The sequence below is a fragment of the Equus asinus genome, chromosome 1 (assembly GCF_041296235.1).
Source record: "Equus asinus isolate D_3611 breed Donkey chromosome 1, EquAss-T2T_v2, whole genome shotgun sequence".
NCBI classification, from domain to species: Eukaryota; Metazoa; Chordata; class Mammalia; order Perissodactyla; family Equidae; genus Equus; species Equus asinus.
In genome coordinates this window covers 125,291,190-125,397,259 of record NC_091790.1, presented here as the reverse complement: position 1 = coordinate 125,397,259, position 106,070 = coordinate 125,291,190, and the positions used below count along the sequence as shown (strand labels likewise).

The following is a 106,070-nucleotide window of genomic DNA, read 5'->3' as shown; positions in this document are numbered from 1 at the left end:
TCCCTCAACAGCAGGATGGTTGGTATAGACAACAAAATTGTGGTATAGTCATACAACGTAATACCACTCATCATTTCAGAAAGAACCAACTATTGGCACACACAACCGGGATGACTCTCATAATTTTTGTGAAAACAAAAGAAACAGTCATGGACGAGAACACACTGTAGGATTCTATTCATAGGAAGTTAAAGAATAGGCAAAAAGGAGTCAAAGGTGACAGAGTAGTGACCTCTGAAGGAGAGAGATATTGTCTAGAAAGGGGCGCAACGAAGGCTCAGAGTGCTAGAAACATTGATTTTAATCTGGGTACTGGTTCCATGGAGATAAACATACGTCAAAATTTGTACTTTTGTGTGCTCTATCTCAAAGGAGAAAAAGGAAACAAAAAGAATACGCTCTATAGAAATCTGCCTTCTAGATGGAAACCTTCTGTTCCCAAAACTCCACCTTTAAAGTCCACCTGTTTCAAAAAATCTGCTTCCTCTTCTTCTCCCTGCTTTTTCCTTTCCATATAACATAACAATCTTTCACTAGAACGACAAAAAGAATGAAAACCCCCATGCTTCGGGAGGAGGCACAGTTTCACCAGAGAGATATCAGGATGCCGTGAACTTAACTCACAGTTTACGGGGGTGTTAAAGACCGCAGTAGGACTCATGTCGGCTCTCATGGCGTCTTTCTGCTACTCAATGTCAGGATCCTTTCTGACACCCCGAATCACTCCCCTCGCTTTTTTCTCTTAGTCAGTTCAGGTGGCCGAGACTCAGGCTGCATCCCCTCCCGACAGAGCAGCCCTGTCTCACTCCGCCCCAGGACTGGTCTCTTCCAGTCCCCTAAGTCAATTCCGCCATCACCCTGCTACCTCCTCCTCCTCTTGTTTGCTGCCCAGGAAGTAAGTATATAGAGCCTGTCTTTCTAAAGTGTCTTCACAATGGGAACAAAGGCATTAGCTAAATAGGACATTTACGGAGATTGCAGAAGTTCTATGATCATGGTTCCTGATGTCTTGGACGTGGGCCCCCACTTTCTGAGCCTCAGCTTGGGGCTCACTTCTCCCCTCATCTTCCACCTTCCGTGAAGGCCAGCGAGTCCTGTCCCCAACTGCAGTTGCTGTTCCTAGGACAATAAAGCAGAGCAAGTGTGACCCCCTCTACCAAGTGTTTGACCCTTCCTCCACTTTTCCCTGGGAAAATAATTAGAAATGAATTCAAGATTGCTAGGCGGGAGATTCAATTAGCTGTTTATTCAATTGGCTATAAATAATGACCCAACAAGGTTATAGGAAACAGTGGAATCTCATTATACAGGGAACTTTTAAACTGGTAGAATTTCTGTCTGGAACAATTAGCTATGTCTGCCTAAAGCCAGGGAAATAAATGAACCAGCTGCTCTAAATCCTCCCACTCTATGGCAGCCACAGTTTGGGTTGACAGTTTTCTCTTATTTATTGAATATTCATTCCTTCTACCCCAAGGAAGTGTCTTCTTCATCACTAATTTGTCATAGCATGCATCAGAGCAGTAGGAATATCCCAACAGAAACACCCTTAAGAAACCAAGAGTCACAAGGCAATCCATTCCCACTGGCAGAGGGGCCAGTGGGTGGACTGTGTTACTGGGGAAACCATCTTCACCTGGAAGGCTCCCCAGGGAAATTGGGAACCAGGCAGAACAGCACAGACTTGGGGCAGCTCCACCCCTGAGAGCGGGGGATCTACTCATCACTCAGATGTGGATGGAAGTGAAACTCCCGCCAGGTTGAGAGAAGAGAGGAGCTCTGTCCCCAGAGAGTCAGTCAGTCTTCTCCCTTGTGGGCATATGTGTGGATGTTGGCATAGAGAAATGAGTTGTAGGAACAATAAGTTTTAAAAGTATAACGGTGAAAGCTTTGGGCTCAGATGGCCTGGGCTTGGATTCTGGCCTCAGCTCTTCTTAACACCTTGTCCCAGTACCTAACTTCGCTAAGTTCCATTGTCCCAATTTATAAATAAGAATAAACAGTACCCACCTCCCAGCATCGCTATGGAGCTTCATGAGAGAAGTCCATGTGAGGTGCTTAGCCCAGTTGCCTGCACAGAATCAGGGGTAAATCAACATAGGGTGTCACCGTCACTGCAATTGGCATAATTATTATTGTATCATGCACATGTTGCTCCCAGGAACTTCCACCTGTTGGAGGGTGGGGAGGAAAAGAGGATTTGTCCTTGGACCAAATTGGGAAATTGTAGTGAACTAAGAAAAATCACAGTGGCCGCACGTACTCATAGACAGGTCACAGGGTCTCGGTCCGTGTATCCCAAAGCTGGACTTCTTGGGACTAATTATGTTGCCATGTGGCCAGAGGAAGACCTGGACAATAGCCCCAAACCTTAAAAGGGTTTTCTAATCCTTTTCCTCTCAAGGCAGCATTTCCAAAATTTTAAAACAGTAACTCAAGCCTAATCGAGCAAAACACTGAAAGACTTGCATTCAACTAGACTTCAAAGTCTCACTAAATACCCAGCTTTACCCTGACCCCTCTGAGATGCTACAAGCCTCAGGTGAAGCAGCTGTCTCTTACCAGGTAAGCAGCACACCCAGCTTTGTCTAACAAAAGAAGTAAAACAAACTAAAAACAAAAACAAACAACACAACCACTGGGCCCACATTGACTCTGGGGGTCTCCCTCCCTGTGTCCCAGACTGAAGAGAGTCAGGGTGTCACAGGCTCCTGACATGCCCTCCTTGGGGCCGTGTAAGAAATGTTCCCACATTCCACATCATTTTGAGAGTTTATGAAGTGTGTGGGCAGATTGAAATGGAGACCAAACTGGTTGGTTTCCAAAGAAAATTACCATAAATTGGAAACCTGAATATAGCCATTCATCCTCTGGCTTTGGGATATGAATGGATCATTAATTAGGGCCAGAAAAAAAGATGGTGCTGTCTCAGACAGGATGGCAAAGGAAAGGCTCTTCCTAACCAGTGTGGGTCTTTGCCGCCGGGGGCCGTGGCCAAGACTCGGGTCCCTGGTGCCCAGCCCAGCTCCAGGGATGTGGTAGATGATCCATAAGTCAGGAATTAGTGAAAACAAGATTGGTATCAAAAGATTTAAGTTTGAGGCCCTGTTCTACCATTTCCAGAATGCACAATCCTGGAAAAATCTTTCAAAATTTCAGATTTCTACCTCTGTAAAGCAGAGATTAAAAACAACACACATCTCTTTAAGTCATTGCTAGAATTATATGAGCTAATTCAGATGACAAATTTTTACAAGCCACCAAAAGGGTTTATATAAGAAAGGGAGAAGGGAACTTAGCATTCCCATACCCCTGTTGCTTGCTTAGCACACTGATAAAGACTTTTCATCTGTTACCTCGTGTAATAGAATACAATGTGGATGACTATTCAGTATTCATTAATGACTGCTTTGCTTGACTGATTGTCTAAGTGGGTTTGGTTGCTTCCTCCAAAGCCATCATCACATTGCTGGTGAGATGGGCTGTTCTGGTTGCTGCTGCTCAAAACCTGCCTGTGGTCCCCGCTGCACTGCAGGAGCAGCATCCTACGGCAGGATGCTCAGAGCTGTGGCCTCGCCTGGGAGTATCATGCACCTGAGTGTCAGGAGACCAGGGGCAACACGGCCAACTCAGTTCAGGGGAACTGTGTCATGGTTTGTCATGATATGCTGAGGGGCCTTGGTTTATAGCAGCCTCTTTTAAATCTATATTTGTCTTGGGTATTACAGCAAGTAAAATGATCAGGTCAAGTTAACCGTTGACTAACAGTTCAATAACAAACCTGACAACAGCCAACACAGGTGATATCTTAGGCTCAAAGAGAACTTTCATAAAGATAGGTTTGGCTTCCTCCTGATCTCACCTGCTCCTCACCAACTCCCACATGCTCCTTATAGACGGGGAAAGAGGTTATGCCAACAAGTAAGATTGCTAAACTCATTCAAGAAAGGACAAACATCCATTTACCAGTATTGCTGTGAGAACTAAACTAGGCAACATATTTAAATAACAATAATGATTCCCATTGACCAAGCACTTACCATGTGCCAGACACTGGGTTTGGTACTAATATGTGTGCTGTTTTGAATGTCTATGAGATAGGAATTATTATCCCCATTCTACAGACAAGAAAACTAAGGCCCAAAGAAGACAATTTGTCCAAAGTCACAAAGATGTATTAAATAGTAGGATTGAAATCAAATGTTTGACTCCCAAATCTGTTCTTAACCAACACGTCCCTTCCGTAGCCCGCCCCTTGCCTCTTGCACTCACACCACCCAGTAAGTATTATGTCTGCTCACCTCCTTTGGAAATGCCAGCAATAGAAAGCTTAACGAATTTCTTTCATGGAAACTTGCCCATAAATTTAAACGTGTGTGTGTGTGTGTGTGTGAATATGTGTGTGTGTGATCACCATTCATCTCTTTGATCACTGACCTACTTGTAAATCACTTTCCCATGAAGGCTTAAACTGGACAGGATTGGCAGTCATTCAGATTCCAATCACATTTTTGGGTATAAAAGAGTAAATAATGAGTTTACAGTATCTGAGAGACCCAATCTGAACCCTGGTTCTGCCTCTTCCTGGCAGCGTCAGCTGGGTTTTCAGCTGCAAACATCAGAAACCATCTTTAGCAGGAAGAGTCTGTTGAAAGGGCATCTCTCAGGATGGATGGGAGGGCTGGAGAGCCAGGCTTGCAAACCGCAGGGACCAGGCCAGGCTCAGCCAGGACCACCCACAGGAACATTCTGCTTAGGATGCCAGGCTTGCCCCACTGGGCACTCTCTCCACGCTGCTCCTGTGAGTGTCCCTGACTCTCCCTGCACTGGGGGCCACTCTTTCCAGTCAGGATCCCCGAAAGCATCCAGTCAGCGCACTCAGGCTACAAGCCATCTGCCTGGCTGCCAGGGAGCCGGAAGAGAGAATATCTGCTCTCACAGGCTCCACCCTCCCCCCATGGAGATTAAGGGAGCACTGACCTTGACATGCTGCAGGGGTCCCGTAATGTTCACTCCCTCCTCTCCCCTCCTAAATATTTGTTGAATTGAACTGAATCATGAACTGAAGATTCCTAATTTAGACTGCCACTGGTAAAGGCCCTATCCCCAATATATTCACCCCAATTAGAAAGTAGAGGAAGGTAAAATAAAAGATCCTAATCAGGCCAGCCCTGGTGGTCTAGTGGTTAAGTTGAGTGCGTTCTGCTTCATTGGCCCAGGTTCGGTTCCCAGGCACAGACCTAGACGGCACTGTTAGCAGTCATACTGTGCTGGCAGCACACATCCTAAGAACATAGAGGAAGATTGGCACGGATGTTATCTCAGGGCAAATCTTCCTCAGCCAAAAAAAAATACTAACCAAAGGAAAAGCAACCTTTCAAAAGTTTCTTTCAAGTCTTAATTCTTCACAGTTTGTTAGGGTGGAGAAGAGGGGCTGGCACCTTTTTCAGAGGAGGATGGAGCAGGAATGGAGGAAGAGCAGGTTCTGCCATCCCGCCCTGATCAGCAAGCCCCATTCTCATCACGAGATTGGTTTCCCAAGTGTGTCGAAAGGAAGGATCACAAATACTTGGTGCCCCTGTGAGGAACTGAAGAACACTGCATCTGCCTATGCCTCCCGCTTCCCTCAAAGGTACCTGCAAGCAGGGGCCAGTCGGTGGCATAGCAGTTAGCTTCATGCGCTCCACTTTGGCGGCCCAGGGTTCACCAGGTTCATTCCTGCTCATCAAGCACTGCTGTGGCAGGTGTCCCACATATAAAATAGAGCAAGATGGGCATGGATGTTAGCTCAGGGCCAGTCTTCCTCAGCAAAAAGAGGAGGATTTGTGGCAGATGTTAGCTCGGGGCTAGACTTGCTCAAAAAAAAGTGCCTGTAAACATGAGGGATTTTCCCTGTGCTAACCAGGAGGGACATACATTTAATCACGCACATTTGTTTTAGAAATTATCCATTCACTTCTCCTGGCAAACTCCTCTGATTTTTCCAGACACAGCTCAAATGCCACCACCTCTCTCCATGCTTCCTACCTCATTCAACAAACATGCATGAAGCACCTATGATGTGCTGATCACTGTGCTCAGTGGCAGAAATACAGTGCTGAGCAGGACAGACATGGTCCTACTCTATGGGGTTCATGCACAAGGTGAGGTAGGGGCTTAAGAGGGAGATGCGACCTGGCGTGGGAAGTCAGAGCCAGCTTCTCTAAGGAGGTGATGTTTTATGCTGTTCCTCCTCTGCATGGCCCTTGTCTGTTACAGTAGTGATCACAGAGATGTGGGACTGGGTCCCAATCTACCTGGATGCATCAAAGACAGAATGCATGTGTGTAACATACTGACCACAGAGCGTCCACGTGACAGTGTCCTGTAAGTGAAATGAGTGAACCAGCTCTGGGCCCGGCCCTGCTTCGTAGAGTGGACAGTGGTCACTTAGAAGGACAAACATCAGTACCTTGTATCCCAACCAAATCAAAGAGATGCCCTGGGTGAGCGCTTTGGGGGATGCTGAGGAACAGCTCTGTGACCTTCCAGCAGGCTGAGGTGAACGTGCATCCCGGTTACTTAGCTGTCAGGTCAGCAGCCTCTTGTCCTGACGCAGGTGCAGCCAGGACACAGCTAGTAAAATAGCACTTTCAAGTAGACTCTTCCAAGTTTGAAACTGGAAGGAGCCCACAGCTCAAACCCTTCAGGAGACTCTCTGCCCTCAGCGTGTCCTTCTCTGGGTCATTGCTGGCAGCTAAGGTCTCAGGGGCACAGCTGTGCTGCTCTCTCGCTGGCATGACAGCAGTGGGTGACGTGTCACATGACTGCCCCCTCTGACCCTGCAAACCAAGCCCCGTGCTCAAGGGTGTTTCTCAACCTCTCTGGAGGAGGCCCCTTCCAGTCCTGGTTATTTGATCCCACACAAGGAGAGAACTCTTGGGGGCCGTTAAAAGCTTCTCTGAGACCAGCCCGACCTGCAGAGAATTTGCTCTCCTTCTGCACAGCACACAAGAATTAATTAGTATAAAATTAATTATGGAGGCCTGAAAACAATTGCCAACAGAGGAGCTGCTTTCAACTGACCTGTTCCTACTCAAATTGTGGGGGTTTTTAGTTTTTGTGTTTTTTTTTTTTTGAGGAAGATTAGCTGTGATCTAACTGCTGCCAGTCCTCCTCTTTTTGCTGAGGAAGACTGGCCCTGAGCTAACATCCGTGCCCATCTTCCTCTACTTTATGTGTGGGACGCCTACCACAGCATGCTTGCCAAGTGGTGCCATGTCCGCACCTGGGATCCGAACCGGGGAACCCCGGGCTGCCGAAGTGGAACATGAGAACTTAACCACTGAGCCACTGGGCTGGCCCCCAAATTCTGTATTCTTGACAAGACACTGCCCCCTCAAGGAACTTTCCAGCACAAGGCTCAGCAATGACTTGGAAACGGTGATTGGACTGGAGCCAGTGGATCTGAACAAATTCCCCTTTCTAAATATTTTCTCCATGATATTTGAGCCCCTGCCAGCTGGGATGCGGCCAAGGCTGTTAATAGCTGTGAAGAGGGTGGTTGATAAGAAGTTCTAGGGGAATCATAAACCAGAGTGAATTTCTCACTTAAGGACCCACTATTTTAAAACATTATTTATTTATTCATTCAGGCATCCATTCACTCATTTATTCTTGGATTTTGGGACGTTTGCTATGGCAGTCTGCACCAGGTGACAGGGACACTGACTCATATATGCATAGATCTTGCTGTCACAGCGCTCTCAATCCATCTCAGGGGACAGAGGCACAAATGCTGGGGAGAAAAGTGAGGAACCACGTGTGCCACATCACAGGAGCACCTGGGATGGGCCCCTAAACTGGAGGGCTCCTGGGGGAGGTGACAGGGAGCTGGGTCCTAAATGTGGGGCAGGAGTTCACAGCCAAGAGTTGGGGAGGCGTTGCACATAGAAGGACACAGGAGTGAAGCACTTAACTTCTATAGTCTTCAATTTCTTCATCTATAAAAAGAGGGAAGGTGTAGACCCAACCTCACTTCATTCCTGAGAGGGTTAGAGAGCAATGCTGACGATCACACACCCAGGGGCTTACCCTCCATGGGACCCTGGTTCCCAACAGTGGGTGATGGGTCGGTGGTGATTCACTCTTGCTCTTCCCCATCCATCTTGGTGGCCTGGGTGTGAGTTTCTAGCATCCAGGGGCCAAAATCAGGAGGAAGCCCGAAGCCAAGGAACAAAGCAAAGCTTAGCAGCGGAGGCGAAGTGACGCGTCACCAAGCACAGATCACCAGACGGAACAGCAGTCAAGTAAGTACACTAGCCTGAAGTCAGAATGGCTCAGGGTAAGCCCACTTCCGTCCCTTGTCAAAGTGCCTTCAAGCACTGGATTCTAGTGTTTGGACTCCATCTCTTTCTTTTTTAAAATTTTTGTAAAATGCACATAAAATTTACCATCTTAATCATTTTTAAGGGCACAGTTCAGTGGTATTAAACACATTCACATTGTTGTGTGACCACCACCACCATCCATCCCCATAACTTTTTATCCTGTGACACTGAAATTCTACACCTATTCAACAGTTACTCTCCCCTCCCCACTCCCTCCAGCTCCTGGCAACCACCATGATACTCTGCCTTTATGATGTTGACTACTCTAAAGTTTCTCATATAAGTGGAGTCATACGGTATTTGTCTTTTTGCGACTGGCTTATTTCACCTAGCACGATGTCCTAAGAATCATCCATGTTCCAGCATATTGCAGAATTTCCTCCCTTTTTAAGGCTGAATAATATTCCATTGCGGGTATATACCACACCTTGCTTATCAGCTCATCTGTCAACGGACACAGCTTGCTTTCATGGTTTAGATATTGTCAATAATGCTGCTGTGAACGTGGTGTACAAATATCTCTTTGAGACCCTGCTTTCAGTTCTTTGGGTATATACCCGGAAGGGGAATTGCAGCATCATATGATAATTCTATTTTTAATTTTTTGAGGAACTGCCACACTGTTTTCCACAGCGGCTGTACCATTTTACTTTCCCACCAGTAGTGCACAGGGTTCTAATTTCTCCACATCCTCACCAACACTTGCTGTTTTCTGTTTGGTTGATAGTAATCACTCTAACGAGTGTGAGGTGGGATGTCATTATAGTTTGATTTGCATTTCCCCATAGATTAGTGATGTTGAACATCTTTCCATGTGCCTATTGGCCTTTTGCATATCTTCTTTGGGAAATGCCTACACAAGTCCTTGCCCATTTTTTAATCCGGTTGTCTTTTGGTTGTTGAGATTTAGGATTTCTCTCTATATTCTAGATATTAATCACTTATCAGATATATGATTTTGCAAATATTTTCTCCCATTCTGTGGGCTACCAATTTTTATCTGTGGTTAGTGTCTTTTGTTGTATAAAATTTCTAAGTTTTTGTGAATTCCACTTTGTCTATTTTCTCTTGTTACCTGTGCCTCTGGGATCATATCCAAAAAATCATTGTAAATCCAATGTCATGAAGCTTTTTCCTATGTTTTCTTCTAAGAGCTTTATTGTTTTAGGTGTTACATTAGGACCTTGATCCACCTTGAGTTAATTTTTGTAAATGGTGTTAGGTAAGGTTCCAAATTTATTCGTTTCCATGTGGATATCCAGTTTCCTCAACAGCATTTCTTGAAAAGTGGACTCCATCTCTCTTTATAGCACCTCAAACTCCATTTCACCTCTGTTACCTCATTTGATTTTCTAACCATCACACAAGGCAGGTACAATAGGTATTCAGATTTCTTTATTCTTTTTTTTTATTGTGGTCGTTATAGTTTATAACATAGTGAGATTGCAGTTGTACATCATTATTTGTCACACACCATACAAGTATGCCCCTTTACCCCTTGTTCCCACCCTCTACCCCCCTTCCTCCTGTAACCGCTAATTTATTCTCTTTGTCCATAAGTTTGTTTATATTCCACATATGAGTGAAATCATATGGTGTTTGTCTTTCCCTTTCTGGCTTATTTCGCTTAACATGATGCCCTCAAGTTTGGTCCATGTGCTTGCAAATGGGACGATTTCATGTTTTTTATGGCTGAGTAGTATTCCATTGTATATATATACACCACATCTTCTTTATCCATTCATCTGTTGATGGGCACTTGGGTTGCTTCCACATCTTGGCTATTGTGAGTAATGCTACAATGAACACAGGGGTGCATAAGCCCTTTGAGTTGCTGACTTCAAGTTCTTTGGGTAGATATCCAGTAGTGAGATAACTGGGTCATATGGTATTTCTATTTTTAATTTTTTGAGAAATATCCTTACTGTTTTCCATAGTGACTATACCAGTTTGCATTCCCACCAGCAGTGGATGAGAGTTCCCTTTTCTTCACAACCTCTCCAAAATTTGTTGTTTTTTGCCTTGGTGATTATAGCCATTCTAATAGGTGTAAGATGATATCTCCATGTGGTTTTGATTTGCATTTCCCTAATGATTAGTTATATTAAGCATCTTTTCATGTGCTTATTTGCCATCTGTATATCTTCTTTGGAAAAATGTCTGTTCATGTCTTCTCCCCACTTTTTGTTAGGGTTGTTTGTTTTTTCGCAGTTCATTTGTGTGAATTCTTTATATATTATGGAATTTAACGCCTTATAGCAAATATGATTTGCAAATATTTTCTACCAAATGGTGGGTTGTTTTTTCATTTTGATATTGTTCTCCTTTGCCTTCCAGAAGATCTTTAGTCTGATGAAGTCCCACTTGTTTATTTTTTCCTTTGTTTCCTTTTTCTGAGTAGACATGGTGTTCAAAAAGATGCTTCTAGGGGCTGGCCCCGTGGCCGAGTGGTTAAGTTCACGCGCTGCGCTGCAGGCAGCCCAGTGTTTCGTCGGTTCGAATCCTGGGCGTGGACATGGCACTGCTCGTCAGACCACGCTGAGGCAGCGTCCCACATGCCACAACTAGAGGAACCCACAACGAAGAATACACAACTATGTACCGGGGCGCTTTGGGGAGAAAAAGGAAAAAATAAAATCTTTAAAAAAAAAAAAAAAAAGATGCTTCTAAGTCTGATGTCAAAGAGTGTACTGCCTATATTCTCTGCCAGAAGTTTTGTGGTTTCAGGTCTTACCTTCAAGTCCTTGGCATTTTGAATCTATTTTTGTGCACGGGGAAAGATAATGGTCTACTTTCATCCTTTTGCCCGTGGCTGTCCAGTTTTCCCAACACCATTTATTGAAGAGGCTTTCCTTTCTCCATTGTATGTTCTTGGCTCTTTTGTCAAAGATTAGCTGTCCATAGATGTGTGGTTTTATTTCTGGGCTTTCAATTCTGTTCCATTGATCTATGTGTCTGTTCTTGTACCAGCACCATGCTGTTTTGATTACTATAGCTTTTTAATATATTTTGAAGTCAGGGATTGCGATGCCACCAGCTTTGTTCTTGTTTTTCAGGATTGCTTTGGCTATTTGGGGTCGTTTGTTGCCCCGTATGAATTTTAAGATTCTTTGTTGTATTTCTGTGAAGAATGTCATTGGGATTCTGATTGGGATTGCATTGAATCTGTAGATTGCTTTAGGTAGTATGGACATTTTAACTATGTTTATTCTTCCAATCTATGTGCGTGGAATATCTTTCCATTTCTTTATGTCATCATCAATTTCTTTCAGTAATGTCTTATAGTTTTCTTTGTATAGGTCTTTCACCTCCTTGGTTAAATTTATTCCTAGATATTTTATTCTTTTTGCTGTGATTGTCAATGAGATTGTACTCATGAGTTCTCATTCTTTTAGTTTGTTATTTGAGCATAGAAATACTACCAATTTTCGTAAGTTGACTTTGTACTCAGGCAACTTTGCTGTAGTTGTTGATTATTTCTAACAATTTTCCAATGGATTCTTTAGGGTTTTGTATGTATAAAATCATGTCATCTGCAAACAGTGAGAGTTTCACTTCTTCACTCCTTATTTGGATTCCTTTTATTCCTTTCTCTTTCCAAAACCTCCAGTACTATGTTGAATGGGTGGTCAGAGTGGGCACCCTCGTCTTGTTCCTGTTTTCAGAGGGATGGCTTTCACTTTTTCCCCATTGAGTATGATGTTGGCTGTGAGTTTGTCATATATGGCCTTTTTGATGTTGAGGTACTTTCCTTCTATACCCATTTTATTGAGAGTTTTTATCATGAATGGTTGTTGGATCTTGTCAAATCCTTTCTCTGCATCTATGGAGATTATCATGTGGGTTTTGTTTGCATTTTGTTAATATGGTGTATCACGTTGATTGATTTGTGGATGTTGAACCATCCCTATGTCCCTAGGATGAATCCCACTTGATCGTGGTGTGTGACCATTTTAATGTATTGTTCTATTCGATTTGCCAATGTTTTGTTCAGGATTTTCGCATCTATGTTCATCGGTGATATTGGCCTGTAGTTTTCCTTCTTTGTGTTGTTCTTATCTGGCCATGGTATCAGGGTGATGTTGGCCTCATAGAATGTGTTAGTAATATTTCCATCTTCCTCAATTTTTTGGAATAGTTTGACAAGAATAGGTAATAAATCTTCTTTGAATATTTTGTAGAATTCTCCTGAGAAGCTGTCTGGTCCCAGACTTTTATTTTTTATTTATTTATTTATTTTTTTGAGGAATATTAGCCCTGAGCTAACATCTGCCACAAATCCTCTTCTTTTTGCTGAGGAAGACTGGCCTTGAGCTCACATCCGTGCCCATATTCCTCTACATTATATGCAGGATTCCTACCACAGCATGGCTTGACAAGCAGTGCCATGTCCGCACCCGGGATCTGAACCAGCAAACCCCAGGCCGCAGAAGTGGAATGTGCACGCTTAACCACTGTGCCACCAGGCTGGCCCCTAGACTTTCTTTCTTTTGGGAGGTTTCTGATACCTGTTTCAATCTCTTTACTTGTGATTTCTTTACTCTTAAAAGCACTTCTTTATTGCTGAGGGACTGATACATCACATCCCGTGCTCAATCACACAGTGGGCACTGGCAGAGACGGACTAAAATCATGCTCTTCATTCCCACTAGATCGTGCATTCTCTGAATTTTCTAGTTGGCCAAGGCCGAGGTTAGGAGTGGGAAGATATATTCGGGTTAAATCAGAGAGGGAAGCTATATAAAGCCCAAATCATGTTCATCAATAGGAATTTTTCTCCTTGTGTTTTATTTCCTTGGACATCAAATGAGGCTGTTAAACACAAATTCCAAATGAGTCCTCGAGTACAGCTAGGATTTGTTTTACTCCTAAGGACCAAGGAACCCAGCCCACAGGGGTCCTCCACAAGAGAGAAATTTCTCTGATGTCTCATTTTTGCTTAAAAAATCATGTGCAATTCTGCATTTTGCTCTGTAACACACTTGGATTTGTTTTAATATAAACATAAATTAGTCAGCTTATCCTGTATAAATTTTTCACTAAAATGAATTCTCTGGGGCGATTCCTGGGCTGATCCTGTGGTTTCTTGTTCTCCCTGACACTCAGCCATGTACTAACAGTGCACACACCCCGGTGTGAGATGCAGAGAATTACAGATCTCTTAAATCCCCACCCCCCGCATCTTATACTCCTACGCTTGGGCTTCAGATAAAAAGAGGTCAAGTCACACTTGGGAGTGATAATGACTACTGAGAAGTGAACAATTAAAAATTATGATTTTTACATTTACATGAACTCAAAATGGGACAAACTTTCCACTTCCACTCATACCAGCCTGGTCCAGCACCAAGTGTCCCTTCAAAGAGGATCAGCCATGAGCCAGGCAGAGAGTTGTCCACCTGAAAGTAACATCTGAATCATTGAGTGTTTCACAGATCTTCAGAGTAAATGCAACAACTAGACCTTCAGATTAAATGTTAACTAGCACTCCATCAGTTACTAACCACTAAGCAAGTCTATCATCAGCTCTTGAGCAAAGCATCCAAACTTCTTTGATAGCTCTTGATGACCAAAAGGATTTTTTAAATTGTGTTTAAGCCTTCCCTTTTATGGCAGTAGCTGAGGCGCTGTACAAGTGTCTGCTCAGATTTCGGAACTTTCATATGTCAGAGGTGGAATGGCCGTTACTCTTTATGATCATGTCAGCTCCAGTTACAGCTGATGAGACTTTCCGGACTTTCAATTGTCTAAACACGCAGGGCTGAGATGAGGATGGACAGCAGTTGTTAATGGAAACCTTTTGTTAACTATGAAAGGCTTCATTTGCCTCAATGTTCATTATTTCTGAAGCTTAGAGCAGTTTATTGAATTATAAAAAGTCATTTGCATAAAGAGCTTCATTTGTTCCCTTAAAATTATGTAAACTGGGAAGAAAGAATATAGGACAGAATAGAAACCATTATCATATAAACAGATATTAGAAGATAATTTAAGACCTCTGGGTAGATTTTAACATTCAAGAAGCTCTAGTCTCTATGAATTCTCTGGGGCGATTTCTAATTTTTAAAATGTGTTACCTCTGTTAGAGTTAAAAATGGTTCAGTTAGGGGTTGGCCCCATGGCCGAGAGGTTAAGTTCACGCGCTCCGCTGCAGGCGGCCCAGTGTTTCGTTGGTTCGAATCCTGGACGTGGAGACAGCACTGCTCATCAAGCCACGCTGAGGCAGCGTCCCACATGTCACAACCAGAAGGACCCACAACGAAGAATATACAACTATGTACCAGGGGGCTTTGGGGAGAAAAAGGAAAAAATAAAATCTTAAAAAAAATGGTTCAGTTAAATAATGCAATTTTGATGAATTATGTTTCAATTATTACCCATCCATCTTGATCCATGTCCAATATTTATCACAGGCGTCATGCGCATTTCTCTGAACCTAAATTTTCCTTGGTGACTAAGTCAGTGTGTATACTGCCACAAGGCTAATTCATTTCGAGGGGCCATCTCCCCTAAGTATCGTGAAAGCCTGTAGTGCTGACAGACACTGTAAAAAAGGACACTTTCTCATTCACCAAATACTGGAATCCTAGAGGAACTTTCTATTGCATAAGAACGCGTAGCAAAAGATAAAGGTTTATGCTTTTGTTATTTGTTTTGGTTTTACTAGTGTGACCATTTAAGCTTTACGACAACAATCCGGATCAGGGTAACAAAACCACACACAACCACTCTCCCAAGGCGTGCCCATCAGGGGAACTGAAGACTAAATTAAATGACAGCTTTTCACTTGGTTTTCATGGAAGATAATGTCCTACCACCTTCTCCACCAGCCTCTGCTCACCCTTTTTTCTCACCCAAAGAGTGGACACATTCAACCTCACTTTCTCCCATCTCACTCTTTAACTGGAGCGCCCTCTGGTGCTATTCTTCATTTTAGCAACTGAACTCGAGGCCTTTGCTCCTGTTTCCTTGTGCTTCATGGTGGGGGGCGGGGGGGAGTTGTTAATCTTGTTTTTCTTAATTAGCATCTAGAGATAAGTTAGAATCACAAAACTTTGTAAAAAGAATTTATTAAATAAAATGCCTAGAAGCCAGACTTTCCAACCTGCTTACTTAATAAGGTGCTGATAAAGAACTTCTTCCAGCACCTCACTTTCTCCAGGAATGGATGTGGAGAATGTTGGCTCAGAAGCTCAGCTTACAGAGCATGTAAGACAACTCCCTCATCAGAAAGACAAGGACATCAAGACCCAGAGAATGAAGTGTCTTGCCAAGGTGGCATAAGCAGGCGGGTTTGCACTTAGATCTTCTGCCACCTTAAAAAAAGGAGCTGAAATTTCCTCAGTGCTCTCAGGAACCAGGCGCTATGCTGAGTCTATTACAGGCATTATCTTATCTGAGCCCCACAGCAATGTTGTGAAGGTGCTATCATTACACCTATTTTACAGATAGAGAAATAAAAGCTTTGAGAGAGAGGTTGTGAAAACTTGTGTGCTCCAGGCCACATAAATACAGGTTTTGAACCAGGCAGCCTGATTCCAGACCCCATGCATGAAGCCACCTTTATAGAAATAGTATACACAGATGTAGAAATATAGATATTGACATATGGATGTGCATGTACTTACGTGTATATGATACATCAACAAGCAAGGTATAGTATCATTTTGCGTATGTTATAAATTTAAATAAGATCAATTTTAGAATTAAAAAAAGAAAAACAGCTAAAGGGAGAAATTTGTGGATTGAAATGGAATTAGGAGACATCTACTTTTCTTTCTTTTTTTTTTTTTTTTGGTGAGGAAAATTGGCCCTGAGCTAACGTCTGTGCCAATCTTTCCTCTATTTTTTGTACATGGGTCACCACCATGGCATGGCTTGAAGAATGATGTAGGTCTGCACCCAGGAGCTGAACCTGCGAACTCAGGCCACAGAACTGAAGCACACTGAATTAATTGCTACGCCACCAGGTCTGCCCCATATATACAGTTTTTTTAAATGGGCAACTCCAAACATTTTATAGTTTGGAGTTATTCACAAAGTTGTCCTTGGGTGTAAACATACGGAAGTGTTTACTTTGGGGGAAAAGGAGGTGGTTAGGTTGGGATGCAGTCCTGGGGAGCTTCTGGGGAGCTGACAAAATTCTGCTTCCTAACCTGGATGGTGGATATTGGGCGTTTGCCTTATAACAACTCATTAAGTAATACCAAAGAATAATAAATAGCATCATAACTGTGTGTACCCAGGTTAGATAGGGGAAAGGGGTACCTAACACCCATTCCATCGTCTTTCTAGTGTACCTTCCTAGAGGAAACTAGAAACTACATTTCCCAGAATCCTTCACAACCAGTGTCCTGGATGTGATTTAGATTCTGTGATTCAAATGTGGCAGAATTGGAGTAGAGGGGAGGCTTCAGTTTCTCCTGCTGCCAGGCCCAGTTGTGGAGACGTCTGGTTTTTCTGCAGCAGCATTAGCAGAGATCCTAGGCTCTGATCACAGGCTTTGAGGTGTTGTTAGCAGGGCGCATGGCACATGGCATCCGTTTGTGCAGATCATCACAGCCACAGTGTGGTCCCAGAGCCAGCAGGAGCAGCTGTGACTTCTGATCGTTGTGACTTCCTGATTACAGTGGTTCCCTACCATATGTGATGGCTTCCTAATCGTGGCCATGTGGTGTGGGAATAAAACCAGCAGCTTTTTGGTCATAGAAGGAGTAGCTCTTTTGGTGGCTTATGCAGGCTTTGGACAGTTCCATGGGGCAAAGCAAACAAATATTGCAGTCCAGGGCTGCCAAGAGTGGGGGCCCTGATAAACTCCCTGCTTTTTGGGTAGGGATCCTGAGGGACTGGGCCCAAGGGGTAAAGGTGAACTGCAGGTTCTCAAACAGACTGCAGTCCAGCTTCAGAGCTTCTGCATGGCCAAAATATCTCAATTCCAGAAGTATAATGGAAGTGAGTCTGGACTTACAGCTGCCAAGTGCCTGATATAAGCAACTGAAAGTCATTTCTGGAGGAGGGAACTGTCATCTTAGACTTCTAATCCTTCTAATTCAACAGCCATTTAAGAAATATGTTGCCCAGCACACAGACAAAGATAACCGAACACATGAGAAGATAAGACACCAAGAAGGAGCACCAGGAGCAACTTACAATAGAAACAGAAAACAGAAGCTCTAGGTCAGTGCTCTAACAGAACTATAATGCGAGCCATGATGTGAGCCACATACAGGCATAACTCAGAGATACTGTGGGTTCAGCTCCAGACCACCACAATGAAGTGAATATCGCAATAAAGTGAGTCATATGAATCTTTCAGTTTCCCAGTGCATATAAAAGTTATGTTTACACTATACTATAGTTTATTAAGTGTGCAATAGCATTATATCTAAAAAAGTGGCATACATATCTTAATTAAAATATATTATATTGCTAAAAAATGCTAACCATCATCTGAGCCTTCAGTGGGTCATACTCTTTTTGCTGGTGGAGGGTCTTGTAAAAAATGCAGTATCTTCAAAGTGCAATAAACAAAACATAGTAAAATGAGGTGTGCCCATATGTAATTTTAAATTTGGTACTAACCACATTAAAAAAGTAAAAAGAAGCAATAGAAATATTTTAATTTAATATGTTTTAACTCAAATTTTTATTTAACCTGAATCACTATTTCAACGTGCAATTAATATAAAAATGAATAATGAAATATTTGGCATTTTCTTTGCTAAATCTTCAAAATCAGGTGTATGTTTTACACTTACAGCACAACTCAATTCGGGCTAGCCATATTTCAAGTGCTCAATAGCCGAATGTGACTAGTGACTACAGTGTTAGATCTTGCAGCCTTAGATTTTAGAATTATCAGGCAGGAATTTTAAAATAACTATGCTTACTATGTTTAAGGTGCTAAAAAAAGATTTAAAAATTTCAATATAGAACTGGAAATCATTTAAGAGTGACCGAGGATATTTCAATTATGGGATAATCTATAACCGTAAAATTGAATAACTGAAATAAACAACATAGTGGATGTCTTTAACAGCAGATTATATACACCTGGAGAGAGAACTGATCAACTGGAACACGCATCAGAAGACATTGTGTGGAATGAGTTACAGAAAGATCAAAGGCTGGGGAAATCGAGAAGAAAGAGTAAGAGACACAGCAGACACAGTGAGGTTTACCCCAAATTTAGTTGGAATCCTAAAGGGAGAGGTAAGAGAACGTAGGGAAGTGTTATTTCTGAAGAGATAATGGCTGAGAATTTTTTGAAACTAATTAGAAATCTGTTGTCAATTTCATTGTCTTTCCTTTGAAGGCAATCTTGTCAATAGTTGCTTTAAAATTTTTTCTCCTTTAAGGTTTTCTCTTTGAAGATCTTAAAGGTATTTTGCAATTTCACCACAATGTACTTAGGAGTGAATTGATCTTTATATATCCTACTTCGGATTTATTGTGTTTTCAGAAATGGATGATTAATGTCTTTCATAAAATCTGGGAAATACTTAGCTGTTCGCTCTTTGAAAATTTCCTCTCCCGCATTTTCTCTCTTCTCTGCTTTTGGAAGTCCTGTTAAATGTAAGTTGGACCATCTCAACTTGTAGATCCATAATTTATACCTCTCTCTTATAGTTTCAGAATGAAACTCTCTCCATTGAATTTTTTTTTCTCTTTTGGTGAGGAGGATTGGCCCTGAGCAAATACTTGTTGCCAATCTTCCTCTTTTTGCTTAAGGAAGATTGGCCCTGAGCTAACATCTGTGCCCATCATCCTCTATTTTTGTATGTGGGATGCTGCCTCAGCATGGCTTGATGAATGGTGTAAGTCTGTGCCTGGGATCCAAACCCACGAACATGGGCTGCTGAAGCGGAGCACACTGAACTTAACCACTATGCCAGCGGGCTGGCCCCTATCTCTCCAATGAATTTTTTTGAATGATCCCTTCAGATTAATCATCCAGTTCACTGATTTTCTCTCCTACTGGGTCTAGTATTCTGGTTCACCAGTGTGTTGAGTTTTTAATTTTAAAAAACATATTATTTCTTGCTAGAAAGTTCTTCTGATTCTATTTCGAATACAGCTGGTCTTTTTTGATGGTGACCCATTATTGGTAATGTGTTTTTTATTCCTTCCTGTGTGCCTTTGATGATAAATATACATATAGTTCTTCTGGTAGTTCTGATACGCATCGTTCCTGAGGGCCTAACCTACCATCTTGGAAGGGCTTATTTCACCTACTGTGGTTTGAGTCTTGACGTGTTCTGTAAGTTTAAACTATGAGCTTTTCTTGGGCAGGGCCTTATCTGCAGGAAATCTCTGCAGCATGCTTGAGGTGGTGTTCTTCTGGAGGGGTACTGTGTTTGATTCTGCTAGACGCCCAGGGAGCTCCACTAACCAGGAGTCATTTGAACTCTAAATTTGTGGCTTGAAGAATCCCGCATCAACTTCTCAACAGAGTAAATTCTAAACTGAAAGCCAGGTAAGAACAGCCTATAGTTATTAATTGTGAGAGAAGAATTTTTTATTCATTTGTTTGGTTTTTACTCACAGAACCCAGGCCAAGACTCAGAATTTTGCCTGCATCTCCTTTCACATTGTCTCTCTGTGCCCCGAGCACATTTTTTTCTAATCCGTCTTTTCGCTATATCTCAGCTTTACATGGTGTCCCCATTCCAGTTTCTCATGTTGGTATACCCAATAGCCTAATCTCCGATCCCTGGAGGAGTAAAATCTATGGAGGACGGCCCTTGCACACTGAGGCCAACACCCCCACCTCCCTTCTCTGCCCTCCCACCACCCTCTGCCCTTCCAAGAGCCTCTGGAAAGCCAGTGTCTACCCTTGTCTTACCACCCTGCTTTTCAGCTCTTTTCACGTCTGGCCCCTGTAAATTTCCCTCCCATGTAAACTCAGCTGTGCTTTTAACACGGGAGTTACACATCCTTCTCGCTTTGGAGACTGAAAGCCAAAACTCCAAACCTAAAATAGCATCTCTCTCAGTGAAAGATGGATAAATTCATCTTGACTCTTAGCCAGTTAGAACACACAGGAGGAGGAGCAGTGAATGATTCTCACGTGTTCTTATCCACGTTAAACTTCAAGAGAGTAAAACCTAATCTGACCTATGTCAGCTGAGTCGACTTTATGGCAGTGACATAAAGACAAACACTAGATTTTTCTCTTAATACTTCCACCTTCCCTTCTCACCATCTAAGCAAGTAGCTTTCTAGGTTTTCCCTCAGGAGAGATTCAAGGCAGAGGAGAAAATAGAAAAGACTCCTTTCTTTTTTCCAAAATCCTGAGCTCTGAAAGAAAGGCCTAGGTGGAGTGTCTTCAAGAAACATCGAGAGCAGTTTCCTCCACCCGGCTAATAGAAAGAGCCGAGGCGACAGCGATAAATCAGTGGGACAATCCTGGGCAGGTGTTCGTCCCGTGAGCAATAGCCGTGCACCACCACCTGAACCCTGTTTGTGGTACAGAGGACTCCGTCTCAGCTTTCTCCCCTCCTTCTCATTCTTCTCCTCCTTTTTCTCCCTCTCTTTTCCCAGGGAACGTCCTTAACCGCTCACGCTATGGCCCAGTCCATTCTCTTTCCCACCAATGACTACCAAATAGTAAACCTGGCTTTGTGAGAAAATGAGCATTGCTTGCGGTAACCTTTGACTCAGCCATGGAGGACCAGGGACTGGCTTAAAGTTTCCACAGGGGCGAGCAGAGAGTCTCAAAATTACCATCACGAAGATGAATCTTTTTGGCTCAAAATGGAGACCAGGAGAGGTCCTTACAAAAAAAGAGAGGGATAAGAGAGATTTCAAATAACATTGGGTGAGAATGTTCTACAAGCAGCAATCAGACAGAAGGCAAGCAGTCCCTTTTGAGATAAAGATGACTTTTATGAAGAGAGAAGAAACATTTTGACAGTAATTAAAATCAATGGCATTCTCTGACAGGAGCAATTTTTTTAACCTCTAATATTGTGGGGGAAAAAGAGAAAATGCCTTGTAATGCATAAAAAATTAGAAAAAATTGGAAAATAAAATTATTGTCTGATTAGAGGTGTCATTAAATGTTTAGCACATGCGTACTAATAAAACAGAACACTTTCGTGGAAAATATCTTATTACTATCTTTTCATTTTATGTCCATAGGCGTTTTTTTCCCAGATAAATGTTTCTTCCCTCTATTGAGAATTTTCATCCATATTGCGGAAATCAGAGGCTTAACTGTCGTTCGTCATTGTTGCTGTTGTGCCCTTTGCATTAGCTTGTTGGGAGTTAGAGGACTTTAGCCAAAGTGATTTGCAGTAAAAGACTTGAAGCCATTTACTTTCTAGCAGAACATTTTCCTGGTTTCCTGGCCCTGCTGCTGCCACGTCACGTGGTGTCTGCCAGCTAGAGCTCAACAGTCAATTATGCTGTTTCTAGGCAGAAAAATGCTCACCTTGCAAGGAGCTGTGTCAGCATCATATACAGGAGCTCTGGTCATATGGCTTTTCATGCTCGTTTGTGCTCTGAAAGGTGCAAGTCTCCTGACTTTACACGTTAAATCCAAAATGAATGATTGCTCCTCAAAGCAAAGTGTTACTATAATTCACACCTTTTAGGTATATTCTAAAAATGCATTTTAAACTATTTAAAATTTTTCATTAAGCTTCTGTTACAGTCCTCAAAATATCTAATAATCTGAGTGATTCAGCTGAGTTCAGTTTTTAAAGGGTGCTAATATTCTACAATGTGGCTATTTTTTAAAAGCCTAGAATTGATATGTGTTTCCAACGACTGAAAGAGATTGGATAGTTTCTTAAAATATCTATCATATTTGTAATAAATCTAGGATTATGCAGGCTGATGTTATGAAATGTATAAAATATGAAAGTGATCGCTAGTGAAAGAGACTTAATCTGGGTCCAGCACTCACTTTGTCGAAAAGCTCAAGTGTTTCACTGAAAATATCATTAGTCTTTTGCCTCTGCAAACCTGAAGATGGTACTGCTTGGACACATAATTCTCTCTAGAATTTAGAGGCTGGTAGGATGAGTCCTGGCTGAAGCAGCATCACTCATCTGCTTTTACTCCCACAGCCTGGGAACACGCCTTGTAACGTGGCCAGAGGCCTCCACGTTTCTCTCACACTCCCACAGATAAGGGACTTCCGGCTACTTGTAGCCCCAAAGCAGGGGAGTCTTGTCTGTAAATTACACCTAAATAAATTTGATTTTTATAAGAGGTAGAGGGACAGGAGACCAGCAGTACCTGAACAAAAGAAACACAATAAGCCTGTCACACCTTTAAGTGCATCTATTGATCGATTGGTTGAAAAAGCTTTAAAACTTTCCCCCACAAGACCACGACTGGCAGCACAGGATAGAGCAGAGTCAGCTGGACAGAGACGAGCACAGTCTTCTGGCCTCTCCCCAAATCACCCCTGAGAAACTACAGACATGAGAAGGAGGCAGACCAACAGCAACTTCTCGAAAGCAATCCTGGTTGCAGGAGGGCCAAGGAGAATTTCTTTCAAACATGTGAATGAAGAGTTTGGGGCCTAGAATTTTATATCCAGTCAAATTCTCATTTAGGTAGGAGGGTGTCTGTATTAGTTTCTACTGCAGCCATAACACGTCGCCACACACCTAGCTGCTCGGATCAACACGTATTCGTTCTCTCCCAGGTCTGTGGGTCACAGTCTGAGCTGGCGTGGTTAGTTCCGCTGCTCTGGGTCTCACCAGGCCAAAACGAGGGTGCCGACAAGCTGGGCTCTCAGCTGGAGGCCCTGGGACGAATCTGCTTCCAGCTCATGCAGAGTGTCGATAGAATCCCTTTCCTTGGAGTCTGGGGACTGAAGGACCCCTTCCTTCCTTGCTGGCTGCCAGCCAGGGGTTCTCCTTAGCTCCTGGGGCCTCTTTCCAGGCCTAGCCTATGGCCCCCACATCTCAGAGTCGGCAAGAGCACATCAGATCTCTCTGACTTCTCCCTCTGCCACATCCTTCTTGCCTCCAGTCACAGAAAGTCCTTCCCGTGTAAGTGCTCATGGGATTACATTGGGCCCACTCAGATAATCTGGGATAATCTCCCTATTTTAAGGTCAACTAATTAGTCACCTTAATCATATCTGCAAAGCCCCTTCGGAGCAGTATCCAGATTAGTGTTTGATTGATTAACCAAGGGACAGAAAACAGAAAAATCTTAAGAATCCTGAAACCACAGTGCTTAAAAATATTTTTGAACCTATAAAGTCTAAAGAATATTTTCCCCATAAAGATTCAGGTTGAAAATACTTTTTAACAAACTACTCCAATAGTGAGAGAAACACATCCAGGAAACACAAGAGAAATAGGAGAATGAGTGACCAAATAATTAGTTAAAGATCAGTGTTGCCTAAAAAAAGGGCAGGAGGCGGAGAGTTTAGATAACAGAAAAGAAAAAGTATGGCCATAAATATCCCACAAATGAAATTCTAGACAATATCAGAAAAATGGCCTCAGAGGCGGCACACAAAAGACACATGAAAGTGCACCAAATATTTTCTTATTAAGGATTAACAAAAACAGTGGTAATAAGTAAGTAAATGTGAATACAGATCAGTATGGGTCATAGGCTAAGGGCAATCAATAGGAGCAAAAATGAGAACGTGTAACAATTACACCAAAGAAGGAAACTCATTTCAGTAGAAGGGAAGCAGGTACGGAGGAGAAATTTTCTTTTAAAAGCATGAAAATTGAGGGGCTGGCCCCGTGGCTGAGTGGTTACGTTCGCGCACTCCGCAGCAGGCGGCCCAGTGTTTCGTTAGTTCGAATCCTGGGCGCGGACATGGCACTGCTCATCAGACCACGCTGAGGCAGCGTCCCACATGCCACAACTAGAAGAACCCACAACGAAGAATACACAACTATGTACCGGGGGGCTTTGGGGAGAAAAAGGAAAAAATAAAATCTTAAAAAAAATAAATAAATAAATAAAAGCATGAAAATTGAAAAATGTGATGGGAGAAATAAGTCCCATATCCTAGTAATAATAATAAATGTAAATTATAACTCACCAATTAAAATACTGAAATTCTCATTTTGGATTAAAAAACAACCCAGTGACATACATTGCTTTCAAGAGACATTGTTAAAGTGAAAAGAAAGAGAAAGATTAAAAATATGAAGCCTAACGTCAAAGTAGGCTAAGTTTATTGCAAAAACTAACAAAGTAAAATTTTAGAGGCTTAAAACAAAAGTATTGAACTATATATTGGAACGTTTTAAAATTTTTTCATCTGGGATTTTGGTCGTTTCATTTTTAATAGACGTTTCAGATGACCTATTCTGAAATAGAAACAGAAATACAGAGATATTTTAACAACATTGAAAAATATATTCTACTTCACTTGGATATCTTAAAGCTCATTTTGAGCTATGACACACGACACTCCAATACACAATCATATCTCTACATGCTTTGTGGTCCACATTTGCCCGCCTGGAACCAACATAGGATGGCTGTGTCGTAGGAAGACCATAGCGTCCAAGGTTGGGATCTGGTGAAATGTGTGTCAAAGGAGTAATACCATTTATACTCCTCTAACAATGTATAAGAACTCCTGTTATTCCATTGCCTGTCCACCACTTGATACATTTCACAGTTTGTCCATTCACTGGGTGTGCAAGGGTGCCCATTGTTCTTTTCTGTGATCTTGATGATCTGGGATATGGTCAATCTTTTTACAGGCTTATTCACCTTCTCTGAACTGCTCCAAACATTTGCTCAAATGTTAGGAGAATTACTTATTCTTATTTATTTGTAGGAGTTCGTTATATATTCTGGATTCTGATGCTTGTTGGGGAGAAACAAAACAACTTTAGAAGTAGAGCTGTTTCTGCTGTGAAGACTGACTTCTCACTGAAGGAGGCGAGCCAGGGTGGAGGGATCACAGGACAGTCACCGCTGGGGCAGGGGGCTGTGGGGTGAAATCAGGAAGATTCTCGTTCCTTAACTCCCAGGGTATTGGTTTGCATCAATGTATTCGCATAGAGTTTGAGACTGACATCCAGACTGCTTGTTAATTTAAGAGTGATCCTTAAACTCTCTGTTTCCACAAGAAATCTAGCAGAACCACAGGTTACATTTGCCCCATAATGTAGAGGAAGAGTGAAATACCATGAATTCCCTACTGAGTGGTAAAAGAAAATTACAACATTAAGTTTTTTAGAATATAAAAATATTTATTTGAATACTATTATAAGGTAATAAATGACTAGAGGAAGTAATCTTAACTAAAGTATTGGTTTGTTTGAAAGACACTGAGGTTGTTTCTCAGGACAGAGAAAGCATCCCTGAGGTTCTGTAGTCTTACACAATATTTTTCTGGCAACACCGTTTGCAAGAACAGGCTCAGGATGCAGAAAAGAATCTGATTTTCCACAATCAAAGGAGAAGATGGAAAATGTTCTCCTTGCTGAGATTTCCTGTTCAAGCAGTTCAAGCTGAAGTGCAGGAATCCCATCACTGAGCACCGAGAGGAACAGGAACAACGTGTCCAGCAACAGCACTGAGCAGCAGCATTGCGGAAGGCCACAAGGGACCTGAGATGCTGCGTGGACTGTCTCACTGTAATCTGATGGTGGCCTCTGGATTGGTGGAATCTGAGCTCCTGGTGGTCTAGAAATGAACAGCAGGTGATCCAAAGGTGGTCAACCAAAGGCAGAGCTGCTGACACAGACCGCACTCTCACAGGCTTCTTGGGGGCATCATCAGCCTTTGGAAAAGAAACAGTGTGGGTCCAAGTGGCTGGGGAAGTCCTGGGTCAGCTCCCCAGTCACTCCCCATCTGGAGCCCTTCCCCCACTGAGGGGCATGTATTTCCCTCACCTGTCACCCCCACCCTGGGTGCAGCAGCTTGTACCAATGTCCTCCTCCCTTTACCACGTCACAGGCAGCCCCAGGCCCTGCTACCAATCATTCAGGCTCAGGACTAAAGAGAGTACTAAATTGATCTGCTCCCTTCACTCAGGTCCTGATTCTCCCTCTGATGGGAGGGCCTAAAAGGACCTGGTGGGATCTCTGATGGAAGAGAAGGGCCTGCATCCTGACACCTGTGGCCTTGAGGAGGGCTGTAGGCAAACTTCCTTCTTTTCCTCCTCTCCCAGCCTCTTAGATGGCAGCACACAGAGCTCTCGGTGTGATGGTCCCTGTCCCCCACCCCATCCATCCCTGGGCCAGCTCTGCTGTGAGCATCAACAGCAGCTCAGTCCCACCTATCCCCTGAGTCACCTCTGCTCCAGGGAGGGGTCACAGAGTGACTCAGGATCTGGGGTCTGCGGGAGCCTGACTGCCAAGTGATGCAACAGGCTGAGTCACAATTCCCCTTGTTCCATGGAGAACTGGCCGCCTCCCGATCTCCTCCTACACAGGCTCTACTGTTCTCCTTCTGCCTGACCTGCTGGGAGCCAAGGCACCCTCTGTGGGCACGCAGCCCTGCACTCCAGCCTGTTGAGTTGAGGCTGCAAGGCCTTCCCAGCCCTCCTCCTGGGCTTAGACCCAGGCCCCTCTGCTCTTAGTCCCCTGGATGAGTCCTCTTCCCCTTGACACATACTGTGGAGCCACCATGCAGCTCTTACTCAAATGTGAGTCCTGCCTCTGAATTGTGTGCCTGCTGTCCCCACAGCTCCTCCCACTGGGCCCAAATAGACTCTCCCAAACAGAGGATATGGTCTGAGTCAGGCCTGACTTTGCTAAACCCCTTTAACATCAACAGGCCCTAAGCCTTGGGGTGGGCCCCTCTCCTTTCCCGCTGGCTTTGCCATTGTGGAGACACCAGAACTCAGGGCTGAGCTTGTCCAGGGTGCTGCTATCAAGCTATATGAGTTCTTATTCTCCCAGTCTCATTCCCACGATGAGCAAGTTCAGTGAGAGGCAGGGGTTGGGCTGGGAATTCTCCTTTCCCTTCCTCACTCCAGGTAATGTGCCCCTACCTCCCCTCTCAATCTGCTCTCAGTACCTGTTAGTATGAAGGACTCAGCCTAGGAGGCCAAGGAGAAGAGAGCTGGTGAGCACGGTCACCAGGAGGATCCAGGCAATGGGAGTGATGGCCATGGCCCTGGATTGGGCTGTAGCTGGGGCCATGGTTGGTGAGGCTGAAATGGAAAAGGAAGAGTGACAGCCCTTGTCCAGACCCCACGTCTCCTCTGAGGAGACTCCTCCTCAGCTCCTGCTGCCCCAGATGATCCTACAATGCAGACATTTTCTCCCCCTCTACATGTGGCAGCTTCTCTGACAGGGCCTGAGGTAGGAAAGGAGAGAGGAGAAGGTCCTGTCCCTAAAGGGTTCATACAGCTAGTGGGGAAGCAAGGGTTACAATGTCACCAATCACTGCTGCTGTGACCGAAGAGGAGGTGACACCTGAGGGTGGTGGGAGAGGTCTTCAAAGGACCTCACATTTGAGGTGGTACTGAAGGATTTCCAGAAATAGAACAGGTGAGATGCAAAAGGAAAGTGAGGCTAAGAAGAGGGAACTGTAAGAAGTAAAGGTCTGGAAACAGAAGGATGCCCTCTTGTTTGGGGTCATCCAGAAATCCATGGTGAGTGGACAGAGGCATGTGCAGTGAGAAAGAGATGCCAGGAGTGAGAAGGGAGAGGAAGGGTGGTAGAGCTGACCTATGGCCATTGTTCTCCCAGGAAGAACTCACAGTCGATGGATCACCCTTTCAAACACACAGACACACACACACACACACAGACACACACACACACAGTGGGTTAGGTCGACCTCATTTAAAAAGAACTACTGCTTCCTCCTTCTCTTCTCAGTTACCTGTTGTCTCCGGCAGTTTCTCCCAGTGCACCAAAAATTGCTCAAGCCAGCTCCTGCAGTCTCCATTTGAGATCTTCCTGAGGAACATGCTCATTTCTCTGTCGTTGTCCAGTGTCTCTTTCAGCAGTCTCTCTCCAGGATCAAACACTGTACAGTTTTCGTTCTCGGAGTCACATGCCTCAAAAAGCCAGGATCCGCTGCTGCATCCATTGGCTTTATAGGGACACAGCATCTTGCCCTGCAGGGTAACAGGATCTGCCCCCCATGGAAAGAGGTCAGCCTCTGGTCTGGACAAATCCACCCCCCAGCCCGCCCCAGTGTCCACTTCTTTGGTCCCTTTGTATCTCCTGTCCTACTTGATCCTCTATGTCTGCTCTGGCTGCTGGGCCTCCTGTGTGGGACCAACTTCCAATTTTTACACAAACACCATAGCTCCCTAACGCTACAGAAACTGTTCTACTTCTGCCCTGAGCCTTCCAGACTCACCGCTGATTGTGGCAATCTCTGGTTTAATGTCAAGCAGTTTCTTCCTGAGCTCTTCCACCAGGTCTGTCAGAGCTTCTGACTGTCTCTCCCAGGCGTCTATATTGTTCACCTTCAACCCCAGAGGACCGATGGGTTTCAACTTCTCGCTACCACAGTGATAGGACAGAAAAACATTTCCATTGACCTGGCCTTGAACCTCACACCAGGGTTGTCCAGGTCTGGGATTAGGAATGATGGTGAAGTCATAGCAAAGAGAGAGAGCGGCTGTGAAGGAAAAATGCAGGTGAGGGTTGGGGTTGGGAAAAAAGGACCCCTAGGGCCCCCACCTCCATCTTTGTGAGAGCAAGGGGCTCTCTGAAGGGCTGGGCTGCTGAGGAAGGACTGCCTCTGCTAGCCCCTCCCCCTGAGAAGTTCAAGGCTGGGGCCCCTCTCTTGCTGGAGGAGAGGAAGTCTCCACCTCCTAGAAAAGCACACTGTGCCTCCAGTCCCTCCTACTCCAGGTTCTGGGGCCAGGCCTGGAGGCCTTTGCTGGAGTGTGTCCTCAGGCAAGGGGGTTAGGGGTCAGTTGGTGGAGAGGTGATTAGGGCCACTTCACAAGTGGGGAGGTGTTGCAGGCCCTGGGGTGCACAAGCAGGCTGAGGTGGGCATTGAAAGGGTGTGAGTTCAGGATGGGGAGCAGGGACTCCTGAGGGACAGTGGCTGCAGTGCGTGTGAGCTGCTTGTCAAACGCACTGGGAAGTTCCCAGGGGAGAGCAGTGGGCAGGATGGAGGGTGTGTGGGGACAGTGGCTTGTCCCATCCTCTTCCACAGGAACTCCCCCTGTCCTTCCCACACCCCGGGTGCCAGGGGCTCAGGCTTCCACTTCTGGAGGGGCAGGTGGGCTGGGCCCTGGGGGCTTCAGCAGCCTTTCTCTGCCATGCCCTCTCTCCCTTCCCTGGCTCCCCCCTCCCATTCCCCTGCATTTCCTGTTCCACAAAGTTGCCCATCTCCAGGCCCTCCCTTTGTCTGGATGGTGACAGCCATGCCACAGTGTCCCAGGAGGCAGAAATGGGCCTGCAGAGAGGCCTGGAGCAGGGGACGGCGATGCCACTGGCTGAGAAGTTTCCTGGGGTCCCCGCGTCCCCCGGCCACATCCTACTTCATCCTCCCCTCCCCGCCATCTCCCTCCCCTCACCCCCTTGAAGGTTCCATCTCAAACTCATAGCCTCGCGCTGCCCAGGGACACTCCCACAGCAGGAGACGGAAGTTGGGGCACAAGGTACGTGCCATCTCCACCTGTGTCGATCCAGCTCAGCGGACAAACTTGAGCTCTCAGCTGCAACAGGGAATGAGTCACTTTGCATTCCAGGGATCCTGACACTGTGGCTCCGCCCCACACTGAGCCTGGCAGAGCCTCGGAAGGTATTTATTTCCTTAACTCTTTCTCTCCTCCTCCTCCTTCTCACGGCCCTTCTTTCCTCCACCCATCCTCCTGCTGCCTCTCCCCGCTTCATTTCTGGTCTCTATTCCACGTCACACTCATTCCTGCTTTTCCGTAAATGACCCAAGATTTTCCCTCCCGAGAACGCTCCTGTCCTATGGAAAGGGGCTCAACACAGCCCTTAGCCATCCTCTCATTCACCACACGTTTTCTAGCAGTTTCTATCCCAGTGAAGCCCAAGACCTTTGGATAACCAAATTAACTTCTCTCTGGGAAATGTTTGAGGTACTGAGTCAGGAATTTGTCTTTCCAAGTTTTCTGAGCTGACAAGCTTTCAAAGCAGCACCAGGGCCATCTGGAGCCCTCTGAAGGGTCCTCTCACCGGGTTGCTGAGTCTGGATTTGGTGGTTTAGCCTCCTAGGCCTTTAGATTCTCACACTGTCCAACAACATTTAAGTAGTGGTGGCCTCATGTGGGCATGGAGAATAAAACCTGGGATCAAACTCAGGCTCCTGTCCCCGCCCTACGCAGGGGAGTCTCTTCTGACACAGATCACCTGGACACACCCAGCTCTTGCTCAACCCAGACCTGGGTCCCGCCCATCCCCTATGGGTCTCTAGTCTTCCACACCACCCAGCACAGGCTCCTCCTGCATAGAGACCCTAGGGAATCAGGCCAAAACCTTCTAATCTCTTTTACACCTGTGAATTCACAGAATTTTCTGCTGCCCCCTGTCCCTGTCCTCAAGTGCTGACAGGCCCTGTACCCTACTTCATGCCTCCTTCATTCTCCCACAGCCTCAGGACCTTGGGGACTTCTCATCTTTTGGAGCTCATCCTTTCCACATGGAGAAGGGAGTGCTGAGTAGGCGGTCTTAGTCTATTTTCACTTCTAATGGGGTAAAAGCTCAGTGGATGGGGCAGAGCGGGACCCAGGGTCTCCCCATTCATCACGGAGGCAAAGACCCCCAGAGCAGGCAGGGGCCATTGGATGCCCACCTCCCACCCACTTCTGCCCACAGTACCTGCTGCCATCACAAGGACCACGACAAGGATGTGTGAGGGTTTCTCCGTTGGCGATGGTCAGAGTGTTCATAGCGATGAACTGAGTGGAGATGGGGTTAAAGCCAGGGAGTAGGGGATGGTTTGGCCACAGATGGTTGTGCTGTAAAGTGGGCCCCATGCATGAGGGGAGCCCTCTCTCAGCTCCTGTTCCCCCAGGGAATTCATTGATCCCAGAGCGACTGAGCCACAATGTGTCTTAAACTCTGTTTTACAAAACTGATAAAGGGACACATTCTATTCCCACTGCCCACATGTGGTATGGAGACACAAATCTACAAATCCCTCTCAGTAAGTGTGATGGTGTTACTGTGGACTCGTCTGTTAGGACACAGAGGAGCGGGGAGGAGATGACTCATCTAGCCTGGGGATGTGTGATGGGAAATTTTATCCGTCGACTTGGAGAATGTTTTGGATCAGATGAACATTTGAATCGGTAAACTTGGAGTAAAGGAGATTGTCCTCCATGATGTTGGTGGGCCTTGTCAAATCAGTCAAAGGCTTGGAAAGAACAAAATGACTGAGGTCCCCAAAGAAGAGGGAATCCCCAGCAGACTGCCTTCAGACTTCGTCTGCACCATTGGCTCCACAGGGTCCAGTGAGCTAGTCTACACAGCAAATTGTGGACTCGATGGCCTCCATAATCACGTGAGCCCATTCTTTATAATTCTCTCTCTCTCTCCACATCAATCTGGTCCTGGTCTCTGGAGAACCGTGACTAAAACAGGAGGATAAGGAAGACAACAGGGGATGGTATTTCTGTCTAGCTTTCAAGTTCCGCAGGGCATTGACCAGTGGGTACCAGAATACCCGACAGAGGATTATGCCAGCACAGAAAGCCTGGAAGCGTGATGGTGATGACCAGCAGGTGGGCCAGAGTGGCTGGTCTTTAGGGTATTGGAGAAGAAGAGATTTCAGCAGGTGAAATGTGACTAAGAGGATACGTGGGAAATCCCTAAGTGGTCATGAGTTTCAAGCAGAGAAGTCATTGGGAACACTCACACACACACAAACAGACACAGACACACACACATCCCCTGTAAAGGACGCATCTAATCTCAGAAGAGGCGCCAAGCCCTTTTCTCTGAGTCAGGTACCTGCCAGCTCCTGCATCCAAGTGAGAGTCAGGATCTGTAACAGAGAATTTGCACACCTTCTATTCCAGGCCTGACCTGCTTTTCTGTCTAGAAAGGCCTGGGCTGACCATGCGGTTGAGGTGGAGGAGGGAGAAGCTGAGGGAGGCTGGAGCACAGAAGGCGAGAAGGGAACATCGGGGAGGACACGCCACCCCAGGAGGCAGGAGCTCTGTTATATTGCTTGAGGCTTTAACCTTCTTCCATCACATTCTGAAAATTAAGTTTTTCTTTGATTCTCATTTTCAGTAACAATAAAACTTTTGATAGAAGCATAAAGTGATACAGAAGTTGTGAGTACTGTGCAGAGCACCTCTCTTGCTGAACCATATGATACTAAGCTGTCATACTGATGTCCCCCACTTTTGGTGATGTCCTCTGATGCCATATACTTAGTATGTATTTCCTCCAAACCAGGGTGCTCCCCTACCCCACAATATAATCACCGACATAGACTTCCGGTCACCACATGACTGCTGTCTACTCCTCAGACTCCATTCAAGTGTCAACATTGTTGCAGTAGTGTCCTTTCCAGTCAAAGGAACTGATGGGTTGAGGTATTTTTCATGTCCTTGAGCAGCTGAAGACGTGGGTTAAGGTATTTTATTTGCCCCTTTTATTGATCTGGGCAGTTTTTAAATGTACGTGGAGAGCTTTAGATTCATGTGACCACTGCTATTGTATGTCAGCCGGAAGTTTTCAAATATATATTTGAAAGGTTTAAAAGTTTTGCATCTATCAGCTGGTGGTTTTATTTTTAATAGTATTAAAGATAATCTACTCTGAAGTGGAGAGAAATAGAAATCTTTTCACCATATTGAAAAATATATCCTACTTCAGTTGGCTATCTTAATGCGTTTTTTTGCCATGACACACACCACCACAATAGACAACCACATGCTTTGGTGTCCACGTTTGCCAGCCTGGACCCAACAGTGGGATGGCTGTGTGGTAGGAAGAACACATCGTCCACTGTGGGGCACTGGTGAAACACATGTCAAAGGAGTGACTCCTTTTACACTCCTACTAACAGTGTAAGCAAACACCCGTTATTCCATTTCCTGTCCTCCACCTGATATATTTCACAGTTTGCCCATTTGCTGGGTGTGAGGGCGCCCATTGTTCTTTTCTGTTATCTTGATTCTGTGGGATATGTTACATATCACCTTCTCTGAACTGCTCAAAACCCTTTCTCAAATCTTGGGACAATTAGACTTATTCTTATGGATTTGTAGGAGTGCACTATATATTCTGGATATTGACCCTCTGTCTCAGGGGAAAGAAAACATCTTTTAGAAGTAGAGCTGTTTCTGCTGTGCAGATGGACTTCTCACTGAAGGAGGCGAGCCAGGGTGGAGGGATCACAGGATAGTCACTGCTGGGGCGGGGGATCTGGGCTGAAATCAGGAAGATCCTCCTTCCTTAAGTCCCAGAATATTTGTTTCTACCGGGGCATCAGGATAAGCTGGAGACCGACAGCTGGACTGCTTGTTCATTTCAGAGGGATCCTTCAATTCTCTCTTTCCACAAAATCCAGCAGAATCACCAGCTGTAAGTGCCCTGCAACGTGGAGGAATAGCGATGCCACAAAGTCTCTCCTGGGTGATAAAAGAAAACTCCAAAATAATTAAGTTTTTTAGAATATAGAACTGTTTATATAAATATGATTGTAGGGTAGTAAGTTACAAAAGAGAAAAATCATAAATAAAACATTGTTCTGGGGCCGGCCCAGTGGCGTAGCGGTTAAGTTCGCATGTTCCACTTCGGCGGCCCGGGGTTTGCTGGCTCGGATCCCAGGTGTGGACATGGCACCGCTCATCAAGCCATGCTGTGGCAGGCATCCCACATACAAAATACATGAAGATGGGCACAGATGTTAGCTCAGGGCCAGTCTTCCTCAGCAAAAAGAGGAGGATTGGCAGCAGATGTTAGCTCAGGACTGATCTTCCTGAAAAAAAAAGGTACTTTGCAAAAGACAGAGGTTGTTTCTTAGGACAGAGAAAGAATCCCTGAGTTTCTGTAGTCTCACACAATATTTTTCTGGCACTATCATTTGCAAGAACAGGGTCAGGATGCAGACAAGAAGGTCATTTTCCAAAACAAAAAAAGAAGACGGAACATGTTCTCCTTCTTGATGTTTCCTGCTCAAGCAGTTCAAGTTGAAATGCAAGAATTCCGTCACTGAGCACCAAGAGGAAGGGGCACAATATGTTAAGGAAAGGCACCGAAAAGGAGAATCACCCAATGCAATGAGGGACCTGAGATGTCGCATGGACTGTCTCTTCATGATCTCATGGTGGTCTCTGGATTTGTAAGGTCTGAGCTCCTGGTGGTCTAGAAATGAACAGCTGGTAATGCAAAGGTGGCCAACCAAACAGCAGAGTCGTGACACGGACCACACTCTCAGGGCCTCCTTGGGAGCATCGCCAGCCTTCAGAAAGGAAACAGTGTTGGTCCAAGTGGCTCAGGAAATCCTGGGTCAGGTCTCCTGGGTCGGCTCCCCAGTCACTCCCCATCTCCAGTGCCACCCTCACTGAGGCTCCTGTATTTCCCCTCAGCTGCCACCCGCTCCCTGGTTCCACCAGCTTGTATCAACCTCCTCCTCCCTTTCCCATATCACGGGCAGCCCCAGGTCCTGATACCAGAAGTTGAGGCTCATGACTATAGCAAGTAATGAATCAATCTGCTCCCTTTACTCAGGTCCTGATTCTCCCTCTGACGGGAGGGCCTAAAGGACCTGGTGGGAGCTCTGATGGAAGAGAAGGGCCTGCATCCTGACACCTGTAGCCTTGGGGAAGGTTGCTGGCAAATACCTGTCTTTTCCTTCTCTCTCAGCATCTTAGCTGGCAGCACACAGAGCTCTCAGTGTGATTGGCCCTGTCCCCCACCCCATCCATCCCTGGGCCAGCTCAGCTGTGGGCATCAATAGCAGCTCAGTCCCACCTATCTCCAGAGTCACCTCTGCTCCAGGGAGGCGCCACTCAGTGGCTCAGGATCTGGGGTCTGCAGGAGGCTGGCCGCCAGGTGATGCAACATACTGAGCCACAATTCCCCTTGTTCCGTGGAGGACGGGCCTCCTCCTGACCTCCTCCTACACAGTCTCTACTGTTCTCCTTCTGTCTCACCTGCTGGGACCCAAGGCACCCTCTGTGGGCACGCAGCCCTGCACTCCAGCCTGTTGAGTTGAGGCTGCAAGGCCTTCCCAGACCTCCTCCTGGGCTTAGACCCAGGCCCCTCTGCTCTTAGCTTCCTGGATGAGTCCTCTTCCCCTAGATACATCACATGGAGCCACTGTGCGGTTCTCACTCAAATGTGAGTCCTGCCCCTGACTTGTGTGCCTGCTGTCCCCACACTGCCTCCCACTGGGCCCAAATAGATTCTTCCAAACAGGGATTCTGGTCTGAGTCAGGCCTGACTTTGCTAAACCCCTTTAGCACCAACAGGCCCTAAGACTTAGTATGGGCCCCTCCCCTTTCCCACTCGCCTTCCAGTGAGGAGATCAGAACTCAGAGCTGAACTTGTCCAATTGCTATAGGGCGATACGAGGACTTACTCCCCTGGTCGCATTCCCATGATGAGAAAGTTCAGTGAGGGGGCAGGGGTTGGGCTGAGAATCCACCTTTCCCCACCCTCCCACCAGGCTGTCAGCTCTCAGTACCTGTTACTGTGACGGACTCAGCCTCAGAGGCCAAGGAGAAGAGAGCAGGTGAGCATGGTCACCGCGAGGACCCAGGTGATGGGCATGACGGCCGTGGCCCTGGATGAGGCCGTAGCTGGGGCCATGGTTGGTGAGGCTGAAATGGAAAAGGAAGAGTGACAGCCCCTGTCCAGACTCCACATCTCCTCTGAGGAGACTCCTCCTCAGCTCCTGCTGCCCCAGATGATCCTACAATGCAGACATTTTCCAGCCCTTTACTTGTGGCAGCTGCTGTGACAGGCCCTGAGGTAGGCAGGGAGAGGAGATGGGCCCTGTCCCCAAGGGGCTCACCCAGATAATGGGGGAAGCAAGGGTTACAATGTAACCAATCGCTGCTGCTGTGACAGAGGAGGTGACACCTGAGGGCGGTGGGAGAGTCGTGCTCTCAGGAACTGACATTTGCAGTGGGATTGAAGGATTTTCAGAAATAGAACAGGTGAGATGAAAAAGAATAGTGAGGATAAGAAGAGGGAACAGTAAGAAGAAAAGGTCTGGACACAGAAGGATGCCCTCATGTTTGGGGTCAGCCAGAAATCCACGGTGAGTGGACGAGAGGCATGTGCAGTGAGGAAGAGACGCCAGGAGTGAGAAGGGAAAGGAAGGGCGGTAGAGCCGACCTATGGCCCTTATTCTCCCAGGAAGAACTCGCTGTGGATGGATCACCCTTTCACACACACACACACACACAGAAGGTGAGCTGTGTTGCTCTGGTCTCCAGAGAGCTGCCCCTTCCTCCTCCTCTTCTCAGGTACCTGTTGTCTCCAGCATTTTCTCCCAGTGCACCATGAAACTTTCAAGCCAGCTCCTGCAGTCGCCCATGGAGATCTTCCTGAAGAACTCTGTCACTTCCCTGTCACTCTCCCACTTCTCTTTCATCCGTCTGCCTCTAGGGTGAAGCACCTTCCAGGTTCTGTTCTCCGAGTCAAAGAGGAGGAAAGTCTGTCCTTGGGAGCCGAACTGCCAGGATGCGCGCGTGCATCCATTGGCTTCACACTGACACAGCATCCTGCCCTGCAGCGGGAGAGGGTCTGTCCCCACCATGGGAAAGAGGTCAGCCTCTGTTCTGGACAAATCCTTTGTCCCCGGCCACCCCAGTGTCCACCCCTCTGGGCCCCTTTGTATCTATCCCATTGTCTCCTCCAAGGCCTGCCCTTTCTGCTGGGCTACATGGGAATCCCATCCTTTTTTTTTTTACATGATTACAATCAACGCACTTAACCCCACAACCTGCTCTCCCCTGCACTTGGACTTTCTCACTTACCCCTGTCCGTGTATTTCTCTCGTTTAACGTCCAGCAGTTGCTGTCTGAGCAAGTTCCCCACGTCTCTCAGCGTTTCCATCTGTTCCTGCCAGGCCCTCGTGCCATTCACCTCCTCTCCCAGGAGACTCAAGGATTTGACCTCCTGGCTGCCACAGTCATAGGAAAGAAAAGTCTTTTCATCGACCTGGCCTTGAGCCTCACACCAGGATTGTCCAGGGCTGGCCTTAGGGAGGATAGTGAAGTCATAGCAAAGAGAGTGAGCATCTGTGAAAGGAAAACGCAAGTGAGCGCTAGTGTGGGGAGAAAAAGACCTCTAGGCACCCCCATGGCTCCCATCTCTGCCACAGCCAGAGCGTCTGAAGGGCTGGGCTGAAGAGCAAACCCCGCCCCCGCCCGGCCCCGCCCCTTCAGCAGCTTTAGGCTCGTGCCCATTGGTTGCTGGAGGAGGAGGAGGAGTTTGTCGGGCAGGAACCACGCCCCCGCCTCCAGTCCCTCCTACTCTACGTTCTGCGGGCCAGGAGTGGGGGCTTTTGCTGGTCTGTGTCCTGAGGAGAGGGGATAAGGGGTCAGTTGGTAGAGAGGTGATTGGGGGCAGTTCCCATTTGGGAAGGTGTTGGAGGCCGTGGGGTGCATGGAGACGGGGTGAGGAGGGCAGTGAAAGGCTGTGAGCTGGGGCTGGGAAGCAGGGACTCCGGAGGGACAGTGGCTGGGGCTACACGTGCTGTGAGCTGCTGGCCAAGCGCGCTGGGAACCTCCCAGGGGACAGCGGTGGGGAGGATGGAGGGTCTGTGGGGACAGTGGTGTGAGCAGAGGAGGGCAGGCTGCTTCTGGGGTTATGACCCTGCGGGAACACCCCTGTCCTGACCACGCCCCCGGGTGTCAAGAGCCCAGGCTCCCACTTCTGGAGGGTCGGGCGGGATGGGCCCTGGGGGCTTCAGCAGCCTTTCCCGCCACGCCCTCCCCCTCCCTTTCTCCTGCGTTTCTTATTCTCCAAATTCTCTCCTTTCTCCGCTCTCCCCTTTCGCACAGGCGACAACCACCGAGAGGACGAGAGCCCGCGATAAATACTCAAGGGGAGACGGCAGCGCCCGTGGGTCCCCGCGTCCCTTCCCCGTCCTAATCCATCTCCCACCACACTTCCCCGCAGCTTCATCCCGAACTCACGTGCCGCCCGGGGACAGTCCCGCTGCGGGAGCAGGAGCAGGAGCAGGAGGCCCGGAGTGAACTTGATGCCCGCAGTCCACCCCATTACTACCTGCAGCGGGGACGGGGACCCAGCTGCGCGCAGAGCCCGGTAGACTGTCAGGCAACCTGAGTACCTTCTGGCCCGTGAGCAGCGGACCGGACTTTATCTCAGGAGCTCTCAAGGCCCGCCCTCACTGGCCACAGCTCAACGGCGCAAAGGCTCATCGCCGGTGTCGCCGCGCGTCGCCTGGGTCGCCTCGCCCCGCCCTGGCCCGCGGCGCTCCTCCCTCCCCCGCATACCCTGGGCGGGCTCCTTCTCGCCTGGCTGGCTCTGCGCTGCGCTGCCCAACACGAACCGGAACCCGGGGTTTCCTGGGCGCCGCTCACCACGCCCCTGGCCCGGCGCCACCTAGTCCCTCCTCGCCTGGTCTGGATCTGGTGATGCTCCTGTAACTCAAATTATCTCCTCCTGTAACTCAAATTAGGCCCCTCCTGCCCCTCAGCCCTTCTTGCCTGCACCCATCCTCCTGGCCCTCCTGTCTCTATTCCACATTCACAATCATTGCTGATCTTCTTAAACCACGCAAGATTTTCCTTCTCGAGAACACTCCGGTTTTAGAAAAAGGGGCTGAACACAGCCCTTAGCTGTCCTGTCATCGACAGTACGTTTTCTAGTAGTTTTGATCCCAGTGGAGCCCAAGACCTTTTGGTAAACAAAATAACTCCTCTTTGCGAAAGTTTGGGGAGCTGTGTTCCGAATTTGTATTTCCAAGTTTCTACGGCACAAAAGGATTCAAAGCTGCTCTTTCTGTGACAACACAGCCCTGAGCTCCAGCCTTTAGACATGAGTCTGCCAGCCCTTCTCCCCGGGTTAGACCCAGGCCCCTCTCCTCTTAGCCCCCTGGAGGAGTCCCCTTCCCCTTGACACATCACATGGAGCCACCATGCAGCTCTCACTCAAATGTGAGTCCTGCCCCTGACTTGTGAGCCTGCTCTCCCCACCTTACCTCCCACTGGACCCAAAGAGACTCTCCCAAATAGGGATTCTGGTCTGAGTCAGGCCTGAGTTTGCTAAACCCCTTTAGCATCAACAGGCCCTAAACCTTAGTGTGGGCCCCTCCTCTTTTCTTCTATCCTTTCCAGTGAAGAGATATATGAACTCAGGGGTTAGCTTGTGAAAGTTATTGCTTCCAAGTTTTATGAAGTCAAAAGAAAAGCTCATGTTTTAAACTTACAGAACACATCAAGACTCAACCCACAGTAAGTGAAATAAGCCCATTCAACAGTGCAGGTTAGGTCCTCAGGAAATACAGATATAAAACTATCAATGAAACTGTAAAATATCTGTATTTAAATCATTAAAGTGTAAGGAATGAATAAAAACATTTCAAATAATGAGACGCTATCATAAAAGACCAGCTATATTTGAAATAGAACCAGACAAAACTTCTAACAATGAAAGTTTAAAATTAAAAACTCAACTTATTGGTGAACCAGCGTATTAGACCTAGTTTCAATAGAGCATCAGTGAACTGGATGATTAATTTGAAAACTCATTCAAAACTCAGTGGTGAGAGTTTCATTCTGAAACTAAAGAGAGAGGTAGAAAATAGGGATCCACAATGAAATGGTCCAACTTACATCTAACAGGGCTTCCAAAAGTAGAGAAGAGAGAAAATGAGGGACAGGAAATTTTCAAAGAGCTAATAGCTAAGTATTTTCCAGATTTTATGAAAGACATTAATCTTCCATTTCTGGAAACACAATAAATCCCAAGTAAGATATATAAAGATCAGGTCGCTCCTAGCTACATTGTGGTGAAATTGCACAACATCTTCAAGAGCTTCAAAGAGAAAAACTTGAAGAAGGAAAATTTTAAAGCAACCCTTCCTAAGATTCTCGTCAATGGAAAGACAATGAAAGTGACAACAGATTTCTAATTAGTCTTGAAAAATTCTCAGCCATTATCTCTTCAAAAACAACTTCTCCCCTATTGTCTCTTACCTCTCCCTCTAGGATTCGAATTAACGTGCTGTAAACCTTCTCATGTGTCTGCTATGTCTCTTCTCTTTCTTCTGGATTTTTCCACCCTTTTGTCTTTCTATACCTCATTCTACATAATTTTTTCTGATGATCAATCCAGTTGACCAGCTCTCTCCTCGGGTGTGTATAAGCTGCTACTAAAGGCATCCACTGAGTGGTTAATTTCAGTTATTCAATTTTACGGTTTTGGATTATTCCATAATTCAAATATCCTCTATCACTTTTATATAATTTCCAATTCTATATTGAATTTTTCATCTTTTTCTTAGCTCATTAAACATAGTAAGCATAGTTATTTTAAAATACCTGCCTGATAATTATAAAATCTAAAGCTGCAAGATCTAACAGGTAGTCTTCGCCACATTTGGCTATTGAGCACTTGAAGTCTGGGTAGCCCAAACTGAGATGTACTGTAGTGTAAAAGTCACACCAGATTTCAAAGATTTAGCATAAAAATGCCTCGCCTCATTATTATTTTTTAATATTGATAACATGTTGAAATAATAACTGGGGTTAAATAAAAACTTGAGTCATATATACTGAGTTAAAGAAAAGTATTTAGAGATCCCATCAAGATGGTGGCATAGGCAGACCCTGAACTCACCTGCTCCCATGAACACAACCATGTTACAACTATTCTTGGAAAAATTACCCCAGAGAGAGAACAGAAAACCAGATAAAAAGAATCTCCACAACAAGGGACAATCCTGACTGAGGTGGAAGAGGCAGAAATTTCTTCTGGACAGAAAAAAAGCCACCTTTGTGAGCTGTGGAGCTTCACGATGGGCTGGGAGCAAACCTAAGGTGCTCAGCCTTCCCTTGAGGAGCAAGGGACCTGAGCAGGGGCATATTACTGCTATAAGCATCCTTCAGACTCAGCACAGCTGAGACAAGTGCCATAGTATCTGCCTTCACTGGCTGTTAACTGCAATGGGGAATACTCCCAGAAAAGCTATAGGACATAAGCAGAATAACACAGCTCTTAAAGGGACCAGACACAAATTCACCCATCTCAGAAAGCAAACTAAAATCACCAGAAAGAAAAGTGTGCAGTCCTTTGGTGAAAAGAGGCTTACCTGGTAGCCTCTGGGTGCATCTCAGTGAGAGGTGAGACCTCTCCAGAGACTGAGACATTGGTGGCAGCCATTGTTGTGACATAGTACAGGTGTGGTGACACAGACGCTGGCAGACTCCATTGGAGTTCTTCTCCTGGTCTGTTAGCCCAGGGGTCTGCCACATCTACCAGAGCACAGATTTAATCCAGCTCAGCCAGGGCAGGGAGCCCACCCTAAGGACTGGCCCCACTCAACAGCAAGCCCTCAGGCTACTTGGCCTGCATTGACTGAGTGCCTCAATCCTCTGCAGGCAGGTGAGTGTGTCTGCCTCTGTGGGGCAGGGACTGCATGAGGAGCAGGTGGAGTGTGTGGGGCACTGGTGGAGTGTGTGGGAGCCTCTGTAGTAGGGTAACTGGGCATGCTCCAGGAGGTCAGGAAGTGTGAAAGGGCCAGGAGTATGTTGACGATGTGTGTGGACCTGTGGAGGGTGGGGCTTATCAGTGGCAGAAGACCTATGCTTCACAAACAGCCTGATAGGGGATCAGCCCTGCTTTCCAAAGACTGGAACAGTTGGGTGCTCCCATGCCTGGGGCCAGCCCCACTTAGCTGCAATCCTGAGAGGGCTGACAACAGCCTTGCAGGCCTGATGCCTACAGCAATTGTAAGTCTTTGAGCCTAGCAACCAGCCACACTGGGTGCCTACTCACTTAACAGAATAACTGCAACAGGAGTGTGCCATTAGACCTTGTAGCCAACTGTGCTGGGGCTCCTGGTACCCAATTTACAAACAGCTGGCTGGGGGGAAATGGCTAGATTCAGTGGGTACCTGCAATAAGAGCAACCCTACCACAGCAGGAGGACACGTGTATCCCACACTGGGGTCATTCCTGGAACATTTGGACTGGTGACAAAAGGGGAGCACACTGCTGGGCCTCAAAAGGCGTCTCTTACATAAGGCCACTTCTTCAAGATTAGCAGACATAGCAGACTCACATAATACATAGATATAAGCGCAGAGAAAGAGACAAAGTGAGGAGGTAAAGGAATGTGTTCCAAGCAAAGGAACAGGACAAAACCCCAGAAAAAGAACTAAATGAAATGGAAATAAGAAATCTACCTGAACAAAGAGTTCAAGCAAAAGTCATAAGGATGCTCACTGATCTTTGGAGAAGATTGAATGAACACAGTGAGAACATCAACAAAGAACTGGAAAATATAAAAAGGAACCAATCAGAAATGAAGAACACAGTACTGGAAATGAAAAGTTCACTAGAGGGACTCAATAGCAGATTAAATGGATCGTTGAGCTGGACCAAAGACTAGAGGAAATCACCCAAGCTGAACAGATAACAGAAAAAAGAATTTAAAAGAATGAGAATGGTCTAAGGAAACTCTGGGACTATATCAAGTGCACTACCATTGGTAATATAGGTGTCCCAGAAGGAGAAGAGAGAGACAAAGAGGCAGAGAAGCTATTTGAAGAAATAATAGCTGAAAAGTTTCCTAACCTAAGGAAGGAAACAGACATCCAAGTACAGGAAGCATAGAGAGCACCAAACAAGATAAACCCAAAGAGGCCCACACCAAGACACATTATAATTAAAATGTCCAAAATGAAAGATAAAGAGAGAACCCTAAAAGCTGCAAGAGAAAGGCAACAAGTGATACAAACAAAGGAAACTCCATAAGGCTATCAGCTGACTTCTCAGCTGAAATCCCACAAGCTAGAAGTGATTAGCACAATACATTTAAAATGCTGAAAAGAAAAAATCTACAGCCAAAAGTACTCTACCTGGCAAGGTTATCATTCAGAAAGGAAGGAGAGATAAAGAGCTTTGCAGACAAGCAAAAGTTAAAGCAATTTATCACCAAGAAACCAGTTCTACAAGAAATGCTAAAGGGACTTCTTTAAGTGGGAAAGAGAAGATCACAAATAGGAATAAGAAAATCATCAAAAAAAAAACCCCAGGCAATAAAATCACTGGCAAAGTCACAAATACAGTAAAGGTAGCAGATGAACCACCTATGAAGATAATATGGAAGTCAAAAGACAGAAGTACTAAAATTACCTATTTCAATGATAAGAGGGTAATGGGTAGACATACACAAAATGATTAGATTAGATATGATTTCAAAACATAAAAAGTGGGAGGAGGGGAGAAAAAGAGTAAAGCTTTTGAAAGAGGCTCATGTGGGGATGAAGAGGTAAACCACAGACTGCTGAGCCTGAGAGATTCTTGATTCTTGTTTGGTGGGTCTTGTGTTTGGGGGTTTTTCCGCACATCAAAGACACCTCAGGTGAGAAAGGAAGGCAGCGCATGGTCCATCTTTCTCATCACCAGGGACCCTGGCCCATGACTTTCCTAGGAGACGTGAGGGGAGTCCTCAGCAAGTGTGGCTCAGGGCCACTTGCACCATGTCTTCATTGAATCGCTTGTCATTCCCTGAGATAGCGTTTCCTGTGTTACAAATGAGGAAATGGATGGAATGAAAGATGAAGCAGCTAACATAGGGAAAGAAGCCAGAATTTCATCCAGATTCCTGATTCCTGCTTCTGTAATTGTGATCTATAGTCTATGTCCATCAACATTTCTTCAGGAGCCTATTCCACCCAACTTGGGGTCTGCTGTGGACCAGGTGTTTGCGTGGGGGTGAGTCAGGAGTAGCCCAGATTCCCACAGAGGCCTGTCCTCCTCCCACCAGGCCATCCTGCCAGGTCTCTACTGCCAGTCTTCTGCCTTCTCCTGTTCTCCCAGTCACTTGCCCACTTCCCTGAGCCTCATGGGTGGGGCTGCCGGACCCTTCCTGGTTGCCTCCTCCCGGGGATTCAACCCAGGCTCCTGTCCCCAGCCCTATGCATGGGAGTCTCTTCCCACACGCAAATCACCTGGGCCCACCAAGATCTTGCCCCACCCAAACCTGGGACCTGCCGAGCCCCTGTGTGTCTCTGATCTTCCACACCACCCAGCACAGGACCCTCCTGCATAGAGACCCTAGGGAATCAGGCCAGAACCTTCTCATCTCCTTTATACCTGGCATTTCACAGAATTTGCTGCTATCCCATGTCCCAGTCCTCAAGTGCACACAAGCCCTGTGCTCTGGCACGGGCCTCCTCCACATTCCCACAGCCTTAGACGCTGGAACTTATGCTCCCTTGGAGCTCATCCTCTCGACATGGAGAACATGTGCAGTAGGAGGCCTTAGTGTATTTTCCTCATTGGAAGGCAAAAAGGTTCATGGATGGGGGAGAGTTGGACTCAGGATCTCCCCAGTCCTCACAGGAGGCAAAGACCCTCCCAGCAGGCAGGGCCCACTGGACCCCAACCTCCCTCTCATTTCTGTTCACAATATCTGCTATCCTCACAAGGTCCAAGATGAGGATGCATTGGGGCTTCACTGTTGGAGATGGGCAGCATTCATAGCAATGATCTGAGTGGAGGTGCAATTAGACTCATAGATTCAGGTATGCTTTCGCCACGGATGGTTGTGCTGTAAAGTGGGCCCCACACACGAGGAAAGCCCTCTCTCAGCTCTTGTTCCTCAAGGGAAGTCATTGATCCCAGAGCATGTCCTAGGATCTGTAGCAAAAGTGATACGGGGACAAATTGTATTCCCAATGCCCACGTGAATGTGGAGCACACGAGTATACAAATCCCTCTCACCAAGTGTGATATGCTTACTGTGGCCTCAGGTGTGAGGACACAGAGGAGGGCAGAGAAGATGATTCATTATCTTGGGGATGTGTGATGGGAAATTTTGTCTGTCAATTTGGAGAACGATTTGGATGAGATGAACATTTAAATTGGTGAACTTGGAGTAAAGGAGATTGTCCTCCACGATGTCAGTAGGTCTTGTCAAATCTGTTGAAGGCCTGGAAGGGACAATATGACTGACGTCCCCTAAGAAGAGGGAATGCCCCATCAGACTGCCTTCAGACTTCATCTGCAGCATTGGCTCCACTGGGCTCCAGGGAGCCAGTCTACACGGCAGATTGTGGACTCGATGGTCTCCGTTATCACATGAGCCCATTCCTTCTCATCAGTCTCTCTCTCTCCACATCAATCCGGTCCTGGGTCTCTGGAGAACTGTGACTAAAACAGCAGGGTAAGGAAGACTTAACGGGAGATGATATTTGTGCTCAGCTCTGAAGTTCCACACGGTCGTGACCAGTGGCAACCAGACTACCTGACAGAGGATAGGCCAGCACAGAAAGCCTGCAAGCACGACGGTGAGGACTGGCTGGTGGGCCAGAGTGGCTGGTGCTTAGGGTATTGGAGAGGAAGAGATTTCAGCAGGTGAAATGCGACTAAGAGGATATGTGGGAAAGCCCTCAGCAGTCACGAGTTTCAAGCAGAAAAGTCATTGGGAACACACTCACAAACACAGACAGACACACACACACACACACACAAACACTGTACAGGATGGATCTAAGCTCAGAAGAGCTGCTAAGCCCTTTTCTCTGAGTCAGTTCCCTGCCAACTAGCACATCCAAGTGAGGGTCAGGATCTGTAACAGCGAATTTGCACACCCCCATTCCTGGTCTGAGCTGCTTTCATCTCTAGAAGGGCCTCTGCTGACCATGCTGATGAGGTGGAGGAGAGAGAAGCTGAGGAAGGCTGGAGCACAGTGGGTGAGAAGGGAACATCGGGGTAGGACCCGCCTCTAGACAAGGAGCGGGATGTCTACTGTATTTCTTGAGGCATTTACCTTCTTCCATCACATTCTGATAACTAAGTTTTTCTTACATTCCCATTTTCAGGAACAATAGAAACTTTTTTTTTTTTACGAAGACTGGCGCTGAGCTAACATCTGCCGCCAATCCTCCTCTTTTTGCTGAGGGTGACTGACCCAGAGTTAATATCCATACCCATCTTCCTCTATTTTATATGTGGGATGCCTGCCACAGTATGGCTTGACAAGTCATGTGTAGGTCTGCACCCGGGACCTGAATCAGTGAATCCCAGGTGGCCAAAGCGGAACTTTGCTGTGCCATGGGGCTGGCCTCCAACTAAAACTTTTGATACAACCCTAAAGTGATACAGAAGTTGTGAGTACTGTGCAGAGCACATCTCTTGCTGAACCATATAACAATGAGCTGTCACATTGATGTCCCCCACTTTTCGTGATGTCCTCTGATGCCATATACTTAGTCCGTATTTCCCAAGCAGGCCACTCCCCTACATCACAACAACATAATCACCACAAGTTTCAACATTGTCATAATAATCTTCTTTCAAGTCAAAGGAACTGACGGATTGAGGTATTTTTCATGTCCTTTATCAGCTGAAGATGTGGGTTAAGGTATTTTATTTGCCCCTTTTGTTGACCTGGGTAATTTTTAAATGTATGTGGAAAGATTTGGATTCATGCGAACACTGCTATCGTTTGTCAACCAGAAGTTTTCAAATATATATTGGAAAGGTTTAAAAGTTCTGTATCTGTCATGTAGTGGTTTTATTTTTAAGAGAATTTCAGATAATCTGCTCTGAAATAGAGATAGAAATCTTTTAGCCATTTTAAAAAATGTATCCTGCTTCAGTTGGATATCTTAATGCTAGTTTTTGCTAAGTCACGCAGCACTGCAATGAACAATATCTCCACACGCTCTGGGGTCCACGTTTGCCAGCCTGGAATTAACACCGGGATGGCCGTGTCATAGGAAGAACACATCGTCCACTGTGGGGATCTGGTAAAATACATGTCAAAGGAGTGACTCCATTTATACTCCTACTAACAGTGTAGGAGAACTCCTGCTATTCCATTTCCTGTCCGCGACTTGATGTATTTCACAGTGTGTCCATTCACTGGGTATATAAGGGTACCCAGTGTTCTTCTGTGTGATCTTGATGATTTGGGACATGTTCCACCTTCTCACAGGCTTATTCACCATCTCTGAGCTTCTCAAAACATTTGTTCAAATGTTAGGAGAATCGGACTTTTCCTTATGGATTTGTAAGAGGTCACTACGTATTCTGGATACTGATCCTGTGTCTGAGGGGAAAGAAAACAACTCTTAGAAGTAGAGCTGCTTCTGCTGTGAAGACGGACTTCTCACTGAAGGAGGCGAGCCAGGGTGGAGGGATCATAGGACAGTCACTGCTGGGGTGGGGGATCTGGGCTGAAATCAGGAAGATCCTCCTTCCTTAAGTCCCAGAATATTTGTTTCTACCGGGGCATCAGGATAGAGCTGGAGACCGACAGCTGGACTGCTTGTTCATTTCAGAGGGATCCTTCAATTCTCTGTTGCCACAAAATCTAGCAGAATCACCAGCTGTAAGCGCCCTGCAATGTGGAGGAATAGCGATGCCATGAAATCTCTACTGGGTGATAAAAGAAAATTCAAAAATAAGTAAGTATTTTAGATTATAGAGATATTTAATTAAATGTCATTGAAGGGTAGTAAGTTACTAAAGGCAAAAATCATAAACAAAACATTGTTCCATTGAAAAGACAAGGAGGTTTTCAGAACAGAGAAAGAATCCCTGAGGTTCTGCAGTCTGACACGATAATTTTCTGACAATATCATTTACAAGAACAGGGTCACGATGCAGACAAGATGGAAACCGTTCTCCTTCATATTTCTTCATATTTCTTGCTGGAGCAGTTCAGGTTGAAGTGCAGGAATCCCACCACTGAGCACCAAGAAGAAGGGGCACTATATGTTAACAAAAGGCGCTGAATAGGAGAACCGCCCAATGCAGTAAGGGACCTGAGATGTCGCATGGATTGTCTCGTCGTGATCTCATGGTGTCTCTAGATTTGTAAGGTCTGAGCTCCTGGTGGTCTTGAAATGAACAGCAGGTGATCCAAAGGCAGCCAAACAAAAGGCAGAGTCGTGACACGGACCACACACCCAGGACCTCCTCGGGAGTATCGTCAGCCTTCAGAAAAGAAACAGTGTTGGTCGAAGTGGCTGAGGAAATCCTGCGTCAGGTCTCCAGGGTCAGCTTCCCACTCACTCCTCATCTTGAGTACAGCCCTCACTGAGGGTCGTGTATTTCTCCCCACCTGTCACCTGCTCCCTGGTTCCACCAGCTTGTCCCAATCTCCCCCACCCTTTCCCACACCACAGGCAGCCCCAGGCTCTGCTACCAAATGTTTACATTCACGACTAGATCAAGTAATGAATCACCTGCTCCCTTTACTCAGGTCCTGATTCTCCCTCTGATGGGAGGGCCTAAAGGACCTGGTGGGATCTCTGATGGAAGAGAAGGGCCTGCATCCTGACACCTGTGGCCTTGGGGAGGGCTGCAGGCAAACATCCTTCATTTCCTCCTCTCCTAGCCTCTTAGCTAGCAGCACACAGAGCTCTCAGTGTGATGGTCCCTGAGCCCACCTCATCCATTCCTGGTCCAGCTCTGCTGTGAGCATCAACAGCAGCTCAGTCCCACCTATCCCCTGAGTCACCTCTGCTCCAGGGAGGGGTCACAGAGTGACTCAGGATCTGGGGTCTGCAGGAGCCTGACTGCCAAGTGATGCAACAGGCTGAGTCACAATTCCCCTTGTTCCATGGAGAACTGGCCGCCTCCCGATCTCCTCCTACACAGGCTCTACTGTTCTCCTTCTGCCTGACCTGCTGGGAGCCAAGGCACCCTCTGTGGGCACGCAGCCCTGCACTCCAGCCTGTTGAGTTGAGGCTGCAAGGCCTTCCCAGCCCTCCTCCTGGGCTTAGACCCAGGCCCCTCTGCTCTTAGTCCCCTGGATGAGTCCTCTTCCCCTTGACACATACTGTGGAGCCACCATGCAGCTCTTACTCAAATGTGAGTCCTGCCTCTGAATTGTGTGCCTGCTGTCCCCACAGCTCCTCCCACTGGGCCCAAATAGACTCTCCCAAACAGAGGATGTGGTCTGAGTCAGGCCTGACTTTGCTAAACCCCTTTAGCATCAACAGGCCCTAAGCCTTGGGGTGGGCCCCTCCCCTTTCCCACTGGCCTTTCCAGTGAGGAGATGGCAGAACCCAGGGCTGAGCTTGTCCAAGTTATTGCTATGGAACAGTATGAGGCCTTAGTCCCCTGGTCGCATTCCCATGATGAGAATGTTCAGTGCAGGGGCAAGGTTGGGCTGAGAATATACCTTTTCCCGGGCCCTCACATCAGGCTATCTGCTCTCAGTACCTGTTACCATGAAGGACTCAGCCTCGGATGCCAAGGAGAATAGAGCAGCTGAGAGTCACCAGGAGGATCCAGGCGATGGGTGTGATGACTGTGGACCTGGATTGGCCTTTAACTGCGGCCACAGTTGGTGATGCTGAAATGGAAAAGGAAGAGTGACAGCCTTTGTCCAGACCCTAAATGTGAAGAGACTCCTCCTCAACCCCTGCTGCCCCAGACACCTACAATGCGGACATTTTCTCCCCCTCTACTTGTGGCAGCTGCTGTGACAGGCCCTGAGGTAGGAAGATAGATGAGATGGGCCCTGTTCCCAAGGGACTCATCTAGCTAATGAAGCAAACAAGAGTGACAATGTCGCCAATCACTGCTGCTGTGAGAGAAGAGGAGGTGACACCTGAGGGTGGTGGTAGGGAAGTCCTCTCAGGAGCTGACATTTGGGGTGGGATTGAAGGGTTTCCAGAAATAAACCAGTTGAGATGCAAAAGGAAAATGAAGCTAAGAAGAGGGAACAGTAAGAAGAAAAGGTCTGGACACAGAAGGATGCCCTCATGTTTGGGGTCAGCCAGAAATCCACGGTGAGTGGACCAGAGGCATGTGCAGTGAGGAAGACATGCCAGGAGTGAGAAGGGAGAGGAAGGGTGGTAGAAGCGACCTATGGCAATTAGTCTCCCAGGAAGACCTCACCACGATGGATCACTCTTTCAACACCCACCCGCAACACACTGTAGGGTGTGTTGCTCTGGTGTCCAGAGAGCTGCCCCTTCCTCCTCCTCTTCTCAGGTACCTGTTGTCTCCAGCATTTTCTCCCAGTGCACCATGAAACTTTCAAGCCAGCTCCTGCAGTCTCCCATGGAGATCTTCCTGAAGAACTCAGTCACATCCCTGTCACTCCCCCACTTCTCTTTCATCTGTCTGCCTCTAGGGTGAAGCACAGTCCAGGTTTTGTTCTCCGAGTCAAAGAGAAGGAACATCTGTCCATGGAAGCCGAACTGCCAGGATGCGCACGTGTGTCCATTGGCTTCACACTGACACAGCATCCTGCCCTGCAGTGGGAGAGGGTCTGTCCCCACCGTGGGAAAGAGGTCAGCCTCTGTTCTGGACTAATCATTTGCCCCCAACCACCCCATTGTCCAGCACCTCTGGGGCCCTTTGTATTTTTTTTAAGATTTTATTTTTTTCTTTTTCTCCCCATAGCCCCCCGGTACATAGCTGTATATTCTTAGTTGTGGGTCCCTCTAGTTGTGGCATGTGGGAAGCTGCCTCAGCGTGGTCTGATGAGCAGTGCCATGTCCACATCCAGGATTCGAACCAATGAAACACTGGGCCGCCTGCAGTGGAGTGCGCAAACTTAACCACTAGGCCAAGGGGCCAGCCCCCTGTATTTTTTTTTTTTTTTAACATGAGTACAATCAACGCACCTAACCCCACAACCTGCTCTCTCCTGCACTTGGACTTTCTCACTTACCCCTGTCCGTGTATTTCTCCGGTTTAACGTCCAGCAGTTGCTGTCTGAGCAAGTTCCCCACGTCTCTCAGCGTTTCCACCTGTTCTTGCCAGGCCCTCGTGCCTTTTACCTCCTCTCCCAGGAGACTCAAGGATTTGACCTCCTGGCTGCCACAGTCATAGGAAAGGAAAGTCTTTTCATCGACTTGGCCTTGAACCTCACACCAGGATTGTCCAGGGCTGGGCTTAGGAATGAGGGTGAACTCATAGCAAAGAGAGGGAGCGTCTGTGAAGGAAAAACGCAGGTGAGCGCTGGGGTAGGGAGAAAAGGACCCCTAGGCATTCCCTGACCGCCTCCACTCTGGGACGGCCAGAGAGTCTCTGAAGGGCTAGGCTGCAGAGCGTACATGCCTCTGTCCGGCCCCGCCCACCCAGCAGTGGGAGGTTAGTGCCCCTCCCTTGATGCAGAAGGAAGAGGAGGAGGAGGAGCAGGAGGTGTCTGCCCGGCAGAATCCAAGCCTGGGCCTCCCTTCCCTTCTACTCCAGGTTCTGGGGCCCAGGAATGGAGGCTTTTGCTGGACTGTGTCCTCAGGCAAGGGGATAAGGGATCAGTTGGTAGAGAGGCGAATGGGGACAGTTCCCATTTGGGAAGGTGTTGGGAGGCACCGCGGTGCATGGGGACAAGGTGAGGTGAGCAGTGAGAGGCTGTGAGCTGGGGTGGAGGAGCAGGGACTCTGGAGGGACAGTGGCTGGGTCTGCAGGTGCGGTGAGCCACTGGGTAGGATCGCTGGGAAGTTCCTGGGGGAGAGCGGTGGGCAGGATGGAGGGTGTGTGGGGACAGTGGTGTGAGCAGAGAAGGGCACATGGTGTTTGGGGTTCGCGTCCCTGCGTCCCTGCGGGAATGTCCCCTGTCCTGACCAAGCCTCGGGTGCCCTGGGGGTTCAGCAGCCTTTCCCGCCGCGCCCTCTCTCCCTCCCCTGCACCCAACCCCTATGCCCGTTTTCCCGCATTTCTTATTCGCCAGAGTCGCCTCTCTTCCCCGCCCACCCCTTGCCCAGAGGCGACAACCACTCGGGGCGGGGGGGGGGGGGGGGGGGGGGGCGGACGCGAGCCTGCGGTGGAAACTTAAGGGGAGACAGCGGCCCCACTGCCCAAGAAGGCACCCGAGCGCCCGTGAGCCCCCACATCCCCTCGCCGGTCCTAATCCATCGCCCACCCCACTTCCCCGCAGCTTCCATCCCGAACTCACGTTCCGCCCGGGGCCAGTCCCGTTGCGGGAGCAGGAGCAGGGGCAGGAGGCCGAGACAGAACTTGGAGGCCGCAGTCCACCCCATGGCTACTTGCAACGGGGATGGGAACCCAGCTCTCGGTCCCGTTGGCCGCAGACTAAGTGTTCTGTGCAGGGGCCGGACTTTGTCTCCTGAACTATTCCCCAGGGCCCGCCCTCCTCGCCCTCCTCGCCCTCCTGGCCCGCCTTCCCAGCCTTGCCAGGCGACTCCTTGCGTCATCGCTCGCCTCCCATCCCTCACCTAGCGTCCGTCGTTCTCCTGGTTTGGGTCTGGTGGGTCTGGTGACTCGCGTTACTCATTATTTCCAGTCTCCTCCTGTAACCGAAGTCTCTCTCCCTTTTCCCCCTGCCCCTCAGCCCTTCTTTCCTGCACCCCACCCCTGGCCCTCCCGTCTCTGTCCCGTGTTCACAATCTTTCCTCTCTTCTTAAATGACACAAGATTTTCCTTCTCGAGAACACTCCCGTCTTAATGAAAGGGGCTGAACACAGCCCTTAGCTGTCCTGTCATCGACGGTACGTTTTCTAGTAGTTTTGATCCCAGCGGAGCCCAAGACCTTTTGGTAAACAAATTAACCCCTCTTTGGGAAAGTCTGGGGTGCTGTGTTCCGAATTTGTATTTCCAAGTTTTTGTGGCACAAAAGGATTCAAAGCTGCTCTTTCTGTGAGAACGCAGCCCTGGACTCCAGCCTTTAGACATGAGTCTGCAAAGCATTCCCAGCCCTCCTCCTGGGTTAGACCCAGGCCCCTCTCCTCTTAGCCCCCTGGAGGAGTCCCCTTCCCCTTGACACATACTGTGGAGCCAACACGTGACTCTCACCCAAATGTGAGTCCTGCCCCTGACTTGTGAGCCTGCTGTCCCCACCCCTCCTCCCACTGGGCCCAAAGAGACTCTCCCAAACAGGTGACCTGGTCTGAGTCAGGCCTGACTTTGCTAAACCCCTTTAGCATCAACAGGCCCTAAACCTTGGGGTGGGCCCTTCCCCTTTCCCACTGGCCCTCCAGTGAGGAGATATCTGAACTCAGGGGTGAGCTTGTGAAAGTTATTGCTTCCAAGTTATATGAAGTCAAAAGAAAAGGTCGTGCTTTAAACTTACAGAACACATCAAGACTCAACCCACAGTAAGTGAAATAACACAGCAGGTTACGTCCTCAGGAAATACAGATATTAAAAACATCGATAAACTGTAAAATATGTGTATTTACATCCTTAAAGTCATAAAGAATGAAAAAAAAATTTCAAATAATGAAATGATTATAAAAGACCAGCTATATTTGAAATAGAACCAGACAGAACTTCTAGCAACAAAAAATATGTTAAAATTAAAAACTCAACACACTGGTGAACCAGCATATTAGACATAGTTCAATAGAGAATCAGTGAGCAGAGTGATTAATCTGAAGGAATCACTCAAAATTTAGTGGAGAGAGTTTCATCCTGAAACTATAAGAGAGAGGCAGAAAATATGGATCTGCAATGAAATGGTCCAACTTACATCTAACAGGGCTTCCAAAAGCCAGAGAAGGAAGAAAATGAGGGAGCGGAAATTCAAAGAGCTGATAGCTAAGTATTTTCCAGATTTTATGAAAGACATTGATCCTCCATTTCTGGAAACACAGTAAATCTCAAGTAGGATATATAGAAATAAATTCACTCCTAGGCACATTGTGGTAAAATTGCACAACATCTTCAAGATCTTCAAAGACAAAAACTTCAAGAAGGTTTGATATGATTACCTTCAATGGAAAGGCAATGAAATTGACAACAGATTTCCAATTAGTTTTGAAAAATTCTCAGCCATTATCTCTTCAAAAATAACTTCTTGTTATTTTCTCTTACCTCTCCCTTTAGGGTTCTGATTAGTGTAGGGTAAACCTTCTCACTGTGTCTGTTAACTCTTTCTTCTGGATTTTTCCATCCTTTGATCTTTCTGTAACTCATTCCACATAATTGTTTCTTTCCTTTTTTTTTGTTTTGAGGAAGATCAGCCCTGAACTAACATTCGTCCCCGATCCTCCTCTTTTTGCTGAGGAAGACTGGCCCTGAGCTAACATCCGTGCCCATCTTCCTCTACTTTATACGTGGGACCCCTGCCACAGCATGGCTTGACAAGCAGTATGTAGGTCCACACCCGGGATCTGAACTCGTGAACCCTGGGCTGCCAAAGCAGAACAAGGGAACTTAACAGGTGTGCCATCCGGCCGGCCCACACATAATTTCTTCTGACACGCATTCCAGTTGATCCGTTCTCTCCTCGGGTATGTATAAGCTGCTACTAAAGGCATCCACTGAGTGGTTAATTTCAGTTATTCAATTTTACGGTTTTGGATTATTCCATAATTCAAATATCCTCTGTCACTTTTATATAATTTCCAATTCAGTATTGAATTTTCTCATCTTTTTTTTAGCTCATTAAACATAGGAAGCATAGTTATTTTAAAATACCTGCCTGATAATTCTAAAATCTAAAGCTGCAAGATCTAACAGGTAGTCTTAGTCACATTTGGCTATTGAGCACTTGAATGGTGGGTAGCCTGAATTGAGATGTCCTGTAGTATAAAATGCACATCAGATTTCAAAGACTTCGCATAAAAATGTCAAATGTCTCATTATTAATTTTTTTATATCGATTACATGTTGAAATAACAATTTAGGTTAAATAAAAATTTGAGTCATACATACTGAGTTAGAGAAAAGTATTAGAGATCTTGTCAAGATGGCGGCATAGGCGGACTCTGAACTCACCGCCTCCCACGAACACAACCAGGTTACAATTATTCTTAGAAAAATTATCCCGAGAGAGACCTCCACACTGAATAAGAGGAACCCCCACAACAAGAGACAGTCCTGACTGAGGCAGAAGAGGCATCCACTGTCTCCTCCCTCCTCCAGTGCAAAGCTCTGGTCCAGACGCTGGCCTGGACTTGCCCTGCCTCCGCTCACTCTGCACAATGTCGCTAAGGCACGGTCTCTCCTCCTGCGCAGCCCAAGCTGCCTCCTAAGCAAACCCCCAAAGGCCAGCCCAGACAGCCAGTGCCTGAGGTTGGGGCAGCTGCAGTCCCATTAGTTTCTCATTAACAAAGACAATAAAGGGTGTTGCTGCAGCTACAAGGACTCTTCTGGAATGTAATCTGATTGGGTCATTCCCCTGCTTAAGAAAAATCCTCCAACATGTCACCATTACCCTCCTGATGCTCAGAGACCCCCGTCCAGCCCCGGCTCTCCCCCAGCGATGCCCTCAAGGGCCAACGGCAGAGAGCACACTGAGGGGCTCGCAGCTCTCACAGCAGGGGCTTTCCTGAAGGAAGAGGCTGCTGCAGCCTCCGAGAGAGAAGACTTGTTTTATGAGCCCCTGGCCAGGAATAAGCACACTTGATGTTGCCAAAAAGCACACATCTATTGAGAAGATGGGCCCCAGTTTGACAGTCACTTAAAACAGTGAGGACTAGTAAGTTCGATTTAAATAAGCCACATAGTAACCCCCACCCCCAAGAAGAAATTTGCTGTCTTTCTCCACCTCTGGAAAGATCCAGGGCTGACGTCTTTGTTCTGCTTCTTCCAGGTAAGGGGAGATGTGACAGTTGCATTAATAATAGGCCTTTTATAGAGAACTTTCCTTTGGTTCTGGAAGGTTCATTGCTTTCCACACAATGGCTTACCACTTTATAATTCTGGAAAGCGTCTTATAACTCATCAGTAACACATTATAGTTAGCAGCTGTTTGCATTAAAGTTTACTTTTAAATACTATTTATAAGTAGACAAACCAAAATACACCTATATGATATAAACAGCAATGAATGCGAATAATGTATTTTAAAGCCCTCAAAAATTTAACCCCAAAGATTTAAGATGGAAAAATCAAGGAAGCTCTGAAATATCCTACATAATATAAAACTAATTAATCCTGCCACTCCTGGAGGAAAAAGAATCATTGTTTTAGTCACTTACTTTTGTTTGGTGAGCTGTAAGATATGATTTCTGAACACAGTGAAATTCTCATATCCTCTAAATTGATCACTGTTGTATTTGAAATAAGACAGATACATTTCCTCTCAGTTCAAGGCCAGGCAAATGACACTGTATAATGTATGTTAAAATAAGCCAGAGCTTATCTACCAAGAAACAGGCCTTAAAAATAAACAAACGACAAGAAGAGGAAACAAGTGCCCTATCATTTAAAAATATTTGACTTACTGATGAAGAACAAGATAAATGTAATTCTGAAGTTTCGTCATAAAAATGTAGCAAACCAGCGTTAAATACTATGGAAACACTGATTTCTTTTTAAAACTAAACACACTTGGTAAGCTCTGCAGAGGCGAAATAAGACTGCTCTCAATTTTGATGGAGCAAATCCAGGCGGCATCTTATACAGAGAGGAACAGTATTGTTAACTAACCTGAATACAACACATGGCTGTGAACGGAGCCTTCACCACAAGGAAGAGGCTCTGGAATCTGGATCCGCACCGTGTGGGCACAAATGAGACAGCTGAGGCGGAGAAGTTAGAAGGGACTCCTGAAGGCAGGAAATGGAAGTGGGGCCAGACTAAGGGAAGAGGCTTAGACATTGTGGGTCCAAATCCACTGTGGCTGTTTGTTTTTGTGTTTTTTTTAACTGTGTTTTTCTTAATTGCAACACTTTGGGAAAAAATTATTCACAACCCCAACATGATTATCACCATTTTGGGCATGTGCTGTTCCAGTCTTTCTCCAGATGAGCTGACGATAATGATAATGAACAGCTGCCATTTATGGGATGATTTCTTTGTACCAGGCTCCATGCTAAGTGCTCGTGAGCCATAGCTTCGCTCTGCTCGCACAAGTCTCTGAGGTGGGTGTTTTCGTCTGCATCACACTCCCGAGGAAGCCAGGGTCAGAGAGGATAACCGAGTTGCTAAGGCCACACGTGGTAAATCTGCCAGTTCAGACGTCAGCCCAGATCTTTCTAACTGAAAGACTCTCCCTTCTCACTACACTTTGGGGCACCTCACGTGTATTCCAGGTGCAGTAAATACAAATCTACATCATGAATTTAACCTAACTAATTAGTGTATTCTATTTATTGGTATTTATTCATATATGCTAGCATCGCCCATGTCACTACATAAACTTCTCAGTTGCCACTTCATTTCCTCACCTCCACTACTGAACATTTACTTTGTCCCCATTTTCACTGTTATAAATACTGCCATAATAAACTTTTCTTCTCATACTTTTTCTTTAGCATGGATCATTTTCCTAAAAAGATATTCCAGAAGAATGAATGACTATTTTAATGGACTCTGCTACATATTTCCTGATTGGTACCATTTTACACTTCCGGAGACCACATAAGATTATACTAAGTTCTCCATGCATGCCAGTATCAGAGGAAACTTGCTTTTGCCAGTTTAATAAGCATAAGCTGGCATTATTTGCATTTCTTTGATTACTTTTAAGCTTGAAAATTTTTCATGTTTATCACCTATATACCCTCTTCTGGGAACTGTTTGTCACATCTTTTGCCCATTGATTTTTGTTTTTCTTACTGATTCACATAAGTTCTATTAATATAATAAATACTTTTTATCTCATGTTTCCCTAAACTCTTATTTGCAATTCCTTTTGTTTCTTGACATAAAGAATTGTTTAAAGACATGTACATAATCCATCCTTTCTCTCTGTGATCTCTTTGATTAGAAGGTTGTCTTCCCTCCAGATATGTAATAGTGAGCTTATTGTCTTTGAGTCTTCCTATGTGTGGAGTAACCTATGGTTTAATTGTTTTTTTAAATTATTTAATTCTTTACCCATCTAGAATTTATGTGTGGTCAGAGCTGCAGGTCTAAATGTATTTTCCCCAATATTCCTACCAGTTATCTCGATATTATTTACAAAATATAAATGTTTGCCTCTTTTGTGATCTTCACTTACAACACAAAGCGGGAGGTTGAAAATGTGAGAGAGAAAGGTCCTTGGAGGAGGAGACTGGTCAGGCACATGTGGAGGGATCAGCTTTGAACAGGAGTCAACTCCTTCCTCCGCGCTTGGAGGAGATGAGGGAGAGGCTGGGGGGCGGTGTGTGGGTCTGTAGTGGGGAGAGCAGGGCGCTGCCTAACAGCTTTTGATTTTTCCCTCAGAGTGGGGCCTGAGTTCCCAAATTACACAAGGTCCTCCCAGGGATCCTGAGTTTCAAGATGAGTATCCTATGGAAACGACATCAAGGTTCTGTCCTTGAGCCCTTAGAGATATATTCTCAAGCTCCTCTGAGGTCCTAACCACTCCACTCCCCCCTCCTGCTGCCCTTCAGTTTTATGGGGACACCCAGTCCCCAACCCCTCCAGGCAGCCAGGTGACCCAACCAGGGTCCTGTAATGACATCACGGACATGTGTGCCACCTTCATAATGCACAAAGCACGTCTACCCTGATCCTCACGACAGCCCGGGCTGGAGCACAAGGGGAGCACTCAAGTCCCAGGAGATTAGCAGGGACCCGTACGTGGAGGAGCTGGCTCTCAAACCCAGGTCTCAGGACCTCAAGCCCCCTGCCCTGCTCTCTGCACAGCACTGCAGGCAGAGTCAGTCCTTCCAACACACCTCTCTCCAGCATCTTCCACACAATCCCGCGTTCTCCTACCATCCCTGACAGCCACCTGGCCAGTCCCACTGTGGGAAACCCAAGCATCCTCTTTCTCTGTTTCCAGGTTGCCTGGTGCTGCTGGAGAAAGCATTTGAACTGCTCTGTAACACAGCTCCCCCAACACCACTCCCCAGCTCCCGTGACACAGCTCCACGGCTCCTGTGCTGTGAGACCCTAGGACAAGTTACTTTCTCTCACCACGCCTTCGCATACCCTGGGGATGATAACAGAACCTAGATCTCTGGGTGTTTTGAGGACAGAGGGAGTTCTTGTGTGTAAGGAGCTTATAACAGTGCCCAGTACTAAAACTCAATACCCGTCAGCAATAAACAGGGCTGATGGGTTCCCTATACGTTTGCACTGTCTCATCCCATTATTCCCTCCCCATTTCTTCATCATGTTTATATTCACCTCAAATGGACCCCTAGGAAATCTCTACAAGAGCTTTTCTAGACCATTTTCATGCTCCTTTAGCCTCTAACTCCACATGTCACAAGATCCAGAAAAGAAAAATCAAGGTGGAAAAACTTAGTGGTCTCAGAAGCATAAAGAACTTCAACAGGTCAAGTATCTGAGCAGGGAAAGCACAGGACAGCGAACAGGGTAACCTGTGCCCCACCTGCAGAGCAGGACACAGGACAGTGAACAGGGCAACCTGTGCCCCATGTGCAGAGCAGAACACAGGACAGCGAACAGGGTAACCTGTGCCCCATCTGCAGAGCAGGAAGAGGGCACCTCCGGGCCTGAGCTGCCCCCTCCCATGTTCCCCGTTGCTGGGGATCTGAAGAAGTGCCAGCATGGCAGTGTTTTTCCAGAAGGGGACCAACCCCAGTGGTGACCTGTCTTCCCCCTGACCATCTCCAAAACCGAATTCCTAGACAAACTCCCCCTAGGGAAGGGAAAGGCAAAGAAGGAATTAGAAGGAAAAAATGACTCAGAAGCTTCTACTAGTGAACTAAACTTCTTCGTTAACTTCCATGGGCATGTTCTTTCCTTGTTAGTTTTCCTTTTGGTTTCCTCTGGTTTATAGGAAAACTCCCTTTGCAATGTGGGTTTCTTCCCGATATGCGGTGAGAACAAGAGAAAGGGACTTTGTCTCTTTGCTGCTGGGACTTTTGGGTCCCTGTTTGGCAGAGAGAAAGGATGTGTGTGTGACCATGGGTGGGCTCAGGGATGCTGGTGGGGGTCCAGGTGAAAGGGCCTCCTGCTCCCCTCAGGGAGAAAACGTCAGTGTCCTTCCCTGTGTCTGCCTCAAGGCTGAGCGGTCACAGGGTGACCTTCGGATGTCTGCCCCCTGACAAGGGTGCTGAGCCTCCTCCTGGGTGGAGGTGGGTAGGGAGGCAGGCCAGTGTGGACACAGACTTCCAGACCCTTCTCACTGGACCCGCAGGTCATGGAGACTCCAGATTCCCCAAGGCGCTGAGGCTACCCCCTCTAATCTTGCTGTGACATCACCCTCGTGTTATCATACATCAAACAGCAACAGAGAGCGATCCCACACACTGAGCTCACCACCAGTGGGCCCAGTCAAGTTTTGTTCCATAGTGACCTTAGTCTCCAACTGCCACAGTTTTTTTGGAGTCTCCTCTACTGTCTCAAGTCTCATTCTGAGCATCCACAGAAAATAAAACCATTGAATGAAACGCATCATTTTTCGCCCTTTTAAAAAAAAAAAATCTTAAACTTTGATTTTCAATAAAAATCAAGTCCCTTGTTTTCACTGTTTATAAAAGGGAACAGTAATTCACAGGAATCAGTTGGATCCACTTCAAAAATGCCTGACTCTTTTTCCTTCCAGTTTTCCCCTGATGAAAGCAAGCAGAGGTGAGACTATGAGTCATGAGGGCCAAGCTCAGACACGGGTGTGTTATCAGCATGTGACATCCAACTAGATTTTGCTCTTGTAATTACTTGACATAAACCACGCCTTATAAAAATTGGAAATCAAAATACATATTTTGGGGTTTTTTGTCTCAGAGTTTTCTCTTTTAAATCGAATTTCCGAGAATCCTCTCAGATCAGCCGCTATCCCCAAGCCCAGAAAAATTCCAGAAGCAGCCCTCCGTGCCTGCCTCTGCCCGATCTACTGGGATCTTTCAGAAACCATGCCTAGACTGGGAAATCAAAGACACTCTTCTGGAGGCCCGCAGCTACGATAGCTGGGAGGGAGGGTGTTCTATTCCTAGCTTGGCTGAGAAGGGCCCCGCGCTCCTGCCTAGGCGCGTCTCCCGGATGCAGCCATCCGACAGGTGCAAGGACGGCAGGACCAAGAGTCTGGCCCCGTCCCCCAACGCGGGCCCGACCCAGCCCGCCCTTAGCGGCGCGCTTACCCGGCCGAGGCGGAGGTGGAGGTGTAGCTGCTGTAGCCGCGGTGCAGTTGAAGAGGTAGCAGCCCAGCGCGGCGTCCGCCCTGCAGCGGGAGGCATAGCCGGCCTGGCCGGGCGCCGCTCCTCGGGCTTTCCCGAGGCTTCCGGGCGCTCCCGCGCCTCTCTGTCCGGCCCCGGGGCGCGAACAGCGGCGCTGCGGGGGCGGGGATGCGCGGAGCCCCGCCCAGGCCGCCCCCCCCGCCCCTCCGCCCCTTTGCTAGGGTTGACCCCGCCCACCGCACCCCCTTCCGCAGGCTCCTCCCAGGAGGGGAGGGCAGCCGAGGGGGGTGTGGCCCAGAGAGAGGTTCTGTGCCGGCGGGTGCAGCCCAGAGAGCGGTCTGCGCCCGCGGCCTCCGGGTTAGGGCAGCGTTTCTGTCTAGGCCCGCTGGGCTTTATTATTAGCCAGACCTGCTCGGGTCTCAGCTCAAAGGGGCACGGGCACTTGAGGGAAGGGGGTCTTCCACCAATCCTTGTGACCTCGGGGCCTGCTCCAGAGAAGGGACACGCTCTACTGGGGAACCACCAGACGCTGTCTCCAGTCCTTCACCTCCAACGTCCCTAGTTATTTCCACACTGGGTTCCCGAGATGTTGGACTTGGGTAACACAAGGCGGGCAGTGCTATTGAAAAATACAAAAATTGGGAGTCACATTCACTCAGCTTCCACAAACATAACGAGAAATCTGAGCACGGCCAATTACATGGACCTGATGAGTTATCTCTGTAGCCCGTGCAGAGGCCCTCAGCTCAGAGCGTGTGGATCTAGAGGAGCAGTGTTTTAAATGACATCGTAAGGTATATAAAACGTCCAACCAGTGGAGGCTACACCTGAGAGCTCCACCTGCCCGTGAGCAGCTTCTGTGTCTTGTTTATTTCTGTCAGTTTCTATTGATTCATTTTTTTCCTGATTATAGATCACATTTCCTTGCTCTTTGGCATGTCCAGAAATGTTTTGATGAGATGCTTGAAAGTTGTGAATTGCGTATTGTTAACAGCCTATATTTTTTTAGTCGCAGTAGAATAAATAACAGCATAGGAAGATAGCAGTCTGTGCTGCCATGTTTTTTATTTCCAGAGCTGATGTTTAGGAACTCATTTCCTTCAGGTCCGGAACAGATAGAAGGTGGAACTAGAAGGTGAAAACAGAAAAAAAGAGTAAAAGTTAACCCAGTATTTCTTGCTATTCCCCGAAAAGGAGAAATTGCAGAGTTTTTGAGGGTGCTTATTTGAGTGACTTTGACACTTCCTAGCCCTGAAGGCTGTGTCTGGGCTGTACCACGGTGGGCTGGAGGATCTCCCACCTGCGAGAGAGTCACCGCACAGCTGCGGCCACTTCAGATGCCCTGGAAGCAGCATAAGGATTCCTTTTTGCCTTAGACTCAGACAGCTTGGGTAGGCTTGTTATGAGCAGAAACTTTCACTTGTGATTAAAATGACTTCTAAAGATAGCATCAAACCTTCTAAATACTGGTTATTAGAATAATGATTTATATGAAAAATAAACAAGTATGAATGTTAACTAACGATTATATATAATTTCAAAGTTTGTAAGACACTTTCACATACCTGATTTCATGCGGCTCCTGTGGAGGGTGGGGGCTTAAGATTAAGTACATCATTTCTATGTAGAGACGAAGAAGTGGACAAGGGCTGGGGTGAGACCATGGCTCACCTCTCCCAAGTCCTCATTAGACTATGTCCTCCCCGAGAGCCGGAGGCCAGCCTGCTCCTCACCTTCCTGGTACCTGATCTCCTCCCATGCTTTGTGATGATGATGCCAATTAGGACTGAGCAGATGAAGATGGAAGGGATGATCCACGTAATTAACTGGATGGATGAAGCCTGGTAATTATCTGAGAACTTTACTGATTGTACTAAAACAAGATAACAGCAAAAGCCTTGTCAAACCTAAGAACACACCTATGTTCCCAGGCAGCACGTGTGCCCCCACATATATGCTGACTCAGGTGACAGCCACTCTATCAGGTCCTGGGGGATAAAGATGAACAGGGGTTGTGCCCTGTCCTCATGGAGCTCATGTTTGTGCTGAAGGAGACAGCAAATGTCCATCTGATCACCATACGGGGTGCCATGTTCACTGTGGGTAGACTTTTTTGAAGATGACAGAATTGGGGTGCTTAGTTCTGTCTGGGAAAGGGGTGAAGGCTTCATAAGAAGGGACATTTGGGTTGGTTACAGGATAACTAAAACAGAGGAAGACAAGGCCTGGAAGCACAACGATGCATAGAGATTTGGGTACCATCTAGCAGTCCAGGGCCACTGGACGATTGGTCAATGCGGAAGGGGGCTTCTGCATTGAGGGAGAGAGGGTGGGAAAGGAGGATAGTGGGACATTCTATAGCAGTCAATGACTCTCCAGAGAGGAAGTCAACCAGAAATGAATCAATCCACCCATCAAATGTTCAAATATACACACAGACTCACATCCACACAGTAAAGGCAGTAGAACTTACAGAGAGCTATCCCATCCTCTGCCCCCTCTTACCTGTGGGCTCCGGCATTTTCCCCAGGCTCCTCCTGGGGGGGGGGGGGGGGAGGGCAGCTGAGGGGGGTGTGGCCCAGGGAGCAGTTCTGTGCTGGCGGGTGCCGCCCAGAGAGCGGTCTGTGCCCCCTCAGTTACCTGTGGGCTCCAGCACTTTCTCCCAGTGTTCTAAGAATTCCCTCAGCCAGTGATTGCAGTCTCCTGCTGAGATCTTCCTGAAATGCTCTGCCAGGTCCTGGCTGTTCTCCCACTCCTCCTGGGTCCCTCTGGCTCCGGGATCAATGACTGTCCAGTTCATGCTCATCGTGTCAAAGACGGCTGTCTGTCCATTGAAGCTGAACTGCCAGGACGCAGCAGTGCATTGTTCTGCTTCACGCTGACAAGACAGCTTGACCTGAAAGGTGGGAAGACCTGCAGACCACCCCCCCCCCGCCCCCACCGACAAAGACGTCATCCTGGGCTCTTGGGAGCTCCACCATCTTCCAGCAGATCAAGTGTGTCTCTGCACATTGAGGGACCTCTATTCTTGTCTCCAGGAGAAAAGACAGGAAAGGGAGAGCTGCCACATGTGAGCACAGTGCCAGGTGGGGTGCCTGAGGCTGGGAACCTCCCCCAGAACTGGGTGTGAGGAACACCTGGGAGCCAGTCCAGCTAAACCACACGCTTGCCGTGGTGACAGCACATGGATAGGTGCTCACCTGCCTAAAATCTGCGTGAAGCCACACACACCCCCCTACCCCCCCAGCCAGTTCTCTCCATTCCAGGACACTCAAGGCTGGTGTCTTCCAGGCTTCTACCAGCAGCAGTAGTGGCAAGAGTAAAATTGCATTACAAGACACTGGCGATATTCCCGCTCAGCACTTTGCGGAAAGTTGCTGGCAACACACAGCTGTGTGTGGGAACTGTCCAAGTCATCCCTCCCAGATGACTGAGAGACCTCTTGAAGTCCAGCTGAAGAAAGTGGTGCCAGGAGAGAGATTTGTAAGTATTCAAAATATGATTACTCATGAAAAAACAAAATTCATTTTGAATAACCCCTCTCCCCTCTCCTCAAACCCCTCCTGGTGTGAGCAAGGTTGCTGGAGGTGATGTGAGCTCCTTTCCGCCCTCCACCTCCCACCAACTTCCTCCCCCCATCTCCTCGCTGCCTCTTTTGCCCTCCCTTCCCATGCCCTCTCCATCTTCCCATAGTGTCTCCCCTCTCCCACCCCTAACTCATTTGAACTCTTTCCCCTTAAATGACTGAGATTCACTCTCACCAATTTCACTCAAGTTAATCAAACCAGCTGAACACAGAAGCACCTGTCTGTCGTCACAGATGAGTTTCATGACAGAGTCCAACAGTTCTGTCGGAGCCAAGACCTCAAGAAAAGCCAAGTCATTTGTCATTAGAAAAAGTCTTGGGGTTCTGACTTTTGAGCTGTGAACATTAGTCTAAGAACAAAGCTTTGGTGACACTTTGAAATTCCTCCTGTCACCTTTGCTCCTCTCAAGACTTAATATTTTTTGCCCCATCTCCCTCCCTCACGTTTACAGCTGTCCCATTCATTCTATCCATCTATCTTGGTCAGCTTGGGCTGCTATGACAGAGTACCATATACCGGGTGGCTTAGACAATAAACATTTGTTTCTCACAATTCTGGAGCCTGGGGAGTCCAGGATGAAGGCACAAGCAGATCCTGTGTGTAGAGGGGACTCTCTTCCTGGTTTGCAGACAGGCATCTTCTCCCTGTGTCCTCACATGACAGAGAGCAGTGAGTGACAGCAAGCACTCCTGTGTCTACTTAAATCCCATCACAGAGTCCACTCTCATGATCTAATTACTTCTCAAAGGCCACACCTAATACATTCCTTTGAGGATTCACTATATGTTTTATGGAGTGACACAAACAAGCCTGGGTTCAGTGTCCACTGGAATATAATTGCTTAGTCTGGGCAAACTCTCTGAGGAGCTCAACCCAGCTCAGCCCGTTGGTGTGGGTGGGCTTGCCTAACAGTTTCAAACTGTGCAAACTCTGTGACACCACCTAGCAATCCACACCTCTGAGATCAAGGCCCACACAAATCAGAGGGAGTAGCCACTGCCCAGGCCTCTCTAGCAACATTCCTTACCTGCTCCTCAACTATAATGGTCCCCACATTTCACTCTTGAACCTCCATGGTTACAGATACACAAGTGTTCCTCCAGCACACATGTATGCCCTCACTTCTCACTGTCACCCATGCTGACTTTCCATCTCCTTACACCCTGCCCCAGCCATACAGGAGGGTTCAGTTTTCTCCACATTGTCCCTAACACTTGTTGCTGTCTATCTTTTGGATGACAGCCATCCTAGTGGATGTGAAGTGGTATCTCTTTGTGGTTTTGATTTGCGTTTCCTTGATAGCTAATGATATTGAGCATCTTTGCATGTGCTTATTGGCCATTGGAATACTTCTTTGGAGAAATGTCTGTTCAAATCCTTGGCCCATTTTCAAATTGCATTATTTATCATTATTTAGTGAGTATAAGATTTCTTTATATATTCTATGTGCCAGTTTCTTACCAGATATATGAATTCAAAATATTTTCTCCCATTCTGGAGGTCGTCTTTTCACTTTCTTGATAGTGTCCTTTGAAGCCCAAATGTTTTAAATTTTGAGGAAGTCAAATTAAACTATCTTTTCTTTTGTCATTTGTGCTATTGGTGTATTTAAGAACATTTTGCAAACAAGGTCACAAAGATTTACTCCTATGTTTTCTTCTAATACTGCCATAGTTTTATCACATACATATGTATATGATTCATTTCGAATTAATTTTCATGTATAGTGTGAGGGTAGCAGAATATTTCACCCCAAGATATACTACTTACAGACAGACTTTGTCACAAACTGTCATACCTCCCATCCAGTCTTCTAAGGGCCCATTCGTCTTTCCTAAAAATCATCCATTCTCCCCTAAGAAGCCTCTGTCACCGTCCTTCCTTATTAAGATGGTATTTCATCCTGAATTCTAAGCCACCTCTGGAGTTACTCATTTTTCCCTGGATATCTCGCATGTGTACATGAGGTACATGTGTGAGTAAGCTTCTGTTTTTCTCTCGTGAATCTCTCTTTTATTACAGGGGTGTCAGCCAAGAACTCAGAAGCGTAGAGGGAAAATTCTTTGTCCTCCCTTATTGGTGTAAGGAAGAGGTTCAATTTTTTCTTTTGCAGGTGGCTATCTTATGCATGTGCTGTTTATTTCTGAGTCAGTTTCTGTTGATTCATTTTTCTCCTGGTTATGGATCATATTTTCTTGCTTTGCACCATGTGCAGAAATTTCTTGATTGAATCCTTGAACATTGTGAATTGTGCATGGTTAAATGTCTATAGTTTTTAACAGGGCAAGAATAAATCACTGCATAGGAAAATAGCAGTCGCTGGCATAATTTTTTTTTTTTTTCATTTCCAGAGCTGACATTTAAGAACCCATTGCTTTCAGGTCCAGAAGACAGTAGGAAGTAGAACTAGAAAGCAAAATAGAGAAAGAGGAAAAAAGAAAAAAAGTAGTCCAATATTTTTCACCATTCCATGAAAAGGAGACATTAAGAGATTTTGAGGGTGTATATTTGAGATACTCTGAGGTTGATAAGAAATGACTTCCCAGCCCTGAAGGCTGTGTCTGGGCTTCACCACCGTGGGCTGGAGGATCTCCCACCTGCGAGAGAGTCACCGCACAGCTGTGGCCACTTCAGATGCCCTGGAAGCAGCATCAGGATTCCTTTTTGCCTCAGACTCAGACAGCTTGGGTAGGCTTGTTATGAGCAGAAACTTTCACTTGTGATTAAAATGACTTCTAAAGATATCATCAAACCTTCTAAAGACTTACTGTTCAAATAATTATTAATATTAAAAATACAGCCGTACGAGAATATGGTATAATATTAACTCGCACTTGTATAAGATTTCAAAGTTTGTCAAATACTTTCACATACTTGAGCATGTGGCCTTCATAAAGATTTTAAGATGGACAGGTGACCCTGAGGCCTGCCTTTGGGCCGGTGAAGGAGAAGTCAGTAGAGAAGAAGACTCAGCTCACCTCTCGGGGCGGGAGATAGTGAGGGAGAGGAGCAAGGACGGCATTCCTCAGGGGCCTTCATTTCTGAACCTCCAGCACCGCCAGATTCCCCACCCCTGCAGCTTCACAAAAGGGTCTTCCTGAGAAGAGTGGAAATGACTTAATGCTGAGTTTCCCATCAGCAGTGGGCATTTCTAGGGTGTGAGACGGGAGTAGTGACGGGGAATGCTTGCTTTTTGACTTTCCAAGACTTTATATCAGTTGAATTTTTTACCATGAGCTTGTCATAAAGCATTTTTCGTTAAAGAAAAAGGCTGTGTCTTCTGCTGCAGCTGTGATAAGGTAACAGGGATTGGCTTTGTCCTCCAACTCTAGATGAAAAATCCTGGTGAAATTATATGAAACAAATGCAGGATGTCAGGCAATGCAGGAGCTGAGAGAAGGGAGACAGGAGAGGCGAGGCTTCTGACGGCCCTGGCTCGCTGCCTGGAGAGGATATCCCAACTGCAGGGCAGGGAGGGGAGCCACAGGGAGCCTGGCAGTGTCTCCAAGTAGAGAAAACAGAACTGAGAATTCCGGAGGCCAAGATGGGTGGCATTCACAGGGCAGAGGACCAGAGGCAAGAGCTATACAGGCAGAGAGAGTCCCGGAGATCTGCTGAGGCTTCCCCTTGAGTCTTCACCTGAGTACAGGTCAAGGCGTGTGTGTGAGGAAACCATCCAAGGCCAGAGAAAGAACCACTGGAAAGAAGTAGGCGGAAAAATTTCCTGAGCTACAGAGGCCAGGGAATAGTTCCTGTTCCCAACAGCCAGAGTGGAGAAGCTTTGTAACACAAGGGGCATCGGGTGGAGCGCGAGGGCAGGATTACAAAGAAGTACAAGGAGACTTCTGCGGGTGATAGGTGTGTTCATTAACTCGATTGTGGTGATGGTTCCACTGGTGAGTGCGTGTGTCGCAGCTGCTCACATTGTTCACGTTAAGTAGCTACACAGTTAATTGTCTTCAATTATACTTTTAATAAAACCCCAGGTTTTATTGCATGATGTATTAGCAGGGAGATTTGGGCTGATTATGATTTGTGATAAAGGAAATAAATCATTTATCTCCAAATTCTAATTATATCTCTTTCCAGTTTTGTCAAAGATAAAATATCCTTGTTTTGAAAGCCTTCAAACCCTTATCAGTGGACAGAAGAATTTCATGTGAGGATACAAATGTCAGGACTGTGGTCTGAGAGGACGGGGCTATGTTTCTGTTTCACGAGATCATTAAGGGTGAAGGTGGAGCAGACTGAGATTTGCACATTGCAGGTCAATTTACTGAATGTTGAAGGAAACGGCCCCCTGGTGACCACCTTAAGTGCTGTACAGGCATTAAATCACGTAAATTAATGCAGGTGAAGCGCTTAGAAGGGCATCTGTCACATACTAGATGCCCAATAAAGGCTACTTAGGATTGTTATTTCTAGTCCTACTTCTTAATTTCCCAGGTAAAAAACTAGGGTCCCCAGAAATGGAGGAGCCTCCCCAAGATGAGCAGGAGTGCCACCAGCTGGAGCCTGAATCTCTACGACCTCGCAGCCAAGCGCTCATTACACGTGATTCCTCCCCGTCCACACTTCTTTCATGGGGTCGCCTCTGCCCACATCACTGGAAGGGGCAGCCCCAGACCCAGGTGACCCCGCCCCTGTCCAGTACTGATGGAACCAGTTATGAACACCTGGCCCAAGCTGAGCCAATCACATACTCTCTCCCAGGAATATGAAACATAGACTTGAGAAACAAACGGAATCAGTGAGAAGACGGAGAGCCAGGTGGGCTCCAGGGCTCCATGTAAGGGGACGATGGGGCAGAAAAGCTGTTCTGCAGAGGGGACAAATGGAGCAGTTGTGGGGGGTGGGGGGAGGGGAGAACAGTGTACACACAGCCCTGAGAGAGGAAAAGAGTGAAGACAGGAGCTGCCTGACAACTTTCTCGTCTCAGCTGGCTTCCCTGAGCACCTCCTTGGCCTCCCACTTGGAATTCTTTGCATGGATTTCTGTTCCTTGCAGCTGAGTGATCCAGGTTTGTTCTAGTTTAATCTCTGTGCATTGCAAACAAGAGAAACCCACTTCAAATTGGCTTGAGGAAGAAGGGCCTCTGTGCTTCCTCATGTGAGATATCTCCCAGGCAGGGCAGAGGGCCACTGGTCTCCCGTTCCTGCTTCCCCCCATGGGACCAGGTGGTCTTGCATCTCCACCTCTCTCTGCACACATGATTCATGCTTCTCTCAATCTGGGGTTTTCTGCCCTCCACGTGCAGAGCCTGAGTCTACCTCACGTCAACTCCAGCAGTGCACAGAAACTGGGACCAGACACTCAGTCCTGGGATAGAGATTCTGATGAGTCTAGTGTGGTCCTCTGTTCCTCAGGTCCAGTTACTGAGGTGCAGAGATCATAAGGTACAAACATGGCTGCGGGCACTGCCTTCCCCCACCCCATGGAGGATGGAGGGAGAGAAAGGGAGCCTCAATTTGGCTTCTGGCAGCAGTGGCTGCCCAGACCTCTCTGTCCTCCCACTTCCTGGGCTGGAAAAGGACCTGCAAGCCTGTAAGGAATTCCCATCTCCTAGCCAATCATGCTCTGTTTCCAAGTTGCCTCTTCTGACATCTATAAACTTGCTCTTGTCCCAAATCCCTTGGCAATAGTGCTCCATGCTTGAGGCACTGTACTCCCAATCCATTGAATAAAGGACCTCAAACTCATTACTAAATTATATTATTTTTGTCACTGGACACTTCCATTGTGTTCAGACAACATACTTTGCATGATCTCAATCCTTAATATTTGTTGAGATTTATTTTACAGTCTAGAAATGACTTATCTTGGTAAATGTTCCTGTGTATTTGAAAAGCATGTGTTTTCTGCTAAGTGGATGTCCTATAAATGTCAATGAAATCATGTTGGTCTTCTATATCTTGTCAACCAAGGAAAAGTTACTGTAATTTAAACAACAGACATTTATTTGGACAATTAGAATTGCAATTCAGGAGTCATAGATTTAGGCAGAAACCCCAAATGTGCTCTGGAGAAGATAAAGAAAGCAAAGGTTTACAAAGACAAAAAGAGAAAAATAACACAGGCTGTTTTGCAAGACATGTCATTGGTGCTGCAACTGTTGCTCCTTGGCTCCATGAGATTGGTTGCTAAGACCATCTCTCAGGAAAATTGTTCTTATCCATGGATTAAGCATTTCTTTTCTTATAAGAAAGTCAATATATCTATAGTGAGGTACAGTTCGAAAAGTCGCATTCCATCTGGGCAGAGATGTGGTGTACGCACATAAGCCTCACTTCGTTAATGGCCTCCCAGCTCCATTTTAGAAGCCCTGACATATGCTATTCCACTTTGCTGTCACTGTCCACATTTGCCCTTTGGATCAAGATCTCTCGGCAGAAAGCATCATAGCTCAAAGATTTGAGAGATAGGTAGATAGATAGATGGACAGATAGATAGATATTTCCTTCATTGTCAGGAAGGCTCATTCTTGGGATGTCATGTACCACATAGGGGAGAAACAGAGCTAGTCAGCCATCAGTATGGGTAATGCAGTCAGAGGGCTTGACCACATCTGAGCAATAAGGAGGCAGTCAGGAATTAAGTCTTAGACATAGTCTTTGTCTGGAAAAAGATCAAGTCCTTTGCTTGCCCAGAGTTGCAAGATTGATCGCTCATCTCAAGTTGCTGAGTAATCATCACTCTAGCAGTAGAGACAGACATACAACATCGTGGTATACAAATCATTAGCAGTTTAAAGGTGGCAAAGATAGAACAATAATCATTAGTAAGGCCTGGAACTGTGATCATGAAATAACTCCAAGCCAGAGGGTAACCACCCAAACAGGTCAAAGTGGTTTAGGAGGCAGAGACAATGCCTCTTTAGTTGCAGGCCTCTCAATGTGCAGAGACACACTTGACCTTCTGGGAGATATTGGAACACTCAAGAGTCTGGGGTTACAATGGCTTGATGAGTGGCACTAGTTCTGCCCTGGGATCCAAACCCAAGAGCCGACCCATCCACGTCTCCCAGCAGGTCAAGTGTGTTTGCACATTCAGGGGCCTGTATTCTTTCCTCCGTGACCTGCCCTTTCTTGCCCATTAGGTCACCTCGTCTCTGAGGCTGGACCCCTGCTCAGCTCTGTTAGCCCAGCCCCTTCCCTGCGTGTGCTCTGCTCCTTCCTCTCCTGCTGACTGTCCCCATCTCCCCTCCCCCTTCCCATACTTACCCCTGGTCCTGTTCTTCTCCAGTCTGATGACAGGCAGGACCATCCTGAGCTCTTGCTCCACTTCTCACAGCATTTGCGTCAAGTCTGTCCAGGCATTGGTGGTGTTTATCTTCTCCCGCAGGAGACCCAAAGGTCTGAACGTGTTGCTGTCACTGTCATACTGAAGGAAAGGCTTTTTATCCACCGAGCCCTGGACTTCACACCCAGTGCTGGCCACGTCTGGACTGAGATTTGACAATGAGATCAAGGCAAAGAGAGTGAGCATCTGTGAGAGAAAAATGCAGGTGAGGCCCTGGGACTCGCTCTGAAGGGCAAGGCTGCAGGGGGAGAAGTCCCCATCCCAGCCCCCTCCATCCTCTGGATCCTTGTCCTGTCTCACCATTAACTGGCTGAAGTTTAGTAAAACACTTTGATGTAAAATACATGAAATCATGGACCCCTCGGGTGCACATTCTATTGCCAGCAGGATTCACGTGACAAATATTTTTAGCAACATTTACCAAGTTGTGAGGTACAAAAAATACATAACAGTGTTTGTTTTCCTGGGGCTCAAAATCTAGTTAAGCATACAGGACTTTCAACAGAAAGGGAAAAAAGACACCATGGGACACTTGCCAAATTCCTGGTGGGTCCTGGGTACTCAGGAAAGGCTTCCTGGAGCAGAAGGTAGGACCTGGCAGGAGAGGGACAGCTGCCACATGCGAGCACAGTACCAGGCGGGGTGCCTGAGGCTGGGGTCCACCCCCAGAACTGGGTGTGAGGAATACCTGGGAGCCACGCCAGCTAAACCACACCCTCCCCGTGATGAGAGCACATGGACAGGTGTCCACTTGCTGAAACCTGGGTGAAACCACACATATCACCCCCTCACCCTCCCAGCCAGCTCTCTCCATTCCAAGACACTCATGGCCTGGCATCTTCTAGGCTTCTACCAGCAGCAGTAGTGGCAAGAGAAAAATCGCAGTGTGAGATAGTAGTGACATTCCCGCTGAGCACTTTGCGGAGAGTCACTGGCAAGACGCAGCTGTGTGTGGGAACTGCCCACAGTCGTCACTCCCAGATGACTGACAGACCTCTTGAAATCCAGCTGAAGAAAAGTGGTGCCAAAGGAGAGTTTCATAAGTATTGAAAATATAATAACTTATTAAGAAAAAGCAGACATTAAACAACAAAATTCACTTTGAATAACCCCTCTCCCCTCTCCTCAAACCCCTCCTGGTGTGAGCAGGGTTGCTGGAGGTGATGTGAGCTCCTTTCTGCCCTCCACCTCCCACCAGCTTCCTCTCTCCCTCTCCTCCCCGCTTCTTTTGCCCTCCCTTCCCATGCCAGCTCCATCTTCCCATAGTGTCTCCCCTCTCCCACCTCTAGCCCATTCCAACTCTTTCCTCTTAAATGACTGAGATTCGCTCTCACCAAGTTCACTCAAATTAATCCAACCAGCTGAACACAGGCAGCACCTGTCTGTCAACACAGATGAGTTTTATGACAGAGTCCAACAGTTCTGTTGGAGCAAAGACCTCAAGAAAAGCCAAGTTGTTTGTCATTGGAAAAAGTCTTGGGGGGCTGGCCTGGTGGTGTGATGTTTAAGTTCCCACGCTCTGTTTTGGTGCCTGGGGTTGCCTGGTTCCAGTCCTGGGGGCGGACTTAGCACCAGCCGTCAAGCCATGCTGTGTTGGCACCCCACATAAAATAGAAGATTGGCACAGACGTTAGCTCACTGACAATCTTCCTCAAGCAAAAACAGGAAGATCGGCAACAGATGTTGGCTGAGGGCCAATCTTCTTCACCACACCCCGCCCCCACCCCCCCCACCCCCAAAAAAGAAAAAGTCTTGGAACTCTGACTTTTGAGCTGTGAACATTAGTCTAAGAACAAAGCTTTGGTGACACTTTGAAATTCCTCCTGTCACCTTTGCTCCAGGTTTCCTCTTATGACTTAATATTTTCAGCCCCCTCTCCCCCTTCACTTTTACAGCTGTCCCATTCATTCTATCCATCTATCTTTGTCAGCTCGGGTTACTATGACAGAGTACCATATGCTGGGTGGCTTAGATAATAAACATTAGTTTCTCGCAGTTCTGGAGGCTGGGGAGTCCAGGATCAAGGCACCAGCAGATCCCGTGTGTAGTGAGGACCCTCCTTCTGGTTTGCAGACAGCTGTCTTCTCCTTGTGTCCTCACATGGCAGAGAGCAGTGAGCGACAGCAAGCCCTCCTGTGCTTAGAATCCCAACACGGGGCTTAGAGTCTGGGCAAACTCTCTGAGGAGCGCAACCCAGCTCAGCCCGTTGGTGTGGGTGGGCTCACCTAGCAATCCCAAACTGTGCAAACCCTGGTGGCACCACCCAGCAACCCACACCCTGGGACGAAGGCCCACACTAGTTAGAGGGAGCAGCCACCACCCAGGCCTCTCTAGCAACGTTCCTGACCTGCTCCTCAGAGTAATGGCCCCCACATTTCACTCTTGAACCTCAGAGTCATAGACACACAAGTGTTCCCCCAGCACACACGCACGCCCTCACTTCTCACTGTCACCCACACTGACTCTCCACCTCCAGACGCTCTGCCTCAGCCATACGGGAGGCTGCCAGTTTCTCCACATCATCCCTAACCCTTGTTGCTGTCTGTCATTTGGATGACAGACATCTTGGTGTGTATGACGTAGTATCTCTTTGTGTGTTTTGGAGTTTTTTTTTTTGAGGAAGATTAGCTCTGAGCTAATATCTGCTGCCAATTCTCCTCTTTACTGAGGAAGGTTGGCCCTGAGCTAACATCCATGCCCATCTTTCACTACTTTCTATATGGGACACCTGCCACAGCATGGCTTGCCAAGCGGTGCCGTGTCCACACCCGGGATCCAAACCAGCGAAGCCCGGGCCGCCAAACCAAAATTTACGCACTCAACCGCTGCGCCACTGGGCTGGCCCCTTCTCTTTGTGGTTTTAATTTGCATTTCCCTGATGGCTAATGATGTTGAGTATCTTTGCATGTGCTTCTGGGCCTTTGAGATACTTCTTTGGAGAATTGTCTGTTCAAATCCTTGGCCCAATTTCAAACTGAGTTATTTATCATTATATTATTGAGTATAAGAGTTCTTTATATATTCTAGATACCAGTTCCTTATCAGATATATGATTTACAATTATTTTTTCCCATTCTGGACGTTGTCTTCCACTTTCTTGATGTGTCCTTTGAAGCCCAAATGTTTTAAATTTTGAGCAAGTCAAATGAATCTATTTTTTCTTTTGTCATTTGTGCTATTGGTGTATTTAAGAAGGTTTTGCAAACAAGATCACAAAGATTCGCTCCTATGTTTTCTTCTAATACTGTCATACTTTTATCTTATATGTATATATGATTCATTTCCAGTTAATTTTTGTGTATGGTGTGAGGGTAGCAGAATACGCCACCCCCAGCACATACGACTGGGACATATTGATTATTCTGAGCTGTAGGCACTTGAGAAACAGGAAAAGCAGACTTTCTCTGAATTCCTTTTATCAGCCTAACAACAGATCCTCCAAAAGGAACTCAGTTTTCATAAACCCCTCCCCAGGGGTCTCATCAACCAGGGAGGGCTGACTCCTGTCACAGGAGAGGGGACTGGAAGTCGACCCCACATTCATTCAGAGTTTGTCACAAACTGTCATACCTCCCATCTAGTCTTCTAAGGGCCCATTCATCTTTCCTAAGAATCATCTACTCTCCCCTAAGAAGCCTCTCTCACCATCCCTTCCCTATAAAGATGGTATTTCATCCTGAATTCTAAGCCCCCTCAGGGAGTTACTCATTTTTCCCTGGGTATTTCCCACATGTACATGAGGTATATGTGTGAATAAGCTTCTGTTTGTTTTTCTCTTGTTAATCTCTCTATATTATATTTTTTATATGTTATAATCTCCCTGTATAATCATAAGTATTGTAAAACTGCCATTAATTCTCTCATGCAATTCTGCCTGCGAAATATAGCACAGTCAAGAGCACCAACACAATCACCAGGGCAACACCTACTGGCTGTCTGACCTCAGGGCAAGCCACCACCCTCTTTAAGCCTCAGATCACTCATGATACTATTTTAACAACTGCATAACCTTACTTCCCATGGCCTTAGCGAGGATGAAGGGAAACAAAGAATTTGAAGCTCCTGGTGTGATGACAAGCTCACGGTACAGGCTCCCTTACTGCTGGCTCTTGATCTTCTCTCGGCCCATTGATCTATCACATCGTGAAGCTTTTAGATCTTGATGATATCATCTACCACGCTCTTATCCCATCTGGCTTTGTATCATCTGTAAATCATGAACTTGCCTTCTGTCTTCATCCCAGAGGCTGATTTAAAATATGGACCATGAGAAGGCCCAGGAGAGAGACTGGAGGCACTTCACTAAAGGTCTACCCAAAGGTTGATATCGATTCATTAATTTGAACCCTTTGGCTGTGATTATGAGGTTACTAATCACCCAGATGTCCTTCCCCAGCCGGATTCCTCCATCTTCTCTGCAAACAGATACTAAGAGGTCATGAAGTAGTGTGGAGTTGAGGCACATTGTATTCTCATACTGGCCATTTATGACACCAATTCAAACAATGAACACCATGTGCCTGATGGAAAAACAACGTCCACAACCAGAATCCTGGATCTTGACTCTCATTTTCTTGGCTTCTCTGGGTTTTTTTTTTTTTTTCTTTTTTGCTTGTAACATTGAGACACTGGGCTGAAAGATCTCTTGAGTGCCTGAATTTAAGAGCTTTGTCAAATATAAAGGCTGCTTAAACATAAATTCGAATTTTGGTTTCACGCCCTTTGGAATAAATTTCTTATTTAAAGGACAAGCCATCATTTTGAAGTACCATGCACAACTCTTTTTTTTTCACCATCAAAAGTCTAGTTTCCATGCATCCCTGTATAAATGTACTCTTTTACCCATTTACCCTCCCTCCATCCCCCTTATCTTCTGGTAACCACCAATCTGTTCTCTCTCTGTTTCGCTATTGTTTTTTTTAATCTTCTACCTATGAGTGAAATCATACAACATTTCTCTTTCTATGATTTATTTCACTCAACACAATATCCTCAAGGTCCATCCATGTTGTCACAAATGGCAAGATTCCATCCTTTTTATGGCTGAGTACTATTCCGTTATACATATAAATTCTTCATCAGTTCTTTTAACATTGTTTTTCACTCAAGCACATTGCCTTCCTTATTTAACCTTTACCTTAAATATATAAAATAAATTTTACCACTTGCAATGAGAGAAAACATAAAGCAAGGATTCCACCTGGGTGCTGGGAGCTGGCTCCAAGCTGGCTGCCTGGGTTTGGATTCTGGCAGCAGTGGCTGCCCAGACCTGTCTGTCCTCCTGCTTCCTGGGCTGGAAGAGGACTGAAGAGTCCGTACCTCACAGGGTGATTGTGAAAAGTAGTGAGTATGTGTGTGAAAAGTGCTAGCACAGTACCTGTCACAGGTAAAGTCTCAATAAATGTGGAGTGTTATTATTTTGAAAAATGGACACCACTGCATGGAAAATTTGGTAGTTGACTTACTGTCCTGATGAGCCCTGTTTTTCTGTCAGAGTTCTCCAAATAGGCCCTTAAAAGCTATTTCTGCAATATTATCCAGGATTGTTTTTAGGCACAAGTTTTGCAAAATCTGCCTTTTGAAATTTCGAATGGCTTTTGTGCATTTCTGTTGCCTGGTGCAGGGGAGGAAGAGCTATTCCTTTACCTTCTAGGTCCTTCTGGCTGGTCTGAGAATTAAATTGACATGAGACAGAATAACAGGAGAAAATCAAAGAAAGTTTAATAATGTGAAAACATGGGAGAAAGCCAGGAAATCAGAGTAGTTCACCAAAATGACAGAAGCCATCACCTTAAATATCTTCAGCTAAAGACAAAGGAGGATGTCGGGGGTAGTGGTTTGGGACTTCAAAGGGGAAAAAGACAATTCACGTGGAGATGGAAAAGGAAATGTTTGATAAAGAAATGCTGGCAGTGCTTTGCAAAGACAGTGAGAGATGTGATACCAAACCTCTTAATCTCAAATTCCTGTGGTCCACGCACAGCAAGCCAATCACTGAGAGAGGGGTGCTTGGAGACAGGGAAAGGTTTATTTGAACCGGCCACAATGAGAAGGCAGGAGGATAGGTTCTCTCAAATCTGCCTCAGCAAGGGGCTGGCCCCGTGGCCGAGTGGTTAAGTTCGCGCGCTCCGCTGCAGGCGGCCCAGGGTTTCGTCGGTTCGAATCCTGGGCGCGGACATGGCACTGCTCGTCAGACCACGCTGAGGCAGCGTCCCACATGCCACAACTAGAGGAACCCACAACGAAGAATACACAACTATGCACCGGGGGGCTTTGTGGAGAAAAAGGAAAAAATAAAATCTTAAAAAAAAAAAAAAAAAAAATCTGCCTCAGCAAGAGGAGAAAGCAGGGACTTTACAGACCTAAGGGGCCTGGCAAGAGGAGTTTGGAGAAACAAAGGGGTAATTCGGGTTTCTTTCATTCCAGATAAGCCCTTGGGCAATCTGACTCCTGGCATCAACTGCGGCTGGGCACTGGTTATCTGGTGATCATAACTTCCTTGAAGGCGTTCTTTTTCTTCTTCAAAACAAGCTCATAAATCCTTGTGACCCTTGAGTCACCCCTCAGGTTAAACAAGAAAATAGCAGGGGCTCCTGGGTCAGGTAGAGCCAGGCCTTGTTCCCACTTAAGCCTCCTCAGCTTCAGCCTCCGCACCAGGCCCAGCCTACAGCTGCAGGTGGGTGCGGTGGAGCCCATGGCACTGGAGGAGGCCCTCTGCCAGGCCTGCTGGGCACAGCAGATGGGGGTGGGTGTGGCGTGCAGTGGCAGCTGCCTAGGCAGGCGCTCAGCTGGGGGTCCCTTGCAGCTGCTTGGTGGGGGTGACCCGGAGATCCACAAGGACGCATTCACTGATGCTGTGCGGCCAGCCCCTCAGATCACAGCCAAAATTGGAGGTGACGCTGCCCCAAGGGTGAATAACAGCACTCCTGGCTTTAGTTTTAGGGGCCAAAAGAGGCAGTTAGAAGACGGGGAGCAACTGGAGAGCAAGAAACTCGCTTCCCAGGGAAACTCCATCAGTGCTCAACTTGGACCCATCCATCTCCCCCCAGGACATCAATGACAGAAGAGTACAGGGTCCCAGACCAGGGTGGGACTAATCATTGGCAGAGGAGGCGAACAGATCAACAGAATCCATGAGGATTCAGGCTGGAAACTCTCGGTTGCCTACCCTAGTGAGGTGTCCTTGACAGGAGCCCCAGAATCTCTCCAGAAAGAAAGATGACGCTGGATGACATCATCTCTCAAGGGTCATGGAGGCCCCCAAGACAGTTCCACAACAATGCCAAAGGCCACCAGAACAGCACGCTGCAGGAGATTATGAGCCCTGTGTGGAAGGCTGGCCTGGTCATCACTTCAGGAGCAGGCTGGAGTGACGGTGATTTTCATTCAAGATGGTTCCCAGCACACAAATGTGGACAAACCTCTCCGGATCATCCGGATCTTTACAAAGGTCAGCAAGCCTGTGAGATAGTGATGGACAACCTCTGGGAGCATGACCAGGGCGGCTTTGGGGACCAGAATGACCAGATCTTGGATGGGCGGGGGCGTTGATGTGCCAGTGCGAAGGCATTCTGTCGACATGGTCATCGGCCGCAGCGGAGAGATGGATCAAGAAGATCCAGAACCACGCCGGTGGGTGGATGCAGTTGAAACAAGATGACAGGACGGGTCCTGAGAAGATAACGCACCTAATGGGGCCCCCGGACCGGTGCGAGCATGCGGCGCGGATCTTCAATGACCTCCTCCAAAGCCTCGAGAGCCCGTCCCCCAGACCCTCCGGGGGTTCCGGCATACCCCAGGGCCCCAGGGGCGCGGAAGGGGCCAGGGCAACTGGGGCCTGCCTGGCGGGGAGACGACCTTCTCCATCCCCAATCACGAGAGCGGGCTGGTCATTGGCTGAGGTGGCGAGAACGCACAAGCCCTAAACCAGCAGACAGGCGCCTTGGTAGGGATCTCCCGGCAGCTGCCGCCCAGCCGGGACCCCAGCTTCAAACTGTTCGTCATCCGGGGCTCACCCCAGCAGAATGAGCGCGCCAAGCAGCTCATCGAGGAGAAGAGTGAGGGTCCCTTCTGCCTGGGGGCACCAGGCCCTGCCGGACCCATGTGGTCCTTCAACCCCGGGCCCTTCAATCAGGGCCCGCCCGGGCTACCCCTCATGCTGGGGGCCCCCCTCCTCACCAGTACCCACCCCAGAGCTGGGGCAATACCTACCCGCTGTGGCAACCACGTGCTCCTCATCACCCAAAGAAAACCGCTGCAGCCGCCGCAGATCCTAATCCAGCCGCGGCCGCCTACTACTCACACCACCAGCAGCCCCAGCAGCCCGGAGCGCCCCGCAGCGGGACGACACGAAGGCCCGGGACTCCAGGAAGCGAGCTCAAGAGGCCGCCCGAGGGGGTCCGAGCGCGCCCGCAGGCGCCCGGCCGGACTGCAGCGCCGCCTGGACCGCATGCCGCAGACGGCGAGCCGCTCGCTGGGGATGCGCCCCGCACCCAGCTTCCAGCCCCAAGGCCGGGCAGCAGCAGGCTCAGGGAATCGAATGAAAGGGGCCTCCTTCATCTGTGAAAATCTTTTACTACTTTTCCATTTGGTTTTGTTTGGGCGCTTTTTTTGGTTTTTTTCTCCGTTTGGCGACAGAGCGACGGCTGCCATGGCGGGTGCGGGGGAGCCCCGCTGTGAGCGGCTCTGAGGTGGTCGCAGCGCGGGGGACGCGGGGCTCTGGCTCTCTCGCTCATTCTGTCTCACGTGCTTTTTCTTCTTTCAAAATTGGGATCCTTCGTGTTGAGCCAGCCATAGAAGATAGCGAGAACTAAATGTCTGCTATATATATATATATGTATATGTATAAATAAATAAAAATAAAAATAAAAACAAAAAACAAAACAAAACCTATAAAGTTATATATATATACATATATATACATATATATACATATATATACAATATATATACATATATACAATATCTATACCTCCCCAGCCTTCCTGAAATTGTCTTTTTCAGGGGAATGCAATCAATTTTCTCCCTACCACCCTCAACCTTCTTCGTGTTTTCAAAATAAACTTTTAAAAAGAAAACGGCAAATTAACGAGATTAACTTCTTTTCATCTACGTCTGCGTTGGGAGCAAGGTCAAAAGGGAATCACATTCTTATTGAATGTTTACAGAGACCCTCAGGTACCGGCTTCGGATGGAGGGGACTGTGATTAAAAAGCCCTTGTTAGATTCCTCTCTATTATCTATCAGACCCCGTTTATATTACACTGTATTGTCTCACCGTATTAGCTCCTTCCTGGAACAGACTTTCTATCTAAAATGCTCTTAGGCAGTTGGGGGAAAGGTCAAAGTTTCTTTCAGAGTCTTTTGACCTTAAAAATAAGGCAAAGTGACACATTTTGGGGTGGCAAATTCTGATCCCTCACACTGGACACCTTTTATAATGTCTGTCTAGTTTTCTCTTGGTGCTGGAACAAATTACCACAAACTTAGTATCTTAAAATGATACAAATTTAATATCTTACAGTTCTGTAGGTTATGCTTGGCCATTCTTACGGTTTTTTTGTGCACATTGCCAAAATGTCCTCCAGACCCAGTTTTTACTCCTGCCAACTAAAGAGCCTCCACGCTCTGCCAAGCTGAGGATTCACATTATATAGCATTTGGTCAATTTTGAAATTGCTTGAAATTTTTTAAATTAAAAACTCACTCATTTCCTCAGCAGTTCTATCTCTAGCAATTAATTCTGCAAGTACACTCACACCAGTTTGGAAAAATATACATACAGATGGTCATTGCAGGATTTTTTGCAAAAGCAATAGCTGGAAACATCCTACAGCTGGACAAGCAGAGGGCTGGCTCAGTAGCTTTTGGTAGAATCCTGCCATGGAATAGCTTGCATTTGTGTATCTGCTCGCTACATCACCAAGTGACACACGCAAGAGGTAGCAGCGTATGTATAGTAAACCCCATTTGTTAAAAATATACATACTCTCCTTGCTCTTATTAAGGTAAAATTGCATTTCCATAACCTATATTAAGTTTGTTTTTCCATTCACTGATGGAAAAAATACATTTGAAAAACCACAATGGCAGAAAGGACTGGTTTGCAAGTTCCTCTGTTTTCAGAAACTCTTACATTTATGCAAACAGACATTGCAAAGGAAACAAAGTGAGATGAGATCTGGCAAAGCTGGACGGTGTGGTAGGATAATGGAGAAGAAGGTAAAATACAACCAGTCTATTTAAAAACCAAACAAATGAGGTTCTTTTTCCTGGTAATTTTTTTAAAGTATTAAAATTTTATCCAAATCTGCTATGAGGATGAAAGAAAAGGTGACAACAAGAAAAAATATTTCCATGTCTCTTTTACTTTAGATAGGAGTTCAGAGCTTTCTTTTAAAATATAAGCTACTATAAGGACAAAGAAAATAGTTCGAAGTTATAGCAAACGTGTCTAAGATATAACAAAGTTATGATAAAGTTAATCAAAGTTATGATAATCAACTTTATCAAACTTTGATAATCAAATTTTATCAGAGTTATGATAAAGCTAATTTATATACCAGGACTCACGAAATGGAGGCCACCCCAGTGGCCCCACCCAGGCACAAATCTAAACCCATCAGTCTGCACCAACAGGAAACACCTCACTGTCAAGGAAACCTAACACACCAATCACAGCCTTCAACTCAGCTTTAGCTCACCTGACCCTGGAAAGCTGGACCTGAGAGCCCTGCAAGGAATCCCTGACCTCCTACCCAACCACGCTCTGTTTCCACGTTGCCTCTTCTGACCCCTATAAACTCACTCTTGCCCCAAATCCCTCAGAAACAGTGCTCCTTGCTGGTGAAGCACTGTACTCTCAGTCTATTGAGTAAACGACATCAAACTTATTATTAAATTGCATTATTTTTGTCACTGGACACTTTCATTTGGTCAGACAACATGCTTTGCATGAGTTCAATCCTTTGTATTTGTTGAAATTTATTTTAAGGTCCAGAAATGACCAATCTTGGTAAATGTTCCCTGTGCATTTGAAAACAATGTATTTTCTGCTGTTATAGGTGGAGCGTCCTATAAATATCAGTGAAATCAAGTTGGTCTTTTATATCTATACTGATTTTTTTGTTAACTTAGTCTATCAACTACTGAGAAAGGGGTGTCGAAGTCTCCAATTACAGCTGTGCATTTGTCTATTTCTCCTTTCAGTGTTTGTTTTATATACAGTGAAACTTTCTTATTCGGTGCATACAAATTTAGGATTGTTGCATCTTCTTGGTAAATTGATCTCTTTATCATTGAATAATGACCATCTGCATGCCTGGTGATATTTTATTTGGAAGTCTACTGTCTGATGTTTATTAATACAGTGCTCTAGCTTCCTTTTGTTATTATTTGCATGTTTATTCTTTTCCTTTTAACTTAGCTATATTTTATGTATAAAGTGGGTTTCTTCTGCACAGGATAGAGTTGGGTCTTGACTTTTTACCTAATCCAACAATCTCTGGCTTTTACTTATGGTGTTTAGGTCACTAACATTTACTACGACTATTGAAATGGTGAGATTTAAGTATATAGTCTTACTGGTCTTTTCTGTTAGTCCCACTTGTTCTTTGTTCTTCTTTTTCTGCCTTCTTTTGGGTTGAGTAATTTGTTATGATTTTCTTTGATCTCCACGATTGATTTATTAGTTAAAACCTCTTTAGAAAGTTTTGGTAGTTACCCTAGAGGCAGACCAGAAGCAGGCATGCCCTGGTTACTAGGTAACTAGTTGGTGGGGGAGGGAACAGTAGAGAGATAAAGAGATGCTGGGAGGAGTGATGGCTAAGGGAGGTGGGTGGGAATTGCCTGTGTCTGTCCCAGACTGACTCCCAGAGAGAAAACACCAAGGAAGCCCCCTCTCCTGCTCACTCCCTCACCCTTCCTCTTCCACCCTGTTCATTTACATGTCAGTCCATCATTTTCTCCCAATATCCCAAGAATTCCCAGGCTGTTATTTGCAATCATCTTGTGAGGCCTTAGCAGATATCGACACCTTTAATTTTTTATCTCATGGGTGTTAATTTGCTAAAGTTGCCGTACCAAAGTTCCACTAAAAGGGTTCTGCACCCAATTCCACCAGTGTGGGGGAGGAGGGCTCCCACACCAACAAGCAATGCTCCAATAACCAGTGGAGTGTCCTACAATTTCGCTCAATTCTGACACTGTCTACCCAGAAACAGCATCAGATCGCACAGGTTTCCAGGTCAGCCTTACAAGACTGCCTCACCCTCCACTTCAGATGCCAGTGGGAAGTCCAGATTGTCACTTGTGCTTCTGACCAACCAGCTATAGATGGGAGCTTCCAATGACCCCTCCTTGAGTTCGATTACTTTTCTAGAATAGCTCACAGAACTCAGAGAAACATCTTACTTACTAAATCACTAGTTTATTATAAAAGGATATAACTGAGGAACAGTCAGATGGAAGAGATGCACAGGGCAAGGGAGGGAAAAGGGCACGGAGCTTCCATGCCCTCTCCCAGAGCACCGGTCTCCCAGCACCTCCACCGACCCAGAAGCTCTCAAAACCCCACCCTTTTGCGTTTTATGGAGGCTTCATTACAAAGGTACGATTGATTCAATCATTGGCCATTTGTGATTGATTCCATCTCTAGCCCTTTTCCCCTCCCCTGAGGTTGGTGGGCAGGACTGAAAGTTCCAACCCTCTAATGACATGGTTGGTTTTTCTGGTGACCAGCTCTCATCCTTAGTGTGGTCCAAAAGCCACCTCATTAACATAAGAATCCTGTGAGCAGAGCTGCACCCACCATGTAGACTGGCCCCACCCAAGTCTAGGTAGATACATTCCCTGTACCTGCGGCCACCATACCACCCACCACATGGACACTTTCTGGGCAGCGGTCCTTGTCTGACTCAGTCCTATTTGCTAAGCCTGTTTGGACACTATTATGTGGTAGGGTAACTTTTCACTTCAGGGCCCAGTCTTAAAATAGAGACTGACTGAACCTTGGTTAAGCAATTAAAAGGGTGGAATCATTTCTTACATCAGTAACATTGCTCCTCGTTGAATCACAGTTGGAGGTTATTTTTGTCATCAGAGGGAATCTTAACTTTGGACTCCACAGAGAGCCCCAGGAATGTAACTTAACCTCAGAGCTGCCAACTTTTCTAAAGTGCTCTCCTGAAACATCTGAGGTCTGCCTTGGCCAACCTGGAGAGGACACTATGAGGATGCTGAAAGCAACGGAAGAAAGAAATGAATTCTTAGTATTAGGGAGGTGATGGAGAAAGAGGACTAGCTGGTGGAAGTCTGGCACTGTGTCTGGCATATAACGGCTCTCTCTGTCTCTGTCTCTGTCTGTGTTTCTGTCTGTGTCTCTTTTTTTCTGTCTGTCTGTCTCTATATATATGTGTGAGTGTATGTCTGATTCTCCCCAGACAAAAGGGTATAATGTATTTATAATTTAATTCCTCTTTGAGTATATTCTTGCAAGAGAGAACTCCCAGTTTGTCAAGACATGAATGAAAACCGAAACCTCTACTTGTAAAATTTTTGAAACATTTTTTTTTGTTGAAATGTAACATCCCTACAAATCTTTAATAATCAGATTGATGTATTTTTAAAAATTGAATCCACCTGCCAGATCAAGTTATAGATCATTACTCAAGATATCCACTATTCTGACTTCTGTTACCAAAGATCAATTTTGTCTGTTTCTGAAATTTCTATAAATGCAACCGTAGAGTATATATTCTCTGTGTATGACCTTTCCCCCTCAACATCCTATCTATAAGAGCCATCCAGGTTCTGCATAGCAGTTTATTCTTTACGGATTTCCATACAGTGCTCCATTTGTAAATGTTTCATCCTTTATTTATCCTTTCTACTCTGCCAGGCACCATATGCCATGTTAACACGTTGACAGATAAGTTAATTCACACGTCATTTCAACCTGTGACTCTGTACCTTTGTGTTATGACATCTGGTCAGTCAGCATAGCTGACTTGTGGTTTCTCTGTAGCAATAATTTATCTGTACATTTGAGTGTGAGCACACAGACACATCTCATTAAACCAAAATAAATATATTCCTAACTATTCTTCCTCTTAACTGAATAAAACAATGTCAGCAGTGGCTCCAGTTCCACCTGCCACAGAGGGAAGTCTGATGGAAAGAGGGTCAGAGTAAAATGGGCTGTCCTAATAATTGTCAGCAAATATCCTACTTTTGCAAATTTCTCAAAATGACCCTGTCAGCACATTGCGAGGCCCCTTCTAGGGCAGGAGAGGAGCTCGTGCAAGTGAAGGGTCCTGGAGCTGAGCTTCACCAGCTTCCTGGAAAACTCACCTCTGAGTAGAAGATTGCATATCAGATTGGCAGCCAGACTGTCAACAAGAGTCATGTTGTGCCACCAAAGGTTGGTCTAATGTCACCTCCTCATGGCCCAGAGAAGAAGCTTCAGATGATGGATCGGCTGTTACAATACCAGAGAAATTGTTGAGCTAAATCATGCTATCCTCAATGAGCAAGGAAACTTTTCATTGAGGGTCTGGGGACCTTGGGTTAGATCACTAGAAGATGACAACCCCACCCCAGGCCTTCTGGATCTCAGTCCCTGCCCCACGCAGGAGTAGATTCTTGGTCTGCCTGTCCCCTCACTGCACTGTTGCGCTGCCTATACCAGGCTCTACCACCCAACGACAGAGCAATCCCCAGCCCTGCAGTGAAAGTGCATGGTCTCTATGTAGAGATGGAGCAGTGGACAAGGGCTGCGGTGAGACCATGGCTCGCCTCTCCCCAGTCCTTACCAGACTACATCCTCCCCAAGAGCCAGATGCCAGCCTTCTTCTCACCTTCCCTGGTACTTCTTCTCACCTTCCCTGGTACTTCTTCTCATCGTAGGTTTCATGATGATCGTGCCAATTACGACTGAGCCGATGAAGATGGAAAGGATGATCCCAGCAATTATCCACATACATGAAGACGGGTAGGTATCTGGGGCCTTTAATGGTGGTTCTAAAACAAAGAAAAAAGGAAAAGCCCTGTCAAACCTAAGAATACACATACCTTCCTCACACCTACTTTCCCAGGCAGCACATGTCCCCCCATATATTTACTGAATCATTAGGTGACAGCCACTCTACCAGGTCCTAGGGGATAAAGATGAACAGGGGTTGTGGAGCTCATGTTTCTGCTGAGGGAGACAGCAGATGTCCATCTGATCACCATACGGGGTGACATGTTCACTGTGGGTAGGCCTTTTTGAGGATGACAGAATTGGGGTGCTTAGTTCTGTCTGGGAAGGTGGTGAAGGCTTCTTAAGAAGGGACATTTTAGCTGGTTAAGAAATAACTAAAACAGAGGGAGAAACGAAGGCCTGGAAGCACAATGATGCAGAGAGATTTGAGGACCATCTAGCATCCAGAAGGAGTGGATCATTGGTCAATGGGGGGAGGGAGTTCCTGTGTTGAGGGAGGGGGGATGGGAAAGGAGGATGGTGGGAAGTCCTGTGGCAGTCGCTGACTCTCCAGACAGGAAGTCCACCAGAAATCAATCAATCAATCCATCCGTCAGATTTTCAAACACACACACAGACTCACATCCACGCGGGGAGGCAGTAGGCCTTACAGAGAGCTACCCCATCCTCTGCCCCTGCTCAGTTACCTGTGGGCTCCAGCACTTTCTCCCAGTGTTCTAAGAATTCCCTCAGCCAGTGACTGCAGTCTCCTGCTGAGATCTTCCTGAAATGCTCTGCCAGGTCCTGGCTGTTCTCCCACTCCTCCTGGATCCCTCTGACTCCGGGATCAATGACTGTCCAGTTCATGCTCATCGTGTCAAAGACGGCTGTCTGTCCATTGATGCTGAACTGCCAGGACGCAGCAGTGCATTGTTCTGCTTCACGCTGACAAGATAGTTTGACCTGCAGGGTGGGGATACCTGAAACCCCCCACAAAGACATCATCCTGGGCTCTTGAGAGCTCCACCATCTCCCAGGAGGTCAAGTGTGTCTCTGCACATTGAGGGGCCTGTATTCTTTCCTCCGTGACCTGCCCTGTCTTGCCCATTAGATCCACCTCATCTCTGAGGCTGGACCCCTGCTCAGCTCTGTTAGCCCAGCCCCTTCCCTGCGTGTGCTCTGCTCCTTCCTCTCCTGCTGACTGTCCCCATCTCCCCTCCCCCTTCCCATACTTACCCCTGGTCCTGTTCTTCTCCAGTCTGATGACAGGCAGGACCATCCTGAGCTCTTGCTCCACTTCTCACAGCATTTGCGTCAAGTCTGTCCAGGCATTGGTGGCATTTACCTTCTCCCGCAGGAGACCCAAAGGTCTGAACGTGTTGCTGTCACTGTCATACCGTAGGAAAGGCTTTCTATCCACTGAGCCCTGGACTTCACACCAGGGCTGTCCAGGTCTGGCCTGAGATTTGACAGTGAGGTTGAGGCAAAGAAAGTGAGCATCTGTGAGAGAAAGATGCAGGTGTGGCCCTGGGACTTGCTCTAAGGGCCGGGCTGCAGGGGGAGAAGTCCCCATCCCAGCCCCCTGCATCCTTACTCCTTTCTCACCTTTACCTGCCTCAGGTTTAGAAAATACTTAGATGTGACATCATGATACCATGAGCCCCTCGGGAGTATGTACTGTTACCAGGAGGATTCATGTAACAAATATTTTAAGCAACATCTACCAAGTTCTGAGGTACAAAATGTACAAGACAGTATGTGTTCTCCCAGGGCTTAAAATCTAGCTGAACAGACAGGACTTTCAACAGAAAGGAAAAAAGACACTATGGGACACATGCCAAATTCCTGATGGGTTCTGGGGACTCAGGAAAGGCTTCCTGGAGCAGAAGGTAGGACCTGGCAGGAGAGGGACAGCTGCAACATGTGAGCACAGTACCTGGCGGGGTGCCTGAGGCTGGGGTCCACCCCCAGAACTGGGTGTGAGGAACACCCGGGAGCCACTCTAGCTAAACCACACCCTTGCCATGGTGAGAGCACATGGACAGGCGCTCACCTGCTGAAACCTGGGTGAAGCCCTCCCTTTCCTCCTCTTCTCCCCCTCCCAGCCAGGTCTGGAGATCCCAGGACACTCACCATGGCCCAGAATGTTCCAGGCTTCTATCAGCAGCAGAATCTTCCAAAGAAGACGTGCAGTGTGAGATGGCAGCGACATTTTAGGAGAGTAACTCGCAAAAGTGGCTGGGCGTGTTTATAAACCTTCACCAGTGTGCACCCCCAAATTCTTCACTCCAGGAAAACTGAGGAAGACCTATTGGAAACCAATGGGAAGAACAATTAAACCAAAGGAATATTTTGGAAGTAATCAAAATGCAGTTACTTATTTCAAAGAAAAAATGTGACATAAAAATCAAAATTCACTTTAACCTCTCTTCCTTCCCTACCCACTGCAAAAACCTCTTCTGCTGTGAGCAAGGCTGCTGGAGGCGAAGCGAGCTCCTCTCCCCACCTTCCACCAAGTGACTTCCTGTCCCTTCTCCTGCCTCTTTGCCCCCTCCCTCTCCCCCTCCATCATGCCCTGTTCTCTCCCTCCTCCTCTCTCCGCTCCTAACCTCTCAAACTCTTTCCTCTCAAATGATTAAGATTCGCTCTCACCAAGTGCACCGGATGTTAAGCAAACTCACTGAGGACAGACAGCACCTGCTCTGTCATAAAGACGGGGTGAGCATGGATTCCAACCATCCTGCTGGAGCCCAGGCCTCAAGAAACCCCAGACGTCATTGCTGGTCTCTGTCCACCTGCCGGCTCCCAGACTCCTCCGAGGGCACCGGACGAGCAAGGTCAGAGCAGAAGGTCTAGGGATTTCTGTCCTCTCCTTCTCCAGCGGCAGCCCCTCCCCCGCCCGGCAACTGGCTCGCAAGTGGGTCCCCGGGCCGGTCGCAGCCTGGTCTCAGGGTCGGGGGCTTCGGGAGGACGAGCCCGGCTCTGGGGCTTCCTCCCCCCGCTCCTCCCCTCCACACCTTCTCCGGGTCCGACGCCGGCGGGCGAGGGGCGCCGTCCTGGACGAGACCTGTCCGCGGTGGTGGCTGCCCTTCTGTCCCGGTCCCGATGGGGCGGGGGCGCCGAGGACCGTCCCCCGGCCGCCGGATCAGTTCTCCGCACGAGGGTCGGGGACGCGGACGCTCCGAGGAGCGATCGCGGCTGCGGCGAGGGGACCGAGGGACTCGCTGCTTCCCTTTCACCAGGTGCTGTTTGCAGATGTCGCGGCGTCTGCAGACTTGAACCACAAGCGAAGTTCTCTGAGCCGGAGCTCGGCGCGGTGCCCTGACCGGCGGGGCGGCGGGAGCGGGACTCGCAGCGGCTGCGCCGAGGCCGCCGGGCGATGCCCCCGCGCTTGGGAACACCGAGGTCCCCGGAGGATCCGGGCCGGGAACAGCCTTGGGGAGACGGGAGCGGGCCCCGCCCGACGGAGCAAGGTGAGGGCACTCTCTCTCTGCTGGGAGATGCGGGTGACGCACAGGTTCCTTCCTCCTGCCAAGCCCCGGGGACTTTAGCGATCCGGGATTGGAGGGTGGGGCAGGCAAAGGACCCACAGAGCGACCTTCCTGTCCGCCCTGCCTTATATGCAGTACCTGCATCCCGCCCCGTGTGTGTCCACCCCCACTTTACTGACACCCCCCACGCTTCCTAACCGTCCGTGCCCTCTTCCCTACCCTCTCTCCGCCCAGTTTCTGCACCCTCTTCTCCGTCATACAGGAGCACACAATCCCCCTCGCTTGGTTCTTTTGGGACCCCCACTCCCAACCTTGTCCCTGCAAGGAGGTGTTCATCCCTTTGTAGGCTGCAGAGGCCTGAAGAGAGTGTAACTGTGTCCTTGGTCAGAGTCTGCAGGCTGAGTCTCTGAGGAGCCGAAACTGAGGAGCTAAAACAGCTCAGCCCTGTTGGCATGGGCGGAGCCTGCCCAGGAGGCTGATGCCCACAGCAGACCCTGGTTGCACCAGCTGACAGCTGTCACCGCAGTCATTCTTAGGTGGAGCTCCTCATAAGTCCAGCTAAAATTAATAATAATAAAAAAATTTTAAGTACATGGCACCAGGCATCCAATTCATTCTTCTGACGGTACTTCACCTTTTTGGAAACGAACTTTCTGGTTATAAATCAAACAAGCCTTGCAATGTTGGTGTTCCCCACATGTGGAGGGAGGTGAGGACCACGGTTGTCACTTTTCCCCTCAATCTCTCAGAAAAGCAGCTTGAGGACCAGCCAGGTGGCGCCACGGTTAAGTTTGCAGGTTCCGCTTTGGTGGCCCAGGGTTCCCCAGTTGTCATTCCGGGTGTGCACCTACGTACGCACTGCTTATCAAACCATGCTGTGGCAGGCGTCCCACATATAAAGTAGAGGGAGATGGGCATGGATGTTAGCTCAGGGCCAGTCTTCCTCAGCGAAAAGAGGAGGATTGGCAGCAGATGATAGCTCAGGGCTAATCTTCCTCAAAGAAAGAAAGAAAGAAAGAAAAGCAGCTGGGAAATGTGAGAGCCAGGCGTCCTCTGTCTTTCCGGTCTGTGGGTCTGTGCAGCTGGCAGCTTCCGTCACGAGGGTGGGGGTGCACGGTCGTTCTCACACGGCTGAGGAGGCTGCACGGCTGCTTCACCAACAGCGTGGGTTTCTGCACTGGCTTTGAGCCTGTGCAGCTCGCTCGCCAGATTCGCCTGTTAGACCAGGGAGAGGGGTCCCAAAGTGCCCTCAAGATTCTTTTCGTGAGGAAGCGTCCTGCCTTTCCTGACCACAGCGGCGGCTGGCTTGTGTGTCAGCCGTGCCTGGGCTCCTTCCGAGAAACGCTTCTGGAACAAGGACCGGACGGCCTCCCTCCGCCGGGCGGGAGGTGGGCTCTGCAGGGACTGTGCGCGCGGACTTGGGATCAGACGGGCTGCGTGCAAACCTCCTTCCGCCAATTCCCCAGCGGGGCGAACGTGGGAAAAGGACTTCATCTGGGAGCCTCAGCTTCCTCAGCTGTGAAGAGGATCACGCCCTGATAGGGTCCCCCTGGGGGCTGAAAGGGGAAAATGCAGACAAAGCCCTTAGCACCTTGCAGAGCACAAAGGAGCCCTCAGGAGAGGGGACTTCTGCGGTGCGTTCTCAGCACCTGGGGACGTACAGTATCTGTGGGGTCTCTCTGACCAGTAGTGCCACTGAACTGCAGTCAGAAGAGATTTGCTCCCTTGTCTATAAACAAACGAACGAAGAATTGTGAGGCCTTCGCACGGCGAGGAGCGCGGAGTGAGGCCCTGGGAGGAGTTCGCAGAGGACATTGTCCTCGGGTCTCGTGACTCCAGCTGAGGGGACTGGATGGGCCCCTATTATCAATCGCAAGGAGAAGGTGGCGAGGCGACAAGGGGGTGTAGACGAAGTGCCCTGGAGTTCAGAGGAGGGAGGGATTGTCGTATGGCTGAGGGAGTCAGAGAAGACTGCAGATGAGGCCCTGAGCTCATGTCTGTGGTCTTGATATGTGACCGTAGGACTCGTCTCACTATATGGACATGGAAATTTCAGATTGATAATGTCCACATTCTGTAGTGCGAAAGTTGTGGCGTCTGAGGGCGTGCAAGTTCAGTGTGTGTTCTCTGATGACGGAGTCATGGAATCAGTGTGCACTTAAAATGAGAATCCGGTTTGGCTTTCCCCAGAGGACGGTGTCCATTGGTCCAGTGGTCTCTGCTTTTACATACTTCTTTTTTTTTTTTTTTTTTTTTTACACACTTTTACAAACTCCCCTAGATTGGAAAGAAGGGAAGGGCAGTAGGAGAAGAAACCAGAGGGACACAGTGCTGGTCTTTGGTCTGCAGAAATTCTGCGTTATGGCCGAGTGCCAAGACAGTTGACTCATGTTCTCAGGGAATGTTGTCCTGCTCTGGGAACAATGAGATCTCATGTCTTATTCTCTTTCTCCTCTCCTGTTCTAACTCTGTCTCCATCTTCCTTCCTGTGATTTGCCATTCTACTCACTCTTTTGTGCATTCATCCATCAAACATTCATTGAGTTTCTAGTCTTAGAACGTAGGTGCTTCTGGAAGTAAGAAGATGACGAAGATTCCTTGTTCAAAGTGCCCTAGTAAGAAAGGCCAGGAGTGCCCAGGAATAGCTTTGACGCGGGACGTGGGGAGTGGAGTCCCTGGGAAATGCCTGAAAGGTGGGCTCCTTCCTGTATTTCTTCTGTTTCTGTTTCTATATGTGTCCACACGCTGTTAGGAGCCGAGTGGGCCCCAGTCCTTTGCTTGTATAAGCTGCTTCTTCACGCTTCTAGCTCTTCTTCCTATGAAGCAGCTTGCTTATATCTAAAAGCATTTTTAAATTTCAGTATAAAAAATGATTCTGCTCTGATTACATTGTATTAGAGGCATAATAAGAAATGAGGGCAGAGTAGGGAAAACTGGTGGTAAACATATTCTAAAACAGTGACACAGAAGTAGAATTTGTTGGGCCATAGAGGGAAGAATAAGTTCCCTTTTTCCCTCTGTTCTCTACTTTAGAGGCTTCTAATCCTGGCTAATTCTGTAGGTGGCCCACTGTCTCCATGGTGCGTTTTGAGAGGATTTGAAGAGTAAGAGAAAGGCCCAGTCCAAAAATATTTCTCCCTTTGATTCCTGAAATGGCAAGATAAGCAGTTTAATTCTGTCTTAATTGCCGCCTTCTTTGGTCCTCTTGTTTTTGAAAATGATACATATACATTGTATATGATCCCCTACAGAAATCAAAAAAGGATCACTTTTATACAGCCGAGGTCCCTGAGAGGGAGGAAGGGCCTGCAGTGGACTAAGCAGACGGCTGACCCCTCACCAGCCACTTGTCTGCCCTTGTTTATTTCCTCAGGCCAATTTTCCAGGCTCCAAGGGAAACTGTCAATTGTCCTTTCTAGCCTTTCTCCAAGATGATAATGTATTTGAAGTGGCAGAGAGTGATACAATCACTATTGATGAGGGGACACTTGGGCATGTAATTTCACAGAGAAAATAAACAAAGGCTGTCGTCCTAACTGTGATCTGGAATCACCCAGTGGTTAAACTGCAATAACAACTGCGAATTACAATTAATGAAACCCCACAGAGAGACATTGAAAACCAAAGCTGTTTCCCTCTCCTCTAGTATAAATAGTGATCTTGCAGTTAATGACTCAGCTGTAATGGCAACCAAGGGTGGCACCTTCAGGGATAAACAGAGAGCACAACTTTGTTCTGTTTCGGCTGTAATGTCTGCATGTTTTCAAGCTTTGGGAAGAATAGCCTATTCCAATAGCAAGCCAACAAGCACTTCCCACATCATATACAGCAGTGGTCTCCAAATAGGATCCCTACAGATGGCCAAGACATTTTTAGGATAGAAAAGAAGACACCGGAAGTTATATTTTTGTCAATTTTTAATCTCCTAAATTTTCAGTATATTTTATAAGATGTACAATATGTTGGTACAGTAGTATATGCATATTATTTACACATTGGAGATGCATGTTCTCTAATATATTATTGATCGAGATGCATGGTCAAAAACGTTTGGAGACCACTAATCCAGAGATAGATGGATAAGTTACAAATCTGGATCAGTCTCCAGAACTACCAAGGAATCAGTAAAACCTTGAGATATTTAGGATTTTCACGTCCTGAATTTAAGAAATGTGGGCAGTAGCTGTGTCCTGCTTGGACACAGAGGTCCCCTCCACTTCTCCTCCTCACTCCTTCCCTGTGACTGGAGCAAGCTCTCTTTTAGGCCCAAGTTCTCAGTCATAACTGAGGCCCTTTGCTTCCTCTTCTTTCTCAGGAATCTACCACCGTGTCTTTACCCTCTCCTTCCTCCTGGATCAAGATAGCTTCAAATTGCCCTGCACCCAGATGGACTCCTTTCCCAGCCTTTAATTTAGCAGCTTTCTAACGGGATATGTATCAAAGATTCGGCTTGGGTGTGTACAGTATGCTCAGCCATTTGTCTCAGTAGAATATCATCGTTTACCACTCTCCCACGTCCTGAGAGAAGTGTCCAATCCGTTCTGTCCCTGGAGAATTATGGAACTCTTCATGACCTGCTTCTAGCCTAATACCTTTAATCTTCATTACCGGTGCCAGACAGTCACCCAGCTCTTGCAAAGTTGGCTGAATCTGGAGTGTGGTGGGAGGTGAGGGGGAATGCCTTTCAAGAAAATCCTTGTAGCTCCTATGAATTACACCATCGATTAAAACCTCCTAAGAGCTCCAAAAAGGAGGCCATTTTATTATTTGAAGAAAATTAATTCATACCGGCTAGTACCTAAAGATTCTCTTTATTCTTTACAGCACCAAGGATGTAAGGTAGTCAACCAATAGGGTTTAATAGAAGAAAGTTTATCTCAGTAAAAATTGTTACTTAGGAAACAAGACTGCAGGACACAGCGTGCAGACGGTCTGGATGGAGGAGCCCAGGGCTGCTGCTTCTCTGTTCCCACCTCTTAGGCCGTGTCGGCTTGAGAACTGCCCTGAGACGAAGAGCCCAGGGTGATTCCTGAGAACTAAGTCAGGAGGGCCAAGAGGAGACTTACTAACCTTTCCAGAACCCATTGCTCCATCCAGCTCCAACTGTTAGGTGTTTCCTCGTTGTCTGCCTCTCATGCACACTCAAAGGCATTTCATCTCACATTAGTCTCTGCTAACCTTGGCCCAGTGGAAGTCTTACTTCCCTGACCTCCTGTGACTTGAGACTCGTTTATAAACAGGGTACTTGAGCGTTTGCTCACCCTACCACTTCTTTTGGGATGATAGCTATTGCACTGATACCTCGCTGGCTTGTGATGGAGTGGAGCAGTGTCCTGATGGGTCTGATGAAGCTCTCTGTCAACACTGTGTGTCAGCTGCATTGCATTTTCAGGCCAGGGGATGGAGGGGATGTCTGTAATCTCATGAGACAATGCGAACTCAATGTTCTTCTTTTTCTGCCCGGTTTCAGGTATAACTGTATGTGAACCAGCTGTGCTTTAAATTAAATGAGAATTTACTATGAGTCTCTAGTTTGAGTGACAAATGTCAAATTTTTGATATTGCTTACACTTTTCAAAAATCGCTTTCAATTTTCCAAAAGATTCTTCCAGTCCTAAAAATGCTGTATAGCACATGCTCTTTTAAAAACTGGAGTGAGTTAACATTTTGTTTTGATAAATTTTTTAGACAATTTATGACATACTAGAGTTTGGCTCAGTCAGAGCTGTAAACCAGTCTTATAATGTCACGTACAGAAAAGTTACCGGAACGAAGCAGAGAAGCTGCAAAAAATTCCGGGAAGTTCTAGCTTGAGAAAAGATGAAGACTCAAAGCTTAGGTTTAAATTTTGTCTTTGTCAGTTTATGTGTGACATTTAGAAAGTCAATTATTGGAAGAAGAGAGAACAGATGACCCATCTGAAAACGAGAGAGAGGAAATTTTTCTAGGGCTCCAACACGTCTTACATGCATAGGTTATTTTTCCCAAATATCCACGACTTTTAAGTCTACTACAAATTTAGTGGTTTTAGTTAAAGTTCAAAAAAGAAACCCAACAACTAATAGCAGCTCTTCCACGCTTCAGTGAGCCTTGACCGGAAGATGGGGACCCGCACAGCAACTGCCCAGTCTTGAACCACAGGACCGAGTGAAGATGCCACAAGGGGCTCCTTGTTGGAGAAGCCCCAGAAAGTCACTGCTCCAAACCAGCCCCCTGTGTCATCAAACACGGAGAAGAGGAATCATTCTGCCTTCTGGGGACCAGAGAATCAGGCTGATCCTGGGATGCCAGGTAAGGACTGGAGGCCGGTTCTCCCCAGAGAGCCTCATTTTCTATAATGAGACTTGGCTCGAAATTAAAGTTATATTTGAAGAGCATTAAGGAAATATCTTAAAGGGAAGAAGAGAATTAAAATCAAGAATTTGGTCAAAAAAATAAAATAAGGATACCTGACATTTGCACTGATTATTGATAGAAAGGAAGATCTGCTTCATACATCCCTACATTTCTATATCCATGTGTACATACTCCAGAGATACCAATACATTCACTTGTAAATAAGTTGGTTAGGAAGCTTTTAACACCTATGTTACGGAAACTAATGCCCTAAGTGTTCAATTTTAGGTTATTCTGAGATGAAGTGGCACGATCCCTATGTATTCTTGCAAATCCTCTTCACGCTGAGCAAGTGAACGTAAAGAACTATGATGTCACGTTAACGTGGTTTCATGTGCGAGTAATCAGTGTTATTCCTCCAATTTAACTAAATCAGTAATTTTTTGGGTTTTTTTTAATAAGGCTAACAAGACTTTTTTTTTAAGATTTTATTTTTTATTGTTTTCCTTTTTTCTCCCCAAAGCCCCCCCGGTACATAGTTGTATGTTCTTTGTTGTGGGTCCTTCTAGTTGTGGCATGTGGGACGCTGCCTCAGCGTGGTTTGATGAGTAGTGCCATGTCCGCGCCCAGGATTCGAACCAACAAATCACTGGGCCGCCTGCAGCAGAGAGCCCGAACTTAACCACTCGGCCACGGGGCCAGCCCCAAGGCTAACAAGATTTTTAAATATATTCACACTGCAGAAACATTACAGGATTCTATCTTTTTAAATGTCTTTATTGCACATTCATATTTGCATGGTTGTATGACATGCGAGACAGAAATACAGACCATCACATTTCTGTTAGCTTGTGTGTCTTTTCAGCAGACTCTGCACACCTTGTACTGAAATAATCTCTCACTATTTTAAGAACTTCTTTATGACAATTTTTATTCATTGCTGAAGATGAAAAAATTAAGAAGAAAAATGACTGAAAATACCATCCTTTATTGAAAACAACTTGGCTGCCTGTGAATCTCCGCAACTTGTGAAGGTGGCTTTTTTTTCTCTCCAGAAAGGAATTTCTGCCTCTTCTACCTCAGGCAGGACTGCCTCTTGTTGTGGGGGTTCTTTTTATCCAGTTTTCTGTTCTCTCTCAGGGTAATTGTTCCCAGAATAGCTGTAACTTAGTTGTGTTCATGGGAGGAGGTGAGTCAGTGTCCGCCTACACCGCCATCTTGACACCAACCCTGGGAAATTATTCTCTATGCTTTATATCTTCAAAAACATTTTTAATACACTATGGTAGAATCCTAAAGACTTTTCCCATTTTCTGTCCCTTGGTTAATCAATCAAACACTGATTTGGGTACTGCTGTGAAGGGGTTTTGCAGATATAATTAAGGTGACTAATCGGTTGACCTTAAAATAGGGAGATTATCCTAGATTATCGGAGCAGGCCCAATGTAATCCCATGAGCATTTAAAAGTGGAGAACTTTCTGTGACTGGAGGCAAGAAGGATGTGGCAGAGGGAGAAGTCAGAGAGATCTGATGTGCTGTCGCCGGCCCTGAGATGTGGGGGCCATAGGCTAGGACTGCAAAGAGGCCCCAGGAGCTAAGGAGAGCCCCTGGCTGGCAGCCAGCAAGGAAGGGAGGGGTCCTTCAGTCCCCAGACTCCAAGGAACGGAATTCTATCAACACTCTGCACGAGCTGGGAGCAGATTCGTCCCAGGGCCTCCAGCTGAGAGCCCACCTTGTTGGCGCCCTCGTTTTGGCCTGGTGAGACCCAGAGCAGTGGAACTAACCACGCCAGCTCAGACTTGTGACCTACAGACCTGGGAGAGAATGAATACGTGCTGATTCGAGCAGCTAGGTGTGTGGCGACGTGTTATGGCTGCAGTAGAAACTAATACAGACACCCTCCTACCTAAATAAGAATTTGACTGGATATAAAATTCTAGGCCCGGAACTCTTTTCCTTCAACACTTTGAAAGAAATTCTCCTTGGTCCTCTTGCTACCAGGATCACTGTGGAAATTTGCTGTTGGTCTGCCTCCTTCTCACGTCTGTAGTTTCTCAGGGGTGATTTGGGGACGGGCCAGAAGACTGTGCTCGTCTCGTCCAGCTGACTCTGCTCTATCCTGTGCTGCCAGTCGTGGTCTTGTGGGGGAAAGTTTTAAAGTTCTTTCAACCAATCGATCAACAGATGCACTTATAGGTGTGACAGGCTCATTGCATTTCTTTCGTTCAGGTACTGCTGGTCTCCTGTCCCTCCACCTCTTATAAAAATCAAATTTATTTAGGTATAATTTACAGACAACACTCCCCTGCTTTGGGGCTACAAGTAGCTGGAAGTCGCTTATCTGTGGGAGTGTGAGAGAAACGTGGAGGCCTCTGGCCACGTTACAAGGCGTGTTCCCAGGCTGTGGGAGTAAAAGCAGATGAGTGATGCTGCTTCAGCCAGGACTCATCCTACCAGCCTCTAAATTCTAGAGAGAATTATGTGTCCAAGCAGTACCATCTTCAGGTTTGCAGAGGCAAAAAACTAATGATATTTTCAGTGAAACACTTGAGCTTTTCGACAAAGTGAGTGCTGGAACTAGATTAAGTCTCTTTCACTAGCGATCACTTTTATGTTTTATACATTTCATAACATCAGCCCCCGTAATCCTAGATTTATTACAAATATGATAGATATTTTAAGAAACTATCCAATCTCTTTCAGTCATTGGAAACATTTATATTAATTCAAGGCTTTTAAAAAATAGCCACAGTGCAGAACATCAGTGCCCTTTAAAACGGAACTCAGCTGAATTACTCAGAGATTACTTGATATTTTTAGGACCCCAAGCTCTAACAGAAGCTTAATGAAGAATTTTAAATAGCTAAAATGCATTTTTAGAATATATCTAGTTGGTGTGAATTATAGTAACACTTTGCCTTTGAGGAGCAACCATTCATTTTGGATTTAACGAGCAGAGTGGTACCACAGGAAAACGTGTAAAGTCAGGAGACTTGTACCTTTCAGAGTACAAATGAGCAAAGAAACTCCACATGACCAGAGTTCCCCCGTGGGATGCTGACACAGCTCCTTACAAGGCGAGCGTTTTTCTGCCTAGAACCTGCATAACTGACTGTTCAGCACTCGCTGGCAGACACCATGTGATGCGGCAGAAGCAGCGCAAGGGAACCGGGAAAACGCTCTGCTAGGAAGCAAAGGACATCAAATCTTCTTTTGCAAAGCACTTTAGCTAAAGTCCCTCAAACTCCCAACAAACTAACCCACCAAGCACAACAGCAACAATGACGAATGACAGTTAAGCCTCTGATTTCTGAAACAAAGGATGAAATTTGTCAATAGAGGGAAGAATATTCATCTGGGAATAAAGGTGTATAGACATAAAATAAAAAGCTGCATCATAATACATTTTTGCATGAAAATGTTTTGCTTGATTAGCAGGCGAGCACTAAAACATTTCATTACATCTGTATTTAACTAATCAGATAATTTTATTTTCTGATTTTTTTGCATGTATTACAAATCATTTCTCTTATTTTTTCTCCCACAATATTGGAGGCTTAAAAAAATTGCTCCTGTGAGAGAATGCCATCCCTTTTAATTAATGTCAAAATATTTCTCATCTCTTCATAAAAGTGATCCTTGTCTCAAAGCAGTCTGGTTGCCTTCTGTCTGACTGCTGCTTGCAGAACATTCTCACCCGATGTTATTTGAAATGTCCCTTACCTCTCTTTTTTTCATTAGGATGCTTCCTGGTCTCCATTCTGAGCCAAAAAGCTTCATCTTCACGATGGTAATATTGAGACTCTCTGCTCGCCCCCCGTGGAAACTTTAAGCCAGTCCCTGGTCCTCCATGGCTGAGTCAAAGGTTACTGCAAACAAGGCTCATTTTCTCACAAAGCCAGGTTTACTCATTTGTTCGGTAGCCATTGGTGGGAAAGAGAATGGACTGGGCCATAGCATGAGCAGTCAAGAATGTGCCCTGGGAAAGAAGGAGAGGGAGAAAAAGGAGGAGAATGAGAAGGAGGGGAGAAAGCTGAGACGGAGTCCTCTGTACCACAAACAGGGTTCAGGTGGTGGTGCACGTCTATTGTTCATGGGACGAACACCTGCCCAGGATTGCCCCACTGATTTATCACTGTCACCTCGGGCTCTCTAGTAGGGGGAAAACTGCTCATGATGTTTCTTGAAGACACCCTGTCTAGGCATTTCTTTCAGAGCTCAGGATTTTGGAAAAAAGAAAGGAGTCTTTTTCTATTTTCTTCTCTGCCATGAATCTCCCCTGAGGAAAAGAACCCAGAAAGCTACTTGCTTAGATGGTGAAAAGTGAAGGTGGAAGTGTTGAGAGAAAAATCTAATGTTTGTCTTTACATTACGACCATAAAGTCCACTCAGCTGACATAGGTCAGATTAGGTTTTATTCTCTTGTAGTTTAATGTGGATAAGAACACATGAGAATCATTCACAGCTACTCTTCTTTTGTGTTTTAACTGGTTAGGAGTCGAGATGAATTTATCCATCTTTAACTGAGAGATAGGATATTTTAGGTTCAGAGTTTTGGCTTTCAGTCTCCAAAGTGGGGGATTATGTAACTCCATTGTTAACCACACAGCTGAGTTTACATGGGAGGGAAATTTACAGGGGCCAGACTTGAAGAGAGAGCTGAAAAGCAGAGTGGTAAGACAAGGGTACATGCTGGCTTTCCAGAGGGTGGAGGAAGGGCAGGGAAGGGAGGTGGGGGTGTTGGCCTCAGTATGCAAAGGCCATACTTCATAGATTTTACTCCTTCAGGAACCAGAGATTAAGCTATGGGCTCCAGCAAGGTGAGGAGTTGGAAGGGAGATACCATGTGAAGCTGAGACAGAGTGAAAAAATGGATCAGAAAAAAATGTCCTCAGGGACACAGGGAGACAACATAAAAGGAGATGCGGGCACACTTCTCTGTCTTGGCCTTGATTCTGTGTGTAAAAACAAAACAAGCAATAAAAAAATTCTTCCCTAAGAATTAATAACTATAGTCTATCTTTACTTAGATATAGGTTTAGAATTTACTCCGTCTAACTGATCCAGGAATCTCCAAGCCACAAAATTAAAATAAAAATGATTCCAAAATAAACAAACTTAAATTAAAATGGTTCCTGGTTAGTGGAGATCCCTGGGTGTCTAGCAGAATCAAACCCCGTACCCCTGCAGAAGAACACCCCCTCAAGCAGGCTGCAGAGATTTCCTGCAGATAAAGCCCCACCCAAGAAAAGCTCATGGTTTAAACTTACAGAACACGTCAAGACTCAAACCACAGTAGATGAAATGAGCCCATCCAAGACGGTAGGTTAGGCCCTCAGGAACTACAGATATTAGAACTACCAATAGAACCGTAAATTACGTATATTTACATCATTGAAAGCATACAAGAAGGAATAGAAACATTGCAAATAATGAGACACTATCAAGAAAGATCAGTTATTTTTGAAATAGAACCAAAGAGAACTTCTGGCAATGAAAAATATGTTTGTTAAATTTAGAAACTCAACACACTGGTGAAGCAGCATATTAGACCCAGTAGGTTAGAGAATCAGTGAACTGGATGATTAATCTGAAGAAATCATTCAAAATTCAGCAGAGAGAGTTTCATTTTGAAATTATAGGAGAGAGGTAGAAAATATGGATCTACAATGAGACGGTCCAACTTACATCTAACAGGACTTCCAAAAGCGGGCAAGAGAGAAAACGAGGGAGGGGAAATTTTCACAGCTGATAGCTAAGTATTTTCCAGATTTTATGAAAGACATTAATCCTCCATTTCTGGAAACACAATAAATCCCAATTAGGATATATAAAAATAAATTCACTCCTAGGCACATTGTGGTGAAATTGCAAGATGTCTTCAAGATCTTCAAGGAGAAAAGCTTAAAGGGGAAAACATTTTAAAGAAACTATTGACAAAATTACCTTCAATGGAAACACAATCAAACTGACAACAGATTTCTAATTAGTTTTGAAAAATTCTCAGCCATTATCTCTTCAAAAATACTTTCTTCCCTATTTTCTCTTACCTCTCCCTTTAGGATTTTCTTTTTCAAAAATTGGCCCTGAACTAGCATCTGTTGCCAGTCTTCCTCTTTTTTTTTCTTCTTCTTCTCCCCAAAGCCCCCAGGTGCATAGTTTTAGGTCCTTCTGGTTGTGCTGTGTGGGACACGGCCTGAGCATGGCTTGGTGAGCGGTGCTAGGTCCGCGCCCAGGATCCAACCCCGCCAAACTCTGGCCGCCAAAGTGGAGCGCACGAACTTAACCACTCAGCCACAGGGCCAGCCCCTAGGATTCTTATTAAATTTGGGGTAAACCTTCTCACTGTGTCTGCTATATCTCTTACTGTTTCTTATGGATTTTTCAACCCTTTGATCTTTCTGTACCTCATTCTACATAATTCCTTTTGGTGCATATTCCAGTTGATCAATTCTCCTCAGGTATGTATAACCTGCTACTAAAGGCATCCACTGAGTTCTTAATATCAGTTATTCAATGTTGTAGTTATAGATTACGTCATAATTCAAACAGCCTGTGTCACTTTTATATAACTTCCAATTCTATATTGAATTTTTTCATCTTTTTCTTTAGCTTCTTACCCATAGTAAGCATAGTTATTTTACAAGTCCTGCCTGATAATTCTAAAACCTACAACTGCAAGATCTAACATGATAGTCATTAGCCACATTTGGCTATTGAGCAATTGAAATATGGGTAGTCGGGTTGAGATTTACTCTTAAGTGTAAAATGTACACCAGATTTTGAAGACTTAGCTTAAAAAATTTCAAATATCTCATTATTAATTTTTATATTGATTATTTTTTGAAATAATAGTTTAGGTTAAATAAAAATTTGAGTTAAAATATACTGAGTTAAATAAAAATATTTAAAATATTAAATTTACTTGTTTCTTTTTACTTTTTTAACGTGGTTACTAGAAAATTTAAACTTACATACAGGCATACCTCATTTTATTACACGTTGCAGACATTGCATATTTTACCAGACCCTCCACCAGCGAAAAGATTATGATTCACTGAAGGCTCAGATGATGGTTAGCATTTTTTAGCAATAAAATATTTTTTATTTAAGGTATGTCCATTGTTCTTTTAGATATAATGCTGTTACACACTTAATAGACTACAGTATAGTGTAAACATAACTTTTATATGCACTGGGAAACCCAAAATTCCTGTGACGCACTTTATTGCAATATTTGCTTTGTTGTGGTGGTCTGGAACTGAACCCACAGCATCTCTGACGGAGGCCTGCATGTGGCTCACATTGTGCCTTGTATTATAGTTCTATTAGAGCACTGATCCACAGCTTCTATTTTCTCTTCTTATTTTATGTCTCTCCTGCTTTTCATTCTTGTTGTCTTATCCCCTCATATATTTTGTTATCTTTCTCTGTGTACTAGTGTTTTAAAAATGGCTATTGAATTAGAAGAATTGGAAGTCTAAAATGATATTTCCCTCCTCCAGAAATGACTTTCAGTTGGCATTTGGCATATCAGGCATTTGGCAGCTGTAAGTCCAGACTCAGTTCCAGACATTTCAGGAATTGAGATATTTTGGCCATGCAGAAGCTTCAAGGCTGGACTGCAGTCTGTTTGAGAACCCGCAGTTCACCTCCACCCCCAGGGCCCAGCCCCTCAGGATCCCTACCCAAAAAGCAGGGAGTTTATCAAGGCCCCCACTCTTGGCAGCCCTGGACTGCAATATTTGTTTGCGTGGCCCCATGGAACTGTCCAAAGCCTGCATAAGCCACCAAAAGAGCTACTCCTTCTATGACCAAAAAGCTGCTGGTTTTATTCCCACACCACATGGCCACAATTATGAAGCCACCATACAAGGTAGGAAACCACTGTTAATCAGGAAGTCGCCACAATCAGAAGCCACAGCTGCTATTGCTGGCTCGGGAACCACACTGTGGCTGTGATGATCTGCACAAACGGATGCCATGTGCCATGTGCCCTGCCAACAACACCTCAAAGCCTGTGACCAGAGCCTAGGATCGCTGCTAATGCTGCTGCAGAAAAACCAAATGTCTCCACGACTGAGCCTGGCAGTGGGAGAAGCAGAAGCCTGGCCTCTGCTCTAATTTGGCCATGTTTGATTGACAGAATCTAAATCACATCCAGAGCTCTGGTCGTGAGGGATTCTGGGAAATGTAGTTTCTAGTTTCCATGTAGTATAGGAAGGTACACTAGAAAGATGATGGAACAGATGTTAGGCACCTGTTTCCCCCATCTACCTCAGGTACCTACAGTGATGATGCTATTTATTATTGTTTGGTATTACTTAATGAGTTTAATGAGTTGTTAGAAGGCAAACACCCAATATGCACCATCCAGGTTAAGAAACAGAATTGTGTCAGCCCCCCAGCAGCTCCCTCAGGACCCCATCCCAACCTAAGCACCTCCTTTCTCCTGAAGTAGCCATTTCCTTATGTTTGCAACCAAGTGCAAACATTCTTAGACATTATAGTTTGGAGTTGCCCATTTAAAAAAATCTGTATACGTCTCCTAAATCCATTTGAATGCACAGATTTCTCCTTTCACCTAGTTTTATTTTTTCATTCTAAAACATGATGCTATTTATTTAAAGTTATAAGATATGCAAAGTAATGGTATATCTTGTTATGGATCTATCATATATACATAAGTACAGCACATCCATACATCAGTATCTCTATATCCACATCTACATGTGCTATTTCCATAGAGGCAGTAAGATCCATTAGTGGCTTCATGCACGGGTTCTGGAATCAGGCCACCTGATTCAAAACCAGTATTTGTGTGATCTGGAGCACACAAGTTTCCCCAACCCCCCCCCCCCCCACACACACACACACACAGCTTATATTTCTCTATCTGTAAAATAGGTGTAATGATAGTACCTACTTTAAAACATTGCTGTGGGGCTCAGATAAGATAATACATGTAACGCACTTAGCCTAGTGCCCAGCTCCCAATAAGTTCCCAGGAAAATTTAGCTCTTTCTGTTATAAGGTGGTTGATGCTCTAGGTGCTAAACTCAACTCAT

General features: G+C 46.5%; 5 protein-coding genes and 1 pseudogene across 6 annotated transcripts; 2 read left to right on the top strand and 4 right to left on the bottom strand.

The window, feature by feature from the left end:
- Nucleotides 1-25,553: 25,553 nt before the first annotated feature.
- LOC139039709 (UL16-binding protein 1-like) lies at nt 25,554-31,155 on the bottom strand. Its single transcript, XM_070517139.1, has 5 exons — nt 31,059-31,155; nt 28,641-28,904; nt 28,155-28,409; nt 27,342-27,477; nt 25,554-26,100 (listed from the first exon to the last, which is right to left on the bottom strand). The coding sequence occupies exons 1-4, from the start codon at nt 31,153-31,155 to the stop codon at nt 27,359-27,361; spliced, it is 735 nt and encodes a 244-aa protein (XP_070373240.1). The 3' UTR covers nt 25,554-26,100; nt 27,342-27,358.
- Nucleotides 31,156-33,893: 2,738 nt separating this feature from the next.
- Nucleotides 33,894-38,671, bottom strand: LOC106837312 (UL16-binding protein 1-like). Its single transcript, XM_044768129.2, has 5 exons — nt 38,377-38,671; nt 37,213-37,476; nt 36,704-36,979; nt 35,913-36,048; nt 33,894-34,685 (listed from the first exon to the last, which is right to left on the bottom strand). The coding sequence occupies exons 1-4, from the start codon at nt 38,459-38,461 to the stop codon at nt 35,936-35,938; spliced, it is 738 nt and encodes a 245-aa protein (XP_044624064.1). The 5' UTR covers nt 38,462-38,671; the 3' UTR covers nt 33,894-34,685; nt 35,913-35,935.
- A 9,183-nt stretch (nt 38,672-47,854) lies between these two features.
- On the bottom strand, nt 47,855-64,135 carry LOC106837205 (UL16-binding protein 1-like). The gene is made up of 7 exons (XM_070517131.1): nt 63,970-64,135; nt 63,835-63,866; nt 61,294-61,546; nt 51,075-51,338; nt 50,394-50,669; nt 49,613-49,745; nt 47,855-48,379 (listed from the first exon to the last, which is right to left on the bottom strand). Exons 1-6 carry the CDS (start codon nt 64,133-64,135, stop codon nt 49,630-49,632), a joined length of 1,107 nt encoding a protein of 368 aa, XP_070373232.1. The 3' UTR covers nt 47,855-48,379; nt 49,613-49,629.
- A 13,678-nt stretch (nt 64,136-77,813) lies between these two features.
- Nucleotides 77,814-81,029, top strand: LOC106837313 (far upstream element-binding protein 2 pseudogene; annotated as a pseudogene).
- A 162-nt stretch (nt 81,030-81,191) lies between these two features.
- On the bottom strand, nt 81,192-90,323 carry LOC106837206 (retinoic acid early transcript 1E-like). 2 transcript variants are annotated; one of them, XM_070507204.1, is made up of 6 exons: nt 90,192-90,323; nt 89,308-89,482; nt 88,411-88,674; nt 87,882-88,154; nt 87,093-87,233; nt 81,192-86,691 (listed from the first exon to the last, which is right to left on the bottom strand). In XM_070507204.1, the coding sequence occupies exons 3-6, from the start codon at nt 88,451-88,453 to the stop codon at nt 86,606-86,608; spliced, it is 543 nt and encodes a 180-aa protein (XP_070363305.1). In that variant the 5' UTR covers nt 88,454-88,674; nt 89,308-89,482; nt 90,192-90,323; the 3' UTR covers nt 81,192-86,605. The 2 variants fall into 2 exon arrangements, with proteins under 2 accessions (XP_070363305.1, XP_070363312.1); XM_070507211.1 differs by having other exon boundaries at nt 88,411-88,633.
- LOC106837314 (uncharacterized) lies at nt 89,309-91,263 on the top strand. The gene is made up of 3 exons (XM_070517121.1): nt 89,309-89,361; nt 89,888-90,647; nt 91,012-91,263. Exons 1-3 carry the CDS (start codon nt 89,309-89,311, stop codon nt 91,024-91,026), a joined length of 828 nt encoding a protein of 275 aa, XP_070373222.1. The 3' UTR covers nt 91,027-91,263.
- Nucleotides 91,264-106,070: the final 14,807 nt, after the last annotated feature.

Coding starts and splice junctions, on each gene's coding strand:
- LOC139039709 (XM_070517139.1), bottom strand. CDS start 31,155: ATGAACACTCTGACCATCGCCAACGGAGAAACCCTCACACATCCTTGT. Junction 28,905..31,058: donor TGGGCAGAAGTGGGTGGGAG/GTGGGCATCCAA, acceptor TTTCCTTCACAG/CCGCTCTCTCTCTTTGCTAT. Junction 28,410..28,640: donor AGAGATTGCCACAATCAGCG/GTGAGTCTGGAA, acceptor CATGGGGGGCAG/ATCCTGTTACCCTGCAGGGC.
- LOC106837312 (XM_044768129.2), bottom strand. CDS start 38,461: ATGGGGTGGACTGCGGGCATCAAGTTCACTCCGGGCCTCCTGCTCCTG. Junction 37,477..38,376: donor GGACTGTCCCCGGGCGGCAC/GTGAGTTCGGGA, acceptor TTCCTTTCACAG/ATGCTCACTCTCTTTGCTAT. Junction 36,980..37,212: donor AGAGAAATACACGGACAGGG/GTAAGTGAGAAA, acceptor TGGTGGGGACAG/ACCCTCTCCCGCTGCAGGGC.
- LOC106837205 (XM_070517131.1), bottom strand. CDS start 64,135: ATGAGCATGAACTGGACAGTCATTGATCCCGGAGCCAGAGGGACCCAG. Junction 51,339..61,293: donor TCCACCTCCGCCTCGGCCGG/GTAAGCGCGCCG, acceptor TTTCCTTCACAG/ACGCTCCCTCTCTTTGCTAT. Junction 49,746..50,393: donor GAAAATGCTGGAGACAACAG/GTACCTGAGAAG, acceptor TTTCCATTTCAG/CATCACCAACTGTGGCCGCA.
- LOC106837206 (XM_070507204.1), bottom strand. CDS start 88,453: ATGGTCCTGCCTGTCATCAGACTGGAGAAGAACAGGACCAGGG. Junction 87,234..87,881: donor GAAAGTGCTGGAGCCCACAG/GTAACTGAGCAG, acceptor TCTTTGTTTTAG/AACCACCATTAAAGGCCCCA. Junction 86,692..87,092: donor GAGAAGAAGTACCAGGGAAG/GTGAGAAGAAGT, acceptor GTATTGTAACAG/CCGATCCATCATCTGAAGCT.
- LOC106837314 (XM_070517121.1), top strand. CDS start 89,309: ATGGCCCAGAATGTTCCAGGCTTCTATCAGCAGCAGAATCTTCCAAAG. Junction 89,362..89,887: donor CAGAATCTTCCAAAGAAGAC/GTGCAGTGTGAG, acceptor TCTGTCATAAAG/ACGGGGTGAGCATGGATTCC.